Source organism: Haemaphysalis longicornis, unplaced genomic scaffold (genome assembly GCF_048455015.1).
Source record: "Haemaphysalis longicornis isolate Haplotype H1 unplaced genomic scaffold, Haemaphysalis longicornis Haplotype H1 scaffold_3, whole genome shotgun sequence".
NCBI classification, from domain to species: domain Eukaryota; kingdom Metazoa; phylum Arthropoda; class Arachnida; order Ixodida; family Ixodidae; genus Haemaphysalis; species Haemaphysalis longicornis.
In genome coordinates, this window is record NW_027526335.1 from 146124953 (window position 1) to 146269131 (window position 144179).

Here is a 144179-nt window from a genome sequence, read left to right on the forward strand (position 1 = left end):
CCGTTCAGACAGCGGGACGGCGAGTTGTCAGCTTGCCGGGGACCAGCAGGAGCAACGGGAGCGTCGACATAGCGTCGGCGTCGGAGCGACTACTGGGACAGCAGCGCATCAGGTGTGCGGCTGCGGACACTGACTGAACGCCGTGATCGTGCGGTGAGGAGAAGCAGGGAATAGAGGCCACCGGGAAGACGGCGGCGTCTGCCACAGCGCGTCGTGTGGTGAGTCCCTTTGCCTTCACCCGTGCGCGATCACTGCCGTTAAGTCAGGGCATGAATTAGCGTAAACTACGATTCAGTTTGTTTATGTAATCATGGCCAGCAAAAATCGCTCGTTCGTAGCGATGGAAGCAGAGCTCAGGGCTGTTCGGGAAAACATTAGGCATTTAGAGCGGGAGCTCGAGCTAATGTAACAGCTCGAAAGAGCCCGGAAGTTGCCGCGGCGGGGAGCGGCGAAACAAAAGCTGTGTGAGGCGACGCCGCACTGTCAGCCGAGCACCGATGCGGCGGCCGTGTCAGAGGCGGGGGGACGCGCGTGCGTCGCACCCGTTGCGGCCGCCGCAGGGGTTCACTTGCCGCCGCCCGACCCCGCCGCGGGGTGGTCAGTTTATTCAGGCCACGAAAAGGATGGAGACCGCACGCGAGTGTCTGGTCTTACGCCGGTGCGGGATTGCGATCCCGGGAGCGGAGCCTTCAGGGCAGTTGGCGAATGCTCAGGAGCCAGGGCCTGCCGACGAGGCCGTAAAAGAGAAGGGTTAGGCATTGCCCGGCGAGTTCCAACGGAGCAGCGGCTGTTGCTTTCCCAGAGGCAGAGGTGGGATTCGAATGCGTCGAAGTTGGTGCAGTCGTACCACGGCTTCAGGAGTCGCCGCCCGATGCTGGCTCGGACAGGTCAGTAAATCCAGACCACGGGCAATCTCAGGAGAACGCAAGCGAGGGTGTAGACCTACACCACCGTGAGGCTGTGATCCAGGTAACCGAGCAGAAGGGGCAGACCAACGGCGCGGTCGCCGTATCTGAGGCTGCGAAGCGTAGGAATCGCCATCACCACTCCAAGAGCGACGCGGTGGTCAGGCAGTGTGCTTCGGCAGCGTTCTGTCCGCGAGCTGTTCTCGACGACACGGAGTGTCGGGAGGAGCCAGCTGTCGCGCTTCCGCGAGAGAAGCAGAGCGACAGGGTCGAGCAGGACGCGCTGGTATGGCCATGCCCCTCGGGAATTGTTCTGCAGCAATCAGACGAGAGGCGCGTACAGGGCTCGGCGGGGCAAGGACACAAGCCGCTCGAAATTGAGCATCATTTCGCCCCGGTAAGATCGCCTGAACGGGCAGGCGAGCACAGGTGTTCTTGGAGCGGAGGAGAAACCGACACATTGTTAATACGCAAGTGTCTGTTCGCTTGCAAGGGCATTCCAGGCGAGGTTTCGCATTGTCGAGCCAGGGGTAGCTTCATGCAAAGGCGCGGGAAGTTTTCTCTGGCGCAGGCGGAATAACCAGCGCCTGTCAGGCGCTCATTTTGGGTGGCCTGGGGCTATTTCGGTCAGGTGTGGCTTTTCGGTGGCCAGATGGAGCTCGAGGTAGAGTTGCGCCAAGGGGCAGCTCCATGTGAATACGGAAGGGCTTCCATTTTTCTGCGGTGTTCCTAAGGGAGCGGCAGTGTTCGCGTGCGGGTGCATGGCGGGGTAACCCTACTGTGCAATCGAGAGCTTCTTGTCGCAACATTGACTGGTCGTGCTGCTGAAGAAGACAGCAAACGACACGTTGCCGACTGGCAACGGCTGTGTGTGTGTTTCACTAGCGGAGCACAGCGAACTGTACGCTGTGTAGCGAACGTGATGCTACACCGGACATTTTTTTTCTTCGTTTGGAACTCTTATTATTTTGGGGGAGTCCTTGTTCGAAGGGTTTGTGTGCGCATGCGAGCTCGTGTAAGCGTGTTTTTCGCATACAATAATGTGAATTGTTTTCACTGTCGCTTTGCACGCCTGGATTTTGTTTGTGTTATTCCCGTAGTGACCAGTGGGCACCTACGTGAATCTTGTGACGGGCGTGTAAGGGTTTCAGGCGTCAGCGACGCTGCAAAGTCGAACGCGTGGGAAGCGGCGGTTCCTTGAAGGGCTTTATAGCAGCCAGCTTGCTAAGAGCGAACGGACTTTGGATCATGCCGACTGCGCGGAGACGAATTGTCTTGAGCCTCAGCTGGGCTGCGACGTTGTTTTGAACAGTGTGTTGCAAAGCACAGTACGAGCGTGGGAAAGCGTGGGTCGGATGCTTCGGGGCCCGCCTGCGCGCGCGTTTTTCCATTAGCAGGTTGTAAAACCATTTCGTCCGTCGAGCGGCTGGAGACGGGGAGCGTGGAGCTGTCAACTGTGGTTAGACAGTGGCCGATTTATGGCGGTAGCTTTCCTTTTGTTGGCCAGTGCGCGCGTTGAGGCCCGGGATGGGCGCGGCAGAGGCGACGCCTGAGCCGGCCGCCGTGTCCTTTTGTTCCTACGCGCTGTTTCTGGCCCAGGGTGCAATTAACGGGGCATCGCCTGTCAACAGCGGAGAATCTTGGGGACACGCCGGGTCGTTCAGACGGATGTTTTTGGGTTTCGACTGGCTTGAGTAGCTGTCCAACTTTGGACAAGGCGTTATACGCGTAAAGTGCAGGCGTGGGAACGGGCAACGCAAGCCGCGTGCGTCAAAGCTTCCCCGGGCGCTTGCACGTGTTTCCCCGGGTGTCTGAGTGTTTGTCGTATTTGTTTGGTTTGCTTTTGATCCTTTCCTTTTTTTCTGGAGAGAGAGAGAGTTACCAGTGTTTGAGGGTCACGGGGGGCGTTGCCCACCGTGGTTTAGGCCCGGATTTACTAATCCATCCTATCAGGTGCCCAGGAGATACCGATTGGCCTGTGTCTCGGGGGTGGGGCCTAAGCAACCCATTAAAACCACGAGACACGAGGTCTCGGGGTAGAATCCATAAGGTTTTAATGTGCTATGCACGGCTGGCGTATTGCCGGGCTAGCCAGATCAGGCTAGGGAGGATCTCACCACTTGGGTAGTCTTAGGTCAGGGTCGTCGCTGACGGGGCTGCTGCGTGCACAAAGTTGTAGCTGACCTAGGAACCCATTTTATTTCTTACTCTGTCAACTTCAGTCTGTAAATATCCTGTATATGTCTTCCGTGTAAATATACAGTTTTTTGAAAAATCCTCCATCAACCATCGTCGTCATGTCATCAGTGCCGTCACCATCGGGCACCAACGCAGATCTTCAACAACATCAAGAAGAACATCGAACCTGAATCATTTACTGGGCCCTGAAAAGCGTTTTGAGCACAATAAATTAAGTAGCGCAATCGTTAGATTGGGTCGTCAAGGTCATCTGGTCCAAGTATTACTCTTCTACGCGCAGCGGAAAGCTCACATTTTTGTTGCAAAGTTTGTCGCTTTTTTCTCACCCTTTTCTTTGTGTTTTTGGACGCCGCCATCTTCACATGTCTACATCATCGATTCCCAGATGTTCGTCATGAGGTGGACATCCTGCTATTGGGCGGCTTTTTCACGCACTTCCGGCAAAGAGATGAGTCGTCTCCTCAGCGTCGGCTCGCCGGCTGATCTGCCAGCGGAGTGTCGGAGTGCTTGGACATTTTACGACAAACCAAACAAGTGTAAACAAACGCTTAACCGTTCGTATTGAATGCAACACGGCCATAACACGAAATCGATGTTCTCTTACCTGAGTACGTTCCGTAAAGAAAGCGTTGAAGCCCCGTGGCACTTCTTGCGTGCAATCGCAGAGAACGCCCTGAGCCGAATGCCAGGGTTTGACGGATACATTTTATTCCACTTCAATACAATCCAGAGATGCGTTTCGAACGAACCCAACGTCACAACATGCGTTGCAAGTCTGAACCGCGATTGACACGCGATAGGTTGCCTCCTCCAGCCCCTCGTAAATTCGGCACTCACCTCGAGCGCGGTTTGCGGGGACGAACAGCAAGTCACTTAACTCTGGCGCGCAAGCCGAGATGGCTTTTAGCCACGCACACTGCACATACCCCATGCGAGGTTGAGTCGTACGTCGCTCGAGAAAGATAATCCAGACCATGGGAAGCATTATCTACCTGCAGAAGCACAACGTAGCATTTCATCGCGAAACAAAGGCGTCCACAACACACACACCATCGCCTCCTGTATTGTCAAACGTATCTCACACTTCCCAATGGGAGTGAGTGGTACGCCTACAGTGCCCACATGTCGCGAGGTGGGGCCCCGATCTGAACTGGGATCACGCAACCATAACTGACTTCTGGGGAGGTTTGTGCCTTGTTGCCAAGGCAACCGATGTTTGAGATTGTCAAAGCAATGGCGCTCGCTCCAGCACTAGAAAGCTCAGAGCCGCGCCGGAGCATGTTTTGCCAACGTTGCCGCTCTCCACCACGCGTCGCCCAACGCTTAACTGGTCACATGATTGACGCGTTTTGTGCACGGGTTCTGTATCGGTTTAAAATGTCTTTTTCACATGCCGCCGGCAGGAATTACCACCACCGCAAACTAAGACCCGGCACCAGCGGGGCCACATCTGATACGGCGCTTTTTGGATAAACAGTGTCGGTGCATCAAAGAGAACGAGCGCACGATCCACCCCGAGCGGCTGCGAGTTCGCCGCCGATTAAAAGTCACCTGCTGCCCTGCAGCAACCCATACCGCGAAAGGGCAAGGCCAGGCCGCCGCACAAATGCGGCCAGATTTTTCGTTTGCTTTTCCAGCCTTGAGCGGAGTGCGGGATTCATGGTGTCAACAAAGCTTGCCCGTACCAGACAACAGTATGCGGAGCGCCATAGCCGAAGTACGTCACCGCTGAAGCGCGCAGCATCATGGGAGGGAAGGCTCCCGCGCCATCAACAGCGAAAGGAGGAGGAAACGCGACGCGACGATAATACGCGGTTTCTGATTTACGATTTCTCAGCTAATACTCATCGCTTTAACAAAATTCTTGCGGGAGGAGATTGCTAATACATTGTCTTATTTGGTTACATGTACATCCATGCATCGGCGGAAGCTATTTCAGGACCCCTTTAATAGGAATGGCAGCAAGGGCGGAGTGCGAAACGTGCGGCACATCGGACACGATACGCCACGTTTTATGCGAGTGCCCACGCTACTCGCCTGCAAGGAAGAAGCTGTCATCAGCACTGAGGAACTTAGACTCTCGGCGGCCATTTTCGGAGCAGAAGATTCTGTCCCACTGGCCTTCTCAGTCATCCCCTCCGAAGGCGACTAAGGAACTATTACGTTTTCTACGGACGACGAACTGGAACACTAGGCTATAGACTAGGAGCCTCCGGTGTCAATCACTGTCAGTGCTTCAGTGCTGGGCATACGTGTCTGGTCCAACTTTTCCTCTTTTTTTCCTCTCTCTTTTTTTCCCACTTCCCCTTTCCCACGTGCAGGATAGCTAACTAGGCTCTAGCCAGGGTAACTTTCATTCTTCCTTCCTTCCTTGTTGACTTGTATCAGATTAATGTTTTTTTTTTCAGTTCCCCCGCATACATTTTTCTGCACCATCACAAACAGCTTATCAAGAAGTTTGGTGATATTTTGAAGGCTCACAAAGGTCGTGTGGATGTTTTCTTCAGGCTTTAAGACATCCTGTACCTTGTTCATCAATTCGCTTTCGTTGTGTCTGCGTGCATGAAAGTGCAGATCTGCAGCGTGCGTTGTCTGTTCATATGCAAATGCAATGAGAAGATCTGTACTAAGCCACCGCGAAACGGCGCAGACAGCGTTCTCCAGAGTACTCGAAGGCCGGTTTTGTGCTCCGAATTTCTATCGCATCGTTATCATAACGAACCGGCTATCAACATGAACAGTTATGACATGATTACTGTGTTGAAGGCTTGATATATTCCCTGACGAACGCAATAAATAGTATACGTGGTGGTTTCCAGTATGCCAATAATGGAAACTGCTCAATAAGTCCAAGCAGCTTTTTGTAATTTTCCAACCCTTCCAGTCGTAGAGAACAAATCCTGGCCTACTCAATATGGCGTTCTATAAATTAAAAAAGTACTATTAGTCGCTCGTCTTGTACTTAGCACCCCGTCCATTAACCAGCTTGATATTACCGTTAAAGATTTCTCCTGTACCTCCCCCTCTTGAGTGCAGTTTTACAATAACGCACATCTAAATATTGGGAAGATATGGTTGGGAAATGTACCTAAATATCCCTACTTGTCTGAACAAACATAGTGTTACTGTATTTTCACCGTAGACGTGACTCGTTTTGCTCAGTAAGCGTCCGTACTGGTTAGAAGCCTGGTACAATACCAGCACGCGCCTACAAACAGTAGGTTAATTGGAACTGAACCTACTTTTTCGGCGGCCCACAATGTATGTCGGTGTACTTTCATGCCACGACAACGTAAAGTGGTGTGATACAGTTTTTTCGAGCATTCGGCAAGGTTGAAAAAAATATTTTACCTAACATACGATTACCGGGAATCTTAATACCTCCTGCCAAAGCCGCAGCCCCAAAGGCCTGGAATTTGTCTGTTGCGGGTATTAGCAGCTGGCTGTACCCTTTGTTAGAAAGATTGCTGAATACAGAAGCAGACGCCTAGCTCTGGGTCTTCACGTTTCGCACAGGACCGGAGTCGCAAGAAATGGTGTTACGCCGGCAATGTTTCTTCCGGGGTGGTATCCAAAACTATGCGTTAAATAACGCCTTGAACTTGTGTGTGCAATTTCACGTCTTTTATACTCTACAAAGTTAAGCACACCCAAGATCTGATGCGGACAAGCATCAAAAGTATACCGAGAGTAGAGAAGCAGCAGGGAGAGCGAATGCGAGTGAAGCAGACGACAAATGCGGGAACCCCCAAACCGACGTCACGGAGACGCGCTTCGGAGCGACGTGCGAAACGCTAACCTTGGAAGAAATTGTTGCGGAGTCACGCAGTGAAGCAGCGCCGGCCTGGACGAAGCGTCCAAGAAAGATGGCGGCGATGACGGGAACGAAGAGATGGCGTCTTGAGCGACCACATATGTTCAGGCCGTAGCCGGCTTGAAAGAGTTGCGGAGTTACTTTCGCAAAAAGGTCATTCTCAGTGCGTACATAAATGTCCGCAATGATTAGAAAAAGGGCTCTTGCTCCCTAAGGGCTACCGCACATCTACAAGTGAAAACAGGCGATAAACGCTCATGTTTGTCTCTGTATTACATTTTTTAATGCGGCGCATTATACGTTTCCCGGGAAAGTTAGTTTCTACCTCACATTTCTTGCAAACATAAAAACGAGTTTCTACTGTATTTTTTCTGGCAGCGCAGTGATCGTAAAAGAAGAAGAAGCTATTTTGAGGCTGCAGGCGTCATTAAAAATTTCGCTTAAGGCAGGCGAAAAATTGCGTAAGTCATTGTTTGGCTTACCAGCGCTGCTCTATGGCAACCTTGTTTTCATCTAGCAGCCGTGGGTTTACTAACCATCAGATTAACAGATTCCTACCACCAAATTAACATGCAGTATTTATGTCTAAATTATAAAACCGAACTCTTGAAATGACATTCACTGAAACGTCAATTACTTCTGTATTTTTATTTAAACTCCACAGCCGCAAAGAGGTCGCTGAGGCGCTTGCAATCTTGGTGATCCCCACGAAGAGAGCATTATGCTCGTTGTAGGCTTCTTGTGCATTCCTCAAGAGATTGTCTTAACTCTTTCTCCCTACCTTTTACGACCTTTTCCTGTAGAGAGAAGTTAAATAATCACCATTTTAATGAAAGGTGGTTTTCTGGCTACAAGGACTATTTACACTGAAATCACGCGGCGAATGAAGTAAATAAAATAGTAGGGACAACCAGTAGAGGACGGTTATACACTAAAAGTTAGGAAAAGTGCGCTGGGTGAATACCCTCATGAAACATGCTAAATAAAAACCACTGGAATAAGCACAACAACGGGGGATGAGGCCTTTAGTGATATGCTCTCGTGCACATTATACTGGCGTACGGAAACATGGCGATAGTAAGGTATTATTATTTTATTCTTGTTTGAAACAAAATGCTACTGGTTTTTAAATGATAGTGTCAGCAAAATAAAACTGGGCAATATTTTGCACAGAGCAGTCCGTCGGTAAAGGTATTTTCACACACTGAAGAAGCCCCTCCAAACTTTAGACAATGATAAGGGCTTCCTGGAAACCTAATTTCACACGTCGAGTGCAAAATAGCAAAAGTTCGTACTATTAGCTTTTGATTCAAGGGAATATTTTAAACGGCTTTGAATCAGAGGTCGTGCAGTGGTTTTCGGGATCAGAAGCTTTATTTAATTCGTCTCGTTCCGGTCCAGTTACATTCGAGAGATTTCCCTGACGTATACGGGAACCTTCCTCCACGGATCTGTTAAAAAAGCTATTGAGCAGTCTTTACGGTGATAATCTGTAGTCGCTAAAATGGCCTAAATAATAGAAGAGCCTAAGCATACTTTTTAATTTGGCCAATTCGAAAACATTTGTGGTCAATATGAGAACGAATACGCAGTATTATAGGCGATGGCATGCTGTTCTGCACCCAAGGGAAAAACTTGAAGCAGTTCCACTGAATGTGAATGCTGTAGGAAGTGCAGAGCAGTGATTCGCTATAATGGGCTGTACCGCCGTTATCAGCTTACTGCTACCACCCCATGCCATTCGAATTTCCCGCCTTCGCAGAGCTCCCGCGCCCCCTGCCTGAAACTGCACAGCGGGAGTTCTGTTCTCTTTGTGCTTTTCTCCCCACACGTGCCGGCGTTGCACTCCCACATTTTGCATTTGCTATCGTAAAAGCCAACCCAACGGGCGCCCTAAACTAACCGTATGCGGGCGCTGCGGTTAATTACGTATATTTTTCCTCAAACGTACCTATAGATTTCTTTGCGCTAAACGGGAAGATATATGACAAGAACCAGCATTTCACGAGTTGAGAACGCTTATGACTACATAAACCGCTTGTAGTTCGAAGCCTCTGGGGTACGCCGCAAAAAACAGTGTCACTTAGTTTCAATTTGATCGTATTGGCTACACTGGCCGAGGTTGTTCAGTTTCGCGTGGCTCCTGGAGAGCCGTGCAGCGCAAGCGCGAGGATCGGATTGCTTTGCATTGGATTGGATCGGCTTGCATTGGAGTGATTTTGGATTGGATTGGATTTGGATTGAATGATAAGAAGCAGTAAGCATGATCCGAATGGGCACCCACCCCCGTATTGCCCTTATTGCCAACAAAATGCATCATCTGACCTTCACCACCTCACGTGGGTGTGCAGCCATTTCGCAATCCAAAGACAGGACGTGTTCCTTCACGTCCCTCCAGACACAGACACGCTATACTCTCCAAATCACCACATCGATTTTCTGCAAACACTAGGCAATTATGTTATACAGACTGACCTTGCGAGATTAGTGCAGCCTGCGGGTGACTACCCGTCCTGAGAAGAGCCTTATTAACATCATGTACGCAAAATGAGCGCTCAAACAAGGGACATTCAATTGTGCGACGAAGGCCTTTTGCTACCCCCCATCCCTTCCCTTCCCATTCCCCCATGCACGACCTCCGGGCCTCCCCTTTCCTCCAGTAAAGGTTTCAATCAATCTCGTGCACGTGCTAGTGTTGCACTGCCACATTTTGCTCAAGCTCGAGGATTGGATTGGATTGGATTGGCTTGGCTTGGCTTGGCTTGAACTAGTTTTGGATTTGGATTGGATTTGGATTGGATGATAAGGAACAGAAATCATGATAATCAGCTAATCGAAGAAAACCAGGGAAGCTAAGAATAGCCATCTGAACCTTAGCTCACGCTACTTGTATCCTGGCATAGCCGAGCTAAGCCACTGCTAAGCACCAGTGGTTCACGATTTTTGAGTGCTTATGACTGTATAAACCGCTTGGATTTTGAAGCCTCTGGGTTACGCCGCAGCGTTAAAGGACCGTGACAGGCTACACCATAACGCCGTGGCGATATGCTTGTTCCGGCGAGCAAGATAAGACGAAATGTGCGCGCCTAAAGTCATTATCACCGGCCTATATACGCCCACTGAAGGGCAAAAGCCTCTCCCATTAATCTCCAATTACCCTGGTCCTGTGCTAACTGCGACCTATTTATCTCCGCAAACTTCTTGATCTCATCTGCCCATCTAACTTCCTGCCGCCCCCTGCAACGCTTGCCTTCTCTGCGGCTCCACTCTGTTACACTTAATGACGAGCGGTTATCTTGCCTTCGCATTACATGCCCTGCCCACGTCCATTTCTTCTTAATTTCTACTAAGATGTCCTTAACACGCGTTTATTCCCTGACCCACTCCATTCTCTTCTTGCACCTTAATGTTACACCTATCATCTTTCGCTCCATTGCCCGCTGAGTCGTTGTCAATTTAAGTTGAACCCTCTTATTGAGCCTCCAAGTTTCTGCCCCGTAGGTGAGTACCGGTAAGACGCAGCTGTAATACACTTTCTTCTTCGGGGACAATGGCAGGCTGCCATTCATAATCTGGGAACGTCTGCCGTATGCACTCCAACCTATTCTTATCCTTCTAATTATTTCTGCCTCGTGGTTGGGATCCGGGGTCACAACTTGCCCTAAGTAAATATATTCGCTTACCACTTCCACTTACCACTTCCAGAGCGCCTAAAGTGCTCTGCACTCTAACATGAGGAGGAAAAGCATGCAGCGGGTGTTTCTTTGCCCGGCGCAAGGAGCCGTGTACCCTGACGACTTGTACACCTGTTTGTAGAGGAAGCTGCAGATTTTGAAACGTTTCGGGCGGAGCTATAAAAAATTATAGCAGTTGCAATCAACGTGAAAGCTGTGGGAAGTGCAGACCCGTGGATTGCCACAGAGGTCAGGCGCCCTTCTCTACTTTCTGCTGCCATTCCTGACAATCTTACCCTCTGTGTCTCACTCCTATCTTCATGAATTGAACAGAGGTTTGTCTAATGCGATTCAATATTGCTGCTTTCACAGTGCTCGCGAAACTCCTCCTGGGACCTCTCACATTGTTTTCCTAATCTTTTGTTTCGTATTGGTTTTTCCCCGGCTGTCACTTTTTTCGCTTTCTATAATAAAAACCAACTCAATAAGCATTCATAACTAAATGAAAGCCGGAACTTCTGGTTAATTGCATACATTTCATTTCAAATGTACCTGCAGTTTTCTTTGTGCTAAATAATGGGGACATGTATGACAAGTGCCTGCGGTTCTATGAGTTTAGAACGGTGCTCCCTACATAAACCTCTTTTTCACGTGTCCGCTTAACTTTTGACCTTAGGCTGAAGGGAGCGCTGCAGCAGACACTATTCAAGCCGACTTGATGGGGCCTGCCACTTCGATAATAGAATTCTGCAAGTGTCATTGCATTATTGTTATTAAGAACAGAGATGTCTTCTTCCCTACTGGTCAAAGTTACTATACAGATGTTACTATAGAGTTTAAAATCCATATGGAGGCAACGATCTCAAACAGCTGGATAACACAGCTGAGTTTAATAGCACGCTCAAGCGTATCCAGATAGTTAGATATAATTGATAGCTAACGCCTTTCTTTATAGATACAATGGATAACCAATGCTTTAATTCGCATCCTTAAGGAGCGGTACACACGTTAACGGAATGAAATAATGCAGCCATCCGCTGCCTGCAATATGTATGGTGCTTGCAACCCTAGTTTAGAAATTTGAAGGTGTTGGCGACGTGTAAAAGTCCAAGCATTATAGAGTGTGTGCTCTGCCCGGATCACAGCATCTCGAAATACATATCAGTTTTTAAATTCAGGGTTACTTTCTTTGTTTTAGGTGTTTGCAAGAGAGTCCCGACAGTTAGATTTAAGACACATGGTAGCACATCAGCTTGCAGAGCGCATGTACTCCCAAATACTGAAATACATAACCTGTTCCGAGCTGTGCGACATTTTAAGGGGAATAAGAACCGGATCAACACCTTGTCGGGACGGTTTACCAGCGGAATTCTACTATTGAGGCGGGGCAGATTTAGGCTATTCCTTAGTGCAACTTATAAATTCAAACCTAGCAGATCGAAGGCTTCGAAACTCGTTTAAAAAAGGCCGTCTAATAATACTTTCGAAAGAAAGAAAAGACCCCTCTGTCCCGAGTTCTTACAGAGCAATAAACATTTTAATGCCGACTACACGGTTTTAACTTCCCTTTTGTTGTCCAGAATTAAAGCTATTTGGTTGGACCTGATCTCACTCCAACATTGGGTTTCGGTCCTATACAGGAATATATTTCGGCACTTGGCCTAGCTCTAGACATACTAGTCTACACTAACCAGACTAGTATTGCCGGCCGGCATGTCTCTTGCCCAAAAACAGGCATTTGAGAGGGTTAATCATTGGTACCTGCTTACCACATTTCAGGCATATGGGTTTCCTTCTCAATCTGCTCAGCGTTTCTGATAGTTGCATGGTTATTTACCTAGTGACCTGGTCCTTAATAGTGTGGTACAGCGTGAAATTGCAATTACTAGAGGAGTCAGACAAGGATGCCCTTTGTCGCCCCTTGGTTTTCTCCTATGCCCAGACCCCTTAATACGAATACTTGTGAACAACCGTAAAGTTAGGCGTCTCCCCTTGCCCGGAGAAACCGGTTGCCCGACCAACTTGCCTAACTTTCCGCACTCGGGTAAAGTGTCTGCGCACGCAGATGATGTTAATATTGTTATCCGGGACACAGATAGCCTCACAGTTGTTTTACGTGACTTCGAGTGTTTTGCCCGCTTTCCAGGTGCCAAGTTAAATGTCACAAAACGTGCGGTCCTTCCTCTGGGAAACGGAACACACGAGGCAAATCATAGCTTCAAAATAGCTGGGGATCTGAAGATTCGCCGCGTCAAGTTCACTGATGGTGTTCAGTGAAGACCGTCGTGCGAACAAAACCAAACGGGTTTTCAGCGAATCGTTTGGTGAACACACGGTACGATGAGTGACAGGAGCAGCAGACCTTGCTACGAGCGCGACATCCGCAAGTTGGCGTCGATCTTACTCCATGGTCGTTGCCTTACAGGCAGGCCCGTAGCCAGAGAGAAGCCCGCCTCCCCCCCCCCCCCCCCCCCGCCGAACTTTTTATGAGGAGAGGGGGGTGTTGTTCAGCAGCAGGACTTTCGGCACCCCGCTGCGGCAAGAAATTTGTCTACAGCAGATGAGCATGTGCAAAACTGAGCATATATTTCCGTGCCCGTGTCCTACGCCGCGTAAACAACCCGGGGCATTGGAAAAGAGCACAGGAAGCCGCACGCGACAGTCGGCGCCCGATAAACACAGTAGGGCGGCTGCGCTACCGACTTTGCCGCCACTGGGGCTCTTCCGCCCGGACCACCCACACCAGTAATTTCAGCCCCAAATATGCCCTGCCTGCGGCTCCTTCGACGAGCACTTCACTCTCTATGCGAGGGCGCAACAGACCCCTTCCGTCCCAATCATCTGGCAACAGGCGCTGCGCGACCCGGAGGTATGATGACCGGAGGCATCAAGCCAGGTCTAGGCGATGTCGCGAAAGCCGTCTTCGCCGTCCTGGGGTCGACCACCCAAGCCTGCCGTCGACCGAGTGCCCCCTCCGCTCACTCCCATCATTGACGAGGAACATCCCGTCGTCTACACAATGATGCGTCGACGACCCGTACCGCTGCTGCTGGACATAATCCGCTTTCGGCGGCACTCTCGGCCACCCAAGCGCCCCCGAATGCCGCCTAATGATCGGAAACGTTCCGAAGAGGTGGTGACTGTCATCAGTCAAGGACAATCCCCGCAACGACGCCGAAGAAGATCGAGGAAGAGGAGGTGGAAGAAGAGAGATCGAGGCAGGGGCAGAGGAAGAGACCCGGCTCACAAAGAGCGAAGCCAGCGTTGACGCGACCTGAGAAAGCGACGTCGCTCCACAAGCTCGGGCCGGAGCGGGCCGACGACGCTTCGGCTACAGTCTCCCGACGCTGCGCCAACCCACGCCTTGGCGGCTCCAGCGGCGACGGGCGTGCGGGTGCAGTCAGCGGCATCGAACCGTCGTCCTGTGCTACGACGGGCCTCCACCAATGCAACGCCGAGAAGCAAGCCACAAGATCACGACGACAACGCTACCTCTTCATGACGTCTACCTCGTCATGACATTTTCAAAGCCACGCAACGTTCCACTTCAGCGTCACCCGTTAGGTAGGCCTGTTTCTGGGCTCTGTGTGGGACCGTGTACATTATAGCAGGAGACTACTCAATCGCCCTCGGGACTTAGTTCTAGTTTTTCCATTTGCTATACTTTTCCAACCACTATTTTTCCTTTTGTACAGGACGTACAAAATACAATACAGAAGACAATTTGTACAGTTTGTACAGGATATACAAACATCCTGGCAGGCTCGCCACTTTTGTCGTGAATGTTTGGGCCGGACCGCCTGCAGAGCAATGAGCCGGACTACTGTCTACACAAACACACACGTTATATTCAACAGGCAATCAAAACGAGCAGGTACCGAATGGTTGAAGACAATTATTTACAAAACTCGCAGAGGACTGGCGGGGAACCGGACCACTGCAGTGACAAAGGCTTCACGCGGCGCCTCACTTTTGGCGGCAGGGTTGACGTTCCTGTCTGCTTTTTTGGGGACGGGCCCCGCATCGTTCTCCTGCACTTTGCGGTGTGTCTGATGACTCTGGAAAGGCCGTTGTTCAACGAGCCGCCAACGCCAGAATACCAGAAGGGATCCCAGATGTCCTCCCGACGCTCCAACATCGGTGGTCCGAAGGGCTTCGACCTTAGGCAGATTACCTCACAGGAGTCAACCCGACCTTCACGTGTGCGAGAGGGAAACGTGTCTTCTCTCTGTGAGAGTGTGGGCGAGAGTATGAGCGCCATGGACTTTTGTGATGGGTGCGTTCTTGATAACAGCGGGAGAAGGTCGACGGAACTACGGCACTGCCTGTTCACGCTGGTCAAGAATGTAAATGCTTTTACATTCTTTCTACCTCAACTTGGTCCTCATGAGTGCTCCGGCGCGACACCAACCGCGGTCCACTTCGTCCAAGCTACCGCAGTTCGCAACAGTGACCACCCAGGCCCTGGCATTCGTGGCGGCCTTCTGGCCGGCCCTCCCCCCTCCCCTGATCCCTGAGCTTAAAGGAGCCATGAAGAGAAAACACAAGTTTGGTTCGTTCAAAAGATTGCCTCGTTAGAATCATACTGACACCAATTTTAACGTAAACTTCGGTCGAATAAGCCACATAATTAGGAAAAAAGGAAATGGCCATGCGACCAACTACCTGATTTCCCGAAACAGAACCTATGATGTCACACGAAACAGCTCTGCGATTGGCGGAGGGCGGCAAAAGCAAACAAAAATTAGGCACAGTAAAAGCCTGCCGAACAAGCTATTTGCCTTAAATTTAGGGCACATGTTTTTTAAAGCCGTAAGAATGGTGGTAAGTGTAAGTTACGAAAGCACATGTAAACATAGAAGTGCCGCTGCGTACTGCTGCTGTTGGTACTGCGCGCACTATTGTTGTTTAGCTGCACAGCACTGCGGGGCTTTGGGGTTGTCTCAGACGACACTGGCCGATTGATTGACGCGACGGGTGTCTTACGTGAACATATTTGTCGAGCGAGCAGTATGTTTCACGAAACGATTTTCTCCCAGAACGAAAAAAAGGGCAGAAAACGACGCGATGATGATGATGATGATTATGATGATGATGATTCCTATTGGTTTCTCCTTTGAAGCGGGGTGATGACATGTCATCTTACCAAAAAGGACTAATATAACCATGTTTTACACTCTTGGTTTAATACTAGCGCTGCTTAGGGCAGGCACTAAAGGTTATTAGGCCCGAAATACTTTCTTTTCCCTATTACAGGTCGTAACTGTCCGAGGCAATATTCCCCTCTCTGCTTTTCGTCCACCAGCATTCTAATCTTCTTTTCGTCCCCTCGACAGCCTTGAAGTTAATTTCCTCTCTGATACCCTTAAATCCTAAGGCTTCTGAAAGCCCAATATTCCCTTCATGTAGATTTGGATGGATACCCTCACATTCTAACACTATGTGCCGCATAGTTTCTGTTTCTTTTCCGTAGACCACGCATACCCCACCATTTTGTGAATACTTCCCCACAAAACGCTTAGTTCGCAGGCAACCTGCTCTAGCCTCAAAAAGCAAAGCACTGCCCTGGGAATTATCGAAGAAATTTTCCTTTCTGATGTTCATCTTCTCAGCCCTGTACATCTCTAACGACGTTTTAGCTTCCATTTTTTCCCTCCATTTATTCGTTTCAATCTGCCTTGCCTCTTTTTTGGTTACCTTGGCTGTTTTGGATTTCCCACTGTTCTTTCCGTATTTCATCGTTAGCCTTCTAGTCTTTCTCAACCACTGCGTGTCCACGCTTTTCAAGTATAGGTACCTAAAAACCTTAGCTGCTCACCTTCGTTGATCCATTGCCCTCAACCTCATCTCAAAGCGTATTTTACTCTGAGCTTCTCTAACTTCAAACAACGCCCAGGCCATATCTCCCTGAACTGCTTCGTTAGTTGTTTTTCCATGCGTGCCTAAGGCCAAACGTCCTACCGTTCTCTGGTTTACTTCAAGGCCTGATAGAACGTCTGATTTTAAGCAGAGTACAGCATTCATGGTATGGTATGGTGGCGACATCTAGGTTGAGTAACGTAAACAAACGCGCGAACACCTCGATACCAACTCTGCCGTACAGGGTGGAGACACCCTTTGAACTGTCCCGTGCCGCTGCGATTGGGTCAACGTGCTGAGCGCGTTGTTCGTTTCGTTTCCCACGCGACCCAGCAACGCGAAACAGATACGTCGATTCAAACTTTGCCAGTTAACTGCGTTGCGGCGATACTTTTAGCGCGATTTTGATACAATGACTCGCTTCGGCGGCGAGCGAGCGATCCAAAATGGCGGCCCCAGCGTGTACGTGTCTCTACCCTGTACGGCGGACGCGCGAATCAAGGGATCCTAGGCTGCAGGGCGGTCTGTGATGTCATTGCAGCTACGAAAACACACGATTTAGCGGGAAAATCAAAATTTTAACATAAATTGATTAATTTCTCAATGAATAAAGCAGCGTTTGCATTCTAACAAGCGCTGGGGGCACTAAAAAACACGAAATCTTTCGAATAACACCAACTTGTATTTTGTCTTCATGGCTCCTTTAAACAAGGTTGTTCTCTCTCTCTCTCTCTCTCTCTCGCTGTCTATCTATTTATCTATCTATCTCTCTACCTCGCTCTAGATCTTCCTCTCTCTCTCTCTCTCTCTCTCTCTCTCTCGCTATCTATCTATTTATCTATCTATCTCTCTACCTCCCTCTCGATCTTCATCTCTCTCTCTCTCTCTCTCTCTCTCTCTCTCTCTCTCTACGCCCCCACCAAGCAAAATATGCGACACGGTGCGACACAGGGCGCCACCGCCTCAAATTCAGTGGCGAGGTCCTTTGCAGTGGAGGCCAAGACGCACCGCCGTACAGCCCGTGTTTGGGCCGGAATATATCGCGTGTTTGGCCTCTTGTGTGTGGTGTTCCCTGCGTTTATCATTATGAGCACAAAAAAGAAGCAGCAAGGTTCAACACTGATGAACTACTTCAACAAGCTTCCGAAGGTAAGCTTTCTCGATTTGTGCAATTTCCGTTAAGTGCGAGAACATAATTGAACGCGTACACAATGCAACAGCATTTCTTATGCCGAGTCTACTTCTGAAATTAACAGAAAGTTTAGGTTTTAGACGTATAATTTGAGGAGGACTCGAGCAGCTTACTTGTTACTTACGAACGGTAATATTTTTTAGCATGCAGTGCCTGGGCGGTCACCCGAAGAGGACGGGACGGGTGCCAGTCCGACAGCTGCGGTAGTCCACGACGAGAAAGTCGCGGGATTGTCGTGTTTAGTAAGACTTCCTGTGAAGCTGAATGAACCGCCTAAAGAAAATTGTATTGGAATATACGTGGGCTGCTCGACCCATCGCGAAGACACAAAAGAACGTGTCTACACGAGCACGTGGACACCTTGTTCTAAACACGATTTCGAGGTTTCCTTGTGTAAGGACGGGAAAAGACAAAAATTCCAGTTGAACTGGTGTCAACGTTTCCAGTGGCTCGCTTAGTCAGACGTCCAAAAAGGCGCCTTCTGCAAGGTCTGCGTCATATTTTCTATGAAATCCGGAACAGGAAAAGGTTCCCACGAAACTGCACAGAGCCTCGTGACTTCACCCTTCACGAAGTGAAAAAATGCCCTTGAAGTATTCGAAAACCACGCGGAAAAAGAGTACCACAGCGACGCAACGATCGCTGCACACTAATTTTGGCAAGTGGCTCACGGAAAAATGGACAACAATCGTCTGCAGCTCAACAAGCAAGCAAAGATCGAATCAGAAAAAAACAAGGCAATGCTGCATAGAGTCATTGAAACGGTACTTTTTTGTGGCCGACAAGAAATCGCGCTTAGGGGAGACACAGATTGTGGCAGACTTGCACTCGAAGAACCCGCAAAAAACGATGGAAACTTCAGAGCACTGCTACACTAAAGGGCGAGGGGGGGAGGGGCGATGATGTTCTTGCTGAGCACATAAAAACGCCTGGTGGAAATGCCCTCCGCACAAACCCGACGATTGAAAGTGAGCTGATTGCGATAATCGGCAAGCAAATTCAAGATGGAATCGTTCAAGCTGTGAACAACTCTTGATTTTTCTCCGTTCTCTCCGATGGCACAACTGATGGGACACAAACTTAACAGTTCTCCCTCTGCGTACGGTACGTGGAGCTTGAAACTATGGAGATCGAAGAAGATTTTCTCGCTTTCGTACCAGTTTCAGATCTCAGTGGATCAGGTCTGGCGGAAATGTTGAAAACAGAGCTTGTTCGCCTCGGTTTAGACCTTCATAGCATGAGAGGTCAAGGCTATAATGGAGCCGCCGTCATGACTGGCTCATTTCGCGGAGTGCAGGCCCTCATTCGCGAAGTGTATCCTTTAGCAGTGTGCACGCAATGCCCTTCGAATTCGCTAAACCTTTGTTTGAACGATGCATCTAAGGTAAGCGACATCCGAAACGCTTTCGCAACGATTGGCGAAGTTTGCACATATTTCAGAAGCTCCTCGGAACGAACCGATGTTTTCAAGAAGCACCTCGAGTCTTCTTCGCGCATTTTCACGCCTTCATAAGTACTGCGAGACTAGGTGGGTTGAGCGGCACGAAGCCGTGATTCTCTTCAGTGAAGTGCTGCCTGACATTGTCGAGTCACTGGAAGTCCTTATGGAAAGTGAAACAGGGAGAAAAGCGACTGCTTCCGCACTTCACACTCGTCTGTGCAGCTTCAACTTTCTCGTCTCCCTCACAGTGAGCGAAAGGTTTTTGAGTCTTACGCTTCGTTTGTCCCAGTACCTGCAAGGCAATTTCCTCGACATGAGCGTCCCCGTCAAGCATATCGACTTGGTGCTGAAACAGCTTAGTGACATCAGAAAAGATGCCAATGATCAGTTAGAGGGGATTTTCTATTCATGTGAAGCAACGGCGAGGGAATTCGGCGTTTAGCCAGAGATTCCCAGAAAAATCGCTTCACAGAAGTACAGAGAAAACCATGCTTCCTCTTCTCCTGAAGAATATTACAGACGGACTTGTTTTATCCCGTATTTGGATGATCTGCAGTCTGCATTGAACGAGCGCTTTACTGGTCACAGGGGGGTGTTGAAGAGTCTTCAACTCGTGCTACCGAATTTCAGCGCCGAGAGCAGTTTTCAGTCGTTACAACCGGCAGTACAATTCTACATGGCGGACATGGAATCGGAAAATCTCAGAGTGATCAAGGGGGAGTGGGAAATATGAAAGCAGAAGTGGCAAGCAACACCTCCAGAAGAGCTGCCAAGGTATGCGACCAAGGCCATGAAACAGTGCAACACCAGCCTGTTTCCAAATATCAGTATTCTCCTCAGGATACTTGCTACACTTCCTGTCACCACAGCAGCGCCGAGAGAAGCTTTTCGACGTTGAAGCGCCTTAAGACCTACCTTCGCAACAGCTCTGTTGAGGAACGGTTGAATGGGTTGGCTTTGATGTCGCTCTACAGGGAGTCCGTTGACGTGAGCAATGTAATTGCAACGTTTACGATAAAGGCACGGACACTTGTGTTTTAGGCTCCCGATCTTAAGGCGACAGTGCGGAGGACCACCCCATAGCGTTCAAAGCCAGACGTCGGGTGAAGCTCTCGAGCATGCTTCAATAAAAGGAAATCTATCGACATCCGCCCACTACACTCCGGAGTGTAGAGGCGGTACGTCTTTGTCGACCCCAGACTTATTAACGACTCTCACCAGCACTGTTGCATCTCATTAACTCGCGCTGATACATGACCCCACCGCGCCCATCATGCCCTGCAAGAGGCGCTACCGAGCATCTCCTGTGGAGTTGCCATGCTTTTTGCAGCGCTCCGTGACGCATCACTTCAGTCCCTCGGCGGACATCGACCTCGCACTTTCCGAGAGTGGATCGACCCACAATCGCACATCGGCCCATCGTACACACTTCGGCTCTGGCAGGTATTTCTTCAGTGCTTTATAGAAGAAGAAGGACCTGGCCGCTTCTTCGCAGACCCAGCCCCAAGACCGCTCCACTGTGAAAAAGTGGACACCGGTATCTGTTTTCCTCCACCTCAACCCACTTTATTTCTGCTGCAGTGTTTTTAACCTCCTATATTCAGAAGTAAAAACGTAAAAAAATATTTCGGCTATTTGTCCTCTTATTTTTGGGGCTGAGTAACGTAGTTTAATTTTTATAAGCGGAATTTGTTGAGACATAATGTCCGTATGAAATTATTGTTTTGTTTGGAAGATTACTGCCCGAACTAAAGATATAAAATAGCGGAATAGCCCTTAAAAACTCAAATAATATACATATTGCGATTTTTAACGAAAATATTTATTGAAAATGGGTGCTTTCTCCAAACAAATACCGTACTTACCCGATTCTACGCGCACCTTTTTTGCGCAAAAATAGGCCGAAAAATCACATGCGCGTTAGAATCGGATACAAAACCGAAACTGCCGAAACAGCTGAAATTTCGTTCCACCCATCGCCATCGCCATCTCAAGATGGCGCCATTGCTTTTAGCAACAATTTTTCGGATCTAGGCGCCTAGGCTTTTCTATCGGCGTTCACACAATTGCCAAATTATTTCACTTGCGCATTTGATAACAGCAATGGCAGTAGCCGCAACGAAGGTGCGCCGCTTCCGCGGCTTACGAGCGGCTCCCACGCGTTCACAACGAGCGGTTGGCTGAAGCGTACGCCTCTGGAGAAGCTCGCGGGATGGGCATGCGAGGCGTGGGCAGCGATCCCATCGAACATGGTTGAACGTTCGTTCAAAAATGTGGCATCGCGAACGCGGTTGACGGCACCGATGACGAGATTTTGCGGTCAGCGGAAGGCGACAAGGAGCTCTCGGAGAGCGACGAGGAGTGAGATGCGTGAGATTACTTCGGGAAATAAATCGCCCGTTTCTCTCGCATTCGTTTTTCTTGCTCACAAAGTTCCTTGCGCGTTACAATCGGAGGTGCAAGTTTTTTCGGTTTTATGCCTGGAAAATCGGGTGCGCGTTAGAATCGGGGGCGTGTTAGAATCGGGTAATTACGGTAGTCAAAGCCTACAGCGAGTGCCCACCTCCTGAAAAAAATGTTGGATAGGAGCCTGCTTACAGGTTTCTCCGCAGTTTATGCTGCGCGTCCCCCGCATGCGTAGGCACTGGCATACAGGTGCAAACTGTTGGCTCTCGTTGGCGTCACGATGCACTACTTCGCTTCGCCTTGTCTTGACGGCGGCAGCACCTCAAGGAAAGGATGTAAGGTGCGTTTGAAATCTTGTTCACGCACCTGTTCATAGCACAGGCGGGAGCTAGTTTCGTACCTCCCGATGTGGCGAAAGAGTTCGTGGTTCAAATAGCGGCGCAGCAGCGTCCATGAAAAGTCTGCTGGCGTTGTCATTTCCGCGACGGATATAACGTCAATGAGGTCTTCGTGGACCCCGGCAAAAAACACTTTTGTGTTAAAAACGCTCCCCGTAGCAGAAATCGAAGCTGAGTCTCACCCGTTGTGATGCCGGCGTCTATCCGATCGCTCCATTCGTACATGGTCGAAGCCAAAACCAAGCAGCAGGTGAGTGGTGTTCCATACTGAGGAGAAGGATTCCCTATTCTTAGCACGTCTTCGCGGGGGTTTTGTAAAGATTCCATGCGAATTTTCCTGCATTAAATTTTTGTTGCTGATAGATCTTTACAGGGATTCATGTCCGGTTTAGGCGTTAGCCAGTGCCACCTATATCTACTTTACGTAACCTTCCAAAAGCAGTCGCTGTTCAATGACTTGGAGCTTCAGCGTGAACTAGTTTCCACTAATATGCCGCCCGGTAGCAATTGGATATGCATTTTGTAACGTCCACTCGTGAGGTAGTGCCCTGGCGCCCCGGCGTTGTGTGTGAAAGGATAGATCCCCACGGCCCTGTCTGGAGGCACAGCTTTGCCAACACTACGCTGCGGTCGTCGTCAATTATCTGCGGCGCATTAGGGAGGTGGATTGTCTGGATGGAGGGAATGCCGCGGGAATGATCCCCTTTAAGAATGCAGACGGCCCCGCCCAGATCTCAGGATTGTTGACGTAGCAGAAAACGAAGGGGTAATTATCATCGTCTCACCGCACGGCCGTGGCGGCTTTCCCGCGAGATCCATTTGTGGCGCGCCACAGTAGGAACGGCGGCTTTTCGTTAGGCGCCGCTTTTCGCCCCCACCCTTCGGAGACATTGTACTCCCGGCCGCGTGCTTGCTCACCTGCGCATAGGCTTTTGACCCGAAGGTGGTGGCGCCTAATTGAATATTCGGCAAATGGCTGAGTGACAGCTGTTTACGTGAATTCGGGCACTTCCCTACGCAAGTACGGACGCTGGAGGGGCGTTCACGAGAGATAGTGCTATCGAGGTGCTATAAGACGGAAGTTGACCGTTAAAGAACGTTCTTGTTTGAGCAGTTATCGGCTAGGCAGTTCCCAGCGAGACAAGGTGTCTCTTCCGCCTAGCCCCCTAAGCGAGAGGTAGACTGGAGGATCGCGTGGGAAGTTTAGGGTAAAGCTGTGTACCGGGCAACTGGGCTAGAACTGCGGTGGGGACGCAGTCCCGGCCGTCGTTTCTCAAGTGGTTTGTGTACGCTCCGAGCATAGGAGAGTTAGACGGAGCTGAGAAGCTCGTGTGACTTGTCCGCGCTTACAGCTAGCGTCTATCTGCAGTTTGAAGTTTTTTTTTTATTCCGTATGGACCCAGTTATACTTATGTCAATAGATGTATATAGACTCTTACTTTCCTTCATCGAATACAAACGCCTCAACTTCGTCAATTCGAACATTATTTCCGCGAACTTCGACGCCATCGCCCTGCCAGCCTCCTGCCAAATCAACCGGAGCTCGGGCGATTTGGGTTCCTGATCGGCACCGGACTTCGGGGAGACGAACATCAACATGTTTACCCATATCATGTGTGGTGCCTAACAGCATGTTTAGTTTGCATGCTGAAGCTTTAGGTCAAAATTGCCAGTATGAAAATAAACCAGACATTATTGGGTAACTGGGTAATTTTAGCTCACCACCAGCACTACTGGCGCCATCTCTTTGTTCAGAGCACGCTGACTACTTTGACAGCACGTGGACTACGCGGACAGTACCCAAAATATCAATAAAGCGAAGCTTTATTGTCTTCAGTGATCCCGTTGGAGGTCAATACGCCCTGAAGAAATGCCAACTTTCTTTGATGATGATGAATGATTGTGCGTGAGGAGGAGAAGCTGGAGGAGGAACAAACAGTTATTTTACAGATTTAGAGCAGATGGTAGGCCACCTTAGTCAACGTAGCCACGTGCTGTCGCTGCCCGAGTAGCCCGCTGGATCAGGTTTTGCTGGTCCGTTAGGTCCCAGCTGGTGAGCGCGCATTCCCACTGCTCGGGAGTAGGTGAGCTGAGTGGGAAGGGGTGGTGTGGGCAGAATACAAGGTGGGGCGCTGTGGTTGGGGTCAGGTGTCAGGGCAGTTGTAGGTGAAATGAGACAGGATGGTGCCGTTGTAGAATGTATTTGTTTTAGAGACGGCGCCAGATGCGGGATTCTTCGTTTGTAAGTTTACGGTGTGGGGGAGGGTGTTCTCGGCGAGTGTGGCGATAGGGCGTCAAGTTATGGGAGTGGGGGGCTGGTAGGAGATGTAGCGTGTCTGTCGAGGTGTCCAAGTCGGCCGGCCTCGTCGGGACTGCCCGGTAGTGGAGTTCGCGGGCCGCAGCCGGGGCTGCTTATTTCCCGGGGAGGGAAGTGTGACCTAAGGTGCAAATGATGATTACGGTAGGAGGTGATACTAGGGCTTGTAGAAGCTTGAGGGTAGAGGAATTGTTCCAAGGAGGTATCTTCAACAGGCTTAATGCGTGTTGGTGATAATCATGAGGTAGTCGGACGTATCTGTATGCACTGCTAGGTTTATTGCCGTAACTTTCGTTGGAGATGAAGATAGGTGGCGGTAAGTGGCCTCAGTGTTGATCGTGCCGGTGGTGGCGGTGACCGCTAGGGTTGTATGAGAAGGCGAATGAGGGATGTCGGCGTAGCGGGTGTCGTTGTCCCATGAGTACTTCTTATGTAGGTAGCGCACACGAGCGTTGCGACATCTTTGTTGTACGCGGCATGCATATTTCGTGGTGTTCAGATGACTTTGATGGTGGCCCGTATAGGAGGTGGTATCAGATGAAGTGCTATATGGGGTTCTGGTATAGGACGGCGTATATTTTGGAAGACTGTGCGGCCTGTAGGGGTGAACGTAAGGCGAGAGAGCTGGCTCGTTTTGTGAGCTTCTATGAGCTGGGAGAGTGAATTATACCACGTTGAAGGATCTTGTCGGTAGAAGTGAAATCCGGTAGTTCCTGAACTATCTTGTACGCTCGACGGATGACAGCATCCGGTTTGGGGTGTTCTTGGGGTCGGAGTTGTACATGGGGAGTGCCATGCGTAAGCCTGATGAGCAGTAACTCTTGCACAAGGGACTCGTGCCTTGTTCTTTAAGACCGTTTTTGGGCATACATAAGCGACACATGATATGAGCGAGTTGTTATATAGTGGCGTGTAGTTGATGTAGGACTGCTGAGTCAGATCCATCTGCGTGGAAGCTTACTCCCAGGATTCGTAATGTCTTCACTTGTGGGATGGGTTCCTGGTGAATCATGACCTGAGAGTTTGGTGTTGGTTCGGGGGGTCTCCGCGGATACGTGCACGAAGGACGAGAAGGGCTGATTTTGAGTTGTGACAGGTGAGAACGCGTGATGCGAGGTAGTTCATGACGGTGTCCACCCTTTGTAAAGCGGATTGTTAGGTGCCGGAGGATCCTTTGGTGATCCATAAGAAAAGGGCATCCACGTAGAGAGCATGATGAATGTTAGTGATTCCTCAAAGCTGCTTAGGCAGATCTAAACGGGCCATATTGAAAAATAAGAGGGAGATAACCGAACTTTGTGGGGTTCCCTTGGGGAGTCTGGTGAACGTTGGGGAGATCAGTGATCAGAGTCGGATTATGGCAGTTGCGTCAGCTCAAAATGCCCGTGCATAGTCGAAGGTGCGTTGACCACATCCTGTGGTGAAGTGAAAGAAAAAAAAAGACGCTCTGCAATGCCAAAATTGAACCTTGGTCTCTCGCATTTTGAAGCCGGCGTCAACCCGATTGCTTAATTCCCACATGGTCGAAGCGAACGATAAGCAGCAGGTACGATTCACGCCGTATTCCCCAAACCCAAGCGTTAGGCCTACGGTGGCCGCACCCGACAGTTGCAGTGGGTGCTCCACAAAAGGGGTACCTATCGGCAGAGATAAGCACATATATAATTTATTACCAGAAAGCGTCGCAGGCAACCTTAGTTGCCATTTGACGGATGGGTGCATGATTTTTCCGTTTGTATGACTGCGTTCCTTTTGCCATCGCCCTTGTTAGTGCTATGTGTACGCTAAAAATTGGGCAGCCACAGCTTAAACCCTAACGCCTTGCGAAGCACCTTCAAACTCGTTTTACGTCAATCTGCTCCCGATGGTGGCCGACACTAGTTATAACTTACGTCATAGGTGCAAATTCTGCGTTTTCATCGCCTTTTTACGATAGTGCTTCCTAATCTGTAGGTGCGATGAATTATGAATTGTGTAGACGCCGCATGCTGGCGCTACGATTGCAAGAGAAAGCAGGACTTCTACGATATACACATTTTCTATTCTCCTAATGGAGGCCTTCAATGTTAGCACCCTTCAACTACGCTTGCAGCCATTATTACGTGTCCCTAGCATAACTTTCTCAGGCGAAATATGCAAAGTATTCACCAGGTACAGCTTTTTCTAAACACACAGCGACTTGCCATCACATTGAGCATCAGAGATCGTTCGCGTTTCCAAGGGTCTGGAATCAATTGTTGCCGACACGATAAGTTGCATAATTTTCAATAAATAACTTAGCTTGTGAAAGTTGAACTGGGGAATTTGGCGTCCACCTAACGACCTGCCTTTTTGTTCTCATTCATTTCGGCCATTTTGTGACCGGCCTACAAGTCCTGAGGCACGGTATTATTCAAAATAATTGAATGACCCCGTGAATTGAAAATACAATATTTGGAGAAAATATGGCAGCCAAAATGACAAACAGCAAAAAGAATAAAAAGGGTTAAAGAAAGGTCTTTTATAGCGCTAACAGACCTAACACAAGAAGTAGGCAACACGAGCGGTATTTATCAACTCTTTATGCCATTAGAACACGCACACTTATACTCGCACAATACTTGGTGAAGCCCACGACGAAAACCATTGCTTTCCATTTCATCAACACGCATCACCCTTTCAGTGTTGCCTCCAAAAATCAAACTTCATTCGCCTATAGTATAATCCACGGCTGCGCAATTAACGCTTCTCTTGGTCTTCTTATTTTGTAGGCCTCCACAATACGTCGGCACATCTCACCCCTGCGCGCACATTCTGCTGTCACACTGCCACAAGGTGGTTGGCATCCTTTCCCCGCCTTGCAGAGAAGTGGGTGATTCAACTTTGGCGTTCCTTTTATTGAATTTTCATATTCGCGCAGTCTCATATTGAGGTAACTTTTGGTTTTCCTTACATAGGGCTTGTCGCTAGCCGCCGGGATGTTGTACACCCCTGTTTTTGATTTTGTACATGGTCTTGGTGCTTCAGGACGGAATCTCCGGAGTACTTGCGTACGCCGCTTATCTTCGCACCCATTCCATTTTTTTCACTGAGGGTACTCGTGCCAAAAAAATAGCGAGCCTCTTAGGATCCTTTTGTAATTGTGGCTTGTTTACCACAGTAGGAAAGACGGGTCTTTAAAGGCCTATGACGTTGGAAGGTAGCTTCGGTTTTTTAAAAGGAGAGACGTTGGAGTTGAACGAAAAGAAAAATAGGGACGACGAGAGAAAAGATAGCAGCGAGAAAATCGAATCAAGATAACAAAGAGAGATCGATGTGGAATGTTGAAGTAGAAAAGGTATCCCACGAGAAATCGTTGTTTGAATTAAAGCTATGAAAATAGGTGATACTAATACCTCAAGCCGAAGCGGTGAACAATCGTTTTTGTCTACGATTGAACAGTCGCGAAGGACGCTCCCTTTAATGGAAAAAGGGGCAACCTTGATGCTTATGTATATGGTTTTGGAAGAGTAGCACTGGGTCAAGGCTGGCAAAAAGTTAACATATGTTTCCTACCAAACATATTTGTAAATCTACTATATTGAATATGTAGGTTGGTTTGTATCCTGCGCGGAGGATGCGATTCTTCAGCCTTGTGCGCCCCTTGTGGCAAGCGAAGAAGCGTGTTGAGAGAGAAGATGTTCCCCATGTTTTTTCCGGGGAAAACCTTGCAGTCCTTTTCACAAGGAGCACGGTGAGTGAGTTTTCGGTCTTCCTGCTTACCAGCCTGTATCCTTTTCATACCGTCCTATCCGGGTACCCAAATTATATCAATTTGCTTTATTGTCGATGAAAGAATCTTTATGAAGCGTTTAGGTATCGCAACTGTAATTTTTTCAATGCTTGTAATGACACTGCACAATGATGTTAGTGCTTCTATTTGATAGTTTTTCCAGTTGAATTGTCTGTACGATCGCTGAAGTTTCCGCTTATTTCTTTCCTGTAACCCGCCGCGGTGGCTCAGTGGCTAACGCGTTGCACTACTGAACCCGAGGTCGCGGGTTCGATTGCAGGCCCCGGCGGCCGCTTTTCTCATGGAGGGGTAATAAAAAACACCCGCGTGTACGAGATTCCGGTGCACGTTAAAGATCCCCAGGTGGTCAAAATTAATACGGAGCCCTCCACTACGGCGCGTCTCATCGCCTAAGTTGCGACGGCGCGTTAGACCCTACAATCAGTCAATTTCCTTCCTGTGTCTGTTAAAGGGTAATGTAGTGGAAAAGATTGCAGGGTGCAAAACTGTGACGACTGTTGCCTCAGCACTTTTGTGCATTCCAGCGTCGGTGTATGCTGGGTTTGGAAGTTGGAACATTTATCGAATAAATTTGTTCCCCGCTTCTCACCTGGCCTTGCGGAGGATTGGATCCTGTGAATTCGGTACGGAAGAAATTGAATGAGAATATGCTGTATCGGTGAAATTTTTAATGGCTTCAAGTTTCTTTTCCGGTGGGGGTTCCTATCGGATAACGTGTAATAGAGCGTCTCGATAAATGTTAGTACAGTCGCTTCATTTGCATTAAAAAAGCAGTTTTCCTGGTGTCTTTTTAATGTTACTTAAAACACCCAAATTTGGTACCTTTTCGGTCACCGTGAAAATTGGGTAATTGACGTGTTATATTGTTTCCTGATGATGGCGTTTATTTGGTTGTCAAACGGAAGGCACAGATTTAAAGTCCAAGCGGCGTGCGCCTTATCGTTTCTTCTTTCAGTGGTCTTCTTGTCTTGATTAGGCGTTCCACAATTTCGCCCAGTTCAAGTATTGTTTTTCTTTTTGGCGATTATAAAGACGACTCTGCCGCTATTAATTAGGGCCATGTTGTGAATGCTGCGTTTTCTTCTCTGGGATGACATCCGTATCTATTTTTGAGTGATTTTTGCACTTGGCGTAGCGGGATCCATCATTTGCCGTTCTCACATTGCGGCTATCATAAAGCCGCGGTTATTACAAATGTAATTTTGAAGTAAGCATAAACAAGTACTATATAGTGGGTATGATTTCTTGCACATCAACTCGTTTCTTCTCATAAAATAGACCTTCTTGATTTTTAGGACACTGGCGATATCATCTGCCGGTTGTTATTGAGGTAACATAATATATGTGCCGTAATCAGTAACCATGCCAGAGCTGCTTTGGCGGGAGGAAGTCGGTCGTCGCTTCCGAGCTGCGTAGACGTGTTTTTACGCACTCATCCGATTCTGCGCACTTCCGATCAGCGGCCCCTTGTTCAAGCGGCCCGCCGCACTGGATTTCAATATGCCCCGGCTTTCGCTTCGCTGGTGTGGGTCGTCGAGTACAAGCTCCCGCTCCTCCCTACACTTCTGTCCACCCCAGCAGAGTCCACTTAATTACAGGGAATCTGAAATGATTTGTAAACATTGCGGGATTACTAGCGCACATTGTAGTCCGGAGTCCAGAGACCATGTTTCGACCATTCTGAGCGCGTTTGCGGGAATTCATTTAGTAGAACAACTAATTCGAAAATCCTGTCCTCCGCTCTGCATCCTCGCCCATTTTCTGTAGCGTTTTCGTGTGACGTCAGGAGGAGATGATTTGGCTTGACTGAGCTACTGCACGGCTCGCCGAACTTCGGGCAGAGTCCGTCGGCCCAGCCTTTAATCCACGGCCGCTGAAGGGTCGTCGCAATTCGTTCGCTGAGTTGAAACGAAGCCACGACAAGTTTGTGAATCAAACACTGTGCCTTTCTTTACTTTGTTAGTTCATACACTATATGTACCACCAAGTCAAGGTCGCTCCACACAAGCGCTGCACAAGAGCACATGCGACGCTTCGTGGACTGGTACCCTAGTAGGAAAACCTAAGGCCACTTGAAGGCGGGAGAAGAGTCAGCGAAGTCAGTATAGGAACTAAGGAAATAAAATCAAGTGATACTTTTACCGTACAGCGTAGAACTAGGGAGCACGAAGCACTTTTTTGCGTTTGGAGAACAAGCACAGCTGTCAGCAGCACGACCACACATCTGCGAACGCTTTTCCGTCTAAGAAATGCAATTGCTAGACGTGAGATATTGTGGAAATTTGGGGGACAAGTGCTATACAACAAATAGTCACCTCAGCTGCTTGAAATGCTAAAACTAAATAAACGTGTAAACTGGTTGTACATTATATGTATACCTACAAAAAGAAGTCCCCAACTGACTAACTGACTGACTGACTGACTGACTGACTGACTGACTGACTGACTGACTCATCAACGCCCAGCCAAAACTGTTAGATCTAGAGACTTAAAATGTCACGAGTTTATTTGCGTCATTAAGTAGGCGCTCACTAAGGCTTGTTTTTCAGAAATTACACTCCTCACCGCAGAAAACGGCGAAATTATGGTTTCGCGAATTCGTGATTTTCGCGATCACCCATTCACATATCGAAGCGCTTTTTGCGATATATGTAGCCCTTAAGAATATCTAAAAAGTAGTTTTTGGATTTCGCCCTAACCTACACTAGCGAAGCGATTCCGCATTCCGGAAATGAAATGGCGTTCCTAACGATTCTCAAATAAATCTTTCACCGATTCAGTTATCGAAATGATTTTTGCTAGCATATGTTACTCATACAAATGCACAGAACCATTTTTAAGGATTTCGCTCTGTGACGCCGCTAAAAGGGCCAAATTGTTTTTTTACAAATGACACGGCTGATGAGCCAAAAAGGCCTGACAGGTTATGTACACGTCTAGCGAAACTGTTCTTTCAAACGGCTACAGATTTCAAGGGCACGTTCTGATTACGGTGTTGGAAGTCAATATTCCTGTAAATTTTAAAAATTTCACCATGGGAAGAGTGAAAAGCGCTGAAATAGTTTTTCAGATATTAGGTTTTTTACCGCGCGCCGTTTGAGATATCGAACTGCTTTTTGTTGAGGTAGCCAACTTACTCAGGTATCTAAACGCTGTTCTACAACATTTTTCAATGACACCCTCCCAATATAGGCAAGCGGGATTTTGGGAAAACACTGTGTTTTGTACACATTCTAAATAACCACACATCCAGTTGATATCTCCCATTCGTTTTCTCGTGAAAATGCTGCCCATTTATTCACCCAAAAACCAATTTCAGGATTTTGTCCTAACCTGCGGATGAGAAATCCCACCGAGATTTTTAATCTGCATCCCTTTGGACGTAACATTCAGTTGAGTTTTCCCGCGTTCGCTTAGCGGTAGCCATCTGTTGACACCTTCGGCAACTACACGTCTCCAGTAGGAGCCAGTGTCATCTATACCTATAAAAAGAAGTGCCCGACTGACTGACTTACTGACTGACTTACTGACTGACTTACTGACTGACTCATTACCGCCCAGCCAAAACGGTTAGATCTCGATACTTAAAATTTTGCGAGTTTATTTGCGTCATTGAGTAGGCGCTCACTAAGGCGGGTTTTTCAGAAATTGCGCACCTAACCGTGGAAAAGGGCAAAATTGTGGTTTCGCGAATTCGTGATTTTCTAGGCCACCCATTCACATATCGAAGCGCTTTTTGCTGATATATGTAGTCCTTAAGAATATCTCAAAAGTAGTTTTTGGATTTTTCCCTAACCTACACTAGCGAGGCGATTCCGCATTCCGGAAATGAAATGGCGTTCCTAAGGATTCTCAAATAAATCTTTCACCGATTCAGTTATCGAACTGATTTTTGCTAGCATGTGTTACGCACACAAATGCGCAGAACCATATTTAAGGATTTTGCTTTGCGGCGCTGCTATAGGGCCGAATCATTTTTGTACAAATGACACGGCTTACGAGCCAAAAAGGCCTAACAGGTTATGTACACGTCTAGCGAAACTGTTCTTTCAAACGGCTACAGATTTCAAGGCCACGTTCTGATTACGGTGTTGGAAGTCAATATTTCTGAAAATCTTAAAAATTCTACCATGGGTAGAGTGAGAAGCGGTAAAATAGTTTTTTAGACATCAAGTTTTTAGCGCCCGCCATTTGAGTTATCGAACTGGTTTTTGTTGAAATAGGCAACTAACTCTGGTATCTAAACACTGTTCTACAACATTTTTCAATGACACCCTACCAATGGAATCAAGCAGGATTGCGGGAAAACACTGTGTTTTACACATTCCTAAATAACCACACAGCCAATTGATATCTCCCATCAGTTTTCTCTTGAAAATGCTGTCCGTTTAATTGCCCAAAAACCATTTTCAGGATTTTGTCCTAACATGCGGATAAGAAGGCCAGCGAGATTTTTTTAATCTGCATCCATTTGGACGTAAAATTCAGTTGCGTTTTCCCGCCATCTGTTGGCAGCTTCGGCAACTACACGTCTCCCGTAGAAGCCGGTGTGATATATCCTAAATGTAAAAAAGATGCTCCAGTAAAGAGCGCAATGGTTGCCCTCGGCATCTGTTGGGACTTCCTGCGACCCCGCGCCTCCCTTAGGAGCCCATGCTACTTATGATAAAACTGTGCCGATGAGCATCGTTCATATATTCTGAGATAGCACTTCCTACGAGGAAGAATATTCCTCACCACGCTAGCCTAAATCGTGTTTCCAGCGCAATCTCCTGCCGAATTCAAGTTCTATTTACAACTTCGCACTCCAGCTCATATCATATTCAGAGTGAAAGCAAACCAAGCTCCTCCTTCTTCCATCCCCTTTTTCCACCCTTGTGCTGTGGGAGAACGTGGTGACTAACAGCGATCTGGATGTCCAGACAATACTTCCTCCAGAGCATTGGCTGCCCGCTCATCACATAGCTAATCACATAGAGAGTGGGAACCACTCCCCCTTCACAGGCTCAATAAAACGTTTTCACTGAATTACTCACTCGCTCGAGTGCACATTCTTGGTGCAATTTCTTTAGCTACAGTTGGAGTAAAGTACGAGTGCCAGTCGTTTAACATTACCACGACGCGACGGCAGTTGTAGCTCGTGTACTGACAGCAGGCAGACGCTCCCGAGTGTTTACCACTTCCCAATGAAGTAGCCTAATATGACGACTAACCAATAAACGAACTTGTGTTTACTCATATCTGTCCTTAACATAATGGCCCACCCAGGCACCACCGGGTAATAATGCTGGTACCTTATATATCCAACGTCGGCAACCCTGCCTGGTGGCCGAGTGGTCTGAAGCGCTAGGATTGTTGTTCTGCGAGTCACAAGTTCGAATCCCAGAAGGTACATGCTTTCTTTTGTTTCTTTTAAATGCGAATGCATTTCTTAGTCGGGGGTTGTCGTGTCTGTCGGCGTGCGCCTGCATTCCTCCAGCGCGACCGCACGTGAGCGCGCGCCTCGTAGTTCTGCCTTCGTCGTCGTCGTCGTCGTCGTCTCGGCGCGGCGGACCCGCGCCGCTACAGTCGGGGGTTGTCGTGCTCCGTCGGCGTGCGCCCGCAGGTGTTATCTCTCCGCGCTCCTCCTCGCCCCTAGCAACAGCTGTGGCGCGCCTAGCAACCGGAGCAGGTGGTAGCTCGGGCGGGAGTAGCGGAGGGCAAGGGGAGAGGAGGAGCGCGCTCGGGCGTGTGAGGGCGCTCGCATCGCGGAGCTCGGGCGGAGTAGCGGAGAGTGAGTGGAGAGGAGGAGCGCGCTCGGGCGTGTGAGGGCGCTCGCATCGCGGAGCTCGGCGGGAGAGAGAGCTCGCGCGCGGGGCGGGCGTCTTGCGCGGGTCTCTCTCCTCTCCGCGTACCCTCTCTCCGCTCGCTGCGCTCGGGAAATGTATATAAATGCAGTGGACCGCACGCCTCTCTCCCTTACTGCTTGCCGCAGTGCACTCATCGGTGCACCCAATGCATTCGCATTTCCGCACGATCCCCTTCGGGGAGGTAGGGGGAGTTTTTTGTAAGTTGACTTTTTCGTTTTGGGTCGATGTTTTGTATACTGAGCTCACCATGTTTTGGCCGTAACGTTCACTGCTACCCGAACTAGTTCACAGAACACGCGCAGGCTGACACTGACGCGCTAGTGAGTTCTTGTGCTGTTGCCATAAGCACCAAGTGGGCACAGGCCAGAATCAACAGACCCTTACACTGCTGCGAACACGCTTTTTACTATACAGGCATGAGTGAGATGAGCTCGAAATATGGGGGAAAAGCGCATGGCATTTGAGAGTCTGTGGTGACGCGGAGGCGTTCATCCACTGCGTAGGCCTTGGCTTGTGATTGCTACGATTCCAAGCCATCCTGGGAGGCTTATCTTAGGCATTTTACAGCCGAAAACATGGCGGAAGCGCGGTACGACGATTACTGAGTTATCGAGAAGGCCCATCCAACGATGCCGTAGGATGTCAAGCATGTTGTTTTACAGAACCGAAACCGAAACTTGTTTGAATGCTAACCTTGAACATCGTCCAATCAAGGTGCATCTCCTCCTGTCGTCACTGCCTTTAGTTGGTGCGGACGCCACAGACAACGCCTGGTAGTTTCTCTTCTTCGGCGCTTTGTAAAATAATTACCGACTTATTAACCGGATGAATGCTGAAAAGTGACTAAATTTGAGCCAGTGTACGCAGTGCAAGAAAAACCGGGATATTGACAAATTCACTTCAGTGTCCCTTTAAGAACAGCCTCCGCCTTCGCTCCTTCTGAAAGCAAGCTCGCCTGTTCCCCTGACCGCTCCCGACGAGCCTCCTCGTCTCCCGCACGCAGCATGTCTACGTGCAGGGGTTTCCACGGTGTCTTCAGTGTGACGTGATTAACTACAGTGGAACTACTACTCCTCTATTTGTGCATCTTCCTATTATTTTTCTACCATATAGTACTCTCCACTTATATTCCCATCTCTCATACTGAATTGAATGCAGGTGAGCTGCACTGAAAAGTAAAAAAATATTGTAATTTTTTTAAGAGCGAATGCTCTTTATAAGCGACCCCAAACCATCCACCGCCGGCGGCGTCGGCGTCCGCAGTGCTCCTCTATATTTAAGAAAGAAACAGCATCCGGCGCCAGGTTTCGATCCGAGGACTTTGCGGGCCGCAGCCCGACGCTCTACCGAATAAGCCACGGACGCTTTTTTTTTTCTTTTTTTTTCTTTAATGCCGGTCTTCGACACAACACAGAAACACAAAACAAACTTATTCACATGAGCAACTCGAGCGACAAGCCACCAACCTATATGAAGGCTGATGTCTCTCTAAAATTCCCTAAGCATAGTCAAGGGTTCTATCCTTGACAGCCACTCAGGAGTGTATGCCTTGCGCTTCTGGACTTCTACGTACTGGGATATAGACTCACGAAAACATTGCCGCGTAGGTCGGGCGTCCACATCACCGTGGAGCCAGGCCATGCGCGAGCGCCATGTGCTATGCAAGGCCACCAACATAACCAGGTCCAAGGGCGCCCCCTCCTCGTTTTCGACCGCTAGATAGCGTATGCCATGGGGGCTCAGCGGGAAATCTTTATGAAGGGTCCTCTGGAGGACATCCCACAAAAATATCGCAGCCACGGACGCGACGCTGATATTGTCAGTAACGCGCCTTATATCTTTAACGCATTCAAACTACGTCGTCAGCGGCGTGCGTTGGCGACTCAGCGGCGTTATAGCGGCTTGATAACTGCGTGGTGTACACGTGATACTACAAATCCGATGGAAGAGATGGAAGAGAAGGCGGCGAGGCGGTGGGCTGCGGGGGCCGAGCGCAAGCGCCGCAAGCGGGCCGACAACCGTGCATTCGCACTTTCACATTCTCCCCCTCGGGGAAATGCGGGGGAATTTTTTCTTTTCGCCGCTTTTTTTAAATAACGAATCCCAATAGAACTTTAGTGTGATAACGTCCCTTGTAGGTACGGCTGCCGATGGTCTGCCAAGCATTCTATCAACGACGGAGCGTAGAACGACCGTGACTGCGCTGGCGCAGCATCTTCTGAATTCAAGTATCTCTTCTTTAGTCTGGGCCGTACCATCATAGTTCTACTTTCCACATTTCAGTTGCTGCTGCTCGTACTCGAGATACGTGGGACCCTTCTTTTCCGGCTGTCTCAGTCATAGTATTCGATTAGCATCGATGATGTATTTACGTGGGCGCTTGATAAGCAGGGCTGATAGTGCACGGCTTACTGTAACAGGAAACTCAAAACACGAGCCGAATAACGCTATTCGGTAATCCAGGCAATGGATGTAAGAAAAAGCACGTGCCTGCCTTTGATGAGCCATAGGAAATTAGTCTCTCTAGACGCTCATCGAAGGTGCTAAGTCATTATGATTTGCATTTGCATATTTTGCATATACCGTATTTACTCGCATAATGATCGCACTCGCATAATGATCGCACCCTTGAAGTTCGTCATCAAAATATAACATTTTTATTTCCCGCGCAATGATCGCACCCTGAACTTGCCGCAGCCATATGTCGTATGTGTGCCAAGTCTAGACGACGATGGTCCTGCTTACTTAGTTTCCTCCTCTGCCAAAGCGGACATGGCTACGTTATTGCCTCGGACTTGATGATATTAGCGATATCGGCAAGCGTGAGTTCATTATTGATGCGGAAGAAACTCACTAATTGCACATACTGTACTGATAAAATATATAAAACACGCGCTCGGCTTGCTGCGTCGTCGGCAGCCGAGTCTTGGTGTCCGACATTGTGATAGCAGCAGCCAGTTATTGGTCGACCGGTTCTCACCTCACAGCAATCCGTAATTCCGTAATTGCGGCGCGTTCCGTAACGAAAACCTCGCATTTTGCATCACTCAGTGGTCCTTCGGTGGTCAGTGGAGTTTTTATTATGCTTTTATTTGTTGTGTTTTTTATGTTCATGAGACTTATCGTAAACATTCTGACCTGCATTTTGCGTTTTCCGCGCTTAAACTTTTTGCCGAAAAATTTACCTCGCCTAATGATCGCACCCCTAACTTTTCATTATATTTTTGGAAAAATAAGTGCAATCTTTACGCGAGTAAATACGGTACAATGCGTATTACACCATAAATATAATTCTAGCCATGCTTGAACAATTTCTCTGGGCGAGTCCTACAAACCAAACAAACGGCGAAGTTCGGTTTCACAGCCGTCCCCAGTCAATGCCTTAGGTGAAAACGAGTTTTCTTCGGGATATCTCTTTGCCGTACCGCCCCTGTACAGAAGCGGCGGAACCTGGCAAAAAAGCGTCGCCTTTATTCTGCGGCTGCCAGTATTGCCCAGCCGTACGCAGCGAATACAATTGCGTACCACACGTTCACTAAAAGTAGGATCTCCAAAATTTGCACAGGATCCTTCAGCCGAACTTTCGCGAATGCGTTTCATTTGGCTACGTTTGTCACACAGCCTTGTGCCGATGTGGACTATAGCGACAACAAACTCACTTTAGCTACTTTTTCGAGAATCACTATCCATGCTTCTGCGATACGGCCTCCACAGAACCTGAATCCCGGCTAAGACTGCGGGCGAAATTTCCGATGCGCGTTTATTTCTGCGTTTTTTTTTGTCGCCCTCGCGCTTTGAAGCGCGTTGCAAGCCAATTGTAATTGACCGCGAGAGAGGGTTCCGCCCAGTTTTCTTTTTCCGATGAAGTTCATGAAAGAGTCCCCGCAGAGCGCTTCTTCGCGTGTATTTTTTCTATCCCACGCTATGGATCAAAACGTGCTTAATACTTTGTTGCTTTATGTTTTGTGCTGTCTCCACGCTATCAAACGTCTGGAACGCCATACAAGGCCAGCAAAGGGTGCTGACACTTTTCCCTACAATATCCTTATCGGTGCGCGTTCGATGGGTGCGAGCCGGGTGCGTGCTTTCGCGAGGTAGGTAGGTAGCAATAGCTTTATTGATGCCGGCAACGGACGGTTTAATGCATCGCGACGCTGGCCAAGCGTCGACCCGTGGTTATGCCCTACTCTGCAATACCCCAGTCCGGCCCGTTTTTGGTGGGTCGTGCGGTTAACATAGCCACGTAGCAATCCCGCGTTAAAGATATTATTATGCACACTGTCGAGTCAACAGAAGCTGTGCACTTTCCCTAGGGTGAATAGGCCGAGTCTAAGCCCAGGGGACAACGAAAAAAAGACAAAACAAGGACTTCAGGCTGAGCAAACGTGCAATCCGCGAAAAGGGCATCAATTGCAGCCAAAAGCGGTTCTGTGGGGTTGAAAGGAACTAAACAAAGCCTAACAACCAATACAAAATGCGGCACGCGGAACGTGCGCGGAAACGCCTACCGTGGGCTTGGGCTGAATTCCTCAAAAAAGGGGGCCTTATTTTGAAGCGACGCGGTTGCGCCATGCGCGCGCATGTATGCTTGGGTTGAGGACCGCATTGAGGGGCGGGGAAACGTAATTATCAGACGGAGAATCCTGAGAATGAGCGCTGAAACAAGGGCGCAAAGTGCCGCACTAAACAAGAGGGGGCAGTGCGCATCACGTCGTGTCCTTGTGCAAGGAAACGAAACGCCACCGCAGTCATTTTCGTTGGCCGCCCGTTTGACAACGCGCTTTGTCGTTGTTTCTCTCTCTCTCTGCGCACAGATGATTCAGTAAATCTTTTGTGAAATTCTCCATCCGTTGCTGACAGAATAATAAATCGAAACCGTAGTGCGTTGTTATTGGGTTCTATAAACTAGTTTTCTCTTTGCTGTCACACTTCAAAGCAATCTTCAGAGCAACTTAAGCAATCGTTTCAGACGGTTCAAATGAAGCGGCACTGCGTTTCCCCATTTGGTTATTTGACAGCTTCTACTGCGATTTCCTTTTGTGTTTGTGAAGTTGGCGAGCAACAAAAGGACATAGAGCATTCTTTCAGCAGATCATGCTATTACAAGGAACGACACCATGAGTAGAGGATAAAATGAGACCATCGCCGCGAATCAGAGACGGCGCTGTATAATAATGGATTCTTAAACGTGCTGCCCCTAGTGAGTGCCGAAGTCGGGTTCCTCCGGCTTCCCTATAGGCAAATGGGGGTTGAGACACGGAGCGCAAGGTTCAGCGGCACGCCAATCCGGCGGCGCCGTGGAAGAGCGGGCCCCGACTGCGAGCACACACGACGACGTCAAGACAGCGACGGCGCAGCGGGCAGAAAAAAATTCATCAAAGTGAGATGGGTACATATTCGCACTCTCGTACTGTCGTGTCGTCAATACAGCTTCCCTGGTCGTCCACCTTAACAGACTGGAATGAACGGTGAAATTTTCCTCTTTGACTTGCTCTGTGGGAGGCTGAACCTAATATTTCATATTTGATTACAGGATGACGGCGTGCAATCGCTTTTGTCACCAGTAAGAAAAAGGTACTTTATTGTATTACTTTCCAGTATGGAAATCGGCTTGGTGAGTTGAACAAAATTATTTCAAGCGCAATGATGATAAAAATATACAAAAATTCTGTCCAACCTAAAATAACGTACACACTTAACTTTTTTACACCCTTTTAGCGAAAAAAGCGTGTAGCATAAGTTGAAAAAGGGTGTTAGGAGGCCGTTACACCCTTTTTCTTGAATATCAACACCCTTTTCCTAGCTCTACACCCTTTTTGTGTGAAAAAAAGGGTGTTGATCAACTTCAACACCCTTGGTTTTTCTTAGGGTGTTGAAAGGGTGTGGAAAAGGAGTTCAGCTGTTCATTTAATAAGGCCATGCATGGATGCATAATAGCACTGTAAAAAACAAGACATCCCCTCATATACTCTTCTACTCGCAAGAAATTTTCAAACGCCAAAAAATAATTGCTGGTATGCAATTATCGCTCGTTTCTATATGCGGTGGACCTCATTCCTCAAGTTTAGCTTTGGCACGTGAAACACCAATTTCTACCTTCAAAATTAAGAAAGGCTATAGTCGTATGGCGAAAAGGGTGTTTACCGAATGCAACACGCTCGGCTTAATGTAGGTTGTTGAAACGGTGTGAAATAGGTGTTCAGTTGCAAAAAAAGAACAGCGAAGCTGGTGGTCGGCCTAGTTTCTTCCGGTGTTGCTAAGTTTTGTTGTTTGCTTTTGCTAAGCTTTGCAATGGTCTTGCTAAGCTAGCAAGACCGCTGAGGGGTGAGGCCAAGTTTCAGCGGATTTTACAAGGCTGTTCCAGTGAGTCCGTCCCCCCCCCTCACTGCCAGGGGATCCAAGGGGGAAACAAGCTAGGTCGGCCCCCAGCTATGCTGTTTCTCCAGCCTTGCGCCACTACTACAAGCTGCGCCAATTTTTTTGCCTTTTAGAATCCAAAAAAGACTAGTACCTCTGAAATGGTACAGCAAGAGGTGCGCATACGCATACGCCGCTTGTGCTCACACTCTAACAAGCTCGAAAGCCGACTTCACTGTTTTAATACCCTATCTGTGGTGGTGCATCATTTACAGGTGCTGCAGTTCTTTTCCTTTGTATTTTTTTGCTAACGCCACCGAAAATAGCTCAAGCTGAAAGAGCTCCACTGGTAATAGATTATGCCAATTCATATTGCTTAAAACATCGTGAGGTACAAAACACCCGCCGCTTGTAGAAAATGTTCAGTCCACCTATGTAAACAGGTACTAAAGGCCTCCAAAGTTGGAGGTTTCTTCACCTTTTTTCTTAGTCGGCGGTCTTTTCTTACACCTTTTTTCTTACACCCTTTTTCTTTACGCCCTTTTTCTTAGTTTCGAACACCCTAATTTGTAGCTTTACGCCCTTTTGGGAAAAAGGGTGTTGAAACAACGAACACCTTTTTGAAGGGTGTTGAGGTGGCGGGAAAATTTGTTTGGTATTTAATTATATTCTATAAGTTATGGAACACAAAAACCACGTCGTAATTAAAAAGTTTTTACAAATCCGCGTGTTGATTTGTGTATTCTGATAGTAAAATTCATACTTCCAAAATTAGCGCTAGAATATCTGTTTTTTGCGACAAGCCCACCGACTCGATTGGGGGACTAAGTAAGTATGGTCTCCCTGTACCGCTTGCATCCCGTTGGTTTTCTTGCTCAATTCATTTGTGTTCCAACTGTAACTTGTGCGTATTGACTGTTTGTGTTGAATGCTGCGCGCTTCGCCGATTCACATTGTCACTGCGCATGCCGGATCCTGAACACCCTTTTTTAGGGTGTTGAGCGTCCTCAACACCCTTTAAGGGTGTTGAGATCAACACCCTTTTTTCATTCGTACACACTTTTTTTGCCAAAACACCTTTTAAGGGTGTTAGCCATGGGACAAGATTTTTACACCTTTTTCGGCCGAAAATGGTGTAAAAAAGTTTAGTGTGCAGGGTGCAACGCAGCACGTGAAATAACTTTGCATTTATATTGTAACTGCTACATATCATAATTTCATCTACACAAGGTTTCTCGGCACACTTTGGTGTGTCGTAGGGGCAAACATTTGCATTGCCGGTGAAAAAAAGCATTCCGATGTACAAAAATGCTTAAATGCACCTCCAACTATGTCTTTCGCGTCCATTAGCGTTATGTCCACTCGCGTTACGTCGTCACTTCTCTTCGACCACTCTCCCTCCAGCTCTGTCACCCATTCAAGAGAAAATATGCACCGCGAGACCAGTGTTGCGGAGTTACCACTCGGGAATTGGAATGATTCCGGAATAATTCCACTTTTTGGAGATGCCGGAATGGAACGGGAATGGAATTAAGCGCCTTTTGCCCGGAGTGGAATGGATTGGGGATTTTTAGACGACGGCGTTACCATTGCTGGCGCCTTTCACCTACTTAATTAATTATTCCGTGGCGACGACTGCGTCGGTATATCTCAAAGGAATCACCGATGACAAAAACGAGAACGCATACCCGACATCGCGAGTAACTGAATACGCGCAGCCTGCGGCACTGCGTGTGCAAGTGAACTTCGAGCGGCGCAAGCGCGTCTGCCCGGTGGCGCCGTTAGGTCCACTCGTCGTGCTTCGGCAGGCTTTTTGAGGCATATCTTTTTCTGTACAACTGTCCGTGGCGCCGATGCAGACCGCCGTCTCTCTCAGTGGCAGGCGCTGTGTGACAAGGCCAGCAGGCGGGTATAGCATCGGCAAGCACGGGGGCAGGGGGGGGGGGGGGGGGGGGGCATACGAACGGCGTGCATCCGAAGCCGCGGTGTTTGTCAGCGCTAGTGGCTGCTGCGAAATGTTGAAGCTAACAATATAGAGCGCTTGCCCATGAAACATGAACCAACGAGTCTTGGCATTCTCCTACCCTCCGTACCCTGTGCGCAATGAATAAGCCTTGTAGCTTGTCAGCCGACCTGGTAGGCATCTCGCGGGAATACGGCGCCAACCTGTAGACCATCTGCCCGTGTGTTTTAGCAGGGCCACGGAGCTCCAGTAAATTAAAACCAGGGAGACAAAGCGAAAATAACGGGCGAGGGCCCTGTGGGCACGGCCCCCGCCATAAGCGTAAGAAGCGAGCTTCGAATATGTTACGGACCTTTCTACCTGCACGCTCTGCTACGGCGGCTACGGTAAGCTGGGATATACGATTACGCTAGATATTATATGAGACACTGCAGAATACACAGCTGCCGAAAGGAGTTCGTTACTAACAGTTCCGCCTCCAATAGTGCCCTTTGTAGCGAGTGCTTTGACAGCTCTCAGCAGTGCGAAACCGCTCTTTGCTTCAATCTGAATGTGCAGCCCTCTCCTCCCGTTCTGCCAAACGTCTTCTTGGTTTGGTTGCTTTGCTTCTATGCACGTCGCCTTTGCGCCTGGATATAAACGTACAATGATTACTTAAGTCTTAGTCCTCGGCTTGAAAGTTGGAGCATCACCATATACAGATAGGATGGGCTCATTTCACAATTTCGATCAGGTCCTCGTGCATATTGGTTGCGCGTTCATGGAAACAAACTGCCTGTCCTTACTTTATTTTGCCATGGCTCCCGTCATGACATGGTTCTGTCACTTTAAATGAGGGGGTCATAAATTATTCCCTGTATTGAAAAGATTGTGCTAAAGTATGGCCAGGGCAATGAACAAGCGAAATGGAGGTCAAATTGGAGGCGGTGGCCACTTCTCTACGGTGAATGCCAAACTGTTAAAGCTGTTCCATGCCGCTGCCCTTCCATCTCTCGCATTAGTGCTCAATGCTGTAAATTTATTTGAAATCATTCAAGTAAGCATTTCGAATGTGTATGCCAAACTGTTAAAGCTGTTCCATGCCGCTGCCCTTCCATCTCTCGCATTAGTGCTCAATGCTGTAAATTTATTTGACATCATTCAAGTAAGCATTTCGAATGTGTTTACATGTGAGCGAGCTTCGCGCGACATGCCTGTGAGTTATGCACAGCCTACTGATTACGCTGGTATGACGGTACCAAACCATACAGCTAGATAGCACGCCACAAACTGCGCAACAAAACGGAAAAAGCCGACATCAATGTAATAGCTGCTTCATCTCACGTCGCGCAACAAAAAACCGTTAAATGATGCTAACATGCAAATGCTATAATAAGTAGTGGGATACCGTTACTTATTGTGCAATGTGACAGTGCCAATATTTAAAGAGAAATATGTTTGAGTGTGACCTATCGCATTCTGTAAAAAAACTAATACATTGCCCCCTTATACCGGTTGCTCGACCGAAAAGATCAGGTAAGGTCTCTGCACACACGGCGCAAGCATTAAACCGGGGACCGCAAATAAATCTCTCTCCTTCTCTCTCTCTCTCTCTCTAAAACTGGGCTTCCGTTGGGTTAAAACGCTTACTTTTATGTCGTAAAAAACGAACGGTTGTAAATAAGATTACACATGCGTCGATTATAAAGGAATACAATATTATAGCGTTATCTCATAAACCACGTAACGGTGTACATTACATCATCCGTATAGTTGCGTTTATACTTCGTGCGGGAAAAATCGCCTAATGGGTTCGTTCTTCGCTTGCGGTTTGGGTGTTGGAATGTTTGAAGATCTGTTTAGACGCAGTTTTCTGCGAAAGTGGGGCACACTTTTGACTTTCGCGCTTCTCTATACTTTCTTTAGGAAAGCACGGTAATTTTTTGCCTTGCGAAGTTATTCTCACGAGATATGTGACCAACCTACTATCACCTCCAACATCGGTGACAAGTGACAAATTCTGCATACTTTGGCAGTTTTCAGCGCGTATGATAACAAGATTCATGGTGCGTTCCTCGGTAACTCGATTGACCACCTGAGGCAGTTTTTACGTTCAGGAACTAAAGAAATGGAATTGAACTTCCCGTCCATTCCAGGAGTGGAAATGGGATAACTTCTGTCATTCTGAGGAATTGAAAGGAATGAAATTTTGACTAGTTCCAATTCCTCGGAATAGATTCGGAATGGAATGGGGATGTCAGTAAGGTGATGAATTGGGCTAGTTGGTTCTGCATGTTCGAAAACTGCGCTTGAGGTTACTAAGGACACACTTGAAAGGAATACAAACGGACGACGTGGACAGCACGTCGCTAAGCGCAGTTTTCAAACATGAGGAATGGGGATGACCATTCCACAACACTGCGCGGGAGTGACAGTAGTCGGTTGGTTGGATAATTTTACTCTTGTCCGTCTGCAACCCGAAGACAAAAATTAATTCAACTCGTCGCGTTTGTTCACCATTTCATCTATGTTAACTAAATTATTTTTAAATTGACCACTTCTTTTCAGCGCGTCACATAGCCCCCAAACAACAGCAACTATCGCGATCAACGGCGTGCCCGTGATTCGCCTGGCAGGTCTACCGGTTACGGGGTCCGAAAGAAAAGCAAAAACCATGATATATTATGCAATGATTTATAGGAAGGCAATGACAGCAGGAACACGTGGCTACGTGAAATTTCGTGTTTTGTGATTTTTGGTGCCGCTAGCCCATGGACCAGTACTCTATTGCGCAATATGTACACTTCTGGTTGCCGATCCGCCCGCGAACTGGCTACTTTCTCTGTCGAGAGAGCAGCCGGTAGAGAGGTGCAGTATCAATTACTGATGAGACGGCAGTTCGGGCTGACGGGTCCTTGCTGCCACCGATGAAGCTAATGCGGTCGGTAAATACCGAGCCCAGGAGAGGAATAGCCGCCATAAGGGCGAGGCAGCGCTGTAGCGCATGGTTCCGAGCCCTCAGGGGAGCGGATGGCGACAGTACAATGAATTTTCTGGTCGAGGCACGTCTTGTCTGTGCTTCATCGTCCATTCACAGTTTTGTTACACTGGAACCGCAAGGGGGCATTTCAACAACTTTGCCGGCAAAACCACCTAAGCAGGAATAGGGTAGTCCCCATTTAAATTCAAATCCGAGAATTTAGCATTCCTTCAGGTCATTTTCTAACAATTAAGCAAACGTTGTGCTTAAGATGCGTGCAATGTAATCACCTGGGATACAATGTAATCACCAGGGCTGGCCTTCATCTCATCTGGCTTTTCAATGCTCTACCGAACGCTTTATACTCACGTAGTATATAACAACACTACACTGTTGGGACGGAATATTGTACAGAAAGGCCATGAAACCATTCAGGATTAACTTTTGCATTTTAGGGATTTTGGGTCACGCTTCGCCGCTGTAAACCTGACCACCTGGTCTTCTTGTAACCTCGGCTTGAAAGCGCATATCTTGTGATTGCTTTAGGGTCGCTGCAAAGCCACTAGTGCAACTTTTGAGGGCGCAGCAGGTCACTGAGCCATGTGTTTTTATTACAAGAAAGGATATACACTCACGCCTGTTAGAAACAACAGCGCGAAAAAACGATACGACAGGAAGCAAAGACAAACACTGCGCTGAACTGCCAACTTGGGTTTTTTAGACGAACAATAAATATATACAGAAAAAAACAAGGAGTGTTTGTCTTTACTCACTGTCGTATCGTTTTTTGGTGCACTTTTTTCTAAGTGGCATCATGCACCAACTAGCCCGTCTCAGTTCACTCACGCCTGCTTGAGTTGGTTACCTACTAGGTGTGTGATTGTTCATCGCAGAGCAAATAAATGCAGATACCCTTACCATTACCCGAAACGAAGAGGTTTTGAATCGCCTCCTTCATCAAAGCAGTATTTCAGCAAATGTACAGCATGAAATCGGGCGCGAGCAGAACGTCAATAATTGGAAACACTGCGTAGCCACCGTCAGGTACTGGCTGGGACGACGTAAGACATAGCTATAGTAAGCCTTCGCCGGCATACGTGTACTCCCCATGGATGTTAAGCAGCATTGCATCTTTTCTGTCTGTGAAGGTGAAACAGGTAGGTCAAGTTGGAGACTTCTGGTAGCACACTCAATAGGGGAATAATTTTCTGACGGGAAGTTTAGGCTCAAAAACCAATGATGTGGGTTTCGCTCCAAGACAATAAAGTTAACAGGAAGACTTCGGGCTGCTACGCTCACACGGGCTGTGCACACACCAAGAACGGAAGGTCATCAACGATTATCAGGACTGGGTTCGGGGTAAGTGTACGGATTTTCTTCAGCCACCGGATAAGGTTTGAACTCAAAATAGAGAGCTGCGTTCCTGTGCCAATCACAGCAGCAATGGTCAAGCCGTCAATATATGCAGTCGAGAATATTCGGCTGTCCGGGGAGTAAAATGAGAATTTGTAGGGCGGGTCGTGATACACCTACTCCACAAGCGTCCACTGCCTAATTTTCCTACAGAAAGTCGCTCAGATGTCGGGGACCTTGGCCGCCAGGCCTGGGGCGATAGCAATAACCGACGTTGCTGGGACGGTGAGCTGCTGGACCGGGTGTTCCGGGTGGCAGCAAGAGGGCGTTCTGAGGCGAAGCTTGTCTGGAAATGGCGGGAGTGGACACCCTAGCTGCGGTTGTGGTAGGGCTCCGACTGTGGGAACAGAAACTAGCGACTCCTAAAGTGTCGGGAAATGTGGCCTGCACGACTGCATTGGAAAGATATTGGACAATCGTAGGGAATGCGCCATTCAGCTGCGTTGCGCCATAGTACACTAGTTGGGTGCAGGTTTGAGGGTTGCGGTATGGTATGGTGATCGCAAAGATAGGCTGACGTCCGAGGATACCAAGTTAATGGCGAACAACTGCTTGAATAACCGAAACAGTTGAGCTACTCGGATCCGTGACGAGCTGTAATTGGGTCGACATCATTTCTTCAAGTTCCCGGCGGAATAATCGTGTCTTGAGCATTGATACTTGATGACTCCTACGCTTTGACAAGTACGTCATCATAGTAGGGTGTAGCAGCTGTGTTCAGCAGGCGCATTAACTTGTAGACTACCTGACAGCTGTTGGTTTCCTCAAAGCGCTGGCATTCGTCAGTGATTGCATCAAACGTTGCGAAATCTTTAAGCGTAAGCTACACTGACCGTGGTTGAGCAGTTTAGCATGGATCTTGAAGGGCCCTGCTGCGCAAGCGCGAGCAGCATTGGATTGAATTTGGATTGGATGAACTTGAATTGTATTGGATTGGAAATCCAATCAAATTGCAGTACGGGTCTGTAGAGAATTGGGTCTGCACATTCGCCGGTCTGCGCATTCCAGAGGAGTGACGTCATAGCCGTGGCAGACGCACTGGCGCCGGCGCGTGCCCAGCTGTGCGCCGCCGTTGCGCAGTAGTGAAGTCTGACGCTTCGCCGGAGCCGCTTGATAGCAATTTCGCGTGGCTCCTGGAGAGCCGTGTTGCGGATGCACGATGAGCAGTGACTGGACTGGACTATACAGGACTGCGTTGGATTGTAATGGACTGGATCGGATTGCTGAACTTTAGCCCACGCTACGTATATCCTGGAATAGCCGAGATAACAACGTGTGGGTACTAGCGAGTTGGTAATCCATTGTAACTTTGTCGAGCGCAGCAAAGAGAACAGAGGACGAGGGATACAAGGACGAGCGCTCGTCCTTTTATTCCTCGTTCTCTGTTCTCTTTGCTGCGCTCAACAAAGTTATAGCCGAGCTAAGCCACTGGTAATTTAAAAAAAAACAAGCAATCTAAAAGCATCGTCAGTGGTACTTCTTGAGATATGCCCCATTTTGTCAGGCTCCCATGTCTGACGATGAACGATGAGGCAGAGCCATCACATTTGTATGTTCGAAGTGTATGACAACGTAAAGGTTTGGGCGCAGGAAGCTAACTCCGTTTTTCCTGCAAGACTTCGACAAATGGGCTTCCCAACAGATGTTCTCCTTTGCTTGCGCGTATTCGTGTGCCTGAGGTCCTCCTGGTGGTTTCCTTAACAAACGCGGGCTGTACTTTTTAGATAAAAGATCACGTTGGCTAACATTAGCGTTAGTTCCCAACTGTTGTGATTGCTGGCACGCTCGAATATGCTGAGCCAATCATCTAGGTCTATGTAATCCGTCCACAGAAGATACCAAGCATGCGCGGAAGCGACAGGACGATAGGTGGAAGTGTATTAGCTTAGTTTGCTTCTCCTCGTTTGCTCGGCACTGCAGAGGGACCAGTCTAGCGAAATCTGCGAAGCGTTCTGGCGTGCGGGATACTCCGCACACTCTACCATAAAATGTCACGCGATAAAAATGGAATAGAAAAATATATTTGCAGTATTTACAGCCATCTACGAAAGCAGCGCACAGAGGCACCTGAGCAGGCAGAACAAAACTGTGGAGATGTCTCTCAAACACAACTCGAGAACGTCGTCTTCGTCAGCCTTGAGTCGACCAGCACAGTGACAATGCGTTAAGAATTGGCGATGCCATACAATACTATGTTTCCCCGAATTTTTTCTAGCGAAAAAAAATTACAATATACTCATAGGGGAACGCTGACTAGTTTGGGCAGCAGCAATAGGGTCGACTCAGGTTACCATTAGTCTTCAGTTCGATAACGTCGTTGCGGGGGGAGAATGAGGGGAGCGGAGCGCGCGCGCGTCATTTATACCGCGGAGCTACAGTGGCGCCCACAGCGGAGTTTGCAGCGGCTACCGTCGCGTCTCTAACCCTAAGCTGCTTCGCATTATCGCACGCGGAGCCGCAGGTGTTTCCATTCGTTGCGTAATCCAGGAGAGGAGAGGAGCTTAAGAGAGGAGAGGAGGAATGCTGGAGAGGAGAGGAGCGTCGGAGAGGAGAGGAGGAATGCCTCGCATACTACTCCGGCTTCCCCTACGGGAAGATGATAACGGTGGTTGAACGCGAAGCTATCTCACGATGGATTCTTTTGTTGGCCAATCCCTAAGGCCATCCTGCCACAATCATCATCAGCGGTGCCTGTCCAGGCATGCGCAATGGGGGTGTGGTACTCAGGGTTCCACTACGGGAAGACGACGATGGTGGTTGAACGCGAAGCTATCTCGTGATGGATTCTTTGGTTGGCCAATCCCTAGGGGCATCCGGCCACAATCAGCATCAGCGGTGCTTAGCCAGGCATGCGCAGTGGGGGTTTGGACGCCGCACAACGGCGCCCACACAACGGCGGAGGGAACAGGCTCGACCATAAGCTGCTTCGCATCTAAAATACAATGAAATGTGCACTTCCCTGAGCTATATGTTTAAAAATAGGTGAAAGCCACTTGGGCTCTCATCCTGCAACATGTAATTCTTTCGAAGCAACGCCAATCACAAATCCCAAACCACAGAATATCAAAAAATTTCCCCGCATTTCCCCGAGGGGAAGAATGTGAAAGTGCGAATGCAGGAGTTGAATTTGCGCGGTTCGGTAATGTTCGCGAAAGAGAGATCACACAAACACACACACAACTACAAAGAAAGAAAGATGCATTTATTCACAGACACCTATTTGTGTTGTCGTTGTACTTGATTGCTAGAGCGGATCTCAGCTTTGAAATTTCGTGTCAGTACTCCTTTAAGCGGGTGCATTAGCCCTTCTCACGCCCGATTCTTGGCCAATCGCCCTAAGTGGGTATCTGCTAAAGAAATTAGGAACTCTTCTTGGCCAATCGCTCTAAGTGGGTATGTGGTGCGGACGGACGGACGGCGGTGGACGCGTGATTCAGGGTCGCTTAAGAAGTGCATTCGCACTTAAAAAGCAGGCTGTTTTACCAGAAGCACCGCTGTTTTTTGAGCGGAGTGATTTTCATTTGCCACTGATTCCCCATCCTGAAATTCCTCCTCTGAACCAGCACTTCCCAAGCAACCCAACGCTTTGCCATCTTTACATTTATGCGAAATAGCAACCCTGCTACTGTTGCATACCGGTAGTTTGCATCCTCTACGGTCGAGAGGTCATTTGTTCGAAACGAGCGGTATAAAGTTAACATTTTTCCGGGGTTCTATACGCATCGGGTTCTATACGTCTCTATAGGCCCTGCCACGCCACCTGCCGCCTCTTCTCTGCGGCGCTTGCGGGAGGAGCGTTGCATGGCTGATAGGGGCTCATGCAGTGTTTGTTCGCTTTGGCCTCTTTTAGCCTTTCAGCGACGGAAGCAGCTTGTTACAATGATGTCTGTAAGGTAATAGTACGTTTAGGGACTTCACACAACTGCTGTGTCTTGGTAGAGTGCTCGAAGGCCAACAAGAACTAGGCGGTTCTGCGCCCTTCTATGCAGCTCTTACGCGTGCATCGGCGACGGCGGCAGCATGTAACCACTGCCACTACCGAATACTTCTGGAACGAATGAATTCTATTGTCGGCTCTTTTAGAACTGGTATTGGTCAGTGCAAAGTTGGTTTTGTTTTGCAGCGCGAACCACGAATGCGACTTTGTATGGAATATATACATCGTGGAAAAATATGTTTCGGAGATGCGATTCCCCAATACTTGACAACTTGTGCCTATTATGGGAACATAAGGCACGCCAAAATGTTAAGTATAATCAAGGCTGTGGTTTGTTAAATATGTTCCCACTCACGCCTCATAGCAAGGACCAAGGAAAGTGAATGAAATCGCAAAAAAAAAGGTCTGCCATGTCTGGAAGCAGAACCTCTCGTAAGGAATGAAAATCCAAGCGAAACTTCAGAAATGCTAAAGATATTTGTCAAAATTTAAGGAAGGTAAGACTCACCGGACGATGTAGATGCGAAATGCACTGATATTTCGCATACCATGAGGGGAAGGAGACGCTTAAATACCATGGTGTACAAATGCCGACCGAAATGGATGGATGAACGCGTTAGTAATCACACACGCGCGATGTGCGTCCAGATTCCTTATGTTTTCCAACTTCAACGAACAGCTGACCAGTCAGCGGACGCAGTTGTTGAAGTATGCAGTAAGTTCACAAGGTATAAAAAGAGTTGTTAGAAGAGTCTGGTATCTGATAAAGCCCTCTGATTTTAGATTGTTCTATATTCTGCAGGCTCCCTGTGTCGTATGACGATGTTTGGAAGAAACGCTTAGTGACGGACGCGGATAACTCTATAAGGTCGTCTCCGCGTTGCTCACGGAAGATACATGAGCAGATGATCGATTCCAAGCGCTCACCTCGCGACCGGGCGCCCAAGCAATAAAGTTTTGCCGTGTGCTGATGGCTGCGTAGAAGTTTGCATTATCCATCACACTGATTTCGTAGAATGCTGGAACATTTATGCAGAACTTTCTTGTGAAGGGTAGTGATCAATATCGGAGGTATGAAGCGTAACTGACGTGGTCAAGTATGAGTGCTCAGCTAGATTATGTAAGCACACAAACCCGATTTACATTGTGGTTTATAGCCATCGTAGCATAACCATCTGAAAAAGCACTGCTTACGGACATACTGTTAGTAAATTTCAAGACAGTGGAATTACAATCAGCTCCATGCATATGCTGGTTTCGCGACGCCCTCCTGTGACACACACCTGAAACTTATACAGACCGAATGTACCACCCAAGATCGCGTCAGAAACATTTACACTCTCGTGAATACACTATATTTACGAACAAGGTGACTGCTCCACATAAATATGCATTTCCAACTCATTCACTCAGTAAATCTCAGTCGCGAACGTGTCGGAAAAGCAGTGGCGGCAGTGGTGAGCGGGCCGGAAACTCCTACGACTACATTCGAAACGGGCCGCTAGGGGGATTTCAGTGACGCCCCTACAGGCGTCGCTCGAGGCGTATATCTTACGCATGGCGAGGAGTGCGGCGATGACCCCATACACGTAAACACTGAACAGATACGTCATTATTGGCTGAATGTATACATGAGCAATTTGGGCAGCATGCTCCAGACGCAAGACGCACAATAGTTTGCAATAAATTATTATTGTAATGGCAATCATAAATATGGTGATGATGGCGAGTCGGCAACAGATAACAAAACAATGAACACAGCGAACAACTACCCAGGAATAGCCGCACGGCTTACGTACTAATTTGTTCTTGGAGACATTAAGATTGGGAAAGTCAGGATACTTGAGAGATGTACTGCAAACACAAGACCCATCAGCGGTTGTCACTGCATGTAACTGCAGGTACTAACAGAGAATGCAGAACGTTTTCGATTCGGAAAATTGGGTTGGCATTTTTAACCACACATTTATATTGAATATTCTGAGCACCAGATTCCTATTTGTGTGTACAACGTTGCCCGAATTTGCATTGATTGCATGCCGAGCACAATAAAATCGAATTTCGCATGCCATGTGGTGTTTGTGCAGACAAATTACATCGGGTGACAGTTCTCCATGTGTCAAATCTGTTTCTGGCCCCTACTTTTCTTGTAAGCAGATCAAAATTTACCGATAGGTTACGCTAGGCAAGGCACTAAGACACAGTGATTGTGAGAAGCTGTTTGCATTGTTAAATTGTCGTGCAGCTAAAGGTGAAACATTCAATAGCAGCAATAAATTTATGTCTTGAAACACTTTTGTTCTCTTATAAACCGAGCAGCTTTAAGCCAGACGCATCTGAATGGAGGTTTATATTTTTTTGAGTCTCTATTAGGTAATGACTCAATGTATTGCACTGCTGGCAAAAGAAAAGCAGCTACTATTTATGAATTAGCTTTGGCACCCGCCTTAGGCACATTGAATCGAAATTTTAAGGGTTAAATAATTAATTAAATCATTTTATGGGACGTTATTTATATTAGTATAGCAAAGAGCTAGTATGAGCCCTGGGTTGTACGGTGTATCTATTATATGCGTCAGCTTTACCCAGTTCCTCTACCTGTGCAAGTTGGACAGCACCCCAAAAATGACTATGCTGAAAATATCCTGCAATTGCAGTACGTCTGCTAACGGCTTTTTGACATGCATCAGGTGAAACCTGAAGGAAAAGTGAAGAAGTGCACAATTTTTGTAAGAAACCAGGCGAAACTTACGAAGTCTTGTTTAGTCTTCTCATTCTGCGGATGGATAACGTCAAATACATCAGATTAGGGAGCCAAGGCAAAACGATTTAACTGAAGACTGGAGCAGGCATGCGGATTTGCCGTGCTCAGAATCGGCTAGATGTGCGACAAGAGACAAAACGTTTCCGTAAATCCCAAGTGGGATTTGTGACGTAAGGGCTGTGCAATAAATTTGTGAGGGCTGTGCAATGCACCAAGCCCATCTAAACACTTCTGCCCTCCTTTGCTCGAATACATTCCTGGGAAGTTAATTGTCTGGCGACAATATAGACATTCCGACAACAAAGGGTTTAATAAATACCTCTATAATATCCCATTTTTCCTCGTTAGCCCACATACACGGGGCACCTTTTTATGGCTGCACTTCGGGAGGATATGCAATTTTGAAAACAATTTCCCAGGTCAATATCACCCATCCCATAACATAATGTAAAGGCGCAAAGCCCTTTCAATAAATATTTTAATATGAACCCACGTATTCCCTTACAGTACACTCCATCGTGTTCATTCGTAATCGGCTTCACAATAATACACAAAAGCATTGTTAGGAAGATTTATACTGCAACATAAACAGCGTTATAACAAAAATATTCTCTCGTTAGAAAAATCGGTCTGATCAGCAGCCTCACTAGAAAATAACTCAGCTCACCATAACTTACCACCGACGACTACGATGCAGCGGATGGAATGCAGCCTGCGCGCGCTCTTTTATGGCTCCTCTTGCTAATAGTGTAAATACATCGCTCACGCATTTAATATAGTTTACGCCAATTTCGGGACCATTAGTTAAAATATATTCTAATTAATCCGAAGAGTGACACTAAGGCTTAAGAGACACACAAATGTTCACACTGCGTCCCCGCAGAATACTTCCTCGTTCGAGCATGAACGCAGAAGCATGGCACAGCACTGGTCACCTTTGGAGGACGAGCATCTCCGACCATGATGTCCTCCGGCCTACGGCAAGTCATGGTACACCCTTACAAACGACGCGTCCTGGTTTGAACGGTGTGTCATAAAAAATCGCCGCAAAGATGCGTGCCCCAACACCCACAGAAAGAATTGAACGAAGTGTGCAAGCCCACAGCATAACTCTAGCAGTGAATTGGATTCATGCTTGGACGCAGGAGCACCAGTTTGCAAAGATTGCCCTGGCAGGCATCTGGCGACTGATTCGAGGGGCCCGGCCCTCCGAGCGACGGCGCAAAGCCTTCGAGGCAAACTCCTCCAGCGACGACAGCAACATCGTGCACAACAGCAACGCATAAGTAACAAATTCACCCTAGTCTTTAAACGATGCCCACACGTGCGCGATGGTACAGTAACAATAATACGTGCAACATCAGTGACTCCCGATTTCTGGTAACATAGCCTCAGGGTTGGCTATTACTAGCCTTCGGGCGGACTCCCCGCCCTCAAAAACCCCGTGAACTCAATCACTACCGCGTAAAAATGAAAACATGACCACTCCGTTGATGAGGGCGAGACTGCGTGGTACGAGGACTCGAAATGACATTCAATTTGCGTGACATCCGATTTCCTCACCGACCGTCATTCGACTTGAACCGTGAGTTGCCCCTTGATTATTCCCTAAATAAAAGTGCAACTCACGGCTGAAATCGAATTTCGCTTGATTTTCGCTTGATGGTGGTGTGCGCACGGATGGAGGCGGACGGGCATTGGGAGGTCCTAAAGTACTCAGCACAGTTACATGCGAGGGTGTAAGCCACCTCGCTCTCGGGTACTAATTTACGGTCGTAGCCTAATCAGTAAGACGACTGACACTAACTCTGTCTGGTCTACTAGACACAGGCTCGACTCCTGCCGGTGCCTGTGTGATTTGTTGCGATTGCATATGCTATGCGGACGGAAGCGGACGGACGTTGTGCGGTCCTAAGGTACTCCGCACTTAATAACAATGAACATAACTTTCCCCCTTTACTTCTTCAAGATACAGTCACTTTGCGCTGCGAATGTGTTCGTGAAGGAGGTACCATGAGCAAATGTTCCTTGTACTGCTCCAAACGTTCCCAAGCCTTCCGATGACCCCTCTACGCCCTGAAGTCCTAATGCATACCTTGCATCCACTAAAATGGTCGAAATACTCATTCACCACTAGAGCACATAGAGCAAAGCCTGAAGCAACAAACGGTCGGTCTCAACCTCCTTTCTCACCACCAGAGTCAGCTCCATCAGCTGACGAAATATCTTCATAAGCGCTACGTTGGTAGACAATAACCAGTAATTTGAAACAGCAACTGGAGCATATCAGGGGCAAGAACTGTCAATACTTCAATAGAATTGCAAAGCATTCACTCCCAAGAAAGCGGAATTACTTATTCCGTTTCCAATAAGGACAAGACACACCGTTCTCCTACAAGTGACGCAAGATTACAACCTTTCACTACCCGTCTACGACACGTACCTTCGACCCACAATACCGTGATGGCAGAGCATGTCATGCAAACTGGAGGAATTCGCGTCGATGCAGCCTGTCACTTACGAAGGTAACGCAGCATTCTTAGTCGACAGCCATTTCCCAATATTCGAGCTTGACCTTCAGCGCTCGTGTACGTGTTATCAAGCATTACTCTGTAGCTCAATCCGCGGGCGGTTGTGGCAGTGTTAATCTACATCCGCTCCTGGCGATGTAAACATGCTCAAATTGACTGGTATTGGGTGAGGAGCACCCGGAAGACGCTTCCCAAAGCTTTAGTTGTCGTTGGCGGCCATTTTATGCGCAACACATATTGGGGAGCCACGATTAATATATTGCGTGGCACAAACCTCGTCCATGCGATGGAAGCCCATAACGTCACTCTAATTACGATCCTGATTGTGTCAGAGGTTATAGTAAACATGTCCGGCAAGGTGACCCAAGGCTATATGTACCTTACTTGGACGAATAAGCCCAAATCTGTCGCTTGGAAATTAGACGCAAATAATTGGGGAGTGAGCATTTCCTGATATTTATTCCGCTCCGTGGTCATGTCAGACAAGCTGCAAATGATGCTACAAGCTTCGCTGTCAACTTTTGTCGCGACACTGAAGAGGAGACACTCGTCAATGTTTCAGAAAAAGAAGTGAGAAGCTACCCGCCTGGATACAGCTGTATGAACTATTAGCAAAGAGCAACGATTTGGCATTCAACAATGTCATGTTACGGAGGGCTCTGCGGCGCCAGATGTTCACCTCGCTGGCGTCAGCGCCTCGATGCATTGCGCAACTACAGAAAAAAAGACTGCCTAGGCTGCGCCGCAGCTTGACCAGTATACCGGCCAAGGCCCGCAATTATAAGGCTAAGCATGTGTCGTGGAGGTGGCGTGACTTAGTTCTTATTTCAATGGTAACACGAGAGCGCCCAAATATGACACTTTTTTGCTGTTGCACAAATTTGATGGGTTCTAAAACGGCGGCCGCGGTTGCGAATGAAATCGTCTTCCTCTGGTTGTCAGCAGATGATAATTGCCAATGGTGGCCTGATGACGAGAGCTGAGCTCAAGAAGAGATGATAGTAGGATTTGACTTTTCGGCTTCGCAATGAATACTAACGGTTACAGCCTTACCCCCCTCTTCAAGAAAGCGTCGCCCCGATGTGACTGGATAGGAAAAGCACAATGCGGTATACTGGACGTGCTTCACCTCCCCGGTTTCGGCCCAGAAATACAGGAGCGACCACCTTGCTGCGGTTGAACCGCCAGCGACCAAAGTCGTTAAACACCGTTGTAGTGTTCGCGGAGCGCGAGAAACATACAAGCGACAAGTTTGTCGTAAAGTCTGAGAGTGCCTTTATTTTTAGGTTCCCCTCCCCGGGTCGCGCACTCTTAATTCCTTCGTCGGGCGGGCGGAGCCGCCGGCTGCGCGCCGTCGGCTCGAGTTTCCTCCCTTCCGTCTGGGCTTAAACACACACCACATCTTCCCCTCGCAGCCTTCCCTTTTATAAGCACTGGACAAGCTTGACTACGCGTCCACTCCGTGTCTTGTAGCCTTGTGGGGCAGATGAGCTCTCCTGGGGTTCATTTTTTTCTGGGGGCTTTTGGTCGCCTTGAAGCGGCGCTTCTCCCACCTCACGTATCCTTGCATCTTGCGAAGCTGGCGGGTTTATCCCATGCGTTGATTCATTCGACGAGTGTGGAACCTCAGCTTCAGGCACTGGGGCTAACTGGATTTGGTTCTTTCTCAGTTGGTATGTGTCTGTCTCCATGGTGTAAGACCTCGGAGACCCCGCCGATGAAAGTACCGTTCCAGTCTTGTTCTGGTTCTTTATCCACACCGTTTTTCCCGGCTCTAAATCACGAATGATCCCAGCCCCGTGCCTTCTGTCGTGGTTTCTCTTCTGCTGGGCTGCTCGGCGCAGTTCCCACGCCTGGAACGCTGTCTTGTCAACCACAGCGGGACCACACACTGCCGGAACAGACGTTCTCAGACGCCGTACCATTAACAACTCCGCAGGGCTAAAGCCATTTGCAAGTGGCGTGGCTCTGTATGCCTGAAGAGCAACAAAACTGTCCCCCGTTTTCTGTAGGCTCATCTTTATGATCCGCACGGCTGCCAACATGTGGTGTTCGCGGAGCGCGAGAAACCTACAACCGACACGTTTGGCGTTCAGTCTGAAAGTTCCTTTATTTTTCGGTTCCCCTGCCCGGGTCGCGCCCTCGTTATTCCTTCGTCGGCCTGGCCGAGCCGCAGGCTGCGCGCCGTCGGCTCGGGTTTCCCTTCCGTTTGGGCATAAACACACAACACAACCCTGATGGAATGTTTAATGGCAAAGAGGGAGAAATGTACAATGATTATGATAGGGGTGCACGATCTGCTCGGCGCGATCTGTGGATGCGTGAGCGCACAGTCTCTTCCAACTTATCGCTGGCTGGATTCCGGGGCCTTTTATTCGGCGGAATCCAGTTGTAGAGGATATAGCTTCTGTACTGGCGTCTTAAAGATTTTGCCTCATTGCAACCGCACTGAACAGGCCCGCAACGATCTGTCAGTGACTAGGTACAGATGAAAATTACGAGGTACATTTTTTCTGTTGGGTTCCTCTGATAATCTCGCATAGAATGGTGCAGGGAACTGAAGGCCTGTAGTGTCGAACGGTTTTGTTGTCTTCATTCTGCAGCCAGGAAGCGGTGGATACGGCGTCAGGATGGCTTTAGTAGGAAACCGGGCGCATATCAGGCATTGGTTGATTGCTTTCTTCGCCGCTTCTGGTGCTTTGGGACCCAAAATCGCTAAAGAAGTTTTTTAAAAATTGCTATCGCTCCTCCGTGCGTTACTCGACCATGGGCATTCACAAACACCATGTCGATAAAGCGATGTCTACTTGGAAATAGTATCGGGTGCTTCCCGAAAAGGATGTAGGTGAGGTTTTGTAGCCTTCTCCCGACGCGGAGAATACGATACGCATAAAGAACAGGTTTTAGTTGGGCTACCCAAGTCTTTCTGAGCCAAAGGCGAACTTTGACCTTCTTGCAGCCCACTTCTGTCTTCGGGAAAGAATTGGGTTTGAACTTGGTGAATCCAGTATCTGTCTACTGCCAATATTGTTCAGCAGCGAGGACTCTAGCTTTACTTGTCTGGAATTTAACGTGCAGACAAAGCGCAATACCCTTTCAGTAACTCCAAGTTCGTGCAGCAAGCCAAACCCAGTGGTGTCCATAAGTGGGGATAACTGAATTGTGCTTCCCGTAGCGTGAAGTGTTTTTGTCGTTACGGCTTTCATGCATGACATGTCGCTGCTTTGGGGCGGTAGACGCATGCCAACTGCCAACTCTGAAGAGTCTTTTCTCAGCAAACGTGATCCATGCCACCTGATTATGACGGTAGCCAGTGCATGTGAGGACACGCCTCGGGTCAGTACGTCAGCAGGGTTGCTTTTTTGTGACTTTGAGGATTTTAGGTACGCCGGACGGATTTCAGTCGGCCTAAACAGCTCTGCTATTTTTATTTTGACACATCCACAGGACAAAATTTAAGGAGGAACCAAATAAACGAACGTGGGGTTGGTATAGGCTGGGAGTTTCGATAGTTTTCGTGCAGGATAGTGAAAGTGTAAGTTCAGTACCTCGAAGGCTCCTCTTCCGCTTAAAAGCCTCCTTAATACTGCAGCCGCTCGAGTACCTATTGTTTGACACAATTATGAGGTTTTATAATACGAACGGAAGCTCAATGATGGACGGACCAGCCTGGCTTAAAAAGCCTGCTCACTCAGCCTCCTGCCTTCTTATTTCACGATTTCTAAAAGTGTCGAGTGAGATTTCGCTCTCGTAAGATGGCTCCTTGGCGCCGTGCTTATTTCCTGTGAGAATATGCTAAAATCTGGCGCAGTTTTACTTCAAAATAAAAACATAAGCTTTGTGTTTTAACTTAAATACCAACCGTTTTGTCGCACAGCCTGTTCTCAAGTCCAGCACGTCCTCCCAACTTGGACATCTCCTAGAAAAACACAGAAAAGATAGGGTATTGGTGATTAGAAGGTATTACAGTGGTTGTTGGAAAGTGAACACATACGTTCACAAAGTGATTTCAGCATCTCAAAAGAAAGAATGAAAAATGGCACTGGTTTTTAAAGTGTGTTTTCCGAAAGGTGATAAAAAACTTTGTCAAACATATTACAACGCTTACTTTATGTTGTTACATACGCGGTCATCGCGCAGCTGTTCACATATAAATTAGAGAATACCTGCTTCGCAGTGAATTGTTGGCTCGTTTTCCGCTTTTCTGGGGCATTACATCAGCAATTTGCTTGTCCGTTTCTGTTGCATTTTAGTATTCTGACATCAGCAGGGATGTCGTCCCCGAAAAAACGTTGCGCGTTTTATGACGTCACCTTCGCTACTGGTACTTTACATTACGTCAATTATGTCGACGACATTTGAGTAAGTGCAACAGCGTCTCTAGATATTTGGTCCATTCTCTACTGCAGTGGCTCACCAACTATGTTGCCAATTAAAACCATTTTTGCCAGTGGCGTTACAGCTTATTTGCGTTAGCCTTGATATTGCCCCCAGATTAAGTGAATCCGGTATTGTAACATACAGATCGAGTACATGCGCAGGGACATCAACGTCCGGGCTTTGCAAACAATTAAATACTATAAATTTCTCATCCAGTTTTCATTTTGTCTTTGCCTATGATGTTGGCGATGCTGCAATGACTCTTAAAGGGACACTGAAGTGATTTGTAAACATTGTGGGATTACTAGCGCAAATTGTAGTTCGGAGTCCGTAGGCATTGTTTCGACCACTCTGGCCGCGTTTACGTGAATTTATTTAGTAGAAAAATCAATTCGAAAATGCTGTACTCCTCTCTTTACGCTCGCCCATTTTCTGTGGCGTTTTCGTGTGACGTCAGCAGGAGATGAGCTGGAAAATGGCTGCGCTACTGCACGGTTCGCCGACGAGCCGACCTACCGATCGAGTCAGTCGGCCCAGCGTTTCGTCCGCCGGCCGCCGACGGGTCGTCGCTATTCGCTCGCTCAGTTGAAACTAAGCCACAACATCTTTGTGAATGAAAGAATGTGCCTTTCCTTACTTTGTTAGTTTGTACACTCTGTCAAACTCAGAGTCCGGGTCGCTCCACACAAGCGCTGCACAAGTGCACATGCGACGCTTCGCTGACTTTACGCTAGTAGGAAAATCTAAGGCCAATTGAAGGCGGGAGAAGAGTCAGCGAAGTCAATATAGGTACTAAGAAAATAAAATCAACTGAAACTTTTACCGTACAGCGCAAAACTAGGGAGCAGGAAGCACTTTTTGCGCTCGGTAAACAAGCACAGCGTTCAGCAGCACGACCGCACATCTGCGAACGCTTTTCCGTCAAAGAAATGCAATTGCTAGACGTGAGATATTGTGGAAGTTTGGGGGACACTTACTGCAGGAGTGATATACAACAAATAGTCGCATAAAGTACTTAAAATGCTTAAAATAAATAAAAGTGTAAACTGGTCATACATTATAAACCTTATATATCCATTCCGGCCAGCGCCAGCACGTAGCATAGTGGTTTGAGGCGCTGGAATTTGTTTTGAAAGTCGCAGGTTCGAATCTCCGAGGGTACATGTATTTTTTTTTGTAAGTTGATTTTTTCGTATGAGGCCGATGTTTTCTGAACTGAGTTCACCATTTTTGGGCCGAAACGTTCACTGCTCCACGAGCGAGATCGCAGAACGCGCGCATACTGACAATGACGCGCTAGCGAGTTCTCGTTGGCGTGCTGTTGCCACAAGCACCGACTGCTTGCGGGCAGTGGGCCCAGGCCTGAATCAGCACACCCTTGGCCTGGTGGGAACTAGCTTTTTACGAACAGACATGAGTGAGGCAAGCTCCGAATATGCGGGAAAAGCGCATGGCATTTGAGAGTCTGCGGTGACGCGGAGGGCGTTCATCCACTGCGTAGGCCTCGTCTAGTGATTTCTACGATTCCAAGCCGCCCTGGGAGGTTTATCTTAGACATTTGACAGCCGACAACATGGCAGAAGCGCGGTACGGCGATAATTGAGAAATCGAGAATGCCCATCCAACAACGCCATCAGATGTCAAGCATGTTGTTTTACAGAACCGAAACCGAAACCGAAACTTTTGATTGCTAACCTTGGGCATCGTCCAATTACGGTGCCCCCCCCCTCCTGACGTCACAGCCTTTAGTTGCTGCGGCCGCCGCAAACAGCGCATAGTAGTTTTTCTTCTTTCGCGCTTTGTAAAATAATTACCGATTTGTCAACCGTATAAACGATGAATAGTGTGTTAATTTGAGCCAGTCTACACAGTGCAAGCAAAAACGGGAACTTGACAAATTCACTACACTGTCCCTTTAAAATTCCTTAGGGCGACACGAAGGACCGGCCCACATTAATGGGGAACGCAGGGACAGGACGTGCATGTTACATGAGTGTCTCAATAGCAGACACTGAAGGCTTGGCTTTCGGGTAAACGTTTGATATATGGTTGCCTTTACTGCAATATCTTCCCAGTGCGGGCGACGAAACCCCTTAAACGCTGCAATGTTTTTCCGTGTTTTAAAGACGATAGTCTTTCTTGGGCTACTTAAACCCAGAAATTTAGGTCTGTCTGTATGTCTGTATGTCTGTCTCTCTGTCTGTCTGTGACTCGATTCAGCCACCCGGCCAAAGTAAAACAATGCCTGCGCAATAGTCTTATATAGTCACAGCTAATTCTACCCATTTAAGCCCGTTGTAATGTTCATCCTTGTAAATATTGTTGAAGAAGAACAAGACATTACGCAAATATAAGACAACAGGTTAATACAGAAGTGATATTTGCAGTGTTCCTTTAAAAAAAGTCATACATGCTTGTTTTTTGCGAAATAAAATACTTCATCAACTGCAGAAAAAAATGTACTCCGCCGTCGCCTCCTGTCGCCCGTGCCAGTATAGCTTATGGCGCCATTTTAAGAAATCAACCGGCAACAGTTACGAAAGGTTCCACTAGATAGGTTCCACGTTCTTTTTTGCAACGGACGTGGAGTAGGGAAACGCGGTTCTCGAAACGTTGAAGTAGGGCGCCTCGACTCACACGCGCGTCTTCGCCGTACGACAGCGTTGGCATCGAGACAGCCGGCTTGGAGCAGTGGAACGCGGTAAATTTGAAGTGATTTTAGCAAACCTTTGGCGTCTTTACCTTGGGAGGAGCGCGACGCAAGAGGAACAAAATGAGAGGTGAGCGGGAAGGCAAAGGGAGGCATTTACTTGGCACAAGTCAATAAGTACTATAGTCTTTTGTCGATATTTGGAACGAAAAGAGCAGAAACGCGGCCAATTTTGTTCTACTGATCTTCACAGAACTAGCCGAAGCACAGGAGCGGTTGCGTAATGGCATCGCTGCGGTGTCTCGGTAGGACGAGATGAACCAACGGGCGGGGTTCTGATCGAATGCTTGCACGCAGCCCTCCCCCACTCTGATATTCTATATCGTCGCTCTGCAGGCGTGTTCGGCTTGGCGCACGTGTTTTCAAAACAGAAGTGCTAGGCTTTAGAATGGTGATGGATGCCTTGCCGCTCGCAGCCAACAACGGCGACCAAGTATGTTGCTGTACAGCTGGAGGAAGCTACGCGTGCGTGAACACGTTCCTTTTTCCCAATAAAGTGCCTGATTGTCTTAGTTTATTGCCTACAGGGAGCATACATTGCCCGCCTATCGGTGTTCATTAGCGGGACGTACTGAATCATCAGCTCATCAATAGTTTTCTCATCTCATGCATACCCGTGCCAGAGTCATGAGTTCAAATCTATGAGCATTTGTTAACTAGGCGAAGGTGCTTTTTACTAATAACAACATCGGAAGATATCCGGCAAATGATAACTGCAGCTGTAATAGAAGCCTGGGAGCTTAGGTATCCCATATAGCGTTCTTTAAACAGAGCTGAGTTCCTCGGCATCGGCCGTTTGTATTTTCTTTTCATCAGAAGAGATCTGGACTGCAACGCAGAAATAAACTGGGGGCAAACCTCAAATAAAAACAGCACTAGAAAGGTATTCGTCGAAATAAAAATAATTAATAGTGCTTGATCCGCTGTAGTGCTCCTTTTATTGTCCAGAAACATTTTGCTGTCGACGTGTCATGTATTATATTTTAAGGGCATCCTCATAGGAAACCGGATGTACCGGCAGTACGACGCCGCTCGTGAAGGGGAATTTGAGAAAATTCCTCTTTTTAGCGCACAACGGACACCAATTTAGCGCGCATATTAGTTCCTCCCGCCGGACAGCGACAAAATACGTCGTTCCAGCTGCCTGCGAACCCCCAGCGCAACCAGCGCCCTTGTGTAGCCTACTGCTGCCTTTTAAAAACCGTTACGCCTAGTGTAACATGCCAGAAGAGCTACGATAGAGCATATCAGATGCTGTGGCATTGCAAACGTGCGCTCAGAGGGCGGCCCGTTGGTTTCCCTAAAGCCTCCAAGGCACAGTAGCGATGCATTTCATCCTAACTCCCCTAAAATATTTCAGGGGCCTTTCTTTTTGACCGATGCTCCCGTTTTCCGTTTACTTCTCCGCAGGCGATACAAAAGTTAAACTGACACGGGAGCGATGGCCAAAGGTGGCAAAATTGCCTAGTCGCTATCTTGAGGGAAGCACGCTGCTCTCATTGTGCTCCTAAGGAGCACTTTCAATGCTTTATCCATGTATTAAAGGGACACTGAAGTGAATTTGTCAAGCTCCCGTTTTTGCTTGCACTGCGTAGACTGGCTCAAATTAGCACACTTTTCATCGTTTATCCGGTTGACAAATCGGTAATTATTTTACAAAGCGCGAAAGAAGAAGAACTACCATGCGCGGTTTGCGGAGGCCGCACCAACTAAAGCTGGACATTGGGAGGAGCGGGCACCGTGATTGGACGATGCCCAAGGTGAGCAAGCAAACAAGTTTCGCTTTCGGTTTCGGTTCTGTAAAACACAACCGGTGGCGTTGTTGGATGGGCATTCTCAATAACTCAGTAATCATCGTACCGCGCTTCTGCCATGTTGTCAGCTGTAAAAATGCATAAAGCCTCCCAGGACGGCTTGGAATCGTAGCATTCACTAGCCGAGGCCTACGCAGTGCATGGACGCCCTCCGCGTACCCGCAGACGCCCAAATGTCATGCGGTTTTCCCCCATATTTGGAGCTTGCCTCACTCATGCCTGTAACGTAAAAAGCTTGTTCGCACCAGGCCAAGGGTCTGTTCATTCTGGCCTGTGCCCACTGCCCGCAAGCAGTCGGTGCTCATGGCAACAGCACGCCAACGAGAACTCGCTAGCGCGCCAGCGCCAGCCTGCGCGCGTTCTGTGAACTAGTTTGTGGAGCCATGAACGTTGCGCCCCAAAAAAGGTGAACTCAATGTAGAAAACATCGGCAGAAAACGAAAAAGGTAACTTACAAAAAAAAAAAACGTTCCCGCGGGGACTCGAACTCGTGACTTTCAAAACACTTGCGGCGACATACCTAGCGCCCCAGACCACGCTGCTTTTTTTTTTCTTTATTGCCTGTCTTCGGTATACACAATAGGAACAAAAAAAAAGGATTACAAAGCGCGAAAAGACATCAGCACGCCACTTGCTAGAGCGCGCTTGTTAAAAAGGCCGAAGCCATGCCACACTTTCCAACACATTTAACCAGTCAGGTGGAGATGGTTGGGCCTTATACACTTCTAAGATCTCCTGTACACTCTGGCAGAACAACTCTCTGCTCGGTTTCACATCTACATCATTATGGCGAACTGCCATTCGAGCTTTCCATATACTATGCAGGGCCAGCAACATCAAAAGATCATACGGGACGCCGCCGTAGTTTTCAACGGCCAAGAACCTGATTCCATGGCTATCCAACGGGAAATCTTTTTTTAGTGTTCTCTGCAAAACGTCCCACAGGAAAACCCCGTCCCAACAGTCTATGAATGCGTGCTCTACTGTTTCTGGCTTTTTACAAACCAAGCAGTCAGGCCCCTAGGGAACAAACAAACCTTTTTCAATCATCCAAGTTTTAACAGGTAGTACTCCCACGTGTAATTTAAAGAAAAAAGACTTTACATAAGGCCGGACAGTCATTTTTTTCCCACGCTGACACACATCTTGTCCTGGCCCTGCGCTGTATAGGGATCGGTACAAAGGAGTCGGCAAAGTGGTGTCAAGAAGGTCTCTATACAGCTTTTTTCTGTGCATGGTGGCCAGATATTCGAAAGAAAACCGCGAGAATAAAAATCTTGCCGAAAGTACCACCTCACGTAGATAGCCATGAATGTCAATGTCACGAACACAAGAAGTAACAACAAATTCGGGTAAAACTCTACCTAGGCGCACTTGAAACACGGTGCGCAAAAAAGGGTTTTGCACATCACGTAAAAAAAGAAAGCGGTTCACTATCTGGCGTAGAAAAAGGTGCGCCAGGGGAAGGCCCCCACAGCGCACTCGTCTAAACAGGTTGGTTCGGCTTGTGCGCTTCCAAGTGGAACACCAAATAAAGACAGCAAACACCCTGTGCAATCTTTGAACATTGGCACGCGAGCAATGCAGAACCTGCATCACGTACCAAAGTTTTGACACAAAGAATAGATTACACACAGTCGCTCGCGCCAACACGGACAACTGCTTACCCCCCCCCCCCCCCCTTATCCGCTTTATCACGGATTTCGGAGGCTTGCTTGCGCCAGAAAGGATCACTGTCACGATAGTTTTCTAGGGGGACACCTAAGTACTTCACTGGCGTGTCTACCCAGCTGATACCTGCGAATGTACGTGGCTTCCACAACCAGCTTCCGTGCCAGAAACCAATACACTTATCCCGATTGACGGAACTAAGAGTGTAGAGGCAGAACCTTTTAAGGACACTTATACTTTCGTGGATGCTACTCGTGTCTTGGAAAAATAAAGCAATGTGGTCTGCATAAGCGAGCACACAAACTTCGCAGGACTGTAATGAAAACCCGGTGATTTTCTTATTTTTAAGGATGTTTACACAAAACGTTTCAATAAACATACAGAATAGCAGCGAGGACATTGGGCACCCTTGGCGCACAGAACGGCTGACCTGAACTGGAGCGCCTACCGACTTGTTGACCACCAAACTTGTACTACAGTCCCTGTACGCCATGCGTACATCATCCGTAATCATTTTTCCTACGTTTGTGTGCTCAAGAATCATCAATAGCAGTTCATGGGAGACCTTGTCGAAAGATTTTTCTAAGTCTATTTGTACCATTGCTACTCCTTGCTCAAGGCTGTCAGAGCATTCCAGGATGCTACGGGCTACGTGGGTAATGATCGTAATAGAACGACCCTTAATGCCGTATGTTTGGTGTGGTCCGACTATTTCTTTCACTACTAATGGCAACCGAGCAGCTAAGACCTTCATTAATATCTTATAGTCGACATTTGAGAGACTAATTGGACGGTACGCTGTTACATTCCTCAGTTTAATGGCATCTTCAGTCTTTGGAATGAGAACTGTGTGAGATAGAGTAAAGGATGGTGGCAGTCTGTTTCTTTCGTACGCTTCGGCGTAAACTTCGCATAACACTACGCTAAGTGTGTCTTTAAAGGCCTTGTAAAAACACGCGCTTAGGCCATCTGGGCCTGGCGTTTTACCTGGGGTTAAATCATCAATGGCACTCAAAATTTCATTTATGGTGATTGGCATCTCAAGAATAGCCTTCATGGCGTCTTCTATTCGGGGCATTAAGTTCAAGAATTCGTCTCTGAAATTATCGGCGTCGACCTTATCAACAGAAAAAAGGGCTTCATAAAAATCCTTAAAAGCACCTTCTATCTGCGTATGGTCAGTCGTTAGCACTCCACGATTTTCGATTTAGACTATACGATTTTTACAAGCGTAGCGCTTTTCTGATGCAAGTGCTCTCTTGGTGGGCACTTCACCCAATAGCAACTTTTCCGCCCTTGCTCTCACCAGGGCACCGTGGTATTTATTCTGGTCTATATCTTCAAGCTCCGATTTAACCCTTTTAATCTCTTCCGTTTGCAACCCCGGCGACTGGGATTCTTCATTAGTAAGCGATGCGAGGTTTTTACGTAGAAGTTGTTCTCTTTGTCTCTCACGATACTTCCGTGCACTTGATTTTTCTATCGCACTCAACTTTACTTCTTGTTTGAAAATTTCCCACCTAGAGGACCAGCTAGTTTTCCCATCTGGTAAACGCCGTATTTTTTCATTTATTTCAGTTGTAAATTCTTCCTCCTGCAATAGCTTACTATTCATTTTCCAAAGTCTCCAATTAAACGTGTTTGCTCTTGGCTTGCGCCCACCAAGGGTAAAAGAAACCAGGCAGTGGTCGCTAAACGACACGGGTGACACACAATAATCACTGCACTCAGGTAAGAGCTCGAGCGAAACATAAGCCCGATCCAAGCGGGCGTGGCTTGTGCCCTGGAAATGGGTGAAATGCACTTGTCTTACGCCAAGAAGCGCATCCCCGACATCTTCTAAACAATAGTCTGATGCTGCCTCAATCAACGCCAAGATACTCGAGTTACGGAATGGCGTATCACTGGAGTTGTCGCGCGCAGAGCATACACAGTTAAAGTCTCCTAGAAAAACAAGTAAACGTTCAGTGTCCAGTCGTGCACGGATATCTTCAGAAAAAACTTTCCTTTCGTTTGCTCGTGTCGGCGCATACACAACTACAACACGCCAATCGCGCGACAAAAACTTAAAATCGCAAACTATGAACCGCCCTGCAAGACAAGCCGTCACGGATTCAATTGCAACGCCCAAACTCTGTTTAATTAACAGCATACACCCCCCAGAAACGCCAACTGCGTGACTTACGCAAACATGGTGGTGCGCATTGAAAGTTTGCGCCATACACTGCGTTTGCCCTTCTCCCTCAACTTTCGTTTCCTGAATCGCCACAATATCGAGTTTTTTATCGGAAACCAAGCGGTAAACTTGGTTTTGCCGACGCCTGTCAGCCAGACCACGAACGTTTAGCGTGGCGACACGAACAGGGGTGTTATTGATTGATTGAAAATATCAAGGGAGCAGTGGGAGGCCACCCTGCGCAGCGATGACCCTGCCTGCCAGCGATGGCTGGTAGAGAGAGCCATAGCGGCGATGGAGGCCAGTGGAATAAACAGGGGTGTTAAAATTTAGCATTTTGATGTAGCGAAAAACTCAGAACGCGCGGGCGAATATGGCGCATTCCAAAACGGGGGAAACGCCTCGAAGGAACCTGTGCGTACGGGCGCCACACTGCAAACCGTCAAAGGCGTCATTAACACTTCTCGTTGATTCTTCATATTGCCGCGAACACTGGTAAACGTCAAACAAGCGTTCTCAATGAGCCCAAGAATGCGACAAAACAAAAAACGGTGGAGGGATACCCGGATGCACGCACACTTTCACGGCGGTTTGGCCGTGGCTGGCGTTCGCTCGTACGGCGTACTGTTTGGCTTTGGTTTGAGGGACGAACGACGAGTCACTAGCCCTTTAGGGGCCGGTTTTCCGTCAGTAGCCGTGTCCTCCTTCGCCGCCTGGTTGTCTCGTTCGTGCCGGGGGCGTTTCGTCACCGAACCATCTTCACCGCGTACCTCATTAGCGTCGCTGTTACGGGCGGCGTCCCCTGCGTCTTCGGTGGCTCGCGTCGGCGTTTGTTGAGACAAGGTGGCCTCCGGTGGGACGCTGGCAGCTGAAACCGTTGCCGCAACCGGCGATGTAGTCTCCTCCTCACGAACAATTTCCTCGTCCCTGGGTGGAGGAGCCGAACTCCCTGGCACTTCTGCTCCGGCCTCCTGCGTCTGTTGCCGTGGCGGCTAAATTCCCGCGGCCAACTCTTCGGCTTCCTCCGCGTCCATGACAAGCTCGGCTGAGCTGTCGTCTGGCACGGGTCCGGTTACAGCGGCGTACGTCCGCGTGCACTGTGCCGCCTCGTGGCCGAAGCGGCGACAGACACTGCAACGCGGCACCTTGCAGTCCCGGCGCATATGTCCCGTACTCTGGCAGCGCAGGCACTGCGGGGCTCTCCCGGGCTGACTCGCCCGCCACTCGGAGCTGGTGCGGAAGGTCCTCGGCCCTCACGCCCGTCTTGAGCTTGAGGGTAACTGACCGCGTAGTCGAGCCCTTGTCGTGAATGCCTTGAACTCTCCACCTCTCCCTGGTAACGTCGGTGACTCTGCCGTAAGGGGAAAGGGCAACACGGACGTCTTCTTCGGTCACATTGTGTAGCAACCAATGCAACTTCAGCCGGAGGTCCTGGTTCGCTGGGTCGATGACAATACACTGCCGTCCCTTCACTCTCACGTCCTTCGCTTCGAGCATCTTCTTCACAGCTTGCTCATTCTTGAAAGTCACTGCCCAAACGTGACTCATCTGGGACGCTCCCAAGGAAAGCACCTCGGGAAGCAATTCCAGACGCGCCAACGCGTCTCGGAAATCTTCGACGCGATACGGGCGGGCCCTCATATCACCGTGCAAAAAAACAGTATTAAAAACAATACGACCTGTTGGCAAAGTTGGCAGAGAAACCTGGTACTCATCATCGTCCTGCGCAAGAAACCTGATACCGCGGCCAGACGTGGCCACATTAACCGCTCCTGAGGAGCCCTGCATTCTGCGTCCGTTCACGGTGGTGGCCGCAAGCACGGGACGGGCTCCGGCGATCTTGGTAATATAAGGTATATATTGTACAACGAGTTTACACCTTTATTTAGTTTTGGCATTTCAAGCAGCTTAGGTGACTATTTGTGGTATTGCGCTCGTGCAGTAAGGGTCCCCCGAGTTTCCACAATAGCTCACGTCTAGCAATTGCATTTCGTAGACGGAAAAGCGTTCGCAGATGCGTAGTCGTGCTGCTGACCGCTTTGCTTGTTCGCCCAGCGCACAAAAGTGCTTCCCGCACCCTATTTTTAGCCTGTACGGTAAAAATATCAGTTGATTTTATTTCCTTAGTACCTATATTGACTTCGCTGCCTCTTCTCCCGCCTCGAAGAGGTCTTATATTTTCCTACTGGCGTACCAGTCAGCGAAGCGTCGCATGTGCGCTTGTGCAGCGCTTGTGTGAAGCGACCTTGACTTGGAGCTAGATACAGTGTACAAACTAACCAAGTAAAGAAAGGCCCATTCTTCCATTCACAAACGTGTCCTGGCTTCATTATGAATTGCGACGACCCGTCGGCGGCCGGCGGACGAAACACTGGGCCGACTGACTCTGTGTAAAGGCCGGGGAGCCGTGCAGTAGCGCAGCCAATTCCGTGCTCGGCTCCTCGCGACGTCACACGAAAACGCCGCAGAAAATGGGCGAGCGTAAAGAGAGGAGGACAGCATTTTCGAATTAATTTTTCTACTAAATAAAATCGCGTAAACGCGCCTAGAGTTGTCGTAATATGGCCTGGCGACTCCGGACTACAATTTGCGCAAGTAATCCCGCAATGTTTACATCTCACTTCAGTGTCCCTTTAAGTGCTGAGCACTTTAGGGGCTCGCCTTGTCGTCGTAGCTCGCTCGCTGGACCCAAGTAGAGCCACATGGCGTTCCGTCGCAGCCGCCGTCATCGCTGCGTAACCCAGAGGCTTCGAAATCCGAGCGGTTTAGATAGTCACAAGCGTATGAAACTCGTGAACCTCAAGCGCTTGTCACAGATCTCCCCGTTGTTTAGCGCAAAGATAACTGTAGGTACATTTGGGGCAAAATTTTCGTCAAAAACCGCAAGCACCAGCGTTCTTTTAGTTAGGAACCCTCGTTGGGTTGGTGTTTACAATAACCGAAAAAAGTGGCAGTGCAACACAGGCGGCGCTGCTGTCCTCGACCACTGAACGGCCGCCACTCCCTGCACCAGCTCCCTGCCTTCGCCCTGCTCGCTGCGGTTTTTGCGCTTGGGCAGCTGATTGATTGTTTGATTACGAAGGTGAACGTGCTGACGCTACACAGGTCATGAGGCGTGCCGTGGTGGAGGGCTCCGGATTATTTTTGACCCCCTGAATATCTCTAACCTGCACCGATATATCGAAAAAAAGGTAATTGTAAGCTATTATTCTCCATCAGCAGCAGAAACGTCCCCACAGCCGGGAATAGGAACCGCGCCTTTGGGCAGCTGATTTAGAAAGTAGAAGCAGAAGGTTGTGACTCCGCTTGTGAAAACTTTAAACTAGTACAATCCAACATAAAATTATCGACGCTTTCGTCTAACGATACATTCTGATTTCCTGATGCGTCTTGGGAAAACGCTCTCAATACACAGTAATCTCTCGTGAACTGAAAGCCGTAAAATTATTTGGAAATTTCGAGGTAAGCGGAGTTTCGAATTCAGTGAAGTGCCAAAATCTGTGGCCAGGTTACTGAAATAAAAGCTATTGCTGCTAAAAGAAGCTCCACTGCCAATGGGTTTCGTAATAAAGGAAAAATAAATCCGGGAAAGGAAAATGCTATATACTGCAGAACAAAGAACTGCGTGATGCTCGCCTTTTTTGCGTTTGCCTCTGCATACCAAAAAAAGCGTTCTCAATTGTTCAATGCATCACATCGATTGTTGGTCACGAAGCAGGCTTTGCGTGGTTGTTGTTTCTGCAGTCGTAGGAGCTTCTGGAGGCTCCTGGTCGCCCGCATGATCGGCTGCTTCATCCACAGCTATCTCAACGATGTAAGCGACAGAAAGCATTCCGCTAGAGAGACGTCGGCCTTGCACAGAGCGTATTCCGCGTACATTTGCCGTTCACCACCGCATTCGTCGAGTAGTGGGAGCTAAGTATATGAACGGAGACCTTATCAGCAGCCTGTAGCCGACTTTGCCTCTTGTCCTCTCTGACAACAACTCGAGGTATCCGTGATCCCCTAAGAACGTTTTAAGAACGTTTCACGTTACTAAGAACGTTTCACGTGATCCGTGATCGTTTTAAGAAAAAAGGAGGGAAATGCGTAGCGCCTATGGGAGCAAAAGTGCCCAGAGAAAAAATTTCGACTTAACAAATATTTCGACATATCCGAAAGCGAGTTTAACTTTGCTGAAAGGGCACCGGGAAAGTTTTTTCCTACCCCCGATTGACTCTGTGCGTGAAACAAAAGCGGCGATGAGCGCATTCTATAAGCGGTGTAAAGTTTACTCTTTTTTGCGTTCCTGCTTCGAACGACCATATCAAAAGCCTTCTTCAGGAATAGCCCTACCTGTGATGCTTGCACTGTAGTTAGTGGGGTTTTTTTTCATTTTATTCAACAATAATGGCGTTGCTTCTTCGACGACGCGTTTGGTGCGTGCGAGGCAATTTAATAAAAAAATTAAAGGTTGGTTTACTCAGGTACTTTTTTTATATATGCCCTTAGAAAAATCACATATATATTTATAATGTGTTGGAAATTTTCCGTGTACACACGCTGGCTTTAATTATGATATCACCCAGAGGTGAAAGGTATGCAACGCTCGACTCTTCCGTTTGTTTATTTTTTTCCGTGCGAGGCGTTGTTACACGTGGGGAGGACAAAAAGGTTCAATGCTCGCAGATTAGTTTAAACTAGTCACAATGCCTCATAACTGCCAACTATATTTGCTAATCTATGTATCTAAATTTAATCTAAAATATATTTGCTAATGTATGTTTTTTTATGTGCGTGTAGATCTCTCTGCATACTTGCGAATAGAATTCGTGTTCATGTTTGATTCCACTCCTTTCTTGACTGAACCATGTCAAAGGTGGTAGGAGAAATAGAATGTTGGAGGAATAGTTACAGTGCGAAAAGGTATCGGGGACAACCTAACCGCTGGGCTGACCCTTTTTTAGTTAAAAAAATTTCGCGCTTGCGAGTGTAAATTTCTATTCGACAAAGTGACAGCATTACCACCACGCTGATCCATAGTTATCACAATTCGGACACTGTTCACAGCTATAATACCCACTCACGCAATAAATAAATAAATACAACTTCTGGTATTAAGGCCCATAACTGCCAGCCGAGTATATAAATTACACACCAATAAGAAATCGTAATGAAGATCCATCATTCCAGGCCTCATGTATATGTGCATGTCCTTTGTGTCAACGAATTATGTTCATCTAACAGCACAATAAGGACAGGATCATAGAGAAATCATAAACATGACAATATTAGGCAATTTCACTCAAAATACTTTTTTTGTGAAAAGTTGCAATAGCGAAAATGTCGCTGCAATTACTTTATCTACAGGCCGAAACGAATACAGCACCAAAAAAAAACGTGATTTGTTCGTTGTTGTCGAGCGGAAAGCTCAAAATTAACGCTAACTGCGCCATGGCGTCGATTTTTCATTTTGCTACCCACAGTACACTGCACCTACGGTATATTTAAGCAGTCGGAAGTCCCTCAGAACAAGCTTCAAGTGCTCAGCGCATACGGCAGCAGCGGTTCCTGGCCGCCGACAATGCGGCCGTGCGCGCGGCCAGCCGCCGCTTTTAGTGGTCGTTGACTACAGCACCGCCGCTTTTTCCTGAGCGAAAGGTGCCCTTCCCGGTGCCGTCAGTCGGACCACTCTAAAACTTCTAGTACAGTTTACCTGTACAGAAAGATGGCAGGCTGCCTTTTGCGATTGTGTCAGTCCTTCACGCAGCAGTAGCGGCAGTCCTTCACTAATTTTTTCCTGCAGCATTTTGATCCTTTCGGACCCCGGAACTTGCAATTATAACTATATTCATTAAAAAAACTTCCGCCACACAACGTCGAACCGAGCGCAGCGCGCGTGTTTTTACGTGCGCTGAACGGCCGGTCACGACATCCACCGACCCAGAGTTGCTAAGCGGCGGCGAGAGGTGGCGCTGCAGTAATGCGCAACCTGCCGTGTCCGGTGCCTATACGACACAGGGAAATCAATTTCAACCAAATTATCACAGAAATGAAGCGCGTACCCGCTTGACACGTTCGCGATCTGTGGTATTTTGTACATATCCAGGCAAAACGGAATAACACGTAGTGGAATTAGAAGACGGGACTTTAGAATGAGACATATTTTTTAAAAATGCGTTAATCTTGATGCTTAGCAACAGTTTTGCAACGTGTTAAGTGGCCCCTTACTTTAATTGCATAGGACATGTGCCGAGGCAGAGGATCCTACAAAGCTTAAGTGTCATGACACTCTTAATGTCCACACCAGCGGAGCTTTTGTGCGTCATTAGTTAGCCACAAACTCCTGCTCACACTGGGCACTCCCGCCAAGGACCGTGCAGGGGCACTGTAGGCAGGCGAACGTCTTGTGTTTCCCGCCTCCTGGTATTCGGGGTCCCGACGAGCAACATTCTCATGCTTTGCGTCCGCTACCCTATCGTCGTCGGTGGTCTCGTAACTCTCGTTCTTGAGTATTTCATCCACTCCGCCTATTTTTTTTTCCTTTAGAGTAGGCTTCACTGTCCAACACACAATGTGGAAAAGCCCGCTTACACAGACGAAGCTTACAATAATCTTGTGAGTGTCGGCTTCCCTTGTAAACATTATTGCATGGCTGGGGATACAATTTTCAGGGGCAACACCATCATCATCATTATCACCCGCCTATCTACGCCCACTGCAAGGCAAAGGCCTCTCCCATTAATCTCCAATTATCCCGGTCCTGTGCAAACAGGGACCAATTTATCCCCGCAGACTTCTTGGTCTCATCTGCCCATCTAACTTTCTGCCGCCCCCTGCCACGCTTGCCTTTTCTAGGGATCAACACTGTTACCCTTAACGACCTACAGTTATCTTTCCTTCGCATTATATGCCCTGAACACGTCCATTTCTTCTTCTTAATTTTTACTAATATATCCTTAACACGCGTTTGTTCCCGGACTCACTCCGCTACAAAGGGCAACATGCAGCCCTTTATATAAACTGTTGAAACACCAGAGCTGACCAAGCAGCAGAAGGGAGAGGGGTGAGCCTCTTCCTTCCGGTGAGAACCTATAAACGTTTCTCTATATCAGTGAACGTATCCACCCAGCCCTGCTAACTTTTTAGCGCCCACCCAAAGGAAGCATGCAGTGGTTCTATGATTAACACGTGATACGAAAAGAGAAAGCCATTCTTCAGTGTTTATTGGCATCGTGGAGAGAGAGACGCTAAGGCATGCACAGTATTACAAGCGTAGCGTTCTGAACTCAATTGCGTGCCTCACGTAGTCCCCATGCGTGCGAACGTGCCGCTTCGTTGTCGGCGCCTCTATCAACGTCTGTAATGTCCAAGTTGGAGGCAAATTAAAAACACGTGACATCCTCCGTGCTCACCAAATGCTCAGTCGCACACTTCCAATGCACATACACAAAAGTTTCCCTTGTCTAGTTAATCCCCTTATGTAACCATCTTTTGTAAGAACACTTCGCCGTTTGTCTTAGTTTCCAAAACGACACCCGAATTTTTACGACTCCGTCACTCTTTAGCGCTCTGGCCGGAGCAGTTTGTAGCTTTAAAAGCGCACCCAATTCGCAACGTCTGAGGCTTTTGTCCGGCAACTGTCGGCCTCGAACTACCTGGGGACCCTTGCGTCTTTCATCAAGAGTATTTCTGACTCCGCAGTGGAGAATCCACTTATGAACGCTATATTACGAGTGCTTAGAGCTATGATCTTCAGGCAATTGTACCGGGCATCTTTCTTCTTACGGTGTCGTGCTGAGATTCAGTTCCTTTTAAGGTTACTGTATAAGGATGAGGCTCCTTCAAGGATATTGGTTAAGACGACGTTCTAACACCATCTGACCACGTGTCAAAAAAAATTACACCATCTTCCCGTGGGGAACCCTGATGAGGATGCGAAGCATCGTGGCGGTTCCGTGTGGTTCCATTGTGTTGCCGTTATGTTGAGTGATCTGGTTTTTACTAGCGCCAGAGGGAATTCCGCGTCCGGGTCCACACCGGTGGCAAAGGCACGCAAACTCTGTTGTGTTACGGTGAGTAGGCGGTGGTTCTCGAGGCGCCGAAACTCGTCCATCATGTTCTCGTCGATGTTGTCTCTGTGGTAGAATCGGTAGTTTCCGTCAGCTTTGGTGAGATAAAGGCTGTTGACATTGGTGCACCGGCAGAGAGCAATGTACACGCCCTCCTCTTCGCAGCTTTGTCTTCTCGTTCTTCTTCTTCTTCTGAGGTTCCCCTACGGGAAGATGACGACGGTGGTTGAAAGCGAACCTATCTCGTGATGGATTCTTTGGTTCGCCAATCCCAAGGGGCATCCTGCCACAATCAGCATAAGAGGCGTAAGAGGCGCTGAGGACGGGGCTGGTTGAGCTGCAAGGGGCGTGGCGCTTCCCGCCACAGCTTTCCCACCGGAAATTCAGCATCCCCCTCTAAAGTTTTCAGTTCGTCGTTTGCTTTGACGTTCAGCTTCGCGTGCCTTCGTTGTATCAGTAGCTTCTTGACGTAGTTTGAATGAGTCAAGGACATAAGGCGCGTTCGTAGCAGTTGCTCCTGTCCCGGATTTGTAGCGTAGTGGGAAGAGAACCGCGTACCTCCCGTTGCGGCCAGAGAGTCGTGGGATCGAAACCGGGCGCCGCTAACTATTTGTTTTTTTTAGTGTAGTATCGTGGAGCTGTGGGTGTAAGGAGAAGAGTTGCGCATGCGCAGTATGAGTGTGGACGGCGCCGCCATCAACGACGGAGCACCAGGCGAGCCTAAGAAATGCTCCGCATTTAAAACGTCCCAAAGGCGAGTGATTCTTGACCCCTGTAAAATGACCTAACTGTGTGGCGTGTAGTGAGCCTGGTCTGGACAAAACGTACGCGCCACTTTATCTGTGCGGCCGTCGTCCTGGTATGGTCTATACAACCTATCTGATTCCCAAATAACTTCTTCCTTTGCAGGTAGTCTTCGAGATAACCTGTAAGTCCTCGAAAGAGAATTCTTGCTGTCGTCGAGCGCCGACACTGGTGTGAACTTACATCATATTTCATGGAGCCGATTTTCTACCCGAATTCAATCTTTTAACTTCCGCATATATCTTAATCGGGATGCGGGTTCGGAGACTTCTCAGAACAAGTTTACGCGTCTCGAAACCGCTGAAAAGTGTAAGAGACGTAATAATTCTCATGGGTGTCCATGCAGACGACACAGATGAGTGTGCTACCTTTGCATCTACTGCTCTTTTGCAGAGACAGCGGTACTTGTACGCTCTATCCCAGGCTTGTTCTGACGGTTGCTTCCCTTCGGCAGCTAGACGTTGCCGAAGCATGTTGCCCTTCCGAGCTTCAGCCATGTCATCACCCATGTATGGCACGCCAATGGCTTCAATGTCTCTAGACGAACTCTCATGTTTACTGCGAAGGGTCGCTCTGACAACTTTAAACTTTTTATTGGGTCCTCCAGGTCACCCAAAGCCACGGATGGCCAGATCTATCTCACCCATCGCCGATAATTTCAGCTTAGAGGCGACGCAAAATGGAGAGACGAGCTAGTTGGTGAACAACCATGAGTAAAACGTAAGCGTGAATAGACACAAGGACGAGAAATGGAAACGACACCAGGGCTTGCTATCAACTGAAAGATTTATTAAAATCGAAAACACATATATACCATGCCAAGACCCAACAATCAGGGACGTGTTACCGTCTCACATGCGTACGGTGGTACATGAATACAACCGCCCCCTTTGCTTCTCTTCTTTATGTTTCCCTTATCCTCTACCACCTCTCCTTAAGGAGTTGCACTTCTTTATCTAGAATACTCAGTGATGGGTGACTTATACAATCCGAACCCGTAATCCGGTTATAAAAGGCTTCAGCAGTTTCTCTGGTAATACGGTATCTGTGTTTAAAAAGCATTTCCGGGTCTATGAAGCATGGCTTACAACCGCAGTCTGAACAGTGCCGCGCCAGGTGTGTGTACGGCCTTTCTTGTCAAGGTGGAATGATGCTCCGTCGAGCGTACATTGAGGCAGCGGCCGGTCTGCCCGACGTACACCCAGCCACAGGACCTAGGAATGCAGTACACAACATTCGTCGTACACCGCAAAACTGGAGCCTGTGTTTAATCAAACACGTGTGGAAATACTGTCTCGGGAATGAAGCCTGTTGCTCACCATAGTGCATATTCTGCCTAGCTTATTCCTGGCCGAGAAAACCACCTTAACCCCAAATCTGTCAGCAGCCTTCTTAAGGCAATGCGACAGCGCATGTACTATTATGAGCAATATGAAAGGGAACACAGGAACGCGTGGAAAACACCCTCAGACCCAGCTATGAGTGATACGCAGCGGCCGCCGTCCGAAACAAAGTGGAAAGGGGGACGCTGTTCTAACAACTGTTCCCATTCCCGCCGTGCGTCTTATCGGCTGTCCGACGATACCGTATTATCGGTGAAATGACGTAAGCTGCGGCTTTGTAGAAATGCCAGCGTGGTAGGGGTGCCAACAGTTAGTGGAAGAGCGCCCTCCTTTCCCCCTTCGTTTTTCACAGCGCCATCCGCGTATCGCTCCGAGTCTGTTTCGAGGCTGTTTGCCACGCGTTCCTGTGTTCCCTTTCATATTGCTCATAATAGTACATACGGTATGACCGCTACTTTTTTACTCTTGTGGATATCTGCGATGTGATGCACGAACCCTCTAAATTGTTTTACAAGATTCTAACAGACCGCCTCGAGCACGGGGAAAGGAAAACCAGCGTTCTCCAGGCGAGCGTTCGCCAGCGTTCTCGAGCCGAGCAGCCGAGCAAATGCGCAAGTAGTTCGGCTGGAGAACGCTGGTTTTCCTTTCCCCGTGCTCGAGGCGATCTGTCAGCGTCTTGTAAAGCAATTTAAAGGGTTCGCGCATCACATAACAGATACCGACCAGAATAAAAAAGTGGCGGTCATACCATATGTACATGCGCTGTCGCATCGCCGTAAGAAGACTGCTGACAGATTCGGGATTAAGGTGGTTTTCTCGGCTAGGAATAAGCTAGGCAGATTGCGCAGCATGCTGAGTAACATGCGTGATACTTGAGACAGTGTTTGCACACGTGTTTGGTTGATTAAACACAGGCTGCAGTTTTTCCGGCGTATGGCGAATGTTGTGTACTGCATTCCTATGTCCTATGGTCGGCTGTACGTCGGCCAGACCGGCTGCTGCCTCAATGTATGCTTGAGGGAGCATCATTCCTTCTTGAAAGGAAGGCCCTACACACACCTGGCGCTGTATTGTTCAGACTGCGGTTGTAAGCCATGCTTCACAGACACGCAAGTGCTTTTTAAACACAGAGGCCATGCTACCATGGAAATTGATAAAGCCTTTCATATCCGGATTAGGGGTTCGGATGGTATAAGTCACCCACCACTGAGTATTGGCATGGTATATAAGTGTTTTTGATTTTAATAAATATTTCATTTGATAGTAAGCGCTGATGTTGTTTCCAGTTCCCGTTCCTGTGTCTGTTCACGCTTAGAGGCGACGTCTGCGCTGACGGGCGCACGCTGATTGCCGTTATCGGTAACTGCGCAGACGCAGCTGCGATGCGATGTTGCTATCCCCGCGCGGAACGTCTCCAATAGGTCGTCTCTGGAGAGTTGAGAATTGCTTAAAAACGGCTTTGCCGACTTTAGGCACCAATAACACAAAAGGAAACGCCGTTCTTCAGGTCTAGTTGGCGCCACGAAGAGAGCGACGCTAAGCCGTGCACGGTGGTACATATGCAGCGTTCCGAACTCAGTTGCGTGCCTTCCGCAGTCCACATTCGTGCGAACGTGCCAGTGCGTTGTAGGCGCCTGTATAATCATTGGGCCTCCTCGATTTACCAGTCCTGGACGGTCCGCGGGTAGTCCGAGGACTGCCCTCGGACCGGAAGCCCCATAGGAATACATGGGAAAAACGAGCGCCGGATCGCGTCTCGGGCAGTCCACTGGCGATCCCGGACTGATAATCGAGGAGCTCCATTATTTGTGCTGTCCATGCTGGCGGCAAATTAAAAAACAGCAACAACTCATGCCCAAACGCGCTTAATTATGATTATGTCCACGGCCTTGGGCGCCCATTCACACTGCGAGTAATGTGGACGGGGTTATAGTCATGCGGTATCGAGCAAAACGTTATCTTCTAAGAAAATATGTTTAACTTCACCTCTACCATGTAATAAAGCCAATTTGTGTTGAAGTAGCTGGTTTTCATTCGGTTCACGTAGTCTCTTCCGCTCAGCACCTGCTTGTACGGTGAAAGCAACGCGGCCAATAGCCGCCTGCTGTTTTGTTTTCTTATGTTTTCACGGGTCTCCTTGAGACGAGCATGATGATTTCGGTCGCTGTTGCCAAATTTGTTGTCAAGCGCTTAAACCAAATGCCGCTACAAACTCACTGCCAAGCGAATTGCGAAACACGGAAGTCAAGCTGATTGCAAGTGGTGGCAGTCTTGACGTAGCCGTAAGCGCCCGTCGCCGAGGAACAAGTTTTCTTCAGAACTCAGACAAGCCAATTCTTTTTTAAAATACTAAAGGCGCCTCGACGAGCAGGGAAGGTATCCGAGCGCGTTTTCTCTATCCGGCGATAAGACGAGTATTAGTATATCGAGATGAGTGAGTCGTCAGATATTCCCGCGACATTGGCTATATGCTGCATAACTACTCATAGACCAGGCACGCAGTTTTGGCCAAGTTGGGCGATGGTCGCGTGCTCCGTGAAACGTTTGGATCGCCTTTTTGTATGCTTCATGAGGGTACAAGTACAATACTAAGCACTAGTTTGCCAGGCACCTTGGCAACACAGCACAAGATAAAAAAAGCGGCATAGATGCACTTCAACTAGTTCGGCGAGAACGCAGCATGAGAGAAGAAAGAACGCAACAAGCAGCACTGGGCAAAACAGCGGGCTACAGCTGCAGACAGCCATAAAAGAGCACAGGCATAAAACAACACAGCACAACGGCGCGCAATGGCGATTTTGCCCCAGACTGCATTCATTACCTTGCAATGATATCTGCGCACTACCTAAAGACTAGAGCTTACCTTACAAGAAGTTGCTGCATCCTCGTACATATTTCTTACTTGCGTTCAATGTGCAGCACCGAGTGATTAGCAGTAAGAAAAATGGGGCACCTTCGTCCTCCTTCAAGTCCCGCTTAAGTGTAAGGGCACTATCAAGCACAAAATATTTCGAATAATACAAATTCTGTCTGCATGTCACTTTTGAGAATTTCGAGGCCAAAGGGTGATATGTTGTCAGCTGGAAACTGTGGCGTCCGACTTGGAAGTCCTCGATGCCTGTACCGTATTCGCAGTTTGGTGTGGCTGCTAGGGCGACGGCAATTTATTCAGCAGTGTTTATAGATGTGCATATTGTGGTGGTTCTGGGATGTGTTCCCTGGTGGTCCACCATTGTGACTGTGGGGGCGGGTTGGAAGGTGTTGCATGCGATGTACGTGTTGCGCGTCGTAGGGCTCCCTAATGCTTAGAGATTAGCAACCGCATCGACCTCTGCTTTGAGGCGTGCTTTCTTGTAATGGGATGCGTGTTTCACGTTATAAGAGCCGCACAAATGTGTTGATTGACGTGAAGGAAGAAACGTAGCTGTTCTTGGGGCGCTACTGGATATCCGAGGAGTGCAAGGGTATCTTGTCTGGTAGGGGGTTGAGGCGGATGGTTTGGTAGTGTTGATAGGCTTCGTGCGGTTATTCTAAGGTATTGTGTACTCCCAGTTAGACCAACGTGCACGCGGGTGTTAAAGGGGTCCTGAAATACCTTTCGCCGATGCATGGATGTACATGTAACCAAATAAGACAATGTATTTGCAATCTCCTCCCACACGAATTTTGTTAAAGCGATGAGTATTAGCTGAGAAATCGTAAATCAAAAACCGCGCATTATCGTCGCGCCGCGTTTCCTCCTCCTTTCAACTTACTCTCCGCTTTTGACGGCGCGCCAGCCTTCCCTCCCGTAATGCTGCGCTCCTCGGCGGTGACGTACTTCCGCTATCGCGCTGCTCATACTGCCGTCTGCTACGGGCAAGCTTTGTTGAACCCTTGAATCCCTCACTCCGCTCAAGGCTGGAAAAGCGAACGAAAAATCTGGCCGCATTTGTGCGGCGGCCTGGCCTTGCCCTTTCGCGGTGTGCGTTGCTGCAGGGCAGCACGTGACTTTTAATCGGCGGCGAACTCGCAGCCGCTCGGGGACGATCGTGCGCTCGGTCCCTCATGCCCCTCATGCACCGCGCACTGTTTATCCAAAAAGCTCCGTATCAGATGTGGCCCCGCTGGTGCCGGGTCTTATTTTGCGGTGGTGGTAATTCCTGCCGGCGGCATGTGAAAAAGACATTTTAAACCGACACAGAACCCGTGCACAAAACGCTTCAATCATGTGACCAGTTCAGCTGGGGGCGACGCGTGGTGGAGAGCGGCAACGTTGGCAAAACATGCTTCGGCGCGGCTCTGAACTTTCTAGCGCTGGAGCGAGCGCCATTTCTTTGACAATCTCAAACATCCGTTGCCTTGGCAACAAGGCACAAACCGCCCCCAGAAGTCAGTTACGGTTGCGTGATCCCGGTTCAGCTCGGGGCCCCACCTCGCGACATGTGGGCACTGCAGGCGTACCACTCACTCCCATTGGGAAGTGAGATGCGTTTGGCATTACAGGAGGCGATGGTGTGTGTGTTGTGGACGCCTTTGTTTCGCGATGAAATGCGACGTTGTGCTTCTGCGGGTGGATAGTGCTTCCCATGGTCTGGATTATCTTTCTCGAGCTACGTATGACTCAACCTCGCATGGGGTATGTGCAGTGTGCGTGGCTAAAAGCCATCTCGGCTTGCGCGCCAGAGTTAAGTGACTTGCTGTTCGTCCCCGCAACCGCGCGCGAGGTAAGTGCCGAATTTACGACGGGCAGGAGGAGGCAACCCATCGTCTGTCAATCGCGGTTCAGACTTGCAACGCATGTTGTGACGTTGTGTTCTTTCGAAACGCATCTCTGGGTTGTTTTGAAGTGGAAAAAAATGTATCCGTCAAACCCGGGCATTCGGCTCAGGGCGTTCTCTGCGATTGCACGAAAGAAGTGCCACGGGGCTTCAACGCTTTCTTTATGAAACGTACTCAGGTAAGAGAATATCCATGTCGTGTTATGGCCGTGTTGCATTCAATACGAACGGTTAAGCGTTTGTTTACACTTGTTTTGTTTGTCGTATGTGAGGCCGCGTGTTAAGCAGGCGGGCGTGTGGCTCGAGGAGGATGATCAACGACAAGTGATGCCATGGGTTCAGCACATGTTAAAAACATATTCTTTGGCGGACACACAAACGCTAGAGAAACGCACTAGGAACGATAACGGTAACACAATGCAGCACACTCGCAACGCGGACGCGAAAAGAAACTAACACAAGTCCGAAGTAAAGTTCGAGCGGAGGGGAAAAAAAGGCGCACTCTCCGGCCCTTGGACGTCAATCATCACATTCACCCCCCTTCCCGAGAGGTTTGTTTAGGAGAAACAAAACTCGGCACAGAATGTCACCACGGCAGCGACGAGACGTATCACACGGAAGAACGTTCTGTCGCGTCAGACGTGCTAGCACCACTAGCACCAGCACAAGAGTACTGTCCGAAACAGTCTTCGAAATAAAAGCCTAAAATAGTCGCTCTTTCTACGTTCGGTACACCAGCAAGAAAGTAGCATGATCACGACGCGGAGATACGGCTCAAGTAATCTGCACCTACGTTCTCGCTAAAGTGCTGTAGCCTCTCGCTAAACGTAGAGAGCTAAAGTGTCATAGCCGCTCCAAAGATGAACTAATACCTGTATTAGAAATAGTTTTCTAATGCTGTCCTCCTGCTGAAGTAGAATATTTGGGAACTTTCGGCATACAGTCGCTCATAGTCCCAAAGTCCGATTAACGATCCCGCCTTCAGCTTTATCAATGGGCGCGTGTGTCACCTTGAACCCTAGGGGTCTCTCTTCTTGGCTGTGGGTTAGAGGTGGACGATCACGTCGATTGCAACACGCCGAAATGCTTCGATCCCTGGCACGATCTCTCGTGGCTACTCGGTATTGAGGCGCCGCGCTCTGACAAATGTGACACGACTTTACGAAGCCTGCAGCGTCAGCTTTCATCCCAGGCCAGTAGAAATCCTTGCAGACGCGCTCCATGGTTCGCTTGATATCCCTGTGACTACCGAGGGTTCCTTGATGGGCCTTGTCCAAGACGATGCCTCGTAGATCCTGGGGGACGACGATTTGCTTTCTTTCTTTTCCGGAGGGCAACTGATGCCGTCGGTAAAGAATACCAGCAGTCTTCCCGAACTCGATCACCGCTCCGTTGAATGTCACCTTTCTGCCGACCTCGCCCAAAAACTTTCAGAGAGAAGGGTCTTGCTGCTGTAGCGCACATAAGTCAGCAGAGGTGATAGTGCAGGGGCTGTCAGCAACGGCAGGTACCTGCAGCATTGTTCTTGCGGATTTGCGCATGTGGATGTTCAACCCTGGTACATTTGGCGAAGACAATGGCAGGTTCCGACCACGCAGTTCTGCTGGGACCCGGGTGCTGCCTTCTCGAAGAACCGTGCTTGCTAATACCGGGTTCTTTTCCTGAGACACCTCGCGTCTCTTTCCGCAGTGATACTCTGGCGGAGCGTGGCGTCGTTGAGACTTGGTCGGCGCTTCCATCGCAAAGGAATTGGCTCCAGGCAATGAACCTGCTGCTTGGCCCTGGTTCTCGGGCAGGTTTGCGCCAGCTTCAGCCCGGTGTCCGAGATTACGGCCCCTGAAGCAGAAGGCATTCTTCTTGATGGCATGGCTGGAACCCGGAGACGTCGACTTCGTCCAACAGTCAGCTGGCCAATGGCCCTGCTTATTACATAACAAGCAGTAAGGCCTCGCCCTACGGTCCTGCTGGTCAGGAGGCCTGTCAACTTCAGGTGGCCTGCCCCTCTCGTCTTCTCGACTTCTTGCCAAGTTGTTGAGACCTCGAGCTTCGAGGTACTGGTCAGCTGCTTTGACTAGCTGGTCCAGGTTTTTGTAGCCCCTCTCTTTGAGGAAAATGGCTAGCTTCTCGTGACACCTGTCGAGAAATTGCTCGGCCACCATTCTGTCTCGGAGCGCGGCATACGTCTGCTCCGTTTTGGCCAGCTCCTGCCAATTGTCAAAGTAGCCAAGTAGGCGGCCCGCAAATTGACGGCCTGTCTCCGAGTCCTGCGGCTGGACTCCTGTAGCTGCACCTGTTGCCCTCCTCGGTGTATCTGAACCTCTGTAGTAGGGTCTTCTTTAGTTTAGGGTAATTCATGGCATCCTCAGAAGACATGCGACCAACGGCACTAAGAGCTTCACCAGTCAAGCACAAGTGTAGGGACAGCGCCCACTTGTCTGAGGGCCACCCTTGACTGGTTGCCACCCTCTCAAAACGCTGGATGTAGGCGTCAAGCTCATCTCGATCCTCGTTGAAGGCAGGAATGAACTAGTGAGGGCTGTGGACGCCTTGTGCTGCATTATTCGCAGTGTGGCCTCCCACATCATTAGACCTCTGCGACCCTTCTTGAAGCCGCAGCTTAAGTTCCAGCATGGCACGTTCAGCCTCAATGCGCGCTCTGGTCTCGGACTCTGTCTTCTGGGCTAGTATTGCCGCTTCTTTAGCCGCCTCGCGTTCAGTTGCGCGCCGGTCTCTTTCTTTTATGCGTTCCTCGTCAATCCATTCTTTTAGAGCTGGTCCGGACAGTCCTAGCTCCTTCCCAATGGACATCAACTTTTCTAGTTCCATCCTCGCTTGCCACACCCACTTGCCTGCTTAGTCTCTAGATGAAATTCGAGCACGCGTCCTGTCGCGGACGCCAGAAATTGTGAGGCCGCGTGTTAAGCAGGCGGGCGTGTGGCTCGCGGAGGATGATCAACGACAAGTGATGCCATGGGTTCAGCACATGTTAAACACATATTCTTTGGCGGACACACAAACGCTAGAGAAACGCACTAGGAACGATAACGGTAACACAATGCAGCACACTCGCAACGCGGACGCGAAAAGAAACTAACACAAGTCCGAAGTAAAGTTCGAGCGGAGGGGAAAACAAAGGAGGCGATACGCTCACGTCTAGTCTATTCGACGCTGGGCGGAATGACGTCGGTAGTACGTGTTGAGCGCTCCCCGTGTAGGGTGCCGGTGGTCCGGAGACTTGGCGGTACACTTTCTCGGTGCCGCCTTTTAAGACTCAGAGGCCCCTGGTCGGAACACCGATGCCCGCGCTCGTGCCTGGTCACTCTAGGTCTCGCCCCGAACCTCGGCCCGGATCACGCCTCGGGATCTCGCCAGCGGGAACAGGCACCCCTCGTTGCAGCAGAGGAGTCCCGGAACATTTCCCGGGACGATTCTCGGAGCCCGGTGCGCGAACGCTCCTGGCCTGCCCTCGAACCGCCTCCCGAGAGGAATCCTTGCGCTGTCCCGTCCGCGGTCACTGCCGCCACACACCCCTCTCGTGCTCTCCGCTCGTCGTCTTCCTCTATTTCACCGCCGTCTCCTGGCGCACTCTCCGGCCCGGGGACGTCAATCATCACATCGTAAAATGTCCAAGCACTCCGGCACGCCGCTGGCAGATCAGCCGGTGAGCCGACGCTGAGCAGACGACTCATCTCTTTGCCGGAAGTGCGTGTAAAAGCCCCCCAATAGCAGGATGTCTAGCTCATGACGAACATCTGGGAATCGATGATGTAGACATGTTAAGATGGCGGCGTCCAAAAACACGAAGGAAAGGGTGAGAAAAAAGCCACAAACTTTGCAACAAAAGTGTGAACTTTCCGCTGCGCGTAAAAGAGTAATACTTGGCCCAGATGACCTTGACGACCCAATCTAACGATTGCGCTACTTCATTTAGTGTGCTCAAAACGCCTTTCAGGGCCCCTTTAGGAGAGCACCGTTCGCTGTATGAAAATATTGATTTCACCCACAACCTTATTTGGTGCCCACTTGTGCCTCCGTTGTGAACTTTCGTCGATTACCGCTTGAGCGTACACAGCGACGAAGTTTGAGTGGTAGCGGGACCCCGCACAAAATGCGGCAGTGGGCCAAATTAACATGCTCAAATGTTTTTTTTCATACAAAAGTTGGACAAGAATTTTTATAACTTGTTCCTACTTTGGCCACACAGCCCGTGAGCATGATGCACAGCATGTACTGAACGTCACGTGATTTGTTGTTTGTATTTCAATGTATCTTGATGATACGTAGGACAAACAAGGCACTGCCCATGCCACATTGCTGAAGACTGGAAGAGAAACAAATTTGGTGCTCCAGTCCAAGACTCCATGCAAACTAGGCGGCTGTATGCCAGAATTTAGTATGACGGAAGTGCTGAAATTGTGTGGCACGAAGCAGGAACGAGACATATGTAAGTCCTATGGGATAAAGATGGGAGATTGATGCATTATAGATGGCTGAATGATTCGTGTGAAGTGTGGAGCAGCTGTAATTGGTTTTCACATGTTGTGTTAGACCAGTGTCACATGAAGGTGTTGTTTACTTCGTAATCCCTCTTACGGAAAATTAACCTTCGCTCATAGTGCGCCTCTTTTCGGTCTCTACATTTTTATCGCGCCATGCTTGACATTTACCCAAAATTTCCACGGTGAAGTCTCAATTAGCCTGCTTACCTAGGATCATTCAGTTAACTGTTTTGATGCTTATTTAAACACAAAATCCTTTGACGTCTCCCATAAGGACTCATCAGATACCCTTGATGCCCGTCACACTCACTACTACCACTTATACAAACTTTTCATGACAGATTCCACCACGACTCCAAGTAAGCATGTCACCTCAATCAAAAAATATGCATCACACCTCAAATACACTACGACGCATACTAAAGCTAGCGATCATCTACGTCATCTGAACACTACGCCTTGTTAAACTTCAAGGAAATAGAGCGCAACGCACTGCTGCCCACAAATTTCCTACCTATGGAGTGGTAGAAAGCAAAAAATACCCACTAGACTCCCTCACCGATATCTAAGTCCAAACCGCTGTACAGATTCCTACAAACCCACACATACTACAGCACAACAGAACGCATTATGCAACACGAGTCCAAGCAAATGCCCATGCTGTAAAGGAAGGAAAGACATAGTACAGGGAAGAGAGGGTGGTTAACCTTCTAATCAAGTGCACCCAACACTGATCAATGATTTCAAATTAATGCATTAAACTTTCATAATGAACATCTCCCTGCATTTTTAAGTTTCATTATTATAATAATTTATGTAAAGTTATTACACACGCTAAAGTGACCAGGCAGTATATTTGAAGGTGTGTGAACATTCGCAAGTTAGTATACTTTGCGAATAGTTATTGGTATTCGATGTTCATCACTGTTATTTGCAATTTACAAATAGTAGAGCAAGGAGTGTTTGCTCGTCTGCAAGACTTGCAATCTTTCAAGCTTGATTACACGGTAAGACCTAACTGGTTGGTTGTTCCGCATGACACGTAAGGCTTGCCAAAAGCCTGATGTAAAAGCTTTGCACCAGGGAAGTGTTCGCTAACTGGGGGGTATGTTACGTCAAGTACAACACTAAGAGAGCAAAATGTAGAATGTGAAAATAAGTTTCCTGTGAATTTTATGCCACGGTGGAAAAATCAAGCGTCATTGCTGGGGGGTTGGAAAGGTCTAACCAGCAACTAGGATGCCCAGCCTCCTTTCAATGATTGTGGGTGGGTGGGGGAGTGCCTGATGGCTATCATATTAAATATACTTCAATTGACTTACTGTGTTCACACTATTTTGAGGAACCCACATTTCTCCATAGCAGTGTATACAAAATTCTTGTTTCACTACTTTTTATGTCTTTGTTTTTATTTTCTCTATTACATTAATTTTTAAGCATATCAAGCAACCGTACCTGAATAGAGACGTGTCTAGTTTAGACTGCCTAAGCTGTCTTTTTTATGTAATTAAATTTTATATACTCTATAAACACGCAAACAAAGATAGTGTGGTTTGAAAATATCCAATTCGCAACCAGTTTTTACTATTTGCTTTCAAACATTTTTAGTGAATTCACACCAATGTTTAACTGTTTGTATTCGCTTTCCAGACGCAAAGTTGATAATGACCCACCTTTAAATATCTATAGAAAAGGTAAGTTTTCCTTGTATCTTCATAAAACACTCAGCTTTCATTGCCATCAGAGGTGGAGATAGAAAAATGGCAAGCAAAATCTCATCCCTGACTAGTTTCAGTTTTAAGATGTAGCGGTAATCTAGTGCTGTTTGACAAGCAATAACTTATTTGCTGTGAGATTGCTGCAAACATGTGATCAATCATGCTAAACACAGAATAAACGCACTTGAAAGCATTGGCCATCACAAGATTGTTTGCTAAAAGTACCAGCTGAAGTACGTTATTAATCTGCGGCATGTGGCAGCACACATCAAGGACATATTGGGTGAACTGTTCAGCGTCTGTTGAACGCATGGCATTATACCAGCTTGAACGTGTCCCAGAAGGAATAATTTTCAAAACGGTAACTTGAGAGGGCCAAAATAAAGATAAATGCTTGGCACCATATCTAAGCGCAACTAGTTACCAATTTCTCACTCACTACTTGAGGGCTGGATGTGTATATTAAGGCTTAGTTTCTTCCGCTGGCAGCAACAACAACAAAAAAAAAACATTTCTCCTGTGCCCAGCCCTAACTCCCTCCGGTCTGCATGTCCTGTTATTAGCTGGCTTAAGGTTTCTCACCAACTAAGTGATTAGCACACAGATTATTCAGCATAGTAGTTACTACACCTTAGCAATGATGAAAATTATCTGCCTGCCCCGCAACTCCGAACACAAAATTATAACTTACGTCGCACAGGTTAACTCCTCTATACTGGGAAAAACGCAGCACTGTGCTCTACGTAGCAGTGCGGTGCAAAATAAGTTATGCGCGCCGAATCAATTGAAGTGGCTAGATTGGTTTCTATTTGAGTGGTCATGCGCCGTCCCACTGCCCTCATGTGACCGGCGTTGCTGCATCTCGCCACTCCTCGTAGGTGACGAAACGCCCGGCAGCCTCAACACGGCGCTCTAGTAATATGCAGCGCAGACGTTCGTCGGTCGCGCACTCATCACTCTCGCAAACCGAGGCGGCAGAATTTATGCAGAACACCGATGGTCACCGTCGTAACGTACTACTCACAAATTAGACGGCCGCACACAGGCGGCGTTTCAATCACATGCTGCACACCACCATAAGTGTTTTCCCGAAGTTCTTCGGGAGTGGCCTCACCACGATCCCAAGCGAATTAAACACCTATATACCGCTACAACGGCAAATAAAAATCAGCACCATGACGTCACAACCTACAAAAAGAAAGGGTCGCTTTCTTTGTTTTTTTTTTGTCTATTTGTCGCATGCGCAGCAGGGCTCTTCCACCGCTCCTGAACGTCAGGTACACGAAAGCGTCATATTGCTATGCAGCTAAGACAAGCCAAGTGTGCGCAGTTCCAACAACAGTGCACTGTGGTATTTTAATGGTTGTGTGTATTTTTGTAACTTCTATGCTTACCCGGCCATTCTTATTTCTATAAAATAAATACATGCATTATATTGAAGCGAAAATATCTCGTGCTGCAAGAATATGACCCCAGCATAACTTGCACTTGCTTTTTTCGGCCTCACACTTGCTTTTTTCGGCACATCTGGGCGTTATGCCATCAGAGGTATTGTTGCGGGAAATGAGCTAGTAAGTTGAGTTCAGTTCAGTTCAATGGCCATTGCCTTTTTTTCCTAATTATGAAGCTTATGAAAGAGAAATTTACATTATGAAATTATGAAAGAGAAGTTTACATTAAAAGTGGTGTCAGTATCAAGAGCAGTACAGGACAATTGCCAATAATTGGAGAGCCTATGGGCCCCCATCGGCTTTAGAGCTATCGGCCGCTCATCGGTAACTAGGCTGAAGCATTTATTCAGCGCCAAGGAAACGGCGTCCGGGAGTAGCACCACGCGGAAAACCCATCGCACGCCGATCTTTTACAGACCCATAAAAACGGTTGTTGGCCAAGCACATGCCGATTGCCTGGAGTGTGCAAACATGATGGTTAGCATGGTGAACAGGCAGCAATGAACCAAAAAGTAGTTACATAAACAGCCACAGCACCGCGCCACGGAACACCGCCTATCCAAACTAGAGCGTAGCGTATTCAAAATAGCGTGTGAGGGTAGCGTTACACGTTCTCTAGAAATTGATCATTTGTGCGTTCTAACGCAACGGTGTCGACACACTACAGGCTGTTGTGCCCTTGCGCGGTTCTTTTTCTCCGCATTTGGGGAGGTGGACGCTGCGACGCTGCGACGGCTCCATCTCTTTGGTGGCTTTGGAACTGCCATAGTACTCCTTGAGGTGTCTGGGAGGTGTGTTTTGGAGTCGGTGTCTGTGTTTGAATATCTGCCTGGTGGAATAACGCCGTTGGCCAACTGCGACCGACTGCTCAAGTTCCCATTCCCCTTTTGAGTGCGTGGTATGGGAGAGCTCGCGGTCGTTCCCGCCTAAAATTCGGCTGTCGGTTATAACGGTTCACGCGCTTGAGTGCTGCTTAGTCTTGTTGGTTTTTGCGAACAATCAAGCGAACACATACATGTGCTTCAATTTGTTTAACCGCAATTCTATCGGTCCTCTTTCCAGCTTTGTGTTTTCTGCACAGGCCGCCGCGCTCCCACTGCAGGTTGACGACGTCTGGCCTGCATTGAAGCAAGACTCGTGTGTAGTATGAGAGTTACGGATGTTTTAAGCTGGCGTGAATAAACGTTAACTCTGAATGAAACTTTCGTTTCATAATTTCTTTGAGCTACGTAGAGATATCGCCGAGCGAAAAAGTAAGTTAACTGCCGCTGGGCTTCTCCGTCGGTTCCGTTCACATGTGGCGCGCCTGACGAGGCAAAAGTGAGCGGCGGCGACAGCAACACCAATCAGTTAGGTTTGTAGAGTCGCTCAGAATTGCCGCTTTATTTGGTTACCTCTTAATGATATAACGCATTAAAAGGTCACAGGGCTGTTCATCTACCTCCTGTTTCACAAAGATGTCTTGCGAAAAAACGTGAAAGATCTTGCGTTCACAACCCATTGTGCAATGCGTTGCCTTGTGGTCTCTGCCCCGCGTTGTTATAAAACAAAACTTACCGTAATAAAACATAGACGGAACGATATTTCTGTCTGTTACGATTGTTTGTGTGTCCACATTGGGCACAAAAATATTTTACGGAAATGTTGGCATCTTGCTTTGTATCAAACTTTTAATGAAGCATCGTTTCGGTGAACTTCCGGTCAGTTTTCTTTAGAACGATTTAAGTAAATGCTGTTGTAACGCATAGCGTTGAAAAATAAATAGCATTAAGTGCAGTACGTTTTATTTTTGAGAGTGAGTGTTATTAAACTAAAACTTTAGGCTGAATATTCTCACAGGCGCATTCGTTAAAGAATGTTAAGTACTGTGTACTGTATTTAGTGATCAGCGCGCATTGATCATTCTAGTGAAGAATTTTTTGTGTATTTTAATATTGTATTGTAACCTTTGCGTATTGTAGAGGTGTTTCCCGTGGACAAGTGGAGGATGCAGCAGAGAGAACAAGTCTTCCAAGCTGGACTATACTACAGGAGTGCTGTTGAACTACATTTTGTGATCTTGGCAGTTCGGCGAATTGCCGACGAAGAGAGTCTTGTTTTCTTACACCTGAATGCTTCTGTTTCGTAGGCATCTCAGACAGCTAAAGGAAGCATAGATCTTTTCGCGCTTCATGAACTTTTATTTTTTGTCTACACTTGTGTTTGTGTTTTGATTTCGTGATTAAGCTTCGAACAACTTTATCTCGTATTTTTGCCACTGTTAATCAGGTTTCTCGTTGTAAATTTGATGTGCATGGTGTGCTATGGTGCACAATTGTTTCGGAGAAGTCAGTTAATTGCTTCCCAAAATCGATGCAGTTCATTTATTGTGCCTTGCGACTTCATTCTTTATCGGCACATGCCATTTTAGAGAAAATATTTAATGCGTTCGCAATAAATAATTTTTGTATAATGGCATGTTTAAACCAGAAATCGGGCCGCAAGACAACTAATAGAATAGGCATTGACAATAAGGACTGGCTGGAACGCCAGAAATGTGCATGAAAATAGCATGGGGGTCGTCGCATAGGCATTATCATGGTAATATGCTTTGCCAAGCAATGTCCAATATCGGCCTTCCAGAACTTGGCCACTTGTTGGCTTGTGACCTTTCCCAAACACCAGCCAATAATGGCGATCTACGTATTGCCAAACTCAGACAAATTGGCCACTGGCGATTTGCCATGCTTGCGCTTGGCACTTTCTGCTGCTCTTCATGATGCTACCGACGCAATCTTTCGAATGAAGCAAAGTTGTGTTTCGTCTGCATGGGCCCTTTAGGTTGTTTGATTAGAATCGTCAAAAGGAACGAGATGCGCTGCACGTGGCTAAGAGAGCCCCCCAAGCCTCCAATCTTCCGCTCTCCGCGCGGTGGAGGAGAACAAGTATCACTTCATTTAAAATGTTTATATCGGTAAAGTGCGCCCGGTTGTAGCATAATCACCCGCGAAAACACTTACTGGCAGTGGTTACCTAACCGATCTGCGAATTCGCCTCGAGACGCTGTTGATAATCCGTAAAGCGTGCGTCGCACTGCGCGGGCAATGACGACTTACGTGAAGGCTCAAGAGGGTTTATTTCACGCTAGATTCACGCTGCGCGAGAGAAGATAATATTGCACGGCCGTGATCGCCAGAAGAAGTGATGTAGAGGCGCCAGCCGGCAGCCCAGGACGCCATTGATATTCGAAACGGTGGTTGTTTCAAAAGCGGCTTCGCTGCAGCCCTCCATCCCAGCCGCTTGATGGGGTCTGGCACCCCGGAGAAGGCGGGCACACCGACCGCACCAGCATCAAAACGCGTTTATCTTGCCGTCAGCGAAAAAGCAAAAGTGTAATCCAGTATGCTTGGCAAGAGAAACCTTGCATCGGTAGACCTGAGCGCCGCCGCACCGGGCCACCGCCGTGAGCTGTCCGGGCCACCGCCGTGAGCAAACTAACGATTTGCTAAACAGCTGTGCTGTTAAAACGTCTGCCTATTCATGCGTGTAGAAACCTGTTTATGAAACCTGTGTAGAAACCTGTCGTGAAAGCGGATATATATCCATTAGGTTCAGTTTGTTAAATCGCCAGTAATTCATGCACAAAAGGAATGTGCCGTTTATCCTATTTGCAAGTGCAACTGGCAGGGCCCACAGTCTTCATGCCCGTGGAATAACGCCGCCCTTGAGCATGGTGTGAACCCGCCCCTGAATAACCTTTGTTGAATAAAGAGAAAGAAGCGCGCCAGGAGCGTAGCCAGCGGGAGCTCGCTCCATGAGCGCGGCTCACGCGGCAGTCGGCCGTAGCCATCTTCGATAGCCCGACGTCTGGTATCCTCGTTCCATTTCGCTACACAAATCTCTCATGCGGAAATCCGGCATCGAACCAAGGAGCTTTCGCTACAACTTTGATAATGCCGCAAGCATTAGTGTTCATCAACACGTCGAACAGGCTACACTCACCCCCCTCCTATCAGCTGTTCTGCAGCTCGGCTCTTTCTTCATCATCATGAAACCACCATCGGTAATCATCGTCGACTGACGACCAGAAGTGGACGACGTAGTTTGGTCTCGTCAAGAGTGGAAGCTCGTCTTCCAACGTCACAGGTTCATCGCGAAACCTCTACTACTGCCAGTCATCAACCACCAATATCCATCGTCTCACTGGTTACAATATTTATGTGCGTGCCTAAGACGAACACAGCACTTGAAGCATTACTAATGTTTTCCCGCCGAATAAAACAACTAGTAATAACTTGTGGATAAGATACACTGAAGTTTGTTTTACTGATAACTTGTGTATCAAAAAAAGTTCTGCACGAAGTCTCTTTTATTTACAAAAGATGAAGGTAAATACTGAGAAAAGGTATATAAATGCCGCCCGTTTTTTGTAAATAAATGCAGCCCACTTTTAGGCTCACCTGGGCAATAGAGAGGCCTTACAATATTACCGTAACAGCGCTAATCTACTTAAAAATTAATAAAGATACAGTTGCCGTGTCTCAGGAAGTTACAACTAAACATTGTATCGTCAAAACTGGCATATCGGGTGAGGGAGTGAGCAATACTTACTGTGTGATACGTTGCCTGCAAGCAGTCCAAAATGTCCTTTTGTTGGCTCTGGCCCAGACCTGTTGGTGACGCAAAAAATTGCAATGCTTTCACATGAATGATAAAGATTCAATTAAAGCAGAAATCGCTATATTTAGCGCAAAACGTATCACTGTCCGTGACGCAGCGTCAAAAGAACTTTCTCCAACGACGTAAAAAAGAAAACATAGTTTAAATCTCGTGGAGCACTTTGCTTGTGATTATTATAAAGAAGCTCTTTCTGCACTATAATATAACACTATAATACCTCTCAAGGCATTCAAACGTTTATAGGAGTATGTGCTAATTCCTCGATCGCAAATTACAAACAAACGTGTTTTGTTTCGTACATTTCGTCTTCTGCGTCCAGCTTCGCAGGTCCTTTTTCTGCGCTTAGTGGAAGGCACTAATTTTTTCTTCCTCTTTAATTTTATGGCTTCGTAAAGCAGCAAATTGAGCTATATACCCCAAATATCTTCCTCGCCGACAATGGGTGCAGTCGTTCGGCTTGCCGAACGGCTGCACGCTACTCGAGTTAATAGAGTGTGGCCTCGCAGGTGCGAGTGTTGTCGAACGCATGGACACTATCCGGACTCAGCGGGCTCATAACGGCTGGTATTATATGCCAAGTCCTGGTCTCCCAGTGCGTTGGCTACGCTAATCCTGGTGCCCAGGTGCATTGACACCATCATGCCAAAACACCTACTGCATTTATACCTCCGCACTGTGGCTCGTTCATGTCTCCGCCGGTAGAAATTCATTACTGCCAACAAAATAAAATTGCAGAGCTTTGTTGCCTCACCATTCTCCCAGGCTATCATTGGTAGCCTACGCTCACTGCAGGTTTTAATTTTTTTTAATACTAAGACATGTCTGCTGCGCCATGCGAGCGTCAGAGCAAGCTTGCACCAACCTCTCTAAGAAACTGAGAGAAGAAAGGATCCTCGTGAATGAAGGTTTGCGACATCACGGATCGGTAACCAGGTGGAAATGAGGCAGGAATATATCAGGCGATAATGCGTGGTTAGCGTGATCAGTCGTTTTGACAAATGCCACTGTGAATCGTCGGTTCAGCGCCGGCCAATTTTCGACAGGAATCTGCATCATCGGCTTAACAGAAGGAATGGCTCACAGCATGGGCGAGGGGAAGGGACGTGTCTCTAGTTTCTTGCTCCACGCTTCCGATGAAGAAGAAAGATCCATTGTCGTCAACGGCCGGGGTAAAGTCAATCCAGGGTGGTATTCTTAAGTTCCGTCCGTTTTGTGTCCATTTCAAACGCGTCCGTTTTGAGCGAGCCCTGATTGGATAAAAGCGAACACAACCCAAGCAGGGCGGGGCTACTGCGTTCAGCCACGGCTTGTCGGAGCAGACTATTTCGAGCAGAGAATTTGTTATTGCGTTGCGGTTAGCTCGCTGGGGAACAGGAGCCCAATACGCTGAAACCGGCGCTGCTATGGCTGTGCCATTCACGTGGTTGCTGCTCTTCATGCAGGTCAGTGCTGGATTAGTAACGAGCCGCTGCCCCGTTATCACTGAAGTGGACAGCGTTCAACGGCCTTCGTCGCAAGTTACCAACTCGTCATGCGCAGCAGGCAACTTTTGCGAAACCACCCACTTCAACATCACCGAGGAATACTCCAGTGCCGATGGTTTTGGACACTCCGCAGCTCTGGTCAAGCTATCATGGGCTGTCAGCGAGCACCACTTCCCTGTACAAAAGGCGGCGAGCTTCAGTCTGAATTGGGGGACTGAAACGGGCGCTGCCATTCACGTCGTTGCTGCTCTTCATGCAGGTTACTTCAGAGGATAGCAAACGTGCGCAGTGTGTTTTTTCCATTGCCGGTTTCACGCCCTGTGCTGTTTGCGAGTGTATCTTCGCAATCAGGAGCTAGGCGACCTACTCGTGGTAAGAAGACGCACTTTTAGCTGCTTCGTCGCCCTGCATTTTACTTCCTGCTGTTGCTGTTATGCGGCGATGTAGAACTAAACCCTGGGCCCAATGACACGACAGTGCAACAACTTTAGGATGGTCCAAATGAAATTTATTTATTTTATTTATTTAAGAAATACTGCAGGCCATAAGCCCGAGCAGGAGGGGTACATACATCGCCACACACAAAAACATCAAAAGCATCTTGTGTACATACTGGAAAAGACACAAGATGAGCCAAGACATCGGTAGTATCAGTAACTCAATGATAAAAAAAGAGGAACAACAATGGGTGAGAACAGTGAAGAAATGCAACAAAGCGGTCAGCAAAACAATACGCAGAAAAGTGGCTATGACGATTAAAGCATGACAGGTATCCATTTTAAACATTGGGGTCAAGGCGCTCTACTGATAGCAGGTCCTCTACAGAAGTGTTATTCCAATCGTTGACTGTTCCCGGGAAGAAGGAAAATATGAACAAATCGGTCCGAGTAAAAAACGGCGTGAGAGATAACGCGTGTGAATGACGAGTTCGCCGAGTTGATAGAGGGGTTACGAAGTGGGAGGGGTCAAGACCGAATCTGCGGTTAATAAGAGAATAAAGAAACTTAAGGCGAATAAACTTTCTTCGTAATTCCAAGGTTACAATCCCATGATTTTGCACTGTTTTGGTACCTGAGACATTTCTACCATATACTGAATATATGAAGCGCACTGCAGGTCTCTGAATTTTCTCAAGTGGGTTAATGTTCTTTTTTGTATGTGGGTCCCAAAAAACGCACGCGTATACCATTTTCGGCCGTGTGAGTGTGTTGTACGCTACCAGCTTGACCTGATGTGGAGCTTCTCTAAGTTTATGCCTTAAAACGCACAACTTGCGAAAAGTGGACGATGCTACATTAGCAATGTGTGTATTCCAGCTTAGGGTGTTTGTTAATGTTATCCCAAGGTACTTATATTCATTAACTTCAATTAAAGGATCACTTGAAACGGAATATGGAAACAGAAGGTGCTTTTGTTGTTTGAAATTCTAAGAAAGAACCGATTTGTCCAAGTTAAGTTCTATACACACCACGCGAGAACATTGCTAAGCACCACGTTTAGAGCGAGCTGTTATTTTGGGGCTGAATGTTAGAAAAAAGAATGCTATCCTCACCAAAAAGACGGATTTGGACTGAGTCATGCGTGACATCTACTGTATCATTACAATGAATTAAAAAAAGCAAGGGCCCCAGTACACTACGCTGCGGGACTCCGGAATTCACAGGAAGAAGGTGGGAAGATCGCCCGTTTACGTCAACCTACTGTCTATGGTCCCTTAAGTAAGCCGCTACCCATACAATTAGGTAATTTGGAAGTCCGGTGAGCTGCAGTTTGTGAATCAATTTATCATGGGGAACACGGTCGAAAGTCTTGCGGAAATCTAAAAAGATGACGTCAAAAGATGACGTCAAAAGATTACAAAATCTAAAAAGATGACGTAAATCAAGCAGAGCTAATCGATATTGAAAAGTACCACGCAGATAATAAGGCTGCTATGGCTAATCTGAATGCACGTATGACAAAGATTGAAGCAACTATCGACAGGTTCGATGAATTGCACAGTAAAGTTGCTGAGTGTAAGTCTAGCGGTTATTCCTTCCAGGCTAGCCTGGCATCGTTGGTACACAAGGTGGGCGATCTAGAAAACCGTAGTCGGAGGTGTAATTTATTTCTTTGGCATTGACGGAGATGACGCGCGTGAGCCATACGCGAATTCGGTAGAACGTGTAGTCAAGTTGTGCACTTCCGTATTACAAGTCGTCCATGTGGAAATAGAAACGGCACACCGACTCGGTAAATTTAACAATGAAAAACAATGCCCAACAATTGAATTTAGCACGGATAAGGAAAAACAGAAGGTTTTGTTGGCGGCAAAGAAATTGAAATGTACGGACATTTCAATCTCGAAAGATTTTTCTGAGCCGTTGCGAAAGAAAAGAAAAGTGGTTTTTGAATATGCGAAGGAACATCTGACTGAGGCAGATAAATGGTACGTTAAGCGTGACGTACTCTACTTGAAAAAGTGAAATATGTTTCTGACGAATCCGTGGGGCGGGTTGTGCAAGCTGTTTGACAAAGCCGGGAAAAGGACGTGTTGTTATCGTTCCTTATCGTCAACTCCAGAAGCCTCAGGAACAAAACACAGGAATCTTTTGGCTTTATTGATATGAATGAACCATCTATGATTTTGGGCACTGAATCGTGGTTAGATAGTAACGACAGGAACTATGATGTCTTCCCTAGCAACTACATTAGTTACAGAAAAGATAGAGGCTGTCATGGGGGTGGTGTGTTTATTCTTGTTGATAAAAAATACAGTCGCAAATTTTAAGCAATTCAGATGATTCTTGATTGATTGATTGTGGGGGTTTAACGCGCCGACGCAATGCAGGCGATGAGGCGCGCCGTAGTGGAGGGCTCCGGATTACTTTTGACAACCTGGGGATCTTTATCGTGCGCCGAAATCTCGTACACACGGGCGTTTTTGCTTTTCGCCTCCATCAGAAAAGCGGCAGCCGCGGCCGGAATCAAACCCGCGACCTCGTGCACAGTAGCGGAACGCCTTAGCCACTGAGCCACCGCGGCGGGTAATTCAGATGATTCTACTGAGGCTGTTTGGGAGCGACTTCGTTTAAAAAATGGAAAATCGCAAGCGGTTTGCTCCTTTTACAGGCCTCTTGGCGGTAGGGTACAGGTTCTAACTAATCTAGTGGAAGACCTAGATATGAGTAATTCCCATTCCTTAGGTATCGGTGGCAATTTCAATTTACCCGAAATTAACTGGAAGCCAAATGCCACATGCCTAATGTGTCTAGTACGTCGGAAAAAGAATTGATGTAATTAAGCAACTCATTTGCGCTATCGCAGTTGGTGTGCCAACCTACGCGTGGAAGTAATGTGTTAGACTTACTTTTTTACTAATTTGCCTGTGGATACGGAACCTGTGCTCATCTTGCCAGGCATAAGTGACCATAATTCTGTTTTGTGCAAAGTGAAATCGGAGTACACTAAGGCCACTAATGGTGTATGCAGACGAATATACAGCTGCCGAAAGGCTCGAGTCAATGAAATTTCGCTGGCACTTGACTCGTATCACGACGTATTTGAGACATTATGAGAGTCGCTGAGCATAGCAGAAGTCTGGTGTTTACTTAAAAAGGAAAAGAAGAAAGACATCCCCCTCGCGAGTGGCACGATCAAATGCACAGCATTTCCGAGGGGGTGCGCCGGCAAGTCGTATCTCTCGAACGCGGGACCCGTGTCGCCATCTTTCGGAGGCGCGGGACAACTTGTGGCGCTTTCGAAACAAACCAGAAATGAGTGAAGGATATAAGGCGCGTTCGGCAGGGGCCGGAAAGTTCGGCTAGTTTCGGTATCGCAAAATTAAGTGCCGCCATGACGCTGGTAGCCAAGCGAAAATTCAGCAACTCTGCATATGTGGCTTTATCTTTTCAACATACCCAGCAATAAAGTAAAGTGATTCCATTGTGTGTAGAAAAAAATTGTGTTCTTGGCTGTTTCCTTTTTTGGCGCCCTATTTATTTAGTATTCGCTTCATTCGTTGCGCCGACGGGCGGCGCTTTCGCTCTTATCTCTTCTGCGGCCATCCTGTCCGTCTGCTCCTGCCGCTTTCACCGTGTGCACGTGTAGAAGTTTTGTAGTATGCCTTGAAGGTGAAAATTTTGGTGTCTGCGAGTGCTAACGGGCTCAAAATGTCAGAGAAACTTGGAAAAGGACCCATCGCGTGCTTCGGTGCTGTGCGGTGCGACAACTCGGGAAGGAATAACACAGCGAACATTTTCCGCTTCCCAGCGGACGGCATGCAGGTCAGCACACTTTTGATTCAGCGAAAGTTATGAAGAAGCAAGCGCTATCCTTATCAAAAAAGCTGCTGGGTGGACCGAAACATCTTCTGCTGTTGCTTTACAGTGAATTTCTTTTTGTTTGGTACAACGCATTTGTCCGTAATGTTGTAAGCAAGTGAAGCTACTTGTCGGCAGTTTCTCATGAGCGGATTGACGCCAGCGGACACGCAGTCGGAAATTTCGCTTCGGTATCGGTTTGGTGAGTGGTTGCTCTTCATTTTCTTTCCACCAGAGAAAAGCTTGGAAATTATGTTCGCCTAATGTGCCTAAATGCTTCTTCGACGAACTGGTTTGGCTTTAGAGCGTTCCGACGATCAGTTTCTCTGAATGCTTATTAGCAGGAAAGAAGCCCCAAAAATTATTTACGTGGAAGCTGACCGCTCGGATTCCGTGTTACGAGAAGTTCCAGTTACCTGCACGACGGCCGAGCGACGCTTCGCTTTTCAACCTGTACTAGGACACATTTATTGTACCTTGTTTGCACTCTCAATATTTGTTTCGCTTTTACGTGTTTCTTGATATCCATGGTGGTATTTGTTCCATTTACCAAGTGTGATGTATGGCGAAATTGCGCAGAACATTTGCTAGCTATAAAGGGTTTTTTGGGCTAGCAAGTTTGCGAGAATAAGAATATGGAGCGGTTGTTAATGGTGGCGAAATGAGCTGGTCATCTCACGTAATAATCATTTTATTATTCACAAACGCGTGTTTTTATGAAACATTGTTTCTGTAGAATTGTATTGTGTACAGAAAATGAACGCGGTGACCTCTGCAGCAATTTTCTATATACGACGAATTGTTCGAAGATTTCTGTTATGTTTGTGTAACCGACACAGAATGCGGACATTTGTACTTACTATACGAGATACACAGCTGTGTGCTTTTGTGGCATGTATTGAACTTCGCTTGCCATACGTTGCTAATAAAATCAGTGAATAAACCACATTTCCCGCCTACTACTTTTTGTGCCCCAAACAAAATTGCCACGCTTTAGGGCGTGCTGCCTCACGCGCATTCAACTAATAAATATATCCAAACAAATGTTTTCTGCACATGCTGAGAGTCCAATCAAATTAGCAACTGAAAGCTGTCGAAAGCAAGATGCGCAGCAGCAACACTATCTGAAAAGCGAAATGCAAGCGGTGTTTGTTCACGCTTGCGGCACACAAAGACAGGCGCGCTCGATCACACCATAGCAGACAATAGGCGGCACGGCGTTTCCTCCTCGCGCATCAACGAAAGCGTTGCCATGGCAGCATCAGTGATTTTTTTTTGTTTTTTAGTTGGAGAGTTTGGCCTACCAAGCACCAGGGGACAAATTGGCGCTAATGGCGCAATTATCGGTTACCTGGGGGGTATACCAGCTGACCTAGCCGTGCGTTCGGTGCATCGATATCTGTGTCGGTTTCGTGGCTCAGTCGGTAGTGCGCCGGGCACCTTGCGTTCCGCCCGCGGCGTCATGGGCTCGAAACCGGGCGCCGGAAACTGTTATTTATATAGTGTAGGGGGAGCGATACGGACGCCAACGCGGGTGACATCGTGAGTTCCTGAAATGCTCTGCATTTAAAATAAGATTTTCGATTTGCGTGATCACTAGCGTGACCATCAGAGACAATAACGACACGGTAAGACGTGGTTCACGAGGAAAGTTCGTAAGGCACTGGAAAGAAGGAATCGCGCATACACTGCGTAGAGAAAGAACCCGACACCCCAGAAAACGCAACAATTGCCGCACGCTTTTAATGCCGCGAAGTCCGCAATATCACAAGCGAAAGGTGTTTTTTATGATTCTTTTCATTCTTGGATAAAAACTAACCCTAGGGAATTCTGGCAATTTATGAAGAGGAATGGAAAAGACGAAGTGTCGATTCCTGACCCGTCGCGGTGGCTCAGTGGCTAAGGCGTTGCGCTGTTGAGCACGAGGTCGCGGGTTCGATTCCCGGCCGCGGCGGCCGCTTTTCTGATGAAGGCGAAAAGCAAAAACGTCCATGTGTACGAGATTTCGGCGCACGTTAAAGATCCCCAGGTGGTCAAAATTAATCCGGAGCCCTCCACTACGGCGCGCCTCATCGCCTGCGCTGCGTCGGCGCGTTAAACCCTACAATCAATCAATCAAGTGTCGATTCCTGTGCTCGAACACAATGGGTCTATTGTTCATGAAAGCGTCGGTAAGTCAGAATGTTTTAACTCTTTCTTCAGCTCTGTTCTTTCTGCGCGCGCAACTAACACGGATCCAATGTTTCACTACGGTCTTATCGGAGGGGAACACATGAATGACATCGTCTTTCACAGGACGGGCATTCAACTTCAACTTGAGCGTTTAAGTACCACAAGTGCCAGCTGGCCCGATGACTTGCCGAACTTTCTGCTCTCCGCTTGTGCAGGCCCGTTGTCTAAATACCTGTGTGTGCTTTTAAATACGGAGCATTTCTTAGGCTCGCTTGGTCCTCCGTCGTTGATCGCGGCGCCGTCCACAGGCTCACTCCGCATGCCCGTCGCGTCGAGGCGCAGGTGCGCGTCTCTCCCCCGTACCCTCCTCGCTCTCAACAACAGGTGCGCCGGTGCGGGAAGAGCGCGTGTACCCCGTGTGCTCCGTCGCTCTCAACGATAGCTGCGGCGGTGCGTGGGGAGCGCGCCTGTGCGCGCATGCGTCGTAGCTACCCGTGCGCTGCGTCGCGCTCAACAGTAACGGCGGCAGGGCGTGTACACGTGATAACGGCGTGGTGGGTGCGCGGAAAGTTCGCGCGCTTGTGTACGGAAGTGTGCGCATGCGCGTCTCTCCCCCGTACACCTCTCCATCGAACGCGGGCGGAGTGTATATAAGCGGCGGAGCGCGCGTTCGGAATTCAGTCAAGGGCGTCTTTGCTTGGCTTTCGCTTGACTTGACGCTTTGCTTGACGGCACCAAGCAATAAAGACAGACTTTAACTTTACACTCCTTGCCTTCGCTTCTCCTTCATTCAATAAATAAGAATAATATAGACGAAGTAACAATTAAGCATTCCCAAACCATACCCAATTACGCTACATTCACGCGATACCCCCACCACTCTGCGACGCATTTAATCGAGTTAGCTCCCGTAGAAAGATGCGGGCGGGTTTTTTTGCTAAGTCCTTGACATGTGGTTTATTACCTGCAGACTCGAAAATCGACAATGTTGTTCCTATTCCGAAATCTGGACCTCGAAAATTTGTGTTGAATTATCGGCCTGTGTCCTTGACTAGTGTCCTTTGCAAGATATTTGAGCATGTACATTTTAGCAACATCATGAGCCACTTGAACAGGTTTTCCTTATTCATTCCTCAGCAACATGTATTTTGAAGTGGTTATTCTTGTGTTACTCAACTTACAGAATTAACACACGACTTAGCATCAACCCTTGACAAAGGGGGTTGTGCAAAGTGCATTTCTTTAGATTTAAGGAAGGCTTTTGACGTAGTCCTCATTCTTTGCTGCTTGAAAAACTGTTGTCTTACAACATACATAAAATGGTTGTAGAGTGGATAAAAGAATACATAAGTTGTAGGACGCAACGTGCAGTCGTTCGCTGTGAATTGTCGCACGGTGTTGATGTGTCATCGGGGGTGCCTGACGGTTCTGTTTTGGGTCGGCTCTTGTTTTTTTATACATGAATGATATTTTCATTGGCATATCATCTTGTATCAGATTGTTTGCTGATGAATGCGTTTTGTATCGTGTTATAAAAGGTCCTGATCATTACAATAAACTACAGAAATATTTTGACAAGGTTGCAGAGTGGTGTGATAAATGGGGCATGGGTATAAATCTTGAAAAAACGATGCAGATGTGCTTTACTAGACAAAGGTCGCCACATGTGATAGGTGTAGCATTAACGGGACAAATATTGCATCAGTGTGTGAATATCAATACCTTGGTGTTCACTTGACCCAAAAACTCTGCTGGCACCGTCATGGTGACTATATAATTGCAAAGGCGTGTAGACCCCCCACTGCAATGCCAAATTCGCGCTGTGGGTACCATGATAAATAAATAAATAAATAACGTTGAGCCGTTCGAAATGCCTGAAGAACCATTCCTCCTCCTGAAGGTGACCGTGAGGTGGCTGTGCGACAAGCTGCGAGACAAACTTTGATGGCGGAACTGTGTCCTGAGCGCCTAGGACGAAGTGATATGCGCCTTTCGTTTCTCCGCTACCGGTGGCTTTCAGTCAGCGGTCGCCAACAAAGAAACGATATCGCTGTCGCAGACTTCCGTGAGCTGGTGCATCTAAGCCATCGCGATCACACAGTGAAATAAAAATTTTCTCTGAGCTTGATAGCTGCGGAACAGACGACCAAAATATCACAAGCAATTGGCAGGTAATTTACAAACCTTTATTGGTACTTTATTACTACACATACCAGCTTTACGTTCGTATACGTGTCGCCAAGCAGACACGCAGCTAAGAACGAAAAATCCCGACCAGTGATATTTTTTCTCTCAGAAAGTACCACAGAAATGTCAAATCAGTAACGAACCATTCGAGGCTGTTGGAAAAGCTCGCATCAGCATGCCGCAAGTTGCTTGAAGCCAAGTAGGTTGACATACAAAACAGGGTATTATCTTGATACACAGTAATTGTCGCCGGCATACAAATTGTGGTCCAAGCGGGAAAAAAGACGTCGTGTGGTTGACGCTCTACTGCCACAGGAAGCATGTGGCTGTAGCTGCCATTTTTCTACATTCATTTCCTGGGGTGAATATTTTCAACCGCGTCATATAAAAATCTGCTCGTGTTGAGGGCTTCGAATGGCGTTCAAATGATCACATAACAGATATTTTAAAATAAGTTGCGCTGTTTGAAATGTGTTTAAAAAAAAAGTTCCGCAAAGGTCAGCCCAAATACCACCTAGAAACGAAGTACGTCACAGTATAATGGACACAAAACGGAGGTTTTCAAAACAGACGAGCTCCACAATAACGCCCCAGAAATAGTGACGGAAATGAATGATTGTTCCAGAACTACTCGCGTCACCGGTAGAAGGCTGGACGCTATCTTGCCGCGGTGATAAGGGTATTTATGCACGTATGAGTGTGTGTCGCAGTGACACGCGGTTAACGCTATCACAGAAGCCCACGTATTTCAAATTAATGCACCAACTTCCGCAATTTGGGGCGCTTCCACGCAAAAGAATATATTAAATCAGGCTTTTCAACAAATCTGTTCGCCTGTTCATAGAACGCGCGAGGCAGTGTTTCATCCTTGGCTCGTGTGATAAGAGCGTCTTGCCATTCAGAAACAAGGCACCCTTTACGGTAACGCGCGTTTCCCGACAGCCTGGCTACTAGGAATTTTGTAATGCCATGACCTGTTTATAGATGGCATTCACACAAACGTTTAGCGTCCGATTTCTTCTGTAGACACACTGTGCCTGCAGAAGCGTCCTGGTTTCACAGAAAAAAAAAACAGGCCCCTGCGTCCATCCTATGTGCCGTTACCACCCGATTCTCGTGCACTGCATCAACGTTAACAGATATGAATAATCCCAGTTACAATGTGTGGTGCTGCTCTACTTCCCCTAGTACACTCCGCATCACCACTGCAGAATGAAACTGCGGCTGCGAAAGCAAGAGGCACGACGGACGAAATGTCTACGCTGTAGCGCAGTTGCCTGGGGTCATGGAGGTCAACAAATATGTGCACCAACCAGAGGCAAACCGGAGACCGGAGGTCAACACGAACGCGGAGGCTAACACCTATGTGCACCAACCACCAATGAGTTTGCCCCTGGCATTGTTCTCTACGAAAGACAATGCTTCGTGGATGTTCACGTGCACGGTGATTGAGACCCGACGGCAGCGTAGGAGTGCGGGAATTGTGATCTAGGAGACTGGCGACATCTACTGGCAAGCAGCCGAAAAAGAAGGCGCTCACGTAGAGGTGAGCAATCAGTGGCCGATCCCAAAACACGGCAGCTGTCGGCACACGGCAGCTGTCGAGTTGCGAACGCTTACCGGTCGCAACATGTGACCAACCGGTCACTCGTGTTGCGACCGGTACGCGGTCGGACGCTGCGCCGAACACTATTTAACGTCTAGGTAAGGCTTTTGAGCTTTTTACGAGGGCCTCCGCCGTGCGCCGCCATGCCTGAGCTTGCGCGCCCCTGTTGCTATGGCGATTCACATGGCGGCCGCCATTCGGGCCACGTCAGTGAAAACAAGCGATACAACCTTTTAACACCAGCGCAGTTCAATCTTCAGCTTGGTCGTGTGGCGGACACGGAATACCAAGAGAAAACTCCGAGCGCACGTGAGCGTGCACCTTGTGAAGCGCGCCAAGAGTCTTCCACGCCTGCTCGTGAGTTTGCGCCAAGTCAGGAGCTCGAAAAAAATACAAAAGGTACCGGTTGCACATGTGCATGTGCCTCACCCTGAGCGCGCAGCGTCGTCAAACTCGACCTTTGAGAACACGCTTTCTAGCGTTTGTGGCGTGATCCCTCAGTTGTTCGTCTCCTCACCCGCTCAAGTGCGTTCGGACATGAAGTGGGGAGCACAGACACCGAAATCGCCCTGCAGACACGAGCTCGCAAAGTCGCTTGCTGAGAGAGTACGAGCGAGTGCTAACGCGGTTCACGTAGGGGAGATGCGAAAGCTGGCGGCTAAAACGATCCTGGCCTGTCAGTCATGGAGACCTTTCAGCGGCGAGTTCAGAAATCTGTGTGACTTGCAACAGCCGGGTCTCCGACGAAGGAAGAGGGCCGCCAGCTGTGCTGTTTCTCCAGCCTAGGGTCACTTGTGGATGCTGCGCAAATTAGGCTGGTAATTTGGATGTGCTTTCTATTTTTGATGTGCAGCAGAGGAAGTCTGTACGTGATTTTAATAACCACAAAGTCCTCTACAAGTCGTATGAGGCTGTGTTCCTTTCTGTCTGTTCTTATTCGCCACTGTGCCGATGCTTGTCATAATCAGCCGGGCATTTATTACCCGTATGAAGGAATATTGCGATTTGAGTCAACAAGGAAACCATAGAAATCCATCGAAAGTCCTTCCTTTTGCGATAGCTCTAACGAATAGTAGGTTTCTTGTTAGAGTTGAACCCAAAGCGACGAGTGATTTTCTTCGGATATTTTGCCTCGAGATAATTTTGTGAACATGAAGCAGCGACAATACAAAAATGCTTCAAGGTGTTACCAAATACAAACTATTCGGCTTCCGTTTCACGCATTTTGAAGCACGTCGAGAAAGCTGAAAGATAATATGGAACTCTACTAGTTCTCATGCATGCAAGCAGGCGCTTGCGCAAAAAGCGGTTCGGGGGAGTTTATAAATATATTTGGCGTGCGTTATCGACTATGTGACATTTATTTAAATATGTTTTCTTTTTGGCTCTTCGCTTATATAGGCTGTATATTCCAATAAAACATAAAAATGAAGGAAGACTAGTGCTTTCCATTGATATTGTTATTTCTGTTTAATCTGTACACTTCGTTTAAGATAATCTAACTACTACCTCCATTTGTACTGCCACATTTTCCTTGCTTATACAACTTAATTCTGCAGTGTTGCTGCCTCTTCCGTCGAAACAAACATTTCAACCTGATGGAAAATCAATAATAAATAAAATCAGTTGACTAAGGCCAGGTCATTAAGAGGCATGCGGATTGTACTGTGGAATATGATAAAGGGTTCGTATGGCAATAGGATGCCTAACAGTGCTTGTGCTTGCGTGCGCGCGCAAGCCTGTGTGTGCATGCACGCGTGGCGTGAACCCGTGCATGCGTGTATGCGTACGTGCGCGTGTGGGCGACTGTTTCTGTCTGGGTCCATATCGATATCTAAACATCTAATAATGCATCCTATTCATTGGTAACGTAGGTTACATTTATAAAAATTGATAGATTTGGTTGTCCGGCAGCTACAACGTCAGTAAAACGTTGTACACTGGAACACGTTCATTCAATGTTCTTGCGAAAAATCTCCAATAGCGAAGGACCTAAAAAAACGAAACAACGATATTATCAGTAGGAAGAAACTACTTGCAAATTTGTGGTCAGAGGATGTAAAAAAATGTGGCACACATTTAACTGAGCCTGGAATAATTCCTTACACGGGGCTGAGCTATACTCGACTTCTTCGCGTTTTTCATTTGCTGGAAGGCTATGACGAGCACACCTATGCGAGCGTCTCCTTGTATAACTAGTTGTTAAAAGAAATGAATGTGAGCGTGGATGTGCTCAGCCCGGATTAAAAAGCAGAACGAGTGAACAGTGGTACGGGTTCTTCATGCCTTCTGCTGCCAAAATTTCAGTCAGGAACAAAGCTTCGTTCCCATTGCCTAAATTATTCAGCCCTACAGCTAAGTTTAAGACATCAGGCTGGTATCAGCGGCCACAGCAAGCCAGCGCTACACTGAACCGACGGCTGCGCCGAGCTGCGCTTGCCGCTCGGTTGGAACCCCATGCCGCAGCACTCTTTCCAATCGTGCAATTGTCACCGCCGCGAGCTCCGAACGCGATTTCAACGCTTCGCCTGTCGGCAAGAGGACAGAGTGTCCTTACAGAAAATATTTCGGGCACCGTGGTTCCAAGTAAACGGCCCTTCAGCACAACGTTTTAGGGATTTCCGCGGCGATGCTACGCCTGGTGTATGGGGTGTGGCGTAGACGAGTGCTTCTGAGGTATTTTGCAGTATAAGAATCCTTACGGGTGCTGAAACACCCACAGACGGGTGTTATTGTTTTTCCCACCAAACAGAAAAACGGGCTGTGCGTTCAACGTGTTTTTATGCGAACGATACTTGTGGTAAGGAACGCTTCGCGGTAGCGTCTCATTCGCTTCTCGTTTTCGGAGATAACAGGAAGTGCCAACGCTGGCTTTCTGGTTCAATGCGCCATTTATTGTGTTCGAGCTAAAATATTGTGGTTTACATCCTGGCGAAGCACACTAATTTCACCAATACGCCATCGATGTCACAACCGCTGATGTTTAACAAATGACACTACCCTTGACTTGTAAAAGTTTACGGATTAAGAGTGTTATCGGGTTCCAATGATTTATAATGAAAGAAATAATATGTGTCGTGATAACATACCGCAAAATGAATTAGTTTGATCCATGTCTTGCTTGCTTGAGTCAACTGTTGAAGCAGCGACAAAGAAAAATGTCACAGCAAAAGTAATCACAGTCAGTCTGTTCGTTATCAGAATCGCCATTTTTACAACAGCAACTTTCATCTGCTCCCAGGAGACCTTCCGAAGTTTATATCTGTCCACAGCAGGCGCATCCCAGCTGCAAAACTGGAGTGACATTTTGTCAGGAGGAAAATGGACAAATCGTTTGGTTCGGTCTTTGTACGGAAACCTCCTCCTTGCTACGTTGTTCGTTTTTTCTTTACGACTGAAAGCTGAAAGGCAATGACCTATAATATGATGACGCAGAACGCGTGAATGTCGACTTTCTCGCAGAGGAATGTCAGCTGTGATATTTTACTCTTAGTTTAAAAGTAACATGGCGCCAGGCACTTTTTGTTGGACTGTCAGCGACATCCTGCCCGTCACCAATTTATTTTTTTAAATTGACATTTCTCACTCAGCATTGAATAGCCGTTTTTGAAATCGGTTGAAATAACCAGCAAAAAGTAAGATTTAAAATTTTTAGCTATGCAAGGGGCAGTTGCTTAGAAGGCGTAGTCACTTGTCTCTTAGTGTGTAAGCAATTATTTCTTATATCCTTCAAACGGGCTGATGTGACTTGAAGCCTTAGTGAAGACGAAACACCGAGAAACCTATGAGAACACCTTATAAAACAGCGCAATCAGCTCACTTTTTTCTTGTGAAAGTTTCAATCTGTCGATCGATCGATCAAGGAATAAATCAATTAATCAATCAATCGATGACGTGGACAAACGTACGCATGTCAAAGATGTGTCGGCGACACACTGCTCATTTCAACTTCTCTCTGTTGACTGTGAAAGCGATTCAAAAGCTGAGAACGACAAAGCTTGAGACCGCTGACTTCTAGAGCAGAGGGAGCTGCTTTCTCTCTGCCTACTGAGCAGCTATTAAACAACAGAGAGAAGGACAGGGTCGACCGAGCTGCCTCCGTGAGCAGAGGGAACTACTGTCTACGATGCCCCGAAGAGGAGATATGAAAACGAACTTCGCAAGCTGCCTCAGCTTTCACGGGTGACAGTAATGACGGCGACAAAATTCCCGTAACGGTGGACAACAAAAGGAGCGACGTGCCACAAATAGCGTTGCTAAAGCGAGCAAACATGGCCTCGGAGACGGTTCGCCCAGTGCAAAAAGCACCACCGCCTTCTATACTAAGGAGAGATTGCCAATGAATGTATTTCTGCAAACGTATACCCAGCAGGCATAGCGCACACGCCATGCTCATAAAGCGTGACGTCTTTCACAGCAATTGGAGCGCCCCAGAAACTACATGGCGTCGCTCATGCCGAGGTATGGCGGGCCGCATGCTGACCAAGCCTTAAACAAGCGGCTGATGTAAGTTTTATCAGCATGGAAGATATATCAGCATTTTAAACAGTTCTGGAATGTAAGCCATGTTACTCACTTTTGAGATGTCGAACCACGGCTGAGCTGCAAACAGTGTGGCTCGGTATTGGTTTTTGATAGATGGCCGCTGTGTTGACGGCTGTAGCAGTAATAGTCGCAGCGTTTGCGGTCTGTATAGATTCTGAACGACACTGAGATGTAATGGCTATGAGTGCAGAACCCCAATTGTAAACACTTGGTACCATGATATGTTCGCGGCTAGTATGTGAGCTAAGAGCGTAGTTAAGCAATCGGTAGTGAGTGTTTCATGTGGTATTTGTGATAGGTGTATGATGGTAAACGCGCGTCTTGATCTCAATATTTATATGCAAACTTTGCACCACTGACAAAGACTTCAAGCAAACTGAGCTCAGTAAAACAAGCTTATCAATGTTAATACAAAATGAAGGAAGCTCACAATAATGCCTAAGGCTAGAAGGGAGCGAAGATGCACGCAACAATAGCATTTTTGTTGCCTCACGGCGTTGTTTAATTCTCGCCGCTGTACGAGGGGCCGACGCTGGATGTTCGTCTTCGTTTATTGCACACGGTTATGCACCGCACGTGGCATCGGGGCCTTTCCTCGTGGCGAGAGCTTATCGCTGCGGTGGCAGCCTCCTCGCCTTCCTCCACCACATCCCGCATGCGTCTCTTCTCCCTCCTCGGCTATCTCTCCCCTCCCGCAGATCTCTCCTCGTTATTGGCCCGCTGCCCCGTACCGGGCACTTGAGGAAGAGGTTGTGCTTTGACCCCTAGCGCTAAAGGGCAAAACCGGCCCCCTGTGAAGACTGCCAGAGGTAGCCTAGTGTAGCGTTCGCTTCAAAAACACCTGGGAACTGAAACCAAGCATGTGCTCTTGTAAGCATGATACCACGGGTATCCATCTAATTAACTTCGCTGTGATGGATATCAATGCCTTGTACCTGAAATAAAAAAAATAACGTACTGCATACCCACAACACTTCCTGACATTGTGTTAAAGGCCAACTCAACTGAAATTTTTGTTTGTCCAAATTTGATCCAAATGAGTAGGCTATGCTCTTAAAATCACCATGGCGAAATCCTTAGCTTCGGTATCACAGAGCACGCCAGGTACCTTCGTTCAAAGCACCCCCGAGCAAACGACGTATGCACCTGGCGGAGAGTCGCCGAAACCAGTTCCGAGCGGCCTGTGACGGAGGTTGGGGAACCTGTACCGTGAAGCTCGCGCTTCTCCGGCGACTTGCATGGCGCTGCACCGGCTGCACGGATGCGTTCGGCCGGGATTTCTCTGCTACACCAGCGCGCTGTACCACCGTCATTATCACATGTTTAAAACTAACCGCATAGGTAGCAATGCCCGCCATTTTTTTTCAATGCAATAAAAGAGTAAAGAAGCCTTCAAACTATTCACGCGCTTGCGAACGTTTCGGAGTTAGCAAAACTTTTTTTACTTGAAAATATTTTTACTCAAGGAAAAAAATAGCGCGAAACGAGCACTTACCCTACATTGGTCACTTCTATTCCACCTACCACAGAAAGATATTTTATAAATTCTTGACCACTTGCACTTCCGCGTCCAATATTGGCCATATTTCAGATGGCCCAACGCCACCTCCATCTTTTAGACATGTCCAAAAGTTTCACGACCTAACTAGAGTTGCTGTAGACGCAGATATAAACATTTGTGCGTCTATTGCCTTACTGGCTAAGTGAACCAAAATCAGCCTTTCTCGTAGTAACAAATATATCCGCACAAATATCGGCCGTCGTCTTCGCGAAGTGCGAAAGCTAACGAAACTGCTCCTCTCCTAAACAATAAACTAGATTTTTTTGTTCAATTCTCAAGTGAAGTATTTACTAGTGGTAAAGCGGTAGATTTAGTTACTTGAAAGTAAAGTGTTTTTAACAGCACATGCCTCTGGTGAAAGTGGAAAACAGCGTTACATATAGGAAACATTTTCGTGTTTTAGTGAACCATTTAGCTGTGGAAGCTGGCTTATAGTTTCAGGCCACTTTTTTAATGCGATTCTCGATGTGCAGCAAAGGTGAAAAATACTGGACCGATATTCACGAAGCTGTTTGTACCTAATGTATTGTAGAAATAGTGATTGATCTCCACCCGCTTTCAGTTTATTCCCTTCAAACTGAGCGATGTGAGTTCCGAGGCGCCGGCTAACGAAAGCTACTTTTCGATATCGTAGCAGCAAGTAGCTTTGTAAATCAGGGTCTGCTTTTTTTACTCGCCATGCCAAGAATCGCCACTCCGGCAGTTATTCTGATGGAAACAAAATATTGTCGGACGGTATACTTCATCTCGATTGATAGCAACGCGATGCCGGAATTGGGCATAACTTCATTATCATGGGCAAACGTTGGTGGAAGCTCTTCTGTCGAAATAACAGTGCCAAACGCGACGTTACCACGCGCATATTTGAAGGCGGCTCTCAGCAGCCGCCGGTGCTACCGCGGCCGCTTCCGTACCCTCACGTACGTCACGTCCGGCCGCCGGTAATGGCCGCCTTTTCTATTCAGTTTCGGTTCCGAAAACGCCATTTCGCGAGCCGTTTGCTTCGCGCGCGTTGACGTTTGAAACCCAGTATTTTGAATTTCGCACCCTTTTTATGTGCACTATTAAGTGACATTATTTTTACGTTGTCGAAAATTTGAGTTCAGTTGGCCTTAAAGCTTCAATGGATTGCCGTAAATTCAAAGTGCACTGCGAGAAATTAAAACTAGTCGCTAGTCAAAAAGCATGGACGCTTTTTTTGTAACAGCGATGTGGCTAGTGCTGGTGGTTGGTCCGCCGACCATGCGGCGGGAAACCTCAACGAGCAACGGCGTACAGCAAGCGCCGGCACCACTTTACGGTAGCTTTGCCCATCTGCGTTTGGGCTGGAGTTGTGTCTCCAATTGTTGGAGGCTACGTACAACTGCTACAGGCACGACTTTGGAACAGCGTCGTGGGGCGGCTCGCTCTTGTTGCGACGAGTGGTGCAGTATTGACGGTGCAAAGAGAAGAATAACCACAAAGGCAGAAAGCCAAAAAGCTATGAAGCGGCATTGTTAATCAACTTCCTAATGAGCGTCACACACGCCAGGAAACAAAATCCGTCGAATGAATTCACTGAATGAATACAAACATTTTGAGAAGCCGCTAGTCCCTCTGCGCCCTCCATTACTCTTGGAGCTTCACCGGTTTGCACGCGTACTTGTACATGCTTTAAAGGGACACTGAAGTGAATTTTTCAAGCTCCCATTTTTGCTTGCACTGCGTAGACTGGCTCAAATTAGCACAATTTTTTATTGTTTATCTGGTTGAAAAGTCGGTAATACTTTACAAAGCGCGAAAGAAAAACTACCATGCGCGGTTTGCGGCGGCTGCACCAACTAAAGACTGTGACGACGGGAGGAGATACACCGTGAATGGTTATCATTCAAACACGTTTCGGTTTCGGTTCTGTAAAAAAAAATGCTTGACATCCGACGGCATCGTTGGATGGGCATTTTCGATATCTCAGTAATCGTAGTACAGCGCTTCTGCCATGTTGTCGGCTGTAAAATGTATAAGATAAGCCTTCCAGGACGACTTGGAATCGTATCAATCACTAGTCGAGGCCTACGCAGTGGATGAACGCCCTCCGCGTCCCCGAAGACGCTCAAATGCCTTGCGCTTTTCCCCATATTTGCAGCTTGACTCACTCATGCCTGTATCGTAAAAAGCGTGTTCGCACCAGGCCAAGGGTCTGTGGATTCTGGCCTGTGCCCACTGCCCGCAGTATAGAAAACATTGGCCGAAAATGAAAGAGTCAACTTATATAAGAAAGAATCTACCCCTGGGGCTTCGAACGGGTGACTAGCAAAACAATTGCAGTATCATACTTAGCGTTCCAGACCACCCGGCCACGGGCAAGCGCTGCTGATCCCGGAAATATAAGGTCTATAATGTATAGCCATTTTACACTTTTATTTATTTTTAGCATGTCGATCAGCTTAGGTGACTATTTGTTGTATTGCGCTCGTGCAGTAAGCGTGCCCCAAGTTTCCACAATATCTCAGGGCTAGAAATTGAGTTTCTTAGACGGAAAAGCGTTCGCAGATGCGTAGTCGGGCTGCTGACAGCTTCGCTTGTTTGCCGAGCGCAAAAAAGTGCTTTCTGCACCCTAGTTTTACGCTGTACTGTGAGATTTTCAGTTGATTTTATTTCCTTAGTACCTATATTGACTAAGTTGAATCTTCTCCCGCCTTCAAGTGGCCTTATATTTTCCTTCTGGCATACCAGTCAGCGAAGCGTCGCATGTGTGCTTGTGCAGCGCTTGTGTGAAGCGACCTTGACTTGGATCTAGGTACAGTGTACAAACTATCAAAGTAAAGAAAGGCACATTCTTCCATTCACAAACGTATCCTGCTTTCGTTTCAACTGAGTCAACAAATTGCGACGACCCGTCGGCGGCCGGCGGTCGAAACGCTGGGCCGACTGACTCTGTTGGAAGGCCGGCGAACCGTGTAGTAGCGCAGCCACTTGCCAGATCCTCTCCTCCTGACGTCACACGAAAACGCCACAGAAAATGGGCGAGGGTGCATAGAGGAGGACAGCATTTTGGAATTGATTTTTCTACTATATAATCTCGTGTAAACGGTCTCAGAGTGGTTGAAACAGGGCCTAGGGACTCCGGACTACAATTTGTGCTCGTAATCCCGCAATATTTACAAATCACTTCAGTGTCCCTTGCGGTACCGGGGTTCTTGCACCCGGCCGCCGTTCCCCAGAAAGACACTGAGCCCCCTCAATCACACTTTTACTGGGAGTCCTGCTCCGCCAAGGTCCACTGCTCAGCCGATCCGGATGCGCACACCTCGCCCAGCCGAGTCCGCCATGTTCTAACCTCGCTCACCTCGAGCCATATCTTCATCCTCACCCGGCACATGTCCATCCCGTGGGATTGTGATAGCGGGGTTCTTGCACCCGGCCGCGGTTCCCCAGAAAGACACTGAGCCCCCTCAATCACAGCTTTACTGGGAGTCCCGCTCCGCCAAGGTCCACTGCTCAGCCGATCCGGATGCGCACACCTCGCCCAGCCCGTAGTCGCTAGCATCGGTCTGCAAGACAAATTGTTTGTTAAGGTCCGGTATCCTTAACGCCGCTGTTTCCGCGATTGCGCGAGACAGTGCTTCAAAAGCTTGCTGTTCAGCCTCGTCCCATTGCCATTTCACGCCTTTCCGTAGTAGCTGGTTTAGCGGACGTGACAGCTCCGCAAAATGAGGGAGGAAGCTACGGTAAAAAGCTATCATGCCCAAGAAGCGCTGCAAGCTCTTAACGTCACGTGGGAATGGATACTCTGTAATTGCTTTCAGTTTGGCATAGTTAGGACGAAGCTCTAAGTTGTCCACGACAAAGCCGAGCAAGTCAACCTTGCTTGACGCGAGTTGAACCTTTTTGGGATTTATGGTGAGGCCGGCGCGTTTCATGCGGTCGAGCACGTCTCTGAGATGCACGAGATGCTCCTCCAAGGTGCGGGAAAAGACGAAGACCTCATCCATATAGGCCATTGCGTACTTATAACGTACATCGTCAAGGACGATGTCCATCAATCTTTGAAACGAACTGGGGGAGTTCTTAAGCCCAAACGGCATGTGCACGAACTCGAAAAGACACCTGTAGCATGTGAAAGCTATTTTAGGAATATCAGCAGGGTGCATTTCTATTTGCAAAAAGCCGCGTGAGCAATCTAGAGTGGTAAACACGCGGGCACCACCAAGTGAGGAAATGATGGATTCTACGGCAGGAAAAGAATATGCGTCTCTTACAGTTAGGTCGTTGAGACGACGATAGTCGACGCACAGACGCACACTGCCGTCTTTTTTGGGCGCCAACACGACTGGAGATGCAAGGCCACTCTGCGACGGCCGCACAACCCCCGTCGACATCCAGTTTCGCCTTCTTCTGGATGCTGAGCGGCCGTGGATTGCAGCTCCAAGGAGGGGCGTCTCCCGTTTCAATGCGATGTTGAAGGACGGTTGTCCGCCCAGGCGCCTCGGTGAACATTTCAGCAAACGGCTCCAGCACATAGGCGAGCTGCTCCCTCTCATAGTCACTGCAAGGACACTTCTCAAGCAACTGCCTGATTCGCTCTGGCAACGCGGATTTCGTTGCGACTGCGGCTGACCTTGGCACGGTACATATATGCGTTGACGCCAGAAAAGGTATCAATTGTGCGTCATTGCCCAATCTGTAACCACCTCCCGCCAAGTCAAGCAGTAGGCCCTCGAGATTAATGAAATCCCGGCTCAAAATTATGGGTACCGACAAGCCAGGGCAGTACGTAAAGCGCTGCCGACACCTTCTGCTTGCGTAAGAAATGTGCAAGCGCACAGCCCCACGCGCTTCAATCACAGCACCATTGGCCACTTGCAACCGGGTGCTGCATTGGCGCAACTTAACACCACGTGCTCGGCAAAGTTCAAAGACGGTATCACTAATGAGCGACAAACTGCCACCGGTATCAACCAATGCTGAAACATCCGTTCTAAGAACGTCAATAGAAACATGTAGTGCTATGGGCTCTGTGCGTGCTTCAACACGGCAAGCAGTGGGTAAAAAGCACCAGTCCTCGCCACCAGCCAATCCTGGGCCACTCAGTGATGGGTTAGTCACCATCATTGCCTCGGGCTGCATTCCTTCATCTCGATGGCTATTTGTATTTCGGCGACCAGCCATCGCACGGGGACACTCACGACGGATGTGTCCTGGCTGTTCACATTGGTAACAGCCGCCAGCTTTATTTCCGTCAGGCACGTAGCCTCGCGACCCTCCCGTCTCGATAACTGGACGAGAAGGACCTCTGGAGTTCAGGGTATTTCGTTGCCGACCCCAAAGGGAGAGACTCGGGTCGGGGAGCGGTGAGCCTGCCAGTAAAAAGGGCCTGTTTTCCCAACGCAGGAACCCTGGCTCAAGCCGCTGCGGGGAGTTCCCGCCATGGGCTGCACCATCTAGTGGTCTTCCGTGCTCCAACTGCCTGTCGCCAAGGGCAGAAGGATCTAGTGCACGGGGGGAATTCAAGCCCGCCGCCACAGTACGCGGCTGTGGACTTCGCTCTGGCGAAGTCTCAAGGATGTCTCTCCATGCACAAGCTGGCTCGATTGCTTCCCCTACTCGCAGAGGGGGTACATAATTCAGCTCCGATATGAGAGCTTCCTCGATTGACCGGCCTGATCGTGCCATCTCTTCCAGGCTCGAGTACTCACGACCACGTAAGTAAGGTCGGAAGCGCGGGTGGCATCGTCGTAAGACGTGCCTCACCATTTCTGCATCAGACGCACCCGGGATAGCTCTTTTGAAGAGCTCCTGGATAGCTCGGATGTATTCGAGAAAGCCCTCGCGCGGGTGCTGCGTACGTGCTTCCAACTCACGGCGGATGCGGTAGTCGTAGTCGGGAGGCAGGAACTCCTCCCGGAAGCGGGCCACGAAGTCAGCCCAGGACGCGAACGGAGCCTGCAGGCGCAACCAGCGACCGGCGGATCCCTCAAGAGCAACCGGCAGGACGCGGGCCAGGACGAACTCGTCCGAGGCACCCGACGCCGCCTTGTATACGGTGAGGTCGCCCAGGAAGTCCGCCACTGTCTTGCGGTCATCGTATCCCGTGAACCGTGGTACTTCAATGTTCGGCTGAAACGATGGCCCGTGCTCTGACCCCCCGCGTTCTAGCCCGAGACCTGCCAGCCGGTTCGTGAGGTTCTCTCAGAGGTCCATGATTGGGCGGAGCACGCCGACGAGCCCAGTGGCGTCCGCATCCCTTGCGGGTTCACGCAAAGCAACCAAGGGCCTCCGACGGCTAGCGGCTACACGAACAAGCATGTCCCTGGGACGAAATGCTCTCGCGCGCCGCGAAGCGAACACACGAAGAAAATATGGTGATAAACAACACAAGCCACTCAAAATGCGCCTCAAAATACGAGAAGGACTACCAAAAATCCCGGCGGTAACGAAAAAACGCCAATGTAATTAGCCCCGCAAAACGCCCACCGCGGAACACCAGAACAAGAAGACCACAATGCCCTTCAAAGGATCCACGGTCGGCCCCACGTTCAGGGCGCCAAATGTGGTACCGGGGTTCTTGCACCCGGCCGTGGTTCCCCAGAAAGACACTGAGCCCCGTCAATCACACCTTTACTGGGAGTCCCGCTCCGCCAAGGTCCACTGCTCAGCCGAACCGGATGCGCACACCTCGCCCAGCCGAGTTCGCCATGTTCTAACCTCGCGCACCTCGAGCCATATCTTCATCCTCACCCGGCAAATGTCCATCCCGTGGGATTGCCCGCCGCCACTATTGCCGGGTTCCCACACCCTTTAATGTTCGAGTGTTCTTTGCTCTTTGGGGGGCTAAAGGCGACACCACGCAGAAAACCTGACCGAGTCTCCAAGCATAACGACTCGTAAACTTAGCAGAACCAAGAATATTCTAGGTCGGGCCGCCGTCTTCGCTGTTTGGCCAGTCCTCGCGCCACTAGTGGGAAGCTGTCCCTTTTTTGTCATTCGTCAATATATCGCTGTCAGCGCGTGGGGATCTCATAAGCGTGAGATAATTTTTTGGATTATTTTGTCGTAATCCGCGTTTTTCTGACAAATTGCAAAAGCGTTGTCCCCGCTCCCTGCGCATAAAGCCGCCTTGATTTTTTAGTGACACAGAGCAGACCTGGGGAGAAAACTGAAAGCGTCTGGCGCACGGCATTAAAGTAAATACGCAATAAATCAAAAATTACACAAATTGTGACAACGCGAAAACCTTAATATGCACATGTCAGATGGATACCGGCATTCGAACGGTGCATTACTGGCCAAAAACGTCTTTGAAAGGAGATGGGAAGGTGTGTCGGCACATAGGCTCCTGTCCAAACGATTTGCACGAGAAAGTCAATGGTGTATCTCCTTTAGGCACACCCTTTGGGTGTACCACTGTCGATGTACACGGCTGCTACCATTGGTATTTTCCTCCATACGTTCAGGAGCAACGAACACGTGTGGGTATGTGTGCAATGGCATCGGGTACGTAAGTGAGGCAGCCAAATTAAATTTGTGTTTGTCATAGCAGGTGCGAAGAAAAGTAGAAAAACGTAAACAACAAGATGGTGTGTTCACCCCTTGAAATGTTTCTCTGAATGTCGACGGACTATGGTATTGCTATCTGAAGCCTATGTTATAATCCCAATTTTCTCGACATAGCACAGGCAGAAAGGTAGGCATTTTTAGGTTTAGCCGATGTAAACAAACAATTGCACTGTGATAGTAATCTTGGGTATTTTATTTCCAAGATGAGCAGCACTGTAAGAGTGCTGATGAAGCATGAAAATTTACAGTCAAGCTAAGAATGAACCTTTAGGAAAACTAACATGAAGATCACAGAGTAGTTGCTCCTAGAACCCCAAGAACCCTGTCACGTCTGAAACAATAAAAAAAGGTAAACCAAACAAGGCTGGCCTTAATATGAACATTTGGTTTATAATACCGGTTCAATGAGGTATTCGTTTGCATGATTTGAGCTTACTTGACGAGCTCATAGTTGCCTTAAAGTGAACAGTTGCTATGCAATACACGACGTTTGCTAACCCAGCGGTGGATTTCTGAGATTTGATTATTCGAAATAACCCGCTTCGAGTGATCCCAGTTTGGTAAAAGTCAAACAACATGGATGCGACATAAAACTTGGTTCAGTTTGCCTACATTCGATGCCCTGCAATTGGGATAAAGCAAAGTCTTAAACGGTCAAACACATTTTGAAGTGTATACGGCCCAACAAAGCTCCTCAGTTACGCGATGACCTTATGCCTGTCGATAGTATGAGGGAGGGCGGAATTCCCGACTTTTCAGTAGCTACTGTCGTCGTAGTCATGGGCTACATTGTGGCTATAATACATTGGTACCCCGTAAGGTCTTCGTCGCTATCCATACCTAGTGTGTCTCTGTGTCTCTTAAAAGTCTTCGCAGCTTTGGTCTTCTGCAACCTTGGCTCCGGAGGTCACTTCGCCTAGTATCCCATCAGTAGGTTGGAAAACCTTTCCTGTCGGCCGTCTCGAAGGTTAAAAATAGTCCGTGAGAAGGCGGCTGCGGGAGACGGAAACATAATCGGTGACGACTGGACGACGTAGGGTTTTGTACGGCGATATAATTGGCGATTTCAGCAGGTCGTTGTCCCAAGGCCTGGCGGGACGTTTGTGCCACTGCTCCCGGCTAAGGAATATTATACCAGAATATTCTAACCTACACAAACGACAGGCGACCACACATGCACAGCGCTCTAAAAGCGCAACACGGTAAGCAGGTCCAAAATGTCCGTTACAAGAGTCAGTGTTCCTTTGGTGGCGCAGCTCCGTTGCATTGCTGAAACGCGCACACACGGACCCGACAATGGTCGCACCACAGCGCATTCCGTGGGCTGTACTGCGTAAGTTCACACGCCACCAAATCAGACACGCAACTGTGCCAGGTCTTCGCGCACCGTCGGTGCTCACCACAGGTACACCCTAGGTCCACTTTTGCGAAAACCGCCTGAGGAGAAACACCGCACAATTCGTTCTCAGGGATAACCCAAAAACGCATCCTCCGCTAAAACAACAATCACGTGCTTGGACGACACACGTGCGCTCCACTGCTCCCTAAACCAATACTAACACTAACATGGAAATTCATCCACGTACACACATGCCAAAAAACATTCACCCTACACCGAAACTCTATTCGCGTGCTTCGAGGACAGACGCTGCATCACACTCACAAAGAAACGACTGAAGCATAACCAAACATCAAAAATGTGTTCGACGATCCAAAACACTCAAGCTCCGGCGAGCTGGCTCTACATGCTCAATCAGAGTAAGCTCAGCCCCGAAGGCTCATGTAATCAGCTCCAGCGTTCTCGCTTCCCTTGATGTACTCTATTCGGAAATGTACTGTTGTAGTGTGATACTTCAGGGAAAGAAGCGACTATTGGTGGACTTGGATTCTGTGATAAACTTCAGCGAATGATGGTCTGTTTGAACGAGGAACCGTCAGCCATGCGGGAACGATTGGAACTTTTCTATGCCCCAAAACCAAACCAACGCTTCCTCCTCGATTGTGGAATACGCTGCCTCAAGGGGAAGAAGCTTGCGGCTCACACACGCTACGTGATGCACCTTCTCGGAATGCTTCTGCATGAGAACGGCACCTAATCCCCTATCGGAGGCATCCGCCTGGAGCACAAACTCCCCCTCGAAATCAGGAAGCCTGAGGATTGCAGCAAATTTCCACGCACTCCTTTAAACCCGCGAACCCAGTCTCTTGTTCGTCCCCCATTTTACCGCGGTAGGCTGTCCCTTTGTTTAGATAACAAAGGCGTATGGCCACGCGGGAGTAGTTTGCTACGAACTCTCTGTAATACCCTGTGAGCCCCAAAAAAGATCGAACCTGCCATTTTGCCGTTGGTTGCGACGTGTCTAGGATCCTCTGAACCGTTTTCGCGATGGTGGTATTTTCACGAGACCGAATCAGGTGGCTCAAAAACAAGACCTTCTGCTGGCCACCTCGCACTTGGCCGGCTTAACGGCGAGTCCAGCCTGTCGGATGCACGTGAACACTTCGCGCAAAGTTCCGCAGTGCTGCTTTCTCGTCTGGGTCGCACTTAGCTCATCGCCATAATAGTATGCGACATCGGGAATGCCGGAGAGTACCTTGCGCGTGAGTTTGGGGAAAACAGAGATGTCAGTTAGATACCAAACGGCATTAGCAAAATTGTTAGTTCCCCTTATCTGTCAAAAAGGCCTTAATCGGCTTTTACTCTGCTGACAGTGTAACCTGACAGGGTAACCTGGCCTTCGCGAAATCTAGCATGGTAAAAATCTGTCTCTGGCCAACAGCTGCCAGTAACTCTCGTCTCACCTGGGAATAGGCACTGCGTCATTCACAATAGCGTCATTCAGTCTTCGAAAATCAATGCATATGCAGAGCGTCCTGTCCGATTTGCGCACCGCGTGTAGTAGAGAGTTCTGGGCCGACTTCGAACATTCCGCGATGCTGAGCGCAATCATGTCGGTGACCTCCTGGTCAATGATCTCCTTCACGGCAAACGGGAGCGGGTGTTGTCTCACGAAGATAGGCTACGCAGTCCTCATGTCCAGCCTACACTTCTCGAGGCCCGTTTTTCCTGGTAAATCGGGAAACATATATTTCCCCTCAAGCAGTATGTCTCGTGCCTCCTGCTGCTGCTGTTCAGTGAGGCCTGTCCCAACCTCCACGCCATGAGAAAACTGCGATTGGCGTGGTGATGGGAGCTTCATATTGCCCGAGTATTCACCTTCCCATGTAATGGCCGTTCCAGCTCTCGCCACACTGGCATTCGCTTCCCTCAGTTGGTATCTCTATAACATGTTGATATGGAAGACCTTCGTTGTATGGCCTAGGTCGAGCACATATTCAACGTCCCCCCTTCGGATTACGACAGGAAACGGCCCCTTCACTGCAGCAGCAGTTTGTTGTAGTCGGTGGGCAGGAGGATTACAGCCTGTTCGCCTTGTTTCAACACACACCGCCAGCTCTTTGCCATAGCGCTCGTCTGCCCTTTCCGAATCCTCGTGCACGAGCCGGAAAATGTGATCCAGCACTCCCATATGTCAAGAACATACTAATACGTGGTCCCAATGTCAACCGGTATCACTGCATTAGTCCACAGTTCCCTTAGCACCGCCAGGGGGCCCCGAACGTTCCTCTCGTAGAACATCTCGAAAGGGGAGAAGCCCAAGCTATCCAGGGGTACCTCCAGGTAGGCGAATAATTGAGGATCCATGCACCAATCTCAGTAATTCGGCTTCTCCTGACTCAGGTGATTCATTATATGTTTCACTGTACTGGTGAAACGCTCCACCAGTCCATTCGCCATGGTGTGGGACGGAATCGTGGGAAGCTGTTGTACTGAGAGCAGATGGCTTACTTCCTGCATTACTTCGGAAGTGAAGTTGCTCCTCCTGTCGCTAAGTATCTCCATCGGCACCCCTGAGCGTGAAAACATGCCGACGAGTGCTTCAGCGACTCGCTCGCTCTCTATGCTCGGAAGGGCAGCCGTGTCGGGATACCACGTGGTGCAGTCGACCATGGTAAGGATATACCTGTTCTCATGCGCCGATATTGCGTTTAGCGGCCAACAACGTCGATTACCACTTTTTGAAACGGTGCATCGATAATGAGCATGCGCATCAACGGCGCACTCCAGGTGCACCCTCTTGGGGTGGTTCGTTGACAGGTGCCACATGAGGCTACGTGTCGCATGGCACCCGCTCACATAGCCGACGAGAACCCCGTTGACACCTTCAACAGGGTTTTCTTCGCTCCCTTTTGTCCTAACATCACCCCGCCATGCGTAAGCTCCAGGTGGCAGCCTCGCCTGGCAATGCCCCGCCACTCCGAAAAAGGCTCAAGGCAGTCACCCACTGATCACGAGGATAGTTCTATCCATCGGTCACGAGATCAAAGTGCAACAAGTACGCGTCGAGGTCGTCGCGTTGCTCATTGCAGTGTGGCATAAATTTGTGCGGACTTGTCTTCCTCGTTCCCGAAACGGTAGACCACTGTGACGTTGCGCCAGAACTTGGGCTGTCACGTTCGCGACGCTTTAACGCCAGCTCGTGCTCCCTTTGCATTTCTTGTATTTTTAACAGTGACTCGCAACAAAAAAAAACAAATACGAGGGGAATATAGAGACACACTTTCTGGGAAGGCTTACATCTTAACCCTAGGCAACAACAACAAAATAACATAGCAAGTCTGAAAGCTGTAAGCGACATAGAAACACTCTAGGAAGAGGCATACATCTTAACCCTAGGCGTGGCTATGGATAACCGTGAGTTCAATGACGGAAAGTCACGGCCAAGTCGAGTCGGCTTCGCTGGGCAGCCACTTACGTTTTTCGGGGCTTTGTGTGCGGAGTCTAGTCGGCCTTGGAACTCGCGACGACGAGGCGAGCTCGATCCAGGAGGCGAGGCGCCGGTCGTCTCGCCGCGAGCCTACCGACGGACTTCATCTAAAGCTGTGTCCTCCACGGATTGTCACGTGTTCCACGTGTAAAAAATGTTGCAGCTCCCAATTGCACACCCTTACACAGACTTCGCCCGGTCGCCTGACTTCCCTGCGCAGTTTCTCCTCCGCTGTCCCCATTGGTTTTTTTCCCTGGGCCCCTGCCACCACGCCACATGTGGAGTTGGGGCTGCTTTCCTATTGGGTCGTTGCCTTCCCGGAATTGCGCCGGCGGCCCACGCTGGATCCTACCGGTTCCTTTCAGTGCACTACCGTCCCCTCCTGAGAAATTGTGACAGCCGCGAGCTAGCCGACTGCCCTCCACGTGTCCCTTCGGAGCAGCGAGGACGAGAAAAAAGAACAGTGAAGAACAGTCATATGCTGGTTTGATGTCCATGAAGACAGCAATGCTTTTGTTCACTGGGATCGTTGCGCGCATTGCATGTGTTACAAGGCCAATACATTGTCAATGCTGCAATGTCTCTTCCGGAGGCCAAACATCTACGAGCGATATACGCTTCTGTTATTGAGAGCCCAGTTCAAGCGAAGAATTATTATCTTCTCCATTAGGTACAAATACAGCAAAGAACCGGAATACTCCAATACGAATGAATATTCGTGGGCCCTGCAGATTAGAAAAACGACGCAATGCGAGCGCGTTTCCACTCAGGCACATGCCAGCTGGTGTGCTAGGAGCGGTTCAATATCCGCAAGAGGCATCGTTTCGCATTTGTGCTTTGATGACATAAAACCCTATTCCGCATACTGTCACTACCAGAAAAATAGGCTTTGTTACATGAAGACAGGGAGTGTTTAGGTTTTATTATACAGAATTGTTCATCCCTATAGGGTGTGTTCAGCGACGGGTTTGCGGAACTAAAAATAGCCGTAGGTCAAGACCCTAGCGCGGCAGTAATTTTTGCAGAGAAGCTTCCGAAACAGAGGTAAAAGTGTACAACTGAACTCGCTGTGGACGCAAAGCGCGTACGGAACTTCATATTGCCGCGAACCATGTATATGTTTGTTTATTAATTGTTTGTTTTTACTCACCCGGCTGGGTTATCTGCGTCCCAAGCGATACGCGTCTTCCATCCTTTATTTTTATACCCCGCGGGCTATCACATTCAGATAAGCAGACTGTTTCGCCCTAACGTCACTAGCCCAGAATAATGTCCTTTGATCTACAATTTTTTGTATGTAAATCGATGGTTCCAGAAACGCTCGTGCCGAAATATACAAGCCTCCAGAGCAGACGCTGGGGGATTCGGATAGGCGACGCTCGCTTTAGCACGCCACTTTGTTGACTGCTGTTTCGCCAGCTGTGTATTCTTTGAGTTGTTAGGGGAGCACAAGTTCGCTCCAACAGAATTGTTTTTCTATCAAGACACCGGCATTTTTTTTGGCTACGTGACATCTGGAGGAGGTGCTTGGTACGCACCCTTGATGCACCCAATGATCTCTAGAAGCCGCGGAATCAGTCCACCTTGAGCCAGCCGCCGACTGCAAGGTCTCCCACCGGAGTTTGGTCTCCTGCCAGACGGGCCCAAAAGAGCGACCACCGCAACCACAACCATGGTGCAAGAAGCAACGTCACCACTCGTCCTTTAGCTGCCCCGAGACCAGCAATCATTCTGAGCAACCCCCCCCAAGACCCAGAAGAATGGTTGGAGAAACTAGAGCACGTCCAGATCTTCAATAGCTGGGGCGACGAAGAAACGTTCTGGCATCTTTTCATTTACTTGGAAGATTCTGCTCGAAATTGCGTCGAGAACCACGAGAGCTCTTTAAAGAGCTGAACGCATTTCAAAACCGAGTTTCTGAAAACATTCGCCACCGTCGTGCCAACAGAACAAGCCGCACTTTTGCTGCAAATGCGAACTTAACACCTCAACGGAGGGGTCGTGATCTTTGTTGTGGAGATGAAGAGATTGTTTCGCCGTATGGACGCGGAAATTACTGAAGAAAGAAACTGAGGTTTTTGATGCGAGGTGTAAAGCAAGAGCTTTTTGCCTGCCTTGTCCGCAACCCCCTTAAGACGGTAACCGAATTTCCGTCTGACACCGCTGCGATGGAGAAGACGCTCTAAGTTCGAACGAGGCAGTACGATCGCACTGTCAACGCGCTGTTCTCAGAGACCATCGGTGCCGGAACTGTAAGCTCCGATACATTTCGCGAGAACATCCGATCAGTGGTCAAAGAGGAACTCCGGAAACGTTTGCCAACGACACCGAAACCTTACGCCACTTCCATGACTGACGCTATTCGAGAAGAGGTTCAACAGGCACCGGGGATTTCTACGCCATCCGAAGCACTCCGTGAGCCACAAGCTCTGACCTACTCCGCAGCTGTTTGTCGACCCCGTCCTGCTCCGACCCGCGTCAAGAAGCCCCGCCATACCGCCATAGACTGTCGCCCTCCCGACCCCATGTAGTCCAAAATCAGACGCCGAGGAAGACCGACTTGTGGCGAACGCCCTATAATCGCCCGCTTTGCTACCACTGCAGAGAGGCCGACCACATCTACCGTCGCTCTCCCTACAAGAGACTCGGTTTGCGAGGGTTCTCCGTCGACGCACTACGCCCCGCCCCGGGCCAACGCCCTACAGATATCGAACAATACCTCTACAACACCAACCGACGACCAGCCCGCTTCAGCCGTTCATCGTCGCCCTACCCGTAGCAGTCGCCGAACTGCCATAGCACTGCTGACTTCTTATGCGGAAGGTCCCCCAGCCCACGCGGGGGAAACTAAAGGCAGCAGCTTCTGGAGCTGAAGTTTGCACCAACGCGGAAAAATGAAAAACCTCCAACGACGCAGCGACTCGCTGAAGACCATAATTCACAACATGCCCTCAGCACGACGACCGGATCTAACTCTGACGTGAATCCAAAACACGACGACAGCAAAACGGCGCGACGCGTACTTGACATGACGGAACCTGCCGCTGATAATACGACGAAGACGATAACGCATAGTGTCCTATCGTCAACATGTACAAGCCGAGATACGACACCACGGCGCAGCCGGAACACTAGGAAGGCGGCGTCCGACATTCGGCTGTCTATCGACGCTTTGGACGAGTCGCCCTCATAAACACGGGAGCCGACTGCTCAGTAATAAGCGGACCATTTGCGTATAAGCTGAAGAGAGTTATGACCAGATGGGATGGTCCGCATATACGCACACCAGGAGGCCCCCTCGTGACGCCAATTGGATCGTGCACATCGCGCGTCACCATAGATGGCACAACGTACCCTGCGGCGTTCTTCATTTCGCCTAACTGCTCCCGTGACGTAATTCACGGAATGGACTTTTTGACGGACAACAGTGCAAAAATTGATCTACAGACCAAACCTATAACATTTACTCTGATCACAGCTTGACTCCGGAACCGAACCCCGAACACCATGCTGCTGTAAGGATCGCCGACGATTATGTCACCCTGCCACCCCGCGCAAGCTTGATGATCAGCGTCTGCTGTGAAGATGCGGTTCCGGACGCTGACGCTATCGTACACAGTGACTAAAGGTTTCTTTTCGGCCGTGGTGTCCCTGTCACAAGAGGCATTACGCGCTTTAAGCAACGCAAATCTCTTGTTTTGGTCAATAATAATCCTTTGTTTTGGTCAATAATTGGTAGTCTCCAGGTGCACGCTGAAAAGGAGCAACAATGTCAATAGCTATCTTGTTCCAAGGTTTGTCAGGAAGAGGAATTGGCTGAAGTGGTGTGGGTGAGATCTTGGCATTTTTTTCCGTGTGCTGACAAATGAAACTGCGGATAGCTGTTTCATCTTGTTTGCCTAACCCTGGCCATCATACTTTTCTCGTAGGCGTTTTTTGCTTTTCACGATACGAGGGTGGGATTTGTGAGCCAGCTGGACAAAAGTCGCTGTGAGCTCGACAGGAACGACGTTGCGCTTAGTACGGAAGAGCATGCCATCAACTGCTGTCAACTCCTTTCGGACTTCATAGTATCGAGTCAGCTTAGGTGCCCGATTCTTGCGGGACGGCCACGATGTCTGCACGTAACGGGAAACTTCTCGGAGAGTGTTATCCTCCACTGTCGCTTCTCTCAGTTCATCTTGATGTACACACGTCACCAGATACACTATTTCTTCAGACTCGCGAGGTTTCGTGGTGGGCGGTGACAACTTGTTTGAGCGCTGTGGATGCATTTTGGGGCCTTGTGTCAACGTTTTACTTGGTTTGTGTCAATGTTTGGCCATAGTACGGCAGTGTAATTCTGTGCCCACAAACTGGAGACCAAAAGCTTGTACTGCATCAATACCCAGAAGTGATGTTCCACCTTGGGTAATGTGGAAGGTCACTACAGCTGTTTCCGATTTGTGCACAGTGATGGCAGGGAACTGTCCACGCACAGGAATTTTTCAACGTGAAAAATCCTGTAATGTTGGTTGCAATTTCTTCAGCTCAACTTGGTCTCTGAATAGGTTATGAAAGCTTTGTTCTCCCATTATCGATACAGGTGAGCCAGTATCCACTAAAAATTTTATGATGCGCCGGGGTGATGCCAGAGAAACAGGTTGAACCCCGACATAAAAGTAGACACCCGTACGCTTAATTATCAGTGTGAACAGTAAGAATGTTCATGACCCTCTCAGCGTCTTCCTCTGGAATAATTAGGCGGCCGGCCTCTTTCACGCCCGCGACGCAAACTTCGACAATACTGTTGAAAGTGACCTCGAGGTGGCCACACGTGAAGCAGGTTCAACCGCGGGATACGGAGGTAGACAGTTGTCATTTTTGTGCGCCGCAATTTCCACACGCGACTGTGTTTCCGGAGTACGGGATGACAGCCACTACATAGGACACTACAGTAGTATTCTTTACAAGTTATGAAAAAGGAACCAAAGACATTGCTGGACTTCGACCCTGTCATTGCAGAAATCTGAAAGTATGTGGCCCCGCGGCATTACTTCATGTGTTTTTGATAAATTGATTTTAAAAATCCACATACACGCAATGTTTCATTATGCCTGCTACGCTGCTGGTTCGTTGTTCCCATTGCTAATGAAGGTGGCATCAAAGGGGCCGACTAAGGGTGTACTGATCTCAAATTGCCGTTATTTTGTTGGCAGTGTTGGATTCTGGCTGAAGTGTCGTCAGCTATTAAAGTTATTTTGGAATTGTGCAGTGCATTTCTGACGAATGAACCCAGAAATTTATCTTTCCTTCATTTTTCTTCAGAGTTTGTAGAATGACCTTCGTAAGCAATAAAAGTGTGCTTTTGAAATTGTGCTTCATAGTGATGGCTGGAGTTTCGTGATTACACTTTGGTACTTTTGCAGTTTAACAGTAAAGTATAAATTTTTCCAAAGGAGTTTACAAAGTGTATTGGCAAATAGTCAGGTGTCCAGCGTCCCCTTACAACGATAGAGCCATTATTCTACCAAGTGGGACAATTTTTTTAGAGACTTCCCATAAATCTAAAGTTTGTTTATATCCAACACCTCTTCCATACACTCGGAAGTTAATATTGTTCTAGCAACTATGACGAGTTGGAGGGGCTTCAGAGTGCTGCGTCAGTAATTTTCAAGCATGCACAGTTGCATCTGATTATGCAGCTGCGGTAAGAATAGAAAATGATGCGGCATATCAGAATAGTTCCGGACCTTAGCGCTTCAGGTTGCTGCATTTCAAGAATATACTGGCTTTACAGCTGCAGTAAGAAGAGGAACCAGTTGCCCAGCAGGTTGCAATGGTTTGATGTCAGTCCTTCGAGGTGCTAATGTTGCTCCTTTGCAGTGGTGGGCTGTTGCTTCTGACTAGATGGCTACGGCAAGAATTGCAGACTTATTTAGTACGCTGGAATGGATTCATGTGAGGCCTTCGGGCTGTAAAGCCGCTGCTTTTCAAGCACATCTCTTGTTTACAGCCATGAAGCTGCGGTGAGAGAACATGCCAGGCCTTGAGACTGTGAAGTTGGTGCTTCTCATGAACACAACAGCGTAATTTTTGTATAGGACCCACACCTCCACCATGACCTTTGCCAGCTCTCTCAGTATTGGCGTTTTCAATGTGAGTGCACAGCGTGGACAGCTTTCATGGTGCGGAAAAGTCTACTCGAACACTGCGCCATGAAATTATTTTCTTTATGTTGTGCGACGGCTTATGAAGATACGGCATCACTCTCACCTTGTTTTCATCGGGCATCTGCACTGTGGGTTTGCCTTTTAAACTTCATACGGAGGCAGTCTGCAACCGCCTTAAGCACTGGTGTCAGGAAAACCTCTGCAGAAAACCCTATGAGTCTGGCGGTCAATGTGTTCCTGGATTACGTGGACACAACGTTTCTGCAGCGCACTGCACAAACGTAATATGGCTATGCCTCATCAGCGATGGCTCAGAGTTACTGCACTAGCCTCATATGGGGGAAGTACTGGGTTCGAATCTGCGCACCGCCGGGCACCCACTGGTTTCTTTAATGGGTAGAGGTGTCCCTGGTTGAGTGCGGACCTTTGAAAGGATAACTCACGCCTGGGAAGCTGCCTTTACCCTTGTGAGGGGCTTCCGACCTTTGTCAATCTAGTGGGGCCCCGGCCTTCTACAACACCGCATTGCCGAAGGAAGGAAGAGTGGCGGCATGTCCTACCACAGGCGGTTACTGAGTAGAGTGTGCAGCGTAGCTGTGGAAGTCACCATGTGTATTCGTGTGCCTTGGTGGTGCCGGGCACCTATTGAGTAAATAGGTACAAGCCTGGTGCTCGGCCCTTGTTACCACTAGAAGATGCTCCTGGAGTGTGACTACACTTGAAAAGTTGACCCAGCTTGTACAGGAAATCACCTTTATGCAATGAGGTGGCTGGAAAGTGCAATTTTTTTTTCCGGTTTGTATCCCCACACGATTGATCAAATCAATATAACAAAAACGGACTGCTAGCACAGATCTTAACCTCAAAAATTGCAATTAATGGGACAAAAAGTCTACGCAAATTGTAGCGAAAACTGGAAAGCGGCAATAAAGTACATAAGTAGTTTACTGAAACACTGGCACTGTCGCCAGTTACTGAAATTTTAGAAATTGGAGCTGAGCTGGTGGTAGATAGTGGCATTGGAGTTTTAGAGAAAAAGTGAAAAAAGTCTGGTCAATGGCACCAGCATGATTTCGGTGACACAGGTTTGGGAATTACATTCTCAGATGTAGGCTATAATTTATATTTTAATCACCTACAATGCAGCCTACTAGGGAAAGGTGCTATGAGATGCCCCATACCTTACACTGTACCAACAAAGTGACGTGACTCTGGTCTCTGAACCACTGTTAGATGGTACGGACAATAAACAAAACTGTTCGCAAATGACAGTCAACAGGTGCAGTTTAATTTTAACGCTCTCTTTATCTACTTTTGCTTCTAAGCTTCCAATTTTGACACATACGCGTTCTGGGGAAATAGAAATTTCGAGAAATGTGAGCACGGCCCCTGCAAAAATGGTCCCAACTCAGATGCTGCAGTATTATTCCAATATTATTCCTGCGATTATATCGTTTGTTAGCTGGCTGAGAAAAAAATCGTGCAATGTATTTTCCGCCCTTGCATTTCAGAAATACAATACCCAGAACTGCAACTTTTTCGGAGGCTGTGTTTCTGTTCGTGAACTTGACTAAAAATAGTTACTACAGGTGCAGGATGCACTCTTTATCAAGCGTAGATAAGGTGACGGGGATTTCGAGAAAGCCCTTGCTTATATCGTTCCGTCCAGGCGGAACGCCAAACAGCGTTTCCGGCTCACAACTCGCAGTGAAGGCAGTCTGTGTGCATTTTTGTGTGCACTCGAGAATGTAAACACAAGCAGCGCGCCATCGCCTCCTGTACAGTCGCGGGCGATTTGAAGGTAATCGCGCGAGCTTCGACCGATAAAGGCGATAACGCCACCGCGCGGTTTTTTTCGGAGCGACTGGGACCTAGTTTATGCATTCTCCTCTTTCTACACTCGTAGGCAAAAAGGACTAAAAGTTGGTCCTTTCGGGGACTAACGGCCTCTGCCACAATCATTAGTCCCTTTGGGGACTAACTGCGAGGGGACGAACGGTTAGTCTCCCACCTGGATGGTCCGTTCCGATACTCCCCAAGGACGAACTGCGTAGAGTGCAGAAAAAAGAAAAAAAACTCTGGAACCGGCAGGGATCGAAACCCTGACGCCCGGGAATATACACAAGGAACCCGATGCGCTACCCGCTCGACCACGCCGCCAGGTGGTAACTGGGGTAGATAATATTCGAGTGTACAGCGTGTAGTTCTGTGCATAACGCAACAGATCCATTGCAACTGGTGCCCGAATTTCTATGTGTGCAAGCGAACGTGACCGCGTTTTGCGCCTTGCGCTTAGCGCTTTGCTAGGTTTAGGGACTATTGGTCAGTTCGATTCAAAGTAGAGCCTAACAACCATAGTTTTTTTCGTAAATAACAATCAACTCGTCGTCGCCTAGTTGAGATAGGCAGCTGGGCGATCGGACGACTCATTTGTTTCCGCACAAATTAGCGCAAGCTAAGTGCTTTCTTAGTGTTCGATACATATGTTAGGTACTCTATGTAACGTATGGGAAAAGTGCCGTCTGTGTGAGTGTCAGAATAAGAAAACATGCCATATTTTCCTGCATCGGCGAAAGCGAATTCGGTGTAGCCTGAATTCTTCAAATTCACGTTGCTAGACGATTGCGACTGGGAAATGCAAGCGGGTTTTACAGCAGTTGCCGCATTGTCATGACTTTGGTGCCCAAGGCAATTATGTACCGAGTGTAAAAGATAACTTCGAGACGCTTACCTGTCTCGAGCATTTTTGTTTTGCAGTTGTCATCAGCAACACGCGTTTTTTTTCATCTGTTAAACATATACATAATTCATTACGCTCAGGACTCCACTTTTGCTATTGTCACTAATTTTTGCGTTACTGTTAAGGCGCTTGAAAGCTTTAATTGGCCGTTATTACCTCGCACGAATTGTATGCAACACAGCGTATCAACATAACCTCGCCGAGAAGCGTATGGCAATCGCGCTTCGCCGCTCCTTGCCATTACCCGCCGCACTACTAACCCTAGGCGATATTCTTATAAATAGCACCAATATTTTCTCCGGTGGCACCATATAAAGCACCCAGTGACTGCAATGGCTTGTGTTTTGGAAATATAAAACTGTTCGCAGACATATGCGCGAAAGGGCAACGACAACGCCATTAGGGGATTAACGACGCAGCAAAGAGACTAACTGCATGCGTTTCGTCTTCCCGTTACTCCTTATAGATCGGCGGGGACGAACAGTTAGTCCGTATTTATGCACACGGCACGTACTCTGCCGCAGATACTCCCCTTGAAGATGAAAGGTCGCCCACGAAGACTAACGGCTGTAATTTAGTCCCTATTTTAGTCATTTTTGCCTAAGAGTGTAGGTCGCTGTTCCATCAAGCAGTGATCACTCCCCCGGCTAGTAAACCACCCTTTCCGCTTTGCGGTGATCTTGTGTGGTTGCAATCACGTGTGTGTTTTTTCTTGGTTATCGTGAGCAACGATAGCACCCATTCTTATAAATGTCCAGTATTTCCCAAGAATGCGTTTCTGCGCACCTTTTCGAGAACTGTTGTAAAATACCACGACTGGGACGTCGTCGCTGTGTGCGCGACAAAAAAGAGGAAGGCGTTATTGATTTCGCTGCTGGAGTGATGGCTGCTGGAATAAACAGCGACCGAGGGAGAGAAGAATACGTAAACCAGGAAACAGGCAGAGTAAAACAAGCCGCGTGGGGGCGTTATCGTCGTGGTCGGTCGACGCTCGAGCGATTACCTTCAAATCGCACGCGACTGTACGATGATCGCGCTCGCCCGCTGTTTATTATTATTATTTTTTTGATAACTGCTGCTACCACTAGTAGGCGCTCGTGGCGCATCCGCCCACTTTTGTTATTGCGTGAAACGTTTCTATGCAAATGTTTACACGCGCAGCAATATTTTTACTTTTTATGATTATCCTTATTACTACTTAATGCATACACGGCTTCTGCGTATTTGTTTTTTCTTTTTTATTTTTGTGTGACGTCACCGGAAGTTTTTGCGGTACAGCGTTTTGGAGACGGAAACACGCAAGAGCGGTTCGGCTCCCCCTCCTTCTCCCTCCGTAGCTTCGCTCCATTGCCACAGCAAATTGTCCCCGAGATAGTGGCCGATGCCTCTGGGTAGTACAAAAGCAGACGACCCTCGCCGCCTTCCGTGTGTTTTCAATTACAAGCCAGAGTGAAAGTTGGTTGTACTTAGTTTAATCGCTTTGTGGCGCGTTTAAATAACTGCATACTGTATGAAATAACCCTTTAAGTAGTTGCAGAGGCTAAACAAAATAATATCCGCTGAAACAAGCCGATTTATCGGGTTTCTTTTGAGCGAGCTGTCGCGGGCGTCGCGGCGTGCACGGCACAGTATCGCCAGGTCGGTTGGTCTAACTCCCTGACGACGATTACCGCTCCTTCTTCTTGCGTGCGGTCGACAAAAAAAAATGTTCGCGAGTAGTGTAAGCACGGAACGCTGCTCATCCTATAGCTTGAAATAACTGCAAAAGGTTGCTTCAGCGGGAGCATGCAAGCGAAACCAACAATTGCGCAGCCGACTCAGCTGACACTGCTGGCGTGGCACACCATGAAAACGAGTGGAAATTTTGTTTTTTATTTTCGCACAATAAATTATCCTTGCGTAACATTTTACGCCGCACGATTTACGAACGGCAGGGTACATGTAAACTGGCGAGTAGGTGAGGCATTGCGTCAAATAAACAAATTAAGCGCTATTAAAGGACGCAAAAAAATCACCAAATCGCACGCCCGCTGCCTGGAGAAACGTGTACTTCTATATTTGCATAACATAAAATAAAAAAGCAGCATGCACGGCGCGCGGCCCTGAATACTTACATGCGATCATCACTGAATCCGTTGGTTATCTTCGTTGCTAATGTAGCAGCCGGGAATGTCGGCTGCCGGATGAAGCGAGAAAGGAGTTGCAAGACAAACTGTTTATTTTCCTTACGTCCGAGTGCAGAGAGTTCCCCCCGACGAGGGAGAGAAGGAGGCACCCCCGCGTTCTTCTAAAAGAGAAAGAGAAAAGGGGGGCCCCCGAGCGAGCAGACGTAGCATGCCGCCAGGGCTAATCCCGGGAGCCGGCCCCGACAACAAGTTGTTCCCCCTACACGGAGGGCGAGGCGCTGGCGCCACGAGTAGGCGCGCTGTCTACGGCCGGCTGCTGACGGGATAGAAAACAATGCGGTGGTGCTGAGCAGCTTCCGCTACAAAGGCTCCCCCCCTAGATTGCGGAGCTTTTAACGAAGGACAGCAGTTACGGGCTGAATAGCGAAAGGTCAGAGTCCAATGGTTAGCAGTGAAATCGTACGTGAGAGGCTGCTTGAATGGAAACCTCAATATGAGCAGGCTTGGCGCGGTCAACGGCGACGACTTCTCGTTTCCCCCGCACGTCGATTGTGATGGTTTTGTTAGTACGTCCCAAAACTTTGAATGGGCCATCGTACGGCGGAGTAAGGGGCGGCTTCGTTGCGTCGTGTCGCACGAACACATGGGTAGCGGAGTCCATGTCAGGAAAAGTGAAAACTTTCCTGTTGCGGGCGATGCGAGGTGCTGTAGGCCTGAGTTGCGCAAGCCATGCGCGCAGCTTCTCGATGTGATCGGAGGCTGTTGGGGCGGAAGGTGTCTGGTCGGAGAAGAATTCTCCCGGGAGGCGCACTGTTGAGCCGTAGACCATTTCCGCTGCGCTGAAGCCGAGGTCTTCCTTCACCGTTGAGCGTAGGCCTAGATGAACGAGCGGGAGCTTCTCCACCCAGTGCTGGCGGTCAAGTTTCGCTGCCAGTGCGGCTTTGAGTTGCCGGTGGAAGCGCTCAACCATTCCGTTGCTGGCGGGGTGGTAGGCGGTAGTATGCTGCAGCTTCGCGCCGAGGAGCGTTGAAAGTGCGGAAAAAAGGTTGCTCTGGAATTGCCGTCCCCGGTCAGTTGTTATGCGGGCGGGGCAGCCAAAGCGCGACACCCATGTTTGAATGAAGGCCTGCGCGACGGTCTCAGCTGATATGTCCGCAATTGGTATAGCTTCGGGCCACCGGCTGTACCTGTCGATGCATGTGAGCAGGTACCTAAATCCTTGGCAGGGCGGTAGTGGTCCCACGAGGTCGAGGTGAACGTGGTCAAACCGCGACTAAGGAGTCCGAAATTCCTGTAGTGCAGCCCGATTGTGGCGAGTCACCTTCACTTGCTGACACGTTTCACATGTCCGAGCCCAACGTCGCACGTCCGCGTTGACTCCGGGCCAAACGAAGCGTTGCGTTATCAGCCGCTGGGTGGCGCGGACACCTGGGTGGCTGATGGAGTGGAAAGTGTTGAATACCACTCGGCGAAAATTCAGTGGGACGAAAGGTCGTGGTGCTGCCTGGGAGGTATCGCAGGTTATCGTGCTCTGGACGGAGGGAAGTGCAACCTCCGAGAGCACGAGTGAAGATCCCCCTCCTTTCAGTCTTGTCAACTCGGGGTCGTCCCGCTGAGCTGCGGCCATAGCTTCGAAGTCCAGGACTTCTGTGCCGGAAGCGTTGACGCGAGACAAGGCGTCAGCTGCTTCGTTTTCGACCCCGGGAACGTGGCGGATGTCTGTAGAAAACTCGGAGATGAATGAGAGCTGACGGATTTCTCGTTCTGAGTAGGAGGAACTGTTGTTGTTGAATACGTAGGTGAGGGGCTTGTGGTCTGTCAAGATGTAGAACTCACGGCCTTCGAGGAAGTAGCGGAAATGCTTAATGGAACAATAGATTGCGAGCATCTCCCTTCCAAAAGTGCTGTACCGTGCTTCTGCAGGCTTCAGACGTTTCGAAAAGAAGCCCAGTGGCTTCCACTGGGCGCCCTCCTGTTGCTGCAGCACTGCTCCGACCGATGTGTAGGAAGCGTCCACCATGAGGCGTGTAGGAGCTTCAGGCCGTGGATGAATGAGGAGGGTAGCCGCGGCTAGCTCGTCCTTAGCTTTCTGGAAAGCGTTCTGGTGTTCGTCAGACCAACAAAATTCTGGTGCCTTTTGGTCGTCTCGGCGCAGCAGGTCGGTCAATGGCTGGAGCACTCGAGCACAAGACGGAATGAACCGCCGGTGGAAGTTTAAGAGCTCGAGGAACTCTCTCAGCTTGCGAAAAGATGTTGGAGCTGGAAACTTCTTGACGGATTCCACCCTCGATTCCAATGGCATAATGCCTTCAGCAGTGATGTGGTGGCCGAGGAAGTTGAGCGCCTCTACTCCAAACACGCACTTTTGAGGTTTCAACACCAGACCGTGCTCATCCAGACGCTGAAAGAGCTTGCGGAGGTGCTCTTCGTGCTCCGCAGGCGTTCTGCTGGCCACCAAAATGTCATCCAGGTAGACAAAGATGAAAGGAAGACCCCGGGTGACCTCATCCATGAACCTTTAAAAGGTCTGTGCGGCATTTTTCAAGCCGTAGGGCATGCGGACAAACTCAAACAGGCCGAACGGAGTTGTTATGGCTGTTTTTGGTATGTCCTGCGGTTCGACGGGGATTTGGTAGTATGCCGCTACGAGGTCGATCTTGCTGTATATTTTCGTACCTGCCAGCCGCGCGCTGAAATCGTGAATGTGTGGCAGAGGATACTGGTCCGGCGTTGTCGATGCGTTCAAGGCTCTGTAATCACCACACGGGCGCCAATCGTCGTCCTTAGGCACCATGTGTAGCGGCGATGAATGGTTGCTAGACGAAGGGCGAACAATTCCCAGCTGCAGCATATGCTCGAACTCCCTGCGTGCCGCTTGAAGCCTTTTGCTGGACAGCCGTCGTGGCCGGGCGGTGACTGGCGGCCCGGTGGTGACGATGTGGTGAGTCACGTTATGTTTCACCGGCTGTTCCGTGTTGCGGGGCTTGGTGAGCGAGGGGAATTCGGCCAGGACGTGGTGGTAGGCTGATACTGGCTGGAAGGCGCAGATGCCAGATGAGCAGATGTTTGACTCCAAACCACGTACTTTGAGGGATGTGTTGTTATCCTTGAGGCAACGGTCACGTACGCTCACATCCAGGTTGAAGTGGCTGAGAAAGTCTGCTCCGAGTATGGCGAAATTAACATCCGCCACCACGAAGACCCAGCGAAACAGGCGCCTGAGTCCGACGTCTATTGTCAGCGAGCGGAAGCCGTACGTAGCGATGGCAGTGTTGTTCACTGCCTGCAGCGACGATGTGTTCTTGCTACGTCGGCGATCCTCGGGGGTTGCCGGGACAATAGAGATTTCGGCTCCCGTGTCGACTAGCAGGCGCGAGTTGCTTACGCGGTCGACTACGAAGAACAGGCGGCTGGGTGGAGGGCCGATGTCGTAAGCCGCCGTTAACGACTGGCCGGAGTGTTTCCCAGAAACGAGCAAGGTTGAGTGCAGCGGCTAGCACCCGTGCCGAAACGACGGTGGTACCAGCAAACTCCGTCCTGTCTATCTCGTGCCTGGCTTCTCTGGGAAGAGCTTGGGTGTCTTAAAGGGGATCGGTTGCGTCGTTGCTCGTCCTGTTGGGGAGCGCCAGATAGCACAAGTTTCTGCATGGTCTCGGTAAGGTGTTGCAGTTTCTCCTCAAGGCGCGACAGTCGATCTGGTTGCTCATGTGTTCTTGCAGCAGCTATGGGCGCAAAGGTTGGAGTTGAGTATTCCGTGATGCGATCGGCAAGTTGCGCTAGTCGATCAAGGGACGTCTCATTTGAACCCGCGAGAACCACGCGCACCGAATGGGGCAGCCGTTGCAGGAAAAGTTCACGAAGAAGTGGGAGCTGGCCGTCCTGACGCGCGTGCACACCGAGTAGTTGCCGCATACGGTGCAGCAGTTGGGAAGGTCGTTGGTCGCCCAGCTCTTCGCGACCCAAGAGCTGCTGCAATCTGCTTTCTTCAGGCGCCTCGAGGCGGTCCAGCACCGTCTTTTTGAGGGTGTCGTATTCTTCTTGCGCGGGGGGTGAAACCAAAATGTCGTCGATAGCGTCGGCGATTTCGGGGGGCAGGGCTGCGACGACGTGAAGGTATTTTGTTGACTGCGAGGTGATGTGCCGGAGCTGAAAACGGGCCTCCACTTGGCTGAACCAAACTCTTGGATTTTTCGGCCAAAAATTTGGTAGCTTCAGTTCTGTGGCGATGACCGCAGGCGTGGAGGCAGCAGCGTTGTCGTCGGAGCTCATCGCGGCGTGTTCGTTGAAGCGTTCGGGTCACCAATTTTGTAGCAGCCGGGAATGTCGGCTGCCGGATGAAGCGAGAAAGGAGTTGCAAGACAAACTGTTTATTTTCCTTACGTCCGAGTGCAGAGAGTTCCCCCCGACGAGGGAGAGAAGGAGGCACCCCCGCGTTCTTCTAAAAGAGAAAGAGAAAAGGGGGGCCCCCGAGCGAGCAGACGTAGCATGCCGCCAGGGCTAATCCCGGGAGCCGGCCCCGACAACAAGTTGTTCCCCCTACACGGAGGGCGAAGCGCTGGCGCCACGAGTAGGCGCGCTGTCTACGGCCGGCTGCTGACGGGATAGAAAAGAATGCGGTGGTGCTGAGCAGCTTCCGCTACACTAACAATCTGAACACCGACACGCCAGTTTTGTCCTCAAATGGAGTTAGAAAGAGAGACAAGAACAGAACATTGGTCGCTTCCAGTTGAATTGTCCCCCATCTTCACACTTCGCCAGATTATTGTCAAATATTATTGGCGATTCGCCTAAGGTTTTCGCTTTGCATTCAAAGCCCCCGTCCCCACCCCCTCCCACCAGATTTACCGTCGAGCCCTCCGCCGTGTCGGCTGCATGCAACTCAGCCCTACACTTTAAAACGTTGCTGACCCTCATCTAGCCTATTTAGTGCGAACTGGGATTATATGATGCAAGAGCTTAATTATGTAAAGTAAGCGCAAACAAGGAAACCGAGCGGCCTCTAGGATCGCCCGACCACTTTGTTTTACGGCCCCTGATTTCGGAATCGCAAAACCGATTTCACGCTTCTGACGCTCGCTTAATTTTGTCACTGAGACACGCAGCAAAACGGCAAGCTAAGTCTGCACAATGTATTCCTAACGGCGACGCAAACGAGCACTATTTATTGAAAGTGCACGCACAGTGCGCAGGTACCCAAAAGAGCGGCGCACCCCAGCAGGCGAGCCAGCGGTCCGCCGGACTCGCTGGCTTTTTAGAGCGCCATCATCGCCGATTGCGTCACCCTTCTTTTCTGGCTGGCTGTTGTTGAAAAGTTCTCACCTAGAGTAAAAGTTTAAACTAGAAGTTTGACTTGAAATTTCACTTCATGCGACCATTGATCGGTGAACCTGCTGTATGCGAGTGGAAGAGCGCAGTCACCGTCCCGGCACTTTCGTCGGCTCTGTAAACGTATTTAGCGCTGTAACGCTTTTTCCCCTAATGCCAATTCATCGCCAGAAGACATCGGACTCGTTGGGGATGGGCTGGTCACCATGTTGCAAAACAATCGGGGGCATCGAGCTCACTTTGCTTCTGTCAACACGAGCTCCTATGGAACCCAAGCAGCTTTGTACTACCCGGAAGTACTGCCCGGAAGCCGCTTGCGCAGCGCCCCCTGGGCAGCGCAAGAGGCCTATTGGGAACTTTAGGCTTAGTATCGTGGCGAATATTTGATCGCCGCTATCTGTACAACTGCGAATGACCATCCCTTACAAGACTTTTTACCAAACTATCATCCCCTTTTCCGCATGTGAAACTTTATTTTGGCAATAATTGCCGTTTCAGCGATCGGTGACCAAGACATCTGGCGTGGCCTGTTTTGATTCTGCTGCGCAGGTGGCGCCACCTTTAAGCCGTTCGCCGGACCGCGGTTGCGGAAGTGCTGGGTCGGAGCGTCGAACCTCCGGTGCCAGTCAGCGTACGCCTACCATCGCGGTAAATATCTGATCGCCGCTTTTAAATTCAGCGCCGATAACAACCCCTAGCAAAATTGTTCACCCTACTAACATCTACTTTCTCGTATGTGGAACTTCTTTTTTTGCGATCAGATTAATTAGAAGAGTGGCGGTAAGCTGTTGCTATTATGGTCTGGGCCGGTTCGAGCCTCAGCGATATAAAAAAAACGGACGACGGCGAAGACGCCGCCGGCCTAATCGCCTGGCCAAATAAAGTATGTCTGTCGAGTGGCAGTGACTTATCCGTGTCTGACAATTCAGACGACATGTCGACCGCGCGGGCGACTGCGGACAATGTGCAATCATAGCAGACATTGCGGCAAACGTCCCTGACGTCACGGAAACCGTGACGTCACATTCTTCATCCTGCATTTGAACGACCGCTTGCCGCACGACGACAGAATTTAAAACTGAATAATGCGCTATAATTAATTCTACGCTGGCGGCTGTCGGCTTTTTGTTCGATGTTTGTAATTACTGGACCACTAGGTATTCTTTACAGCATAAAAACCGCAAGGGAAAAATTTAGTGTTGCACGTGTCCATGGGGTGCAAGGAACTTGAGTTAGGCGATTGGCGCTTTTTTTCTAAGGGGAAATTAATAGATCTCGCACACCCCAACAAAGGCACACACAGGCATAAAGGAGAATCCAGCGCATTCGCAAAAATGTTTGTTGTGGGTGCCCTCAGTCGATATGACAGTGATAGCATATATCTCGTGAAGTAGTCATTTCATATTCGTGAATCTGTTGTTCGGAAATAGCGTTGCTGAACACGTGGAAAGGCCAACGCCGGGAGTATATTAAAATTTAAATGATCTTGTACTCAAGGGAAGTTATATACTCGCACCTGAAACGCAGATGTTCTGGCGATTAATTCGGTGAACTGGGTAGTTAAGGTGATTGTAGCGTTCTTCAGACGTTCATATAATACGGGGGAGACTGAATGTCCAACGAGACGAACGATCCAGCAAGACGGAAGGTCCAATCGAGCCTGAATGTCCAACGAGACGAAAGGTCCAATCGAGCCTGAATGTCCATCGAGAAGAAAGAACCAACGAGACGGAATATGCACTGTTGGACCTTTCGTCTCGTTAGATCTTTTGTCTCGTTGGACCTTTAGGCGCTTAATCGGCCGCCAGAGACCGCGCATGGTAATTTTT

At 48.5% G+C, this 144179-nt stretch overlaps 1 protein-coding gene across 1 annotated transcript; it reads right to left on the bottom strand.

Moving 5' to 3' along the window:
• Positions 1–7562: 7562 nt before the first annotated feature.
• On the bottom strand, positions 7563–110751 carry LOC144173452 (uncharacterized). The gene is made up of 5 exons (XM_077701874.1): positions 110626–110751; positions 95718–95776; positions 59613–59669; positions 53208–53231; positions 7563–7715 (listed from the first exon to the last, which is right to left on the bottom strand). Exons 1-5 carry the CDS (start codon positions 110744–110746, stop codon positions 7638–7640), a joined length of 339 nt encoding a protein of 112 aa, XP_077558000.1. The 5' UTR covers positions 110747–110751; the 3' UTR covers positions 7563–7637.
• Between the last annotated feature and the right edge of the window lie 33428 nt (positions 110752–144179).

Bases quoted from the DNA above. Each gene is read 5' to 3' on its own strand.
- LOC144173452 (XM_077701874.1), bottom strand. From the start codon at position 110,746: ATGGCGATTCTGATAACGAACAGACTGACTGTGATTACTTTTGCTGTG. The intron at 59,670-95,717 runs GTAAGTATTGCT...GTGTTTTTCTAG, and splicing joins TGCAGGCAACGTATCACACA to GAGATGTCCAAGTTGGGAGG. The intron at 7,716-53,207 runs GTAAGTTTCGCC...TTCTCTCTACAG, and splicing joins AGAAGACTAAACAAGACTTC to GAAAAGGTCGTAAAAGGTAG.